This window comes from Rhyacophila brunnea, unplaced genomic scaffold (genome assembly GCF_057557595.1).
Source record: "Rhyacophila brunnea isolate RB1 unplaced genomic scaffold, BYU_Rbru_1.0 scaffold_1, whole genome shotgun sequence".
NCBI lineage: Eukaryota > Metazoa > Arthropoda > Insecta > Trichoptera > Rhyacophilidae > Rhyacophila > Rhyacophila brunnea.
In genome coordinates, this window is record NW_028232751.1 from 46,025,588 (window position 1) to 46,169,766 (window position 144,179).

Here is a 144,179-nt window from a genome sequence, read left to right on the forward strand (position 1 = left end):
CATGATTATAAGTTTTATTCGAGTTACACAAAAACCTTCGGAACGAATTAATCACGTAAGTCGAGGACTTACTGCACCTATATTGAATTTTTCAGTTTTTCTTACTGTCTCCTATATATTATAACAATTTGTGATAATTTGATCAGTACAGTAATCACACAGAATGCTGGACACACATAGTTCCCACGTCCCACACACATTCATCAAATGTGCAAGCATTGCGTCCTTGTGAGCTAATAACTTTAAGTGTATAACAGACAACATATGGCTGACTGAACCAGGTGATCAGCAATATCGAGTGGCTCCCGGCTCTCGAATTCACCAGCATGATGTCTGAAATGGCATCGGTTCTACTTGACGCTCTCATTAAATGGTAATAGTTTATCGCTAAACGATGGGAGCCTCATGCTGGTGAGGCAATCCTGCTTGCATTGATATCTCCATTATCATGTCTGGACCATCACCACACCAGATTTGACTTTTGACTGATTCTGACCTTTTTTGTAGGAAATTTTATGATCTACGTATTTTGTAATATCTATTTTTACGATAAAACTTACCGTTAAAGTGATGTTTGCAAAAAAAAAAAGATTTCAATACAAAACATAGACTGGAACAGTAGGTTAACTAACATCCGAGGTAATCTCATCTATAGGTTTATCGATGATATCGACACGGTCATAGCTGCCCTTTCAGAGCCTACCATTTATTCTAAGAATGGACGGGCAGACATTCTCGACTTTGCCATCCTCCGCGATGTTTTATTTATACCGCAAACTTGTGTCGTAAATGAACTTAATTCTAATCATAAACCGGTACTGCTCTACTTAGGTGATCCCATAAACTTGCTAGTCTTAACACCCCAAACTCCAAGACCCACACGTCATGGGAAAATTTCAAAAAAATTCTACAGCTCTATGACAGCAGACTTCCCAAACCAGTCGATCAAAGATTTAATCAATTACAATCCAGCCATCCCTACCGAATTTTCGAGACCACGAGCAATATTGCTCGTAAAGCCTCCATATATTTTTCCTACACTAGGAGACAAAAAAAGAGGCCATTTGGTTCCCTCTCCATCTGCATAGACAAAAAAATAAAATATTTTGCAGTGCTGACTCCGTCAATACGAAGGAGAAGCCACTGTATAACCCCTATTTCTCCACCGACGCCTGAGCCGGAATTGCGACGGGTAAGCATTTTTCTTAAATTATATAATATTTAGTATTCATTTAATTATTTTTGATAATCATTAAGTGTACGGTTGTAACGCCTATCAAGAATATTTCAATTGCATGAGATACCTAACTAATTTATGAGTATAAATCCTCAGGACTAGGATTGTCTTGCTGAGATGTTTTTGTCGGTAATTCTGCGAGTGATCGGTGGTGCATGAATAACAATAATTGAGCTCTTCTCCAGAAAAGTAGCATTATTCTGAATCTATATTTGAGATTTTTAGACAAATGTATGGCGCGTCATTTGAATTGTGTTATTGCGATAACACAATTTTTCCAGAGAAAGGCTCAATTGTCTATGATAGATGCCATTCTAAAAGTATAATGTGCCTTTCTCTTTTTTCTCAGATTTACATCCCCAATGAAGAGTCTTTGGACTCTTCAGACTAAATGTGCCATGACCCGCCTGAACCACCTACCATGCAAACGTAAAAGACTGATTTACCCGATTTACAAGATTGACTTACTTATTTTAGAAATTATTACATTGTTATGTTAGTCACTTATTTTAATCATTTTAAATCTTTTAATTTAATTACTTTTGTTAGTTATTGTTACATTGTTAATCTTATTCAAAATTTGTAATTTTAGGCATTTTTTGATTAGCAATATATTGTCAAAATTTAAGAAATTATATTTATAAACTTACAATTTACTACTAGGTACTTACTATTGATGTGATATTAATATAATAAAATGTCTAGTTTTTTTAGTAAATTTTGAATTAACAATTTACCTTGCCATTTAATATAGGATAAAATCTTGACTGTCGATAGTAGATAAATATTATATAGTATGACACTTGTGATCAAATGTTTCATTTTTGTAGACATTGTTTATGGAGTACAAATGCCTAATATTATTGAGGATTGTAATCAATCTGTGATATAATGTGCCTAGTTACCAGTAATAATAAAATTATAAATGAATGTTAACTTTGTAATTGGTTGTTAAGCATTTTCTTATGTATCGAATTAATTACCAGTTCCTAAAAGACAACTATTTTCCATATTATTCATACTATTTTAGCCTATCCGTCTGTGATATTGCTATTAAAAACTCTAATAAACTTTTCAAATTGTTTTCTACTTTTTATTTCTCATTCCCTTCCCTTTTGATATGCATATTCTTTAAATGTTGACTCAATTATTATTGTGGAGTGCGTCTAATTATAAAAACCGATAATTTAATAATAGTTTAATGTTTGTTATCTTAATGAATGTTTGGGTTTCTAATAATTATTATAAAGCAATCATTATTAGTAGGATGTTTATCACACTTGAATGGTCAAAGACATAGCTTATAATGTGTATCTTTAGAATTATCTTCAAATGTGTTAATCTTGCCCATTTTTTGAATAATAAAATGCCTAATTCTTGTCAAATTTGGGATCACAGAGATTATCAATATAATTTTTTATCGTAAATATTTCACTATAATAATGTCAATATAAATTATACTGATGTTTTTATAAATGCGTTTAAAAATTAATAAACGTAAAAAATCTTAACACCACTGCACAATTATGTACTGAAATATGACTATATTCTAAAACATTAGAGCGAGAGGTTTAAAAGAATACCATTTTATGTAATAAAAATACTTTATACAGTTATCAAATGTTTAAAATAAATATAAAGGATAATAAGGGTTCAAAATTATACAAATAGATTATCTACAACGTTTACTGAATGTCCAGGATCATGCTTTGAAAATAGTATAAAATCTCCATTTTGACCTACGCTGAACATGTCCCCCCTTAAGGCTATACATAAATAACAAGATGGTTGTAAATCTAATATGGCGACCAAAATGTATGATCATCAAATGCACAATATACAGGCGGCCCTCGACTTTCGAACGTTGTACTTTCGCACAATTTGCTATTTCGTACATTTCTTAAAATTTAGATTTTTCTTGATAATGCAAAAACTGTGCGCTTCCATGCAGTCGCTCCTCTCTCCCCTGCTCCTTGTCACATTCTCAAATACGTAAAAGGGTAGTATTCAACTATCACTCAACAAGTTTATAAAGAAAACACGTTAATTAATATGTTGTCAAAAATTCTTTGGAGGTAACGGATGCTGGTGTGATGAGGAAATGAGTGAAGAACTAAAGTATGATTATTGAGAGGAGTTGCGTGTTTATTTGACGGATTGACACAAGTACAGTGATACAATGATAAAAGGTAATAGTGAGGTAGATATTTTAGCCCGAGGCACGATGATACAGATTGTCAGTTCTCTATTACACTGAGTATCCCATGCCTTTGGTGAGAAATATTTTATCATAATAAATATTAACAATATTACAGAAGTAAAAGTTCTCATTTGAAATTGGTAATTAGATTCGTGTGAAATGTATGTGATAGACAATCTTATTCTCGCGGAGTAAGCATTAACCGATACGCTTACGGCCTGTGAAAAATGTATAGAAAAATAATTAAATGACATTTTCGCGGTCGATTCCTGTCACGGATTTTGCTGACAATGCTTGTTCTCACAGGGCTCGTTGATCGCCACATTTTTATTCTTAACACTAAACAGTTTTTGATATACAATTACTGCCAGTTAGAATCACTCCATAATATGTGACCGAATATTAGTTAAATTCTTCCCTATACATACTTAGGCGGCTCTCATATCAAAACTCGCTTCGTTCGACGCGACCAAGTTCCGAGCCGCGCGAAACATTGTTGCACGTGACGAACGCACACATCTACTAGCGTCACTTGCAACACTCGCATCTCGAAACGTCAAAATAATAATATACTCCTAGCCAGATGACAATGTCATCGCTGAAGCAGAGATTATTATACGTTGGTACCACAGAAATTTAAGTAGAAGGCGGAAATATTGGATTCAGTCATAATGTTGAAGCATTTGTCTCCCATTTTTGTTTATTTGATGTCTCCGTTTGATGTGTTGTGTTTGGAAAGCGTGACCGGTGACTACTGACGTCTAGCTAGTACAACAAATGGCCGCATCGAACACTTCGCGCAATCTCGGCGGGCGCGACCATCAACATGCTAGAAGAGTCGATCATCGATATGTTGCATTTGTTGTTATGTCGCATTTGACCAACCATTTGACAGCGTTTGTTATGTGGATGACGATGACGTCACATCGACGATTTCGACATGTGGCGCATGAAGCGAATTCTGATGTGCGAGCCGAATTAGTTTATACATGCAAGTTAAGCCATGGGAGAAATAAAAATAATCCATTTTTAATACATAATAATATGTATTCTTTTATTATATTTATACTGGCAAGATTAACAAAACTATGAAATCAATTATTAATGTATAAAACATCTTAAAAAATATTTGACAGTTTCATAACACGTTCAAATTAAAATCATTGTAAATGTATATTTTATACAAAATTCAAGCCCTTTTCAATAAATATTGTATCATTAAAATCAAGAAAAAAGGACTCAGATTTAATATTATTAAAAACAGCAGTTATATATTATTATTTCATACCTTTTTTTTTTTTTTTTTTCGACCATGTCCGATTTTAATAGGATCATATGGGCCTCCACAGAGTAGAGGTTTGTATTAACAGATTTTGTTTTTTACGAGAAATGGATGTCAGCCACTTGCTCAACCTATTAGGTCCATACCCTGACTCACACACAAATTGAAAAACAATATGTGTACTTGCCAGACCCAGGATTCGAACCTGAGACCCACGGCGTGATAGTCCAACGCTCAAGCCGCGCGACCACCGTGGGTGTCAGACCTACATGATTCATATTTAGAAAGCAGACAAAACCTTTAAGATTATTTAATGAATGTAGGCTACAATCAAAAGCCTTTCAGAATCATAAAACATAATTATGAACAAATGCATTGATTTTTTACATTTAAGTTAAATGCATTTCAGTGGAATAGAAAAAGTGCATATTATTAAAGCTATAAGTACATCATACTAGAAATTTAATAAATCTTAAAGCTTAAATTTATTTACAATACATAATATAATACATTTAGAAGAGTATTATAGAAATAAATACATATTCAATGATGAAAGGCTAATAAATAAAAACGCAGTTCAATACAGTGTACCCGCAGAGGCTTGAATCTACCGCCCTTCGAAGCTGGACTTGGTCCGCTTGCCTATCACACACAGTTTGCATCAGGTCCTCTGATATATTTCAATATCTCGATTGTGCACCTAAACAACTCCAAGGCTGATAACAATGTAGATGGTTCCGCAGCCCAGTATTAATTCTTTGCAGGCCTTGTTTCAGCACCTCCTGCTGCGGGATCAATGTGTGCTAAGTCTATTCTGTCAAACTGCTCGCACTGATATTGATATTAACGTGTTTAAGAAAATAGCAAAGTAAAACAAAGTGCCACAAATTATGTAACATGTTAAATAAAGTTCGAGATTCAAAGTGGGGCAACACGACCGCCACTATGCCTATTCTAATTGCTTAGACGTCGACCACATGTTGCCTTTCGTCGTATTTAGTTATATACATAAACTGGTTTATACTGCAATCTAATTTTTATTTAACTTCAAACTATACTTACACTATAATGACATGTTGGTGTTGATTTATCAAACTTAATAAACTTAGTAAATTTTTGCGAATGGAGCAAAAATTTGACGCTATATAAAGAAATTGTCTCAAAACACGACCCTGGTGACCAGGTCATGGAAACCGCTGACGGCGCGAGACTTACGATTGGGGCGTCTGCTGGCCCCATTCGGTAGTAGTTTTTCTACATTTGACGATGTGGAATTTCATTCTTGAGCATTCCACCGTGTGGGCTGGGCAGATGGGGCATTGCACAAAATCATTTGAAGCTATTTTTTTAAGTGACACCCCGTCGAGACTCATCTTTGATTGAGTATAAGAAAATTAAATTCCAAAGAATTTGAAGCTGATATCAGTCCTAGTCAGTCGACACACATCGCACTTTTCTTACTTTTTCAATGTCTTTCAAAAGGGCGAGAAGGCATTTATCACTGGGCGTTGGCATATGGAGAACGGATAGTGGGTTTATTAAGAATGCTCAATTGTCAGAAGTACCGTTTAAATAGCCATTTTAAATTATACGATAATGGAATGAATTAAATAAAGGAAAACTGCTTTTTTTCATGTATCGCCACTCGGATGATAATAATTATCACACAAAAATTGTAATTTATATATTACATATAATAAAGTTCAAATAAAATGGTTTCTATTTAATACTTTTACAATATAATATGAAGCTATTATCTACTAATATTAATATAGTACCAAGGTCCTCAGTCAGGCTGCGGTGTGAAATTGCGAATTACGATCGTAGTGCCTATACTTTATATATCAGCGTCTTTTAAGATACACAATATATATTACTGCAGTTAACCCGTATTTTGATATCGTCATCATTTACGTCACTACAACCCATGGCGGGTCTTGGCCTACTTCAAAAACTTCCTCCATCCTGGACGATCCACCACTGACATTCTCCAGTTGTTTTGACCGAGCATTCTTAAATTTCTTGTGGCGCAGTCCAGCTATCTCAATTTCAGCCGTCTAGGTCTTCTCTTGCCCTCAAGGGTTGCGTACATAGCCCGCCTTGCTGGTATATCCTCTGGTATTCTATGTACATGAGTGATTCAGCGCAGTGTAGTCTGCATTTCTCCTTCAATAATCTCTTCGATCTTCTCATAACTCTCCTCTCGGAAAAATCAATTATTGTTTTGGTTTTCCTTGTTCTTTAGAAGCCTGTGGATACCAAAATAGCACCTCTTGGCGAGGTTGATCCAGCGATTTATTTCGTCACTTGTGTTATTAGTGTTTTGTGACAAAGGTCAGTTTGCAGTGATGAATAATTTATTCCTGTTTGACATTTTTAGAGCCGGATACAAATTTCCTCCTCTGTTGCATGTTATGGGTCCTCCGATCGGCCGGCTGCGCGCCACGGAGTGCCAACATAATTCCAGCCTCTTCCATATTCTACTGACAATTTTTTGTTATATTTTCACCAAACATTTGTTTTTGGCAATATACATTTCAAATGATAACCTTTTTATTTACCAAAAAAATTATTGTGCTGAATGTATTGAACTGTTTTGTACTTTTAAACACAAAGATCATTATTTCAGATTGGGTACATGTTTTAAAAATATTAAAGCTAAATAAAAAAAAAACAATTACGTACATTGTCTGTGTACAACTGTCAGATAAGTAACTTTATTCCTTGAAGGTTTTTATGTGATGAAGAATTTATTCCTGTTTGGCTTTTTTAGAGCAAATTTCATTCTCTGCTCCATCTTATGGGCCCTCTGCTCGGCCGGCTGCGTGCTACGGTGTACCAACATAATTCCAGCTTCTTCCATATATACACTTGGAGTATATGTTGGATTATCAGTCATTCCAGTCTTCATAAGAGACTTACGACTGGAACGTCTGCTGGCCCCATCCGGTATTCAAACGCTGCACGGCTCAGGCATGTGGTGGGTATGGGTATGAAGCTCAGAGGTTCGAACTCTATGCATCGCATTGAAAGGGCAGACTGAATGACCCGCAGTGGATATAGTTTTTCTACATTTGACGAGGTGGCATTGCATCCGAGAAGATTTCACCATATAGGCAGGGCAGATTTTTTAAGTGACACCCGTCGAGACTCATAAGCTGAGAAGCCGCTTCACTCACGAACATTTATTATGAGTTTTGCGAGATTTTGAACCAGACGATTACTTCCAAAAATTTCCTCAAAATGGACCAAGAATGTTTTGACACATTGTTAGAGCTAATTCGGCCAAACATCGTAATTAATGTGCGGAGCGATTCTTGCTGGTTAGAGACTTTCTATAACATTGAGATATTTAGCGTCTGGCATGGATTTGGAAGACTTGAAGTTTCTTTGTGCTATTGCCCCTCGGACATTAGAAGCAATCATAATGGAAACCCGTGAGGCTATAATCGACAAATTGGAAAACAATATTCAGGTATGTATTTTTATTATTTTTAAAGTAAACAACGTAAAACCAAATGAACTTAAGTAAACAATTAATGGTGGTAATCAATCACATTGCGTTTTAGAAAGAAGTAAATTTAAAGTTAAAAAGTAAGCTGCCGCAGTTTGTACTTCATTTGAGTAATAATGAACACTGGTGGGGCTCAATGATGATCTCTTAGTATTTAGTCTGTTTAGTTGAATGACTGAAATTCTGTCAGCTTGTTGTATTTACTCCGCAGCCGTGGACCGGTTCAAGTTTTGAGATGACGTACACGTTGTAGGCAATACGAAAATCGCAGGTGACTTGGGTACAAAATACCTTCTGTCCCTTGTTAACCCTTTCGACGTGAGCCATTTTCGCGGGAATTTATTTTCAGCCAACTGATCTGTTAAAACGGTCACAGCTAAAATACATCGATTTCAAAATTAAAAAATAGATTACGAGATGAACTTAACAAACGAACTCGAAAGAGTAAAACAAGTGAGGAACCTTTTCAGTGCCTTTCCAGTAAGTTCTAGAATTGGAATAACTCTTATTCGCTACCGGGAACGGGTGGCGTACTGTTTTAAAAGTTGTCACATTAGCACAATAAACGTAGTGAAAAATGTTTACATAGACAATTCAAGACGTGTTAGATGATTCAATACGATTGCAATATCAGTAACACTCGCACATTTCTGTAAACAATGCAATTAATTTTAAAAAATTGTGTTTTAAAAGTATAAAATTTGATACTTTCTGTGAAGTCCGCAATAACGTTTTCTCATAGTCACACAAATTCACTGTTTTCTTCATAACACTAAGAATGATTTCCTCATGTGGCTTCGTCAAAAAATTGACTTATTAAAAATAATAGTTATATTATATCAGTTTTCAAATTAAATTATTACTCAATAGTATGTATGGGCATTAAGAAATTATTGTGTCAACCACCCGTCCAACGAAGCAGGTTACCGATGTTGAACTAACGACAGGTGTTGCCAGACGACATGTACAAAGTTTAGTAGATTTTAAATAAGTAGATACTTCAAAAATATCAGTAGATTGGTAAAATATATTATAAAAATTATCGATTTCTCCGGGATATTTTTTTGGTCAATCTTTTGGCACTCCTTATTACGTATATACGTAAAATATTAATTTTCTTTTTCAATTTGTCCTCACTGTAATCAGGTTTCTATTTATTTAAACATCAAGTATTTTTTGCAAAGCGAGACTTCTTTTATCTTTGTTTATATAATCTTTGTATTTCACTTTTCATAATTCTGGACAATCGTAATATAATGCAATTATAACCAAAGCAAAATCTTTTTCCGCGAAGAAGGGAGTTTTCGACACATCCACCATACTTGCTACTGAACGAACGATTGCCAATCGCACAATAAACGATCAATCGGCGGCGTCATTGACGTCTGTGTAATGATGACCACGAGAGGGGGAAGAAACACTAAAAATTCAAACACAGAATTTAGTCTATTAAAAATTCATGTCTAGCACTGTTTTGATAACTCAGATTTTACGGGATGGTGTCTTCGTTTTTAATGAGTGAATAATAATCGGACTTGTTTAATAAAAACTTTTGGCATTTTGAGTATTATTAATCAGTCTGATAACAGAACTATGATTTATCAATAAGTAGTAAAGACAACGAAATAATATGATTTTTTTTATACATACTAAAGTATAAATACACACTTCGACATATTTTGTCTTATCGCGAACTAAAACAAATGAATACCTACAGAAAACAGGAAATCGATTTAGAACAATGTTTGCGATTGTCATTTTGTTTATTGTCAATGATGCTCGTTGATGAAACTTATTGATCATTTAGAAGTGCAATTGACACGATTGTCATTTGCGAATTGACAGCAAATGATGAAAATTTTGATTGACAAGTTTATTGATCGTCTCCAACCAATATTAAGTTCTTCCTATCCACACATCTTCATGGTTAGCTAATTTTATAGAAATGCCAGGATTCCAATTGTTGTTGTTGAATACAAAAAGAAAGTAATTCCTGTGACAATTATCTGAACATCATCCTAAATTCTGGTTTCACTTGGAGGAATCCCTTTACGGTCATATTTTATGATTATGTGTTTCAGCTTCAAAAGATAAATTCTTCATATAGCTTACATTCCAATAATACGGCATATCTATAAAATTAATAACTTTACATGAAAACGAAAAAATCTAACGAAATATTTATTTCATATTAACTTTAAAAAATTCATTTATTGCAATGAGGTTATATAATTATTGTAGATGAAAAATATTTTTTAATGAAACTTTATTTTAACAGTTTATTTAAATGCATATATGCAAATTTAGCTATTAAAGAGTGTTCTGAATTCGTTTTCCTTAATCGGTTCTATGCCTCCTGCGAGTTTTCTCGCTGACGCCGTTATCGACAGGCCGCACATACAAGTAATCTCATCCGACTTTAAACTCAAATTACTAGACACTGTCAATTAATTTGTATAATCCAAAAAATTAAACACACAGTGAAATCTGTTTGAATAATTATGAAACACTAAGCCACAAATTATCGGTATTACAGCGATTTTAGTAAGGGCTTCACTCTACATTCAACATGTGTCGTTAAAAATCTGCGGCCTGTCAGATACTGCCATGGTAATATCGTGAGGCATAGAAAAGTTTTAACAAGATAGATCAGATTTAACTTCGACCAATTGCAATAGTGACATTGGTTGAAAACATATCCATGCAAAATATAAATTTCGATAAAAATCAACTGTAAAACAACAATTGCCATATACGTTATAACACAATTTAATTTAATGCTAGCTTATTACTATCAATCATATTATGTATATCGGTATACATAATACTAACTATTTTTAAAGACAAAATTCCAAATTTGGTAGTCCACACGACATCAAAATCATTATTTTTGGTAAATTCACATGTTATTTTTTCAATGCGATTTGGCCAGGGAAAGGACCGAATATATTGTGCAATTGGCCAATAATCATTTCTGGTAAAAAAAAAGACATTAAATATAACCACCACTCTATTGCAGTAGCGAATGGTGGAGGTAGACTGTTTAGATCCGCCATAAATAGTGCACATTACACTTTGTTAGTCATACGTATTTTTTTTATTGAACTAAGACTACAATTTACAGATGGTATTGGTTAGCTTTTAAAAATCATTTAAACTCTGCCTAACCCAAACCATAATAGTTTTGGTATATCTTGGGCGATATGACAAAATTGTGCACATTTTTTCATTCATACTTATTTGGTTTTGTTGGATTAAAAATACATATTTCACATATTGTTGGTTCATTTTTTTAAATTAAATAAGCCCTACCTAAACCAAACTATAATAGATAAAAAATATTATTCTATTTGTAAAATATTCAAAGTTATGTTTGATTTAATTAAATAATTTTAGATAGACTAGTAATTTTTGACTATTATCTATTATGGCTTGATTTTCGCAGGGTTTAATTTCGATGAAAACCAATATGTATGACTGACAAAGTTTAGTGTGCACCAATTATGGCGGATCTAAACAGCCTACCTCCACCCTTCGCTACTGCTCTATAGAGACCCATTTTCCTCGCTTATCCATAATATAATACAATTTTATATTTTATACTTACTCTGAAAACAGTCAAGATTCAAAATGTACAATAAATTTTATGACTGTAATAAAAACTGGAGCTACCATGAAGAATAAAATAAAAATGGAACTACATCACAACTAGAAATCATTATGTTCAACAGACACAGTGTCCATAGACAACAATATTTACATTTTATTATGCAATCTTGCACATTAAACAAAAATTTGACAGAACTGCTCAATTAATTTTGTATAATTATATTATTCTTATAAATTTTAAGTTTTTATTATTAACTGTAATTCACATGTATTTATTTTTTAACTTAATGAATGTTCCACTGATTAGATAATGTCCACAAATTGTCGGTGCTTTTATTCCGTCACTAAACATATTGGGGACATGTTTCGCCAATTGACTGACTTCTGTCATGAGCATGTTCTTCCTCAGCCCTTAAAATATTTCACCAAGCAGCAATCATTGGTTGTCCTGTAAAAAAACCACAAAAGAAAATATTATAGATACAGGGTGTTCGCCGGGAAGGTTTACTACTTTAATTTTGTATAACTTTATGGATAATGAAAACAAAATGGTTTAATGCTGATAAATGTTTTATCAAATGTTGGGAATTACGTATGGAAGACAATGTCGCCTCTGTTCCTGTACCTCAAAAATGCAAGCTCTTTTTACAACATTTTTCATCACATTTTCACACATTTCAACCGGTATTTCATTAACCCGATCGCCTCGGATGGGACATCTGTTGTTTTAAAAATAAGCTCTGATACTGGGCGGATGTCGCACCACTTTTGAAAATTGAAATATCGGTAAAGTAGGAAATACGTTGAAAAATGCTCTGATTCGTGTTCGTACCGCCATCTCGATAGGTTGGTCAAAAACAATTTGTTTAAAGTTCATAAACATCATTTCTTCGAACCACTTCGATCTATCGCATAATACCACCAGACTGAAATCAGTTTAAGCTTGCGCGCATTTTCATTACGCAAGCGCAGTAGCCAAATCCACATCTTTGCGAATGGACTTTGCGTCGATATGTTTATTTTTTGATCTTTATGATTCAAGTTTTGATACACTGTTTTTCGAGTGAAACTTATAATAACTATTACGATTTTGAACTGTGAAATTAAAAACTGACTATTGTATGTGCATTTAATTATTTGTACCTGAGTCTAGCGTTTATCGGTAGGTTCTGTGGAAAAACTTTTCTTTGGTTCGATTTTACATGTATTACGATCATTACGATTGTAAATTTAAAAACTGACTATAGTGTGTGCGTTTAATTATTCATGTTTGACTTGCGTTTATAGTTAAGTTCCGTATAAAAACTTCTTAAAACTGTTTACGCGTTTTTTGGTATATAAATAATATTTGTGGAAAAACTTTACAATGGTGGAAGTGAATATGGGTCCGCGGGAAATTATGAATGAGGAATTGGACTCTGACTATGATATGTCTGAAGAGGAATTGGACCAAAACGAAAGTGATCATGACTCGGATACGGACTCAGACGAGCCAATTGCATTTTTACATTCTTGGAGAACCGAGCCACATATTCCAATAGTTTATGGATTCGATAACTTTCAATCCGGCGTAATATCAACCGACCTCAGTGAAGCTTCTTCTGAATGCCATTTTTTTGAACATTTTCTTAATAATCATATAATGTCAGAGATAGTGACACAAACGAACAACTTTTTACACATATTTACACTACAACTGCCCTGGGACCGAAATCGCAGTCACATAACTGGACCGATACATCGGTGCCGGAACTATACACATTTTTTGCTGTCTCCTTACTGATGACCAGAAATAAACATACTACGATCGAGGAGCATTGGACCACCGATCCGTACCTCCTTGCTGATATTTTTGGTAAAATTATGCCAAGAGATCGGTACCAAATAATCCTACAGATGCTCCATTTTTGTGATTTGAATGTGACCACCACAGATAGGCTGGTCAAAATACGTTTATTCTTCGAGTACACATGCAAAATTTTTAGAGAGATAATGCTCCCGCACCAAAACTTGTGCATTGACGAAGAGTATCATTGTTTTTAAGGGCAGGCTCATATTTAAACAATTTATTCCGTCAAAAAGGCATCGTTTTGAGATAAAAATGTTTGTACTGTGCAATGTCATGACCGGCTATATAATCGATTTTATTATATATTGTGGCAATGGCACAGATATAGTGGACGACCAAAATTTGGGAATATCTGGTGCGGTGGGGTGGTAATGACGTTATTAAATAATTATATCGGAAAAGGTCACACCTTATAGTGTGATAATTGGTATTCCAGCCCAGCTCTTTTTAAATTCCTCCACACTAATAAAACCAATGCTTGTGGCACGGTTAGGAAGAACCGGAAGGAGATGCCGATCTTTAAGAGTTTGAAAAAGGGAGAGACGGAAGCCAAATTCAAAAGCCCATTATTGGCCCTTAAATGGCACGATAGGAGGGATGTCCATATGTTAACCACGCTTCATGATGACTCGTTTGGACCAACGGGAAAAACTAATTTTAGGACAGGGGAACCCCCCATCATGAAGCCTAAGTGTGTATTAGATTATATATAATATGGGGACGGTGGACAAAGTGGATATGATGCTCAGTAGTCTTTCGTGCATGCGAAAGTCCATTAAGCGGTATAAGAAGGTGGCTTTCCACATAATAGACTTATGTTTAATTAACTTTAAACATTGGCCGAATTTCAGTTATTTGTAATCAAACAACTTGTGGAAAAACATAGTGTAAAAACTGTATATCCCCATAGGCCCACGGCATCAACTAGTGATAATCCGGTACGTTTATTACCAAAATCCGCTACAGACCATTTGCCAGAGCACATTCCTCCAACACCCAAAAATGCCAAGCCGCGCAGGAGATGCCATGTCTGTGGCAATTTAAAAGAGGCAAAAAAATATACAAATTATCCCGGTTTCTGTGTTCAAAGTGCCAAGTCGCGTTATGTTTACATGCATGTTATAAAATTTACCATAGGTCAAAACATTTTTAAAATCGTTTTATCCTTTTTTTAAACGCAGTTAAGTTTTAAGATTTATTTTTCGTGTCACGGTATTGAATAATTAATGTGTTTTCTAATGGCAAAGGTTAAAATAAGTGACTGATTTACGAGTGTGAAGTTGTAAAGTGATACCAAAAGAGGGTCGGCGCAGTGGTCCCCGCCAATTAGCTTCGGACAAAATGATGGATTTACGTAGCGGTGAGTTTTTTTGTATGGAGATGTTTATTCGAGTTAACATGATTGCATAAGGCCTTTATTGTTATTTTGAAGTGTCGGTACGGGGAATATTTCAAAAATATGCATGCAGCCGATTTTTTCTTTATGACTCTATGCAGGGATTGGGTTAAACAAAAAAATAGTTGTAGAATGATTTTTTTTCAGTTTCACATAATATTCTAACTTCCAGAAGTGCACTCTTCCACCTAATCACCTTTTGTTATTCTCTTGTCTGATTTTACTTTGATAATTGACGTACAACTGATATTATTTAGAACATTGGCTTGAAGTGATTGTTATTTTTCTTTTTTACTTTTAATTTTCTTTCATTATTTACATCTTCCTTGAATTGGATTTTTGATTGAAATTTTGTTGTTTCTTCTCTATTTTTTTTCTGTATGTTTAATTTTAATCATGTCATGAAAGTCTTAAATTTAATGTATGTTTAAGGAAATAAAAGCAATTTTATACAGAGAGTATTTTTCCAAGCTACGTAGGTACCTAACAACTCATACCATAACATTTAGGTGTTATTGATTTTAATTACGCAAAAAACTTAGGTAAAGAATTGTATCCAGTATATACAATATATTTCACCAAAACCACGTCAACGTAAATTATAGTAAGTATCACATACAACTAAATAATGCATGTAAGAAGTCCCGCCGTAAACTATTGTTTGTGCCTTGTACAATATTTCGAACAAATTTTTTTCCGCAATATAATGTTGAAACAGCGTTTTCAGATAAATCACAAAAAATATTAGATATCCTTTAATGCAAAACAAAAATCTATTTATAGTTCATAACGAACGTCCAAAATTTGGTGCAAAACATTCGAAAGGTCGACTTATAACAAGTTTTTGTATCTTTAAACCACTCTCCTGTAAAGTTCCGATTTTGAAGTCACAATACTTTACGTAGGAGGTGTCGAAATATTACCATAAGTACGCATGAATAATTAACTAATTGGACGATTGAACGCAGCCGATAGTAGCATGACCATTTTTATATCGGCCAATATGCCACCGTATACACTGTATAGTTCCCGAATCTGCGACTCGAAACAAGTGTAGATGTCATAGAAGTTGCACCAAATTGTTTATTACCTGGTTTATCTACTATTATTACCGCATATAACATAAAATCAAAACGTCATTCGTATCGTTATCTTATTATCAAAATTTCATTTTTATTTTATTTCAGTCATGTTGTGTTACACATGTCACCTGTATGATATCACTTGGCTAATTGAATCATCAGAAATGCAAGCTCGCAGATTTAAAATCATTTTCTTTTTAATTATAATATGCAATACTTTCCCAAGGAGATCCTATATTGATCTGTTGTTTCTATTCAAACACTATTTGAAGGATTGAAAAAAAACAACACAAAAAACTTATACTATTACTGCAGTGCTGAGCACTGCAGACATGTCTATAAATAAAAATGCACAAATGTGTCTGGAATTCATTTCAATAATTGCCATGCAATTGAATATTATGTTGGAATACATAAATTTTTTAATATTTCAAACGTAAATTGTGGGGAAATAAAAACGTAAAACTGGGAATTACTATAAGCAAATGGCAAATTCGTGGATAGAGAAAACGATTGACGAGAAGAGATTTGACAAAACTATCCCAACTTCTTACTCCAAATAGTAGACCAGTTTGTGTACCTGGGATCAACCATTAGTGGAATGAGTAGATACGAAGCTGAAAATAAATAAGGAAGCACACAGATTGACAATAATACCGACACCTCCTACGTATAATATTGTGAATAACAAAATGACGTTTTTTACTTTTTTTCAATTTTGGTATCCATTACATATGATGCCATTTACAGAATTTCAAAATTCGTATTATAAGTGCGATTTTCAAGCATTGCATATTATTGTATCTCAAATTTCTTGAAATTTTTCCGACGTGAAGTATGGTAACGTATTTAGCAACACTATACGTGGGAAACGCGCGGAGATCTTGCCGCGCAGGTGTATTGTTACTGCTAATTACGATACTTCACTTCGGACGGGAGGTGACACAACGCTATCACTGTGAACTTTCGGTTATATCGTATTTTTGTATGGTTTGGTAAATATTAAATACCATAATGAAGAGATCTAGACAATGTCAATAAATATTGCGCAATATACCCGCCCCTACAGGACTTTAGTGTCAAGAATACAAAAATTGATAGAAAATCTATGCGTGCACAAAAATGTGTGATTAGGCCAGATGGGACAATCAATAGTACAGCGTATAATATTATAGAAACGGATAATAATAGTAGAACAACAATGGACGAAATAAATTCTACCCAGGGAAAGTGTGACTTTAGGATTCAAGGTAAGTTAATATTTTTAATCTTTTTCTCGTACGACAACAAAAAGTATCCTAAGTTATACTTACCATTGTCTACGTCGTTTCTTTGCGTGTAACTATTATTGTATGTAATATTTACCATATTTTACGTCGGAAAAAACTGAAAAAAAATATTGTATCTATCATTTATAATAATTTACGTCGTGCTTATTTTAGTAAAATAAATTGTATGTAGTTCTTATCATATTATACGGCGACATACAATTTTAGTTGCAACATTATACGCGTGATAACTTTTATAAATTCATGTTTATTTAGTTGTTTTGCTTTTACAGAGTCATCACTGCCTCCAGGTGCTGATTAAAATATGATAAAGGAACTTTTAGACATTATTTGTGACGATGATGAGACTAGTGCCAGCGATACAAACAGACTACATTCTCTCGAAAAGATTAACAGTAAAAGTAATTGGATATATTATAAAATATAGAGCTATTTTTGTACAAAATCACCTCAAGAGGTTCTGTTATCATAAACTATGAGATTTATAATGCTTTATAATCATTTTTTTTTAAAAAAAACCTCAATTATAATGGTTAAGGTTTCGGTTGATCGAAATAAAAGTGGTAATATGTTGCTAAATTAGCGATAAATGAAAAGCAACGCAGAGTTTTTACTGAAACTCAGTCGTGGCGAAGTTTTACCATTAAATATCATCTGATGAAATATCAAAATGAAAATAACATGGAGCTGGTTAAGGTCTGCAAAAAAAGTTTCTAGCTACATTCTCTATTTGTGACCAATTCGTATTCACAGCTTTGGACAAGGTGGATAATGAAACTGCCGTTTTAACACCTGATCAACGAAGTTGACAAAAAAATTACAATGTTGTATTAACTGATGATATGAATACCAGTGTTTCCGACCATGTTAAGTCCATCCAACCGGTCGAATCAGATTATGTTCGACAGCGATCAAGCAAACTTTACTTAGATGGCGACCTGGATTTTACCCATTTATTTAAACTATATAATAAATGGTATGAACCCATAATATACACACATAAAGCTCAAACAGAAAGGCAGTATCAATTATTATTTATAATCAATGAAAATTTTAAATTGTGTTGTGTCACTATGTCCCTAAAAAGGACCAGTGTGACCAATGTCACATTTTCAAAAACTTACAAGTACGAGTAGCATCCACGGAGCAACTCCCAGTTTATGGCAAGAACCTTGCTCGTCAGTTAAGATTATTTGATAAACATGATGTTCAATCATTACACGGCAAAATTGTATCTGCGAATTTTGACTTCCAAAGAATTTTGAATGCCATGAATGTATATTTTATTATAAACGTAAATTATCAGTTTGCAATTTCACAGTTTTTAAAGGTAGCTACATGATACATATAGCAGGAAGCTGAAGGCAAACGAGGAGCAAATGAGGACTCAAGTTGCTTAATTATTGTGGTCTATCAGCAAAAGAATTCAGGTTTTGCTCTAACAATATAGGCCAGAACAGAAATCGTATTGTTTATGACTTTAACATGACTGTATTTGGTCCATAAATACAATGTTAATGTAAAGCACACATTTTTGGAAAGGGGACATACGCAAAATGAAGAGGACTGCGTTCAAGCCCTGATTGAAAGATGTTCAAAAAACAAACAAATTTTTGCACCTCCAGAATGGTACTGTTTAGTTGGATGGACAAAACATGAAGGAAAACCTGAGGATGTGGTAGAGATCAATCACGTAGACATGTTTGATTTTAGAGCTCTATTAAATTATCATATATGGACTAATACAAATTAATATAAATCACAATGATCCGTTTAAGATTAATTACAAGTTGCGACTTGTCCAGCACTGTCAACTTGACCATGGTCGTGAAAAGTAACACATAGCACACGCAACGAGAAACTTCATTTTCGGTAAAGGTTCTTTATTCACAAATATTGTCAATTCCAAAAGCTAAGACAGATGATTTACTGCATATGTGCAACAATGGAATCATTCCTGAGCGTTATCTTGAGTTTTTCAGTAATTTTATACCTGTTAATACCTACCACTGCAATTCCACCAGCAGTTTCTGAGGAAGATTGATTTTATTATTTGTAAATACGAACACCTATAGCAAATTGTGTTTTTGTAGGATGAAAATAAAATCAGCTTAATAATTAATATGTCAGTGTAAAAAATCTCTTTTCGGTTGTATGTTTTAAATTGTGCATGCTTCTTTTTTCGCATCATATAATTGAAAATTAATTCCAAACTAAAAATATAGTTGCAGAATGATTTCTTTTTCATTTTCACTTATATTTTAACCTGAAGTGCACCCTTCCACTTAATCACCCATTGTTATTCTCTTGTCTGATTTTCCTTTGATATTTGATATATTATTTAACCAAAAACGTTGGTTTGAAGTGATAGTAATTTTTCTTTTTTGCTTTTAATTTTATTTCAATATTTACATACTTCCTTGAATTGGATTTTTGATTGAAATTATTTCTTCTCTATTTTTTTCTGTATGTTTAATTTTTATCATGTCATGAAAATCTTAAATTTATTTAATGTTTTATTAAATGACAATAAAAGCAATTTTATATAGAGTATTTTTTCCAACCTACCTATCTGACGACCCATATCATAACTTTTAATTATTGTTATTACCGAATTATGATTTTAAATATGCAAAAAATCCCAGGTGAAGGATTGTATCTAACATATACAATATATTTCACCAAAACCATAACTTAAATAAGTAAAAAAACGTAAATTATAATAAGTATCACATACAACTAAATGCATGTAAGAGGTTCCGCCGTAAACTATTGTATGTGCTTTATACAATATTTCGAACAAATTCTTTTCCGCACTATAATGTTGTAACTGCATTTACTGATTAACCACAGAAAATATTAGATATCCTTTAATGCAAAACAAATCTATTTATAATTTACAATTGACATCCCAAATTTGGTGCAAAACATTCAAAAGGTCGACTTACACCAAGCTTTTGTATTTTTAAACCGCTCTCCTGTAAAGTTGCGATTTTGAAGTTACAATACTCTACGTAGGAGGTGTCGATACAATGAAATGGTTTTTTATATGGAAGAATCAAGAATTCTCCATTTCCATGAAAATGGTGATTGTAAAAACATTAGTGTTTTTCATATTAGACGTAGATCTTGACGACAATACACCGCAATACAATTGATGCGTATGACATCTAGTACTAGTGCTGAATGCTTAGAATTCCTAATTATTCCTACTAATTAGTCATACAGAGAGTCGAAATAAAGAAACAGCTATCAACACACCACATTTTGCAATTTTTCAGACATACATTGAACCGGACGATCTGAAGAGACTGGTGGTTTTGGGTAGCCTTTACGAAAGGCAAAGCAGGGGAAGAATATCAGTGGGCTGGAGCAATAAAGTTGCTGGGAACACTCTTTACTCTACTCTGAGAGAAACAAAGGACCACGAAAGTTGAAGAGTATTGGCAAAGTAGACGATCTGTAATGAGGCAACAATTGAGAAGAGCCACTTATATATAGTAAATAAAAACCAAGATTTATATCACCAAAAGTAATATTTTTCAATACCTCATGATGAAGTTTCAGCTTGTGTGTTTCGATGGAAATTTGAGTAAGACGATCTGGCCTGATCTACTTCAAAAGTCGTGCTGTCCAATTTCTGGATATCCAAAGGCCTAGAAAATAAATTATACAAGTAATAGCAAAAGTAATACATTATCGTTTTCACTCCATAGTGGAGCATATGGACCTCAGCATAGACCCCTCTTTGGATGGAAAGTTACAACAACTCACAACTTCCAAGCACTGTCGAAAATTTGGAACAAGACTTAATGAGCTACACTCATGCCTTCCATGCTGCATAGCTATCTTATTACCAATGTGATATATTATATTGTCCTTTGCTGATTGCTTGACCAGTCATGGAATCGAACCTGCGATCCATAACTTCAGAGACAGGTACTCTAGAGACCAATCAACAACCAACAAATAAAAGTCTTCAAATAAATTAATACTATAACTATTAACAATCCAATTTCCTATTGATATTATCAATATAATAGAACCCCCCTATATTGATAATATCAATAGTTTTTTTCAAATTGGATTAGGTAGCTGATTGTTAATAGTTATAGTATTAACAATCAGCTACCAGGGGGGTTCTATTATTAATATAATAGAACCCCCCTGCACCAAAGTTAGATATTGGTGCATACAAGTTTGATACGGTCGACAGTTTCATACACCTTGGATCTCTTGTAACTCGACATAATGATATTACAGAAGAAATCAACAAGAGAATCATGTCTGCGAATAAATGCTACTTTGGCCTAAGACATTTCAAGTCCCGCATATTATCTCACCGAACTAAAAGCACTCTTTACAAGACACTTATAAAGCCAGTGCTCACCTACACATCGGAAACCTGGACATTAACTCGGCGAAATGAACGAGCCCTGAACATATTTGAAAGAAAAATTCTCCACCGTAAATATGGACCGATCAAGGACGGCACCAATTGGAGGAGAAGATATAATGCTGAGCTCTACAGGCTGTACGAAGATTGCAGCCCAGTTCAATCAACTAAGATTGGGAGACTGCGATGGCTAGGTCATGTGCACCGTATGAATGACAATGAACCGGCAAAGAGAGTGATGTCCAGCAATCCAATGAGGCAGGCCAAAGATTCGCTGGTTGGATGGAGCTGCCAGTGACTGCCGTATTCTGGGGGTACTGAATTGGAAAGCAGCCACACTGGATAGGGACAGGTGGAGGGAGCTGTTGGAGGAGGCCAGGACCTACACCGGGTTGTTGCGCCCCTGATGATGATGAATAGAACCCCCCTATCCAATCTACCCCGTACCATAACCGATCTCGATGGAGTGTATCACGTGGTGCAATGAGTGACGAGATCCGTTTATTGTTTTTTAGAACTAGGTGTATTGTGGTGGCAACTGATTTAATGTACTTTAACAGGATGTATGCGACAAGCGCGTTTACTTGCTCTACAAATCCGTGCATGCAAGGCCAGCCATAGAAAATGTGCGTGTATACACGCCATACTTTACACTCACAACACTAGCCCAGTTAGTAAATTAATTAATGTATTGCAAACAATATACTGCCATCTCTTGTAATCATGGTGACATACATCTTTCTAAGGTTTTATTACTTCATAGAAATTCGTACCATCATTCTAATACCTCCCGGCTTTTGAGGTAATTCTAGAGTTTTTTTTCATTTATTTATTTAAGCAGAAACAAACGTCAAGGTTCCGGGAGCACCACTAATCTACCTACACAAAAAATTCCATTATAATTCGTAGAAGAAGACTTACCCTTCTCTTTTAATTTTATCTGAAAAAATATGATTCAGCAAAGGTTCATCGCCGTACAGCATCAGATTGTCTCCCAAGGTCGGCCGGGAGCGCGATTGGTCATGCGCTTTTATGGCTTCTTCTACAGCCGTCATGGTTCTTAACGCGTGAGGAATGCTGTTTCGATTTTTTTGTCGTCTCTTTAATTGTTCAAGTTCTTGAATCATTGCTGAAAAATATAAACTTATTAATAAACTTGGTTAAAATGTTTATGACAAAAGTGAAATCGCAAGTGAGGATTTAATCAAGTCTCTAATATGCGAGACACTCATTATGTTCTTAGACATAGCGATGCTCTTGCTGCTTGCTTTTTGAAATAGGGTTCGAAAATGTAATTAGACTCTAAAATCTAATGTTGAATCGGTAGCTTAATTGGTAAAAAATTTGCTCAGCATGCAACAATGCGTTGCATTTTCTAGTTCTGCCATATTGCATAAAATATGAACATTTCCAATTATTTTTATTCAATTAGATCAGATTTAAAAACCATGGAAATGAATTAGTTTTAGGATTTTAAAATAGCTTAATCTTAATTTACACAAAGAAAGCATTTTTAGAGTGCGGAGAAAAAACCAGGGCTTCGAACCGGAACTGAACCGAAAACAAAAAATCGGAAAAACTGTTATTTTTAACATGCGCGTTAACATGATCTTACTTCCCACTTCAGTTGTCGTAGATAGGTCATATGTGTGTCAAATTCAATGAAATCATTCATGATCGTGTGATGCATCTCGACATAATTCTCATAATTTAATTTACGATATTTTAAAAATTTATGGCTACGGCCTTGCGATGCAGCATAGCTATTAGTTTTGGAGTGCGGCGCCGGGCGCCGGGGGATCATACAAGTACCATAAAATGTTCTAAATTATGATAGAAAATATATTTCTAATACATATAAAAACATCTAAAAATTAATCACTCGGAGCTGAACCGAAAACCGGAAAAACCATATTTTATCGGAACGAATACACGAATACCATAACCGAGCTGATATATATTTTTTTTATTTAAACCGGAACAAAAACCGAAATGAAACAAAAGAAAGTCCTGGAAAAAACATTATTGGAGAATGCAAATTTGAATGAATGGAACTAGTTATCAGATATATTTAATATTTGGGTTGACACAATAATATTAAGTAAGACAACTATTTTTGACGATGAATTATAAATCGAAAGTAAGAATTCGTCTTAGTAACTGCAGCAATCACAGCATTTGTAGGATTTGCAGGATTCGTAAAAAATGTGACATCACAAAACCAATAAAATAATATTGTCAATTAGCAATCTAAGGGATGAATAATCATATGTAAGGGGCCGACAGAAATGTGATTAAATTTACATAGTAAGGGGAAAGATTAATATGACACTATAATATTTGTACAAATATAAATGACATCACCCCCGATGAGGAGAAGGTCTTGAATGGTTATAGGGATTTGAATAATAAAAAATATCTTATGTGGGGGGGGCAGGTCATAAATGTGACATAATTTACATAAGGGAGGAGGAGGAAAAGATTTTGTGACTAAATGTGTAAAACATAATAACCAAAATTTTATAACATCATTTATGTAACTCACAGCTAATTTCAAAAAATTTCGCTTCCTCCAGTAGAAGGTCTACGTGCGTAAAGTTTGACGGTAAAAGAAGTTTAGAATTTCTCATAAAATTTAATATGTGTCGGAACATTTCTCCATCTCGGTCAACGAAGTAGTGTTGTTTCAGCGTGTCCAAGACAATGGGCATGGTGCCATTAAAGAGCTTGGCTAATTTTGATTCAGGACACCTGGAAAGAGAAAAAAATATTTTTAGTTATTAGTATTATTCATACATTTGGTCTGACATTTGTTGGATTTATCATCCATCGGCGAAACAAGAAATGAACAAGGGAGAGCGGGCTCAATTTTATAAATAGGCAGTACAGTAATGTAGACAACGATAGGTTAGAATTTCATAACAAGTTGACGTTTCAATAAATGTGTTGCTGTTTTAGAGATGAATACGTTATTGATTTAATTTTAAGTACTGGCAGCACTAATTTGTCGTCAGAAAAGCGTTTCCATGGACATTCTGCCAAACGGTCCCAAATCAAACAAATCAAACCGTTCCATTTGATTTGTTCAATTCAGGTTGAATGATACGAACCCAACAGTATTATATTTGGTCTATGGCTTCAACCTGTGCTGCCATCTCGTTTGATATTTTTCATAATATTTAATTCTTCAAAATCATAGGATATTTGGCGTAAAATATTAATATTGTTTACTATTTTATATCTGGCGCGTAAACAAAATTATTTAGTCTATGGCTGCGAAGGCCTATTGAACCAGGAGACTAGCAGTGTTGGCGCTTGATTTGATTTGTTCATATTAATATAGGCTCAGTCGCTTGGGTTAACAATTTTATTATAAGTAAGTAACGAGTTGCTGATTGTATTTACTAGGGTACCTACGCTCTTCTTGGTCGTGCACTCATGGCTGTGGATCGTGACCACATTTAAATTTCGCCATCCTTTGAGCGACCAAGACTTTCCATCCTTCTCGATCTTCCGCTTCTCTCAGGGCAGAATGGATGGTGCCCCCAGTCAGCTCTTTCACTTGGTCGCTCCATAGCGCAGACGCTCTTCCTCTGCTTTGCCTTCCCTGGAGGCTACCCAAAACTACCAGTCTCTCCAGGTTGTCCGGTCCGCGCCTGACAATATGTCTAAAAAATTGCAGAATTTTTCTCAGACATATCGTCGAGAGCCGTTCCTTTATCTTCAGTCTCTGGATGATTGACTGGTTCGTCCTATGCTCGGTCCAAGAAATGCGAAGCATTCGGCGCCAACACCACATCTCAAAGGCATCAATTGCCTTCCGTTCTCTTGCCTTCATGGTCCACGACTCGACTCCATATAGAAATATCGAGAACACTAATGTTTGCACAAGCATCATTTTTGTGGCAATCGAAATTCCCCGATCCTTCCATATAGTGGTAAGGCGTGTCATCGCATTTTTGGCAATCTGTGTGCGCCTTCTTATTTCCGCTTCGCATCCGCCCTTTCCACTGATGGTCGATCCAAGATATACAAACTCGTCGACTGTTTCGAGGTTTTGGAGTGTACTTGGTGTTGGTAGAAGGTTGGCCCGATCAACAACCATTATGTTTGTATTGTATGTTAAAATAATGAGCCAGGCACCCTTCATTATGTAAATGTTAAATTTGTGTTGTTATGTCAAACGCACAACAGGATGCGCTCGCGCGACCACTCTCGGAGATTCACGGTTAATTCTGATATTTTCGTACATTCTCAATAATCTTCGACACGATCGTGTCCAAAAAAGGAATTGTTTCAATTCTTTCACGACTCAAAAGTGACTTATCACGATCGGGGGGCGACGGTCGGCCCAGAAGGTTGGCTTGAGAATCTGGTAATGTAATTTGTGCTGGACCGCATTAAAATGCAATCTCAATGTGTTACAATCAGTTAGCCAAATAAATTGTTAAAACTATCTGTCTTGCTCTAAAAGTTAACACAGAGGTGCTGTTAAAACATAGCACTTTTTGACAGTTCAGGCAATTAACTTATTGTAACAATAATTAACCGCCTCAATACATAAACATAATAAATTACCCTTAATAACCGCCGATAGCAGTCATGTGCATAGAATAGATGCGCAAGTTCTTTATTGTTAAATTTGGATAGAATCTGGGCGGTTAGTACTTATACCGACTCATTATTAAAAGGTAATAATGTGAGTCGGTAACATTCCCCGAAATTTCGAGAAAGTTAGAGAATTTTCTTTTTCGTAATTATAAAACATCTAAACAGCATTTGGACTGATGGACTTTTATTTGAAGAAAGGTAAACTTATTGTACCTATAAATATATTTGCTGATTATTTTATTTAGGCAACATTCGGTGTGTCATGTTCACATTTGACAGCATTGCCATATCTACTCAAATTTCTATAGATCTACTGATATTTTGTGCCAATACCTATACCTACTGTATTTTTGATTTTTATTTCGAAATTCAAGAAATGTACTGATATTTTGTGTTTTTCCATATTTGTAAGTTAACTGATGATTACTTAAATAATAAACTTGAAAAATTATTAACGGACCCTTTTTTCTGTATGACGCTTCCAAATGGACGAAGAAAGCATTTAAACATTTTAAACTCTAATCAAGAGTACCATTTTACCCACTGACATCATCATTGTTTATAATAAAATAATGTTATTTATTACTTTATTAGGTATTGTTTTACATAGCATATAACCATGGCCCCAACATCCTGAAGCGGGCCCCAAGGCTATGATCTTTGGCGGGCCCCCCTACCTATCGCCAAGGTTAAAGGCAGTGTGACGCTCTACAGTAGCGTTTTTCAAATGGTGTTCACGGTAAAATGAAGGGTATTTAATGTATTTTTAATACTAGTATATCCACTTGAATTATGGAGTTATCAAAATAAATGACACAGTTAAAAATTATATCTCACAACACAACCACATATTTCAAAATAAAACGATTGTTAAAAGAAAATAGCACCTTTTTTTACTATTAGGCATAAAGCCCACCAACGCGGCGCTCGGTGCGCTCTCTACGAAGTAGGCCCCCTCCCACCCGCGCATTACCCTTCACCTATGTAATAAGGGGCTCAAGGAGCACAACATAATTATTATTATCAGCGTCTCTCATAACAAAGCAATAAAAATATTATTAAATTTCTCGGGGCTTGTAATTAATATTCACGATGACATCATTATACCTGCGAAATATCGGACACGCATAACTAAACAAAGAGTTCACTGTTGTTAAATAATGGCTTCTCGCCCGTCTATCGACGACGCTGCCAGAAGCGTAATTTTGTTCGCCGTGTTCAATTAATGGACTACGTTGTATTTTCGTTAATTCGTATCGCTGAGAAGCCAAAAAACGATGAATCATGGGGCAGGCGGGCACAATGCGTCGTCAAATCCAGTGTGCGCTGGCGTATTTGATTGCGATGTATTTTCGATGATTTACACGCCACTTGTGAAATTTTGTGCGAGAGCCCCACTCGCTCCGTTAAGTGGGTTTTACGCCTTGGAACAAATTTCTGGTGTGTGTGTATCTCACTTATTTTGTGGACTCGCCACGCCGGCCCCCCATCATTCCGGGCCCCCAGGCTAGAGCCCTGTCAGCCGCCCTTTGTGGGGGCCATGCATATAACAATAGGTATACTAATCTACTATGAGTTATGTTGTTATTATGAATGACATATCAGGAAATATAATTTAACGAAGTTGAACAATTATAACAAGAGGCATTTAAGGTTTACAAAGGGCTCATATCTACTGAATAGGTAGTTTTATTATTGTTATTTTCCATAATTATTATACGAGCATAATATTATGATATTATAAAGTACATGAAATTCGTTATCTGCACAATGTGAGTTCCCTCTATATTTTAAAATCATAGCTAATATTATTATATCGCATTTTTCGAAATTTACTGATTTTTAAGAAATCTACTAATTTTTTTTTGTCAAAATAAACTGAAATTTTAAATTTTGACTTGGCAACACTGCATTTGACGTTTAGTTATGATTTCTGATTGTATCAAATAAATATTATTATATTATTTTGTAACTATTAAAATGATACAGATGACGCGTCACCCCAAGTGAAACGATATGAATAGCGTATAGAATTTTATTAATTTCTTCAATAATTATTATTGTCTTATCATTCACCAGTGGCGAGGGGTGGAGATAGGCTGTTAGGATCCGACATAAATAGTGCACACTAAACTTCGTCAGTAAAACGTATTTGTTTTCATTGAACTAAGACTACAATATTATAGTGTTTGTTAGCTTTTAAAATACAATCAAAACCCGCCTAATCGATGCCATAGTAGATAATAGTAAAAAAATATTCATTTATTTATAAAATACCAAAATTATATCATTGAAACATACATACTTTTATATAAGTACTAGCGAGTACCCGGGATGCGTTGCAATGCCACTCAAAGAAAGAAAGCGTTTGTGTTTTAATTCTGTTTCTTGAAGTGCTTTTGGATACACAACATTTTTTGTTTTTTCGTCTGGTTCATACACGAATAAATCAGAAGGTTTTCCAATGCGTAAGCAGGCCACATACAGCTGTCCATGTGAGAAGCATGGATTTTCCAAATTTGGTATAGGAACGCATACGAATAGAAGAAGAAGTTGATTGTACTAATTCAGAAACCTCCGCAGGCGTGCGCACAACAACTCACAAAAGTTTCATTGCAATCGGATGAATGGTATAGGAATGCACACGAATAAAAGATATAATAGAAGAAGAAGATGGTTGTATCTACTAATTCAGGAAACTTCGCGGGTGAGCGCACAACAACTGACGAAAGTTTCATCGCAATCGGATGAATGGTATAGGAACCATACGAATAAAAAAGATTGAATAAGAAGAAGAATAAGAAGTTTTTCTAATTCAGAAACCTTCGCAGGTGTGCACACAACAACTCACCAAAGTTTCATCGCAATCGGATGAATGGTATAGGAACGCATACGGGACAAACAAACAAACATTTATTTTTATATATAGAATACAATGTGTTTTATCGAGTATGGTTTGGTTTACGCAATGCTTAATGAATTTTAAAAAACTAACCAACACCATCTGTAATATTATGTACCTATTCTTAATTCAAAGAAAACATCAAATATTACTGAAAATGTGTGCACTATTTTTGTCGGATCACCCATTGAATACCTAAACTATTATGGTTTGGATTAGGTAGGGTTTAATTGAATTTTAAAAATTAACCAGCACTATTTGCAAATTGTCTTCTTAGTTCAAATAAAACAAATTAATGTGACTGACAAAGTTCAGCGTGCACTATTTAAAAATGTCGATTCCTAATAGCCTACCTCCACCCCTAGCTACTGTCATTCACATTTCACACACATAAGTAAATATGATTTTATCTATTTTTACGGAAATCAGCGTTTTATAAAAGTATACAAAACCTCCTAGATATTCTGAAACAGAAAATTCTCAATTTAGAGAATATTCTCCTGAAAACTACATACTTATTGGGGACCTACTCAATTATTATTTTGAGTAATACCTATGTCCTAAAACCAGGGTTTTTTTTCCCATTTAACGCGGTGGAACGGCGTTCCGGCACCTTTTTTCACGGTTTTATTTCAAAATCAATTAAATGAAAAAATATTTGCGCTTAAGTAATTACAATAATAATTCGTTAAAATGATAAAATAAGGTACAGGTGGAAGCCATTTTGAATGTTGGCGTGTTAGTGTTAGTGAAGTAACCGTATAGTTTAAATAGCAAACCTGCGTGTGTAACTAGCTTCATACGTATGTCTTTGCGTATTATGATTTTGACAGTTTGACGTTTATCGCATGGCGGCATCTGCGTATATTGTTATTTACGTTTGTTTAGTCAGTTTGTGTTACGATTACGTGTTGTGCAACTATTTTATATATTATTTAGTGCAACCCCAAGTTTAAATATGAAAAAAATTTCCTGTTACTTCTCAACCACCGGCAGCGGCGCCGATTCCGCAAATAAAAAGCTCAAAACAGTAACAGAAACGATGACAGAAGATATTATGGAAATATCGGTACATGTAGATGTTCCTGAATCATCTCGAGCTGATCTCAGGGATCAAGGTCGAACTCAAAACGATTGGCCAGACTGCTGGTCATTAGATAAAAAAAACGATTTTTGCTCAAAAAACGAATGGTTGAACGTACACAAAATGAAACTTGGCTGCACAATTTGCAGAAACGTTGGAACTCTTGGAACTGAAACGACAATGGGAATGAAAATATCCAAAAAATGGGCCAATAATGAAATCACGTATTCTGGGAAAGAGAGGAAGCTACAATTGGGGTCACTTCGAAAAAAAAAATTCGATCACAGAGGATCTATTGCACACAAAACAGCGTTAAAAATCATTTCTGAAGCCAAAAAAAAGCAGATTGAAAATACTTTTTTAAAATCGTTATCTCGCAAAAAAGTAATAACAGCAAACATTTTTCAAACTGCATATAAAGTAGCTAAGGAAAATCAATCATTCAATATGTTTGAAAGTGAAATTAATCTCCAAGAACTAAATGGGATCGAAATGGGTCATATTCTCCATTCCACTAACGCATGTTAAACATTGTAAATCATATATGTGATGAAATGAGAAAAAATGTTTTCAAAGAAATTGTTCAATCGAAAAATATAATTTCTTTGATAATTGATGAGTCTACCACCATAAGCCAAAAAACCACCCTCATTGTGTATGTTCGATGCTGTGTCGAAAGTGTTGGAATGAATTCACCAATTAATTTGTTTTTGGATTTGATTGAACTTAAAGACGTAACGGCAAAAGGAATATTTGAATCATTACTCCAATCTCTTGATTTATATGGGATGACAGAAGAATATTTAAAAAATATTTAGTTTCGGTTGCATGCGACGGCGCTGCTGTTATTTCGCTGCTGGGATTTCGTCCGGCACCCAGTACCTAAGTAGCTTATCAATCACACTACTGAAACATTTATACTTAGCAGATAACTTACTTAATATTTTGTTTGTAATTTCATACTATCTTAAAATACGCATTTATGCATAATAATATACATGTTTAAGCTTTATTATAATATTAAGTCGATAAAACGCTGAAATATAATGTTATTTTCATTCTAACATCTAACATTATTTTTAATATTTGTTGTAAATATAAATAAGTACCCATGTATAGACAATAAATTAATTGATTATGCACATCTTTAAGTTTTAACGAAGGAAGAATTATTTTCTTTTAATAAACATCATAAGGCATAATAATTATTCTCAATCTATATTAAAAATGTGTCAAGCGCGAAATGTATAAGGTACAACTACTGAGAAGATAGAAACATATTAAACTGACTTGCTTATTTACTCCAACAAGTCGTAACGTACGTCTATTCCTTTGCGCATTTAATTCAACTGTGCGGCGTCCAATCCTCCCGGAGGCCAATTGGGTCGGCGTCGAATTGGGTCAGCGTCCAATTGGGTCGGCGTCCGATTGTACCGGCGGCCAATTACCGGAGGCCAATCGCCGGAGGCCAGTTCGCGGTGCCAAATCGTCCTAGACCCAAATATTGGCCTGAACACATTGATAATCGGTTGACATTTGGAGAGATGGAAATTAGAAACATTTCGATCAGGCTACAACTAGATGAACGAGAAATGATTCGTGGATTTCGCGAATACATTCTCAAAAAGACATATTCTGAAAAACTCTTGCGTTTGGTATATGCTCTGAATTCTATTCCCATTTCTTCAAGTGAATGTGAACGGGGGTTTTCGCAAATGAATCTTATTATTACCCCAACAAGAGCTTCGTTAAACACTAAAACAGTTTCGGCAATCTTGTTCATCAAACTTGTGGGACCACCCTTGACACTTTTCGATCCTTCAAAATATGTTGATAGGTGGTTACTTAAAGGAAGACATTCGGCCTTAGACTCTAACACTAAGAAAAGGAATCGAGATGATGTATCAGACGAGAATTGGAAAAAACTTTGGAAATCACTCTGAACTTTTATTCAAGTTCATAAATAAATACATTACATATGTATTTACAATTATATTTTAAATTTAGTCTTATTTAGTCTTATTTGTACAATATATTTCAAATATAATGTATGTATTTTATTGTTTCTGTAGCTTCGTTTTGACTAAAATAAAAAATTATCGTAAAAATCAACCTTTTTTTGTTCGCTTCGTGGCATAGCTCCTTTAAATTTCATTTAAGTGACATTTGAATATAATTTTATTTAGTAAAAAGCTTGACATGAAGTGAGTTCCGGCACCTTTTTTTTTTTAAAAAAAGCCCTGCCTAAAACTGTTTTGTAACAGTTGCCAACCCTAGGCACGATGGTTGTATAAAATAAATCTTTTTTTATTCATAAAAAATCCCATTTATAATCCGGAAGAATATTAAATGTTTGAATATTACGTTAATTAATTATTAATACATACAATCTGTCTGTTCGGGTAAAAGTTTGAGTTTTCAATAATATTGCATGTTGAATAATAATATCTATATTACCTGTGTATAAGTTTGGATGTTTGAAAGGGGTGGATTGGACCAATTATTAAACCTTGTCAGTTTATAATTATTATTATCAGCGATCATTTATTTACCTCTCTGCTACTGACAGCTCACCATTAAATTTCATTTTATAAGAATTATTAATAATGGTGATTTTGTAGCTGTCCGTCCTCGGTAGAACATAATATTATTATAGAACAGTTACGAAATGAAAATATCTATCATTTTCAGTTTTGTAAATGCACAATCTCTCCAGATGTTTATGATAGTAGTTAGCCTAAACTGAGTTCATAATCTTAGCTTGCAGTTACATATTTAACACTGCTTCACGCAAAAATAAGTACATAATATGTGCCATGCAGTGTTCCCAACTGTCATTCACAAAAATATGCCAGATTGGGTAAGAAAATAAGCTAGATGGCATAGACTATAGATACATATAGATGGCAATAAAAATTATAGATTTTCTCAAAATTCAAAACACGTTTTAAAAACTAACATTTCAAAGAACAAAGATCGGAAAAGATTTTCGTATTTAGTCAATTAAGTCGAAAATACATAATAAAATTCATAATATTAAAACTTAATATAAATATACAAGCAAGTAAGCCATTTAGATATCATTTTTTGTTTATAAAATATAAGGAACGTCCAAAAGACCAACATTTTGACATTATTCAAATTTGGTAAGTACTTATTATGAGAAGTATAAAAGATGTTTGCGATGTCAAAAAAGATAACCCTAGTACCCGCGTACGTTCTTGATCGATCGAGCATGTCGACTTGGAAGCATGCTCGTCGTTGCGTCTACAGTCTGCACAGTCGAGCAACTCGACACAAGACGCTGTGAGGCCACCGTCGCACCGCCACAACTTCGACCACGAGTGAGAGCGAGGCCACACGAGCCTTGCCGGTGCGTCCTCACTCAAACTGCATCGAGCAAGAATTACGGACCTTCAATCTTTTTCGTATCGTGCGATTTGCTCTATGTCGAACAAAAAACCATCGAGCCAGATGGTACACACGTTGAGACATGTTGGAATGAGCGTAAAACCATCAAGAACGTGCGTGTACTTACTAATAGATTTAATGCCATACGCTAGATGCAAATTTTGCAAACTAGATGCCTATTAAAAAACGCTAAATCTGGCAAAAAAACGCCAACTTGACAACGCTGGTGCCATGACGTGATAACTGCTCATTTACCATTATTTTGCACTTATGGACTTTGACTTGTATTCATTTAATCTCCAGCACATCAATATGCTTTTTAAAAATAAATTATGTATTATCGGTCAACATAATGTTACTTTCTTAAATCATGTGTACTTTAAGCCTTGAATGAAATATAATTTACAATTCATTAGAAAAAGCAAGGACTTAACGTACCTAATGTTGAAGTAATTAAAATAGGATCTCCTGCACTGCATGTAAACTTGTAAACCAAGCTAATAGGTTGGGCCAATGTATTGACATGCAATAACTTGAATTAAACATTTACTTTAAAGGAAAGTTTAATGGAATTCGAAACACCTCAGATAACAATATAGTATGGGAATTATTCGCAAGAAACATACTTGGGTCAGTAGCTTAATTGAAGTAGTTTAAATAATCAGAACTTACATTTTAAAAATTCAGCATTTGCGAGTTTCATTACAATCCATTATCGTTATAAAACTTGAAATAAAATGGTTTATTTTAGTATACATAACAAGATATTGTTGTGGTTTTAATACATATTTACTTACTTCGTCAGAGTCTCCAAGGAAGAAGTGTAGATGGTTCCACCAACGTCAATATGCACAGGGGCGGTGTATCGTTCCAGGGGTGCGACGAGTGGAATACCATAATTTCCATTTGGTTTACGTTGGCCCAGTCCTGGAGACGTGGGGCTTGAAGAACTCGATGTGGTTGGTGAATCGCTGAATGAGAAAAGGGATTAAAATAGTACTATAAATACCTAATATTTAAGAGTTTGGAAGATGGTTCACAGTTGAACTAGATGCTGAGTATGTATGTCACAGTGAAACAAACTATTTTTTATGTTTGGTTAATATTTTGCCTATATACTTCATCTATTACTTGCCTTACTAAAATAAATAACTTTAATTTTGTCACGGAATAACTCTTGTTAGTGATGACAGAGATGAAGATGACATTTTAAACTGAAGGTGGGTAACCTGCTGTCTTTCAGGCCATTAAATTCGGTCTATCGAATGAATACAGAACAAATATTTTATTTATATTTTTAACATGATTATTAAATTGATAATATCGACTGATTCTAAAGGATTTAAGTTTTGTACTGTTCCATTTAAGTCGTTTTTTGCGACCCGGGTATCGCCTTTTGGCATCTTCATGCACTATGCGCACTCCCCAATGGTAAATCCACACTGACAACAAAAATCCATTAAAATACCTATACTTATTTATGTTTTTAGTTTATTATAAATTAAAAACATAAAATAAAAAAAAATCATTTTTTTCATTAAGTACCTATATACGAATTTTTTTTACGTCATAATAAAAAAAATCGCAGAAACGTACCTACTTAGGTAATAAATCTAATTTGAATATTTATTGGTCCTAAACCCCAATTATTTTTCTTTTTTTTTGTTCAAAATAGTGTACATTTTGAAATAGGTAAGTACATCTAATTGAAGTTTTATTATTGTAGCCTTCCAATATGAAAAGGTTCCCCATCATTAATCCTCGATTTAACTTATTTTGAGATCATGATCATACTAATCGATCAATTACTGAAGATATTTCTTAGCATAAAAACTTAAATATGTAAGTAGGTTTTTTGAAAACTTGGTTTTTCCAGATAGCATTTGATCTGAACTGGTAGTCGGGAGAGCAACTTTGGTAGATTATGGGACCAGGCGGAGATAATCCTCATTTACTTACTTCAGTTTGGGTCGTGACGAGTGATGTATGGGTGCGGAAATGTTTCCTCTGGTGTCGAAAACTGTGGCCTCCATTTCGGCTTTCAGTTCATATTTGCGCCTACAACAGAAAAAAATACATTAGATTATGCCCACATGCCCCACGTAGGTCAAAATGGAGCTGTTATGGTATTTTCAGAGCATAAGCCTGGACATTCCTTATACGTTGTAGATAATCTATTTAAATAATTTTGTAGCCTTATTATCCTAATTTTAAACATTTGATGACTGCACAAAGTATTTTTATTATAAATAGTATTCTTTTTAAATCTATCGATCAAATGTTTTAGAATATAGTCATATTTCAGTACATCCATGTGCAGTGTTGTTAAGATTTTGTTAGTAATATTATGCTCAAAATGTCATTTCTTATGTCTGACGACATCTATGATATAAATATATAAACTTATTGATTGAAACTAAACTTGTCTATGAAAAGAAATAAATCACTTCCGTTTAAGTCTTTGACAGAATAACACGTTTTATTCTTTCCTTACCAAACCTTGATATTATATTTCATCATAATATAGGTATTCTACAGATTTTTTAGGTTTATTAATTTTTAAACGCATTTATAAAACCATTAGTTAAATTTATGTTGACATTATTATAGTGAAATATTTACAATAAAATAATTACAAGACAAAAAGAACTTTTTATATAGAACGTTTTTATATTTTCTGTTGAACCATATAAACTTGACTAGCTTAAACGATCAAAAAAATTTGTACTTGACATGTCATATTGATTTCCATAGTAACGCACGTATATATTAATAATTTAGTTGCTAGGACCCCAGACCCAAGCAACCAATAATGGTGTCGAAAAAACTTTTCATACAAAACAGAATTGACTGAAAATGAATTCAATTCTTCTTAAAGATGGTTAAAAGTATTTAAAAAAATGCATTGGGATGTTATGATATTATATTCTAAAAGTTACAAATGTCTAGCTAGTCGGAAAGTTAGTTAAAAATCGATTGCAAGATTCGTACCGGACAAATAAGAATACGAGCTAAGAAAAACGTTGTAAAATTATATTTATAATCTCTGTGATCCCAAATTTGACAAGAATTAGGCATTTTATATTTAAAAAATGGGCACGCTTAACACATTTGAAGATAATTCTAAGGATACTCATTATAAGCTATGTCTTTGACCATTCAAATGTGATAAAACATCCTACGAATAATGATTGTTTTAATAATTATTGACCTCTAAATATAAGGTAGTGTTTTTTTGAAATACGCCATTTCTATTGGCATTTCCCAGTGGTTAAGCTACAACATACGGCCGTAGCCATAAATTGACAAACGATAAATGAAGTAGGGAGTAATATCATGTTAACGCGCGTGTTTGAACATGTACAGAATTGGAGAAAAAAATCGTTTTTTTTTTTTTTTTTTTTTTTTTTTTTTTCCCCCGGTTAGGTTGGGCTGACAGGGCTCTAGACTGGGGGCCCGGCATGGCAGATCGACCAGCCAAATGAGATAAACACATCACAAAATGGCATTAATAGTAAAAAAAAAATTGCGCTGTTTCACTTCAAGCATTTTAAGGGGAACATGCTCAGCGTAGGTCAAAATGGAGCTTTTATTCTATTTTCAAAGCATGATCCTGGACATTCCTTAAACGTTGTAGATAATCTATTTAAATAATTTTGAAGCCTTATATTATCCTTTATATTTATTTTAAACATTTGATGACTGCATAAAATATTTTTATTACATAAAATAGTATTCTTTAAAACCTCTCGCTCTAATGTTTTAGAATATAGTCATATTTCAGTACATAAATGTGCAGTGGTGTTAAGATTTTTTACATTTATTAATTTTTAAACGCATTTATAAAACCATCAGTATAATTTATGTCGACATTATTATAGTGAAATATTTACGATAAAAAATTATATTGATAATCTCTGTGATCCCAAATTTCACAAGAATTAGGCATTTTATTATTCAAAAAATTGGCAAGATTTACACATTTAAAGATACTTTTAAAGATACTGATTATAAGCTATGTACTTGACCATTCAAATGTAATAAACATTCTACGATCACAGAAAAAAAAACAAAGCATCTATTAATTTTAAAATAAAACGATCGTTTCATTTAATAATTGTGATACATTGTGCATTACGGGTCATAAAAATATATTTCGTGAAAATATCCAATGTACAAAATAAATGTCATTTATAATATGAAAGTGGGTACATACCACCGTTATGGTATGGATATTATATTTATAATTAACTATTTCTTTTATTCAACGAATAATTCACAAGACTTAAGAATGTATCATTCTAATTATTGAACATACACAATCAAAGTAGATACCTATTACTTCAATTACTAACCGACGTCGTGGATTTCTCCAATATTTTTTATGATGTAACTTACTTGAACTTGCTAATAATTTATAATTAACTATTTGGGGCGATGGGGCGTAAGCCCGGGAGATACAGGGTTCGATTCCCTGTCGAGGTGGCTTACTTTTTTCAAAAAAGGTTTTTTCTATTGGTTATAATAAATATTTTCTCAGAAAGTGTTTTTCAAAATTATGTATGTTTGATATTATATTTTCATTGCTTTAAGTATGGTTTTATAATAATGAAAATAATCACAAAAACGAGTAAAATCCAAATTTCACACATGTCAAATTGAAACTAACATAATTCGAGTCCAATAACATAGGTATAATATGTTAGTTTTTTAAATGTATTATTAAAAAAATATAATTAAGTAGCCATTGACTAATAGAACTTACTTCTGAAATAATTACAAGATAAAAATAACTTTTTATATACCACGTTTTTAAATTTTCTGTTGAATCATATAAACTTGACAATTCTATGTATTAATAAAAACTTTTTATTGTACTTGATAGAGATACTGAATCAATATAGAATACTAAAATGTCAATTTTGACATTTCATATCGATTTCCATAGTAACGCACGTGTACATTAATAATTTAGTTGCTAGGACCCCCTTAACTTAACTTTCCATACAAAACAGAATTAACTGAAAATGAATTCAATTCTGCTTAAAAATGGCTAAAATTATTAAAAGAATGCATTGTCGTCGTGTTCTGATATACTCTAAAACTTTAAAATGTCTAGTTAGTCGGGAAGTTAGTTAAAAATCTTTAATCGTCCAATACAAATCTTGGACAAACAAGAAAAAAATTGTACTGGAAAAATAAGAATAGGAGCTAATAAAAACGTGGTAAAATAGGTGTCACTGCATGCATATATGCTACATGATGCACTTAGTGACTAAGGATTAAAACATTATTAGATAATATTATAATGAAATAAATAATTAGCAATATGAAACATGTTTTTTTTTAAATATATATTTGGATATCGTATGTAAAAAATATATACTTACCAAAAATGAATGTCAATTTAATTAGTGTTATTTTTGGCATTGGGTTTATTTTTTTTTAAGTAAGGAATGTATGTAGATGTAGGTATATATTCCTATTCTTGAACAAACACAAATTTAGATTCGTATCAGTGAGTCGCGACCTGTATATTTTGACAAATGAGTTCTTGGTATCTATTTAAGTTTCTGAGGTTTTTCAAAATTATGTATGGTAAATCAAAATGATAACTGCACACCTTGCATACCTAGCGGAAGTTAGTCGGTGTTGCTCAGCTGAGAAAAATAATAAGATATAAAAAATAATTCTCGGACAAAACTTCAAGATAATGAAGGTGATTGATGAAGTTTGATGAGCGTGGTTTATTCGCTGAGGCTTCAATTCGGTGACACTTTGGGGCCCGTCTTTAAACAAAAACAAAAATATACGAACTGGCTGGCATGGCCAAGTTAATAACAAAGCATTTCCCGAGGCTATCAAAGATTCTACAACGTTTCAAATGAACCAGGCTATCGTAATCAGCGTTGCCAACTTAGCGTTTTTCTTGCCAGATCCAGTATTTTTAATTGCTTGTAAAATACGCGTCTGGCGTACAGCGTTAAATCTAGCGTTTTTCGATAAAGTAAACCTAATTTCCTTGAAAATTATGATGCTGACTTCATGTACCTACGTTACATATTTTATCAATAAAAATGTTATATTGTACTATATTTAAGTGATGACCACTTTCCGATCAATTTTTGGATGTATGACATTAATAATTCGTCTTCAATATATTTTGTTCTCGAAAAATAATGACTTATTTTTTAAAGTACTACTTAGGTACAAGTTTCTAGAATTTTTTAAACTTATAAAATAATCAAGTGTTTTTTCTGTAAACAGCTTATTTTCTCACCGTATTTGGCATTTTTTTAAGTTTGCAACACTGGTCGTAATTATTTCACACTATACCTACATAAAAGGTAAATTTGTTGAGCCATCTTCTTTTTGGCATTGTGGCGTCTAAAATTTTAGCTAAATGAATGGTTTCCAAAAATCGAAGTCGAAATATGGTCAAAGATCTTCACGATGCGCAGAAAATTTTCTAAATGCAACAAAATTGCTTTTGTCGTAGGTACCTATAATATGTTATTTTGTCCTTCGTGCTTCTCTCTCCCATTGGTACATTCAGTTCAAAATCTCTTTTAAGTCTGACAAAGCACACTTGAGTGCGTGGCGACCTCAGTCTAGGGTAATTACTCTTGAGACATTCCCATCCATGCTTCACTCCAAACGATGTGTGAAAAATAAAATGACATGCCGCATATATTTTTGCAAGTCCTCTCATAATTTTTTTAAATCTCATAATAAACAGATAAATACACATTATTATTATTATTATTATTATTATTATGAAAGCGATAGAAAATTAACTAATATCTGTATTGTAATAAAATAAGGGCCATGCGTTAATTTCTGCATTATTAATGGTTTCTTTCTGTCCAATGTTTATTTGTTCTTTCCTAATATACAATGGCGATTGGAGATAACCATAGAGGTATTAAATTAAAAGAGGGGCAAGGAATCGGCTTTCTCATACAGCTGAATGAAGCAGGCCAACAATAGCAGATAACTTACGAAAAATAGCGTCGCGATGAAAAAAATTCATGGCATCACAGAGAATTTACTTTGGTCATTATAACGTACCCATATAATATAATGTTAACGTTCAAATTTTGCCACAAATTGATTACCAGCCCGCCCCACCATACTTTTTCGCAATACTAGCCGGCTTCACCATACTTTCATATAACCTGCCGCCCCTAGGAGATAACCAAATTGACTGACATCGGTCAGTTTTTTACAGGCCATGATGGATTCGCTGCCAAGCACTACGAGCTTGGACTTGTTCATGTGGCAGACAACTACAGGATACAAACCACATCCTCTGGGTATGTCCGAGAATTTGCTCAGAGAGGAAATAGATGCTCTCAACTAGCTGTTGGGCCCATCGCGCCTGGTTGCCACAAAGGCCAATTATATTGCATTTAAAAAATTTGCGGCGTCTAATAATTGCGGACGTGAAGATCTCTTCACATAGTTTTGTTTGTCCGTATTGTTTTAGCTTTGTTTTTTGTATCTTATAGGTATATCATTAAATTCATTTATTTCTATTAAGTCTCCGTGCCTTTCTCTCCCATGGCACTTTTTTTATTAAATTACCTCTTTCATCACGGGAGATGGCATTTTGCAGAAAGAGCTCGCTATCCGAATGGGAATGGCTGGAGCAACATTCAACTCGACCCGAAATGTCTGGGACTCACGATTGTGCTCGGTTAAAACCAAATGCCACCTATTCGACGCTTGAAAACGCACCAAGCAGCCTCTACTCACGCTGAGAGTGAAGAGGCGACGTTGGACCTGGCTCGGCCACGTGCTGCGGATGCCAGTAGAGAACCTCAACCTGGCTTGCCTGTTCTTCAAGCCGACCGGATTCCGGCGTCCTGGAAGGCCGCTAAATACTATATATAGAGTGTGTACGGCGGAGCTATGGGATGCTGGTTTGAACTGAAGCGAAGCAAGAAGACTGGCGAGCGACAGGGATTCTTGGAGGCCCCGCGTGGTGTCCATATGCTCCAACTAAGGGGATATGGCCGAAGTAGAAGAAAGAAGACTTCTTTCATTAAACTCAGTCAAAGCTCACTTGGGAGACTTGGGTATCTGCTCCTGAATATTGTATGTAATTGTGTATCCTGTGCATACAGTACTTTTACACAATATGTTAGATTCTATCAACATCAAAAATATGCCTAGAAATTAGCATTAAAACATCATATTATGATCACTGTTTTTACGAACACAGAGATAATATTATGTATTCTAAAGATTAGTGTATTTTCGAAAATTGGTCCTTACTTAGATGTCGTATCTTACATATTATTACTTATATTGTTTTTACACGATTTTTAATGTACAAATGTTGGTTATCAAGCAATTCTAGTGTAAATATTCTAGATTTTTATGAAACATTTTGAATTGTTCATGGTAGGTACTGATATTTATAGATTTAATGGTGTATGGAAGATAATATGTACATTGCCTGTTCAGAAATGCTAGATCTGGCAAGAAAAAAGCGAAGTTTATAACGCTGCCGGGGAACCGCAGTTTGACAGCCTCCCACTTCAGCCCGGGGCGCTGCGCCCCCACCCGCCGACCCCCACCTGCGAGACTGACAGGGGGGTACCATTAAAAAGAGAGAGCCGCGGGCGAATTCCGCCGGCTTAAATATCATTCTGTGCGCACACAACACGACGCAGGGGGACCCGCGGGCCTCGGGCCCTGGCACCGACAGCCCGCGCACACACGCACACAACTCGCGAATACATACACGCCCAGTGACGGGCGCGAGCCCCAGTTTGATTTACCTGGACATAAGAATAAATTCTAGAAAGAGATTAAAAACGAACGATCAATTATTGAATAACGAGTAAAATTATAATAAAACACTCTTCTAATGATAAAAAACAATTCCAACAGGTAATTTTGTTGCTCCACGTACAAAAAAAAAATCGATACTTATGTACCGGCGTTATAAATTATACTTCTTTGTCGTAACAAAACAAAAAAACGTAAGTAGAAAATACGATAAAAGATATTATTTAATACCAATAAAGTTTTGATTGAAAAGCATAATCAAATTAGAATGATATGTATTTATAGGTACACAGTTATTGTTATTATTGTTAAAAAAAAAATATTGACACGCCGCTGGTTTATTTCTAATATAATATTCATCCGATAATTGAAATATATAAGTAGTTAGTTACCTACACACCAAAATGATAATATAAGTTTTAATCATTCTATATATTATGTAATAGTATTTCTAATCTATTTCCCATGATGGGATCTTTGAAAATTGAAAACATCAGCTGACGTTTACGACGTTTAGTAAGAAAATTTTATTGGCCGACTAGACTCCAGTGTTACCATATCGGGAAAATCACTGGCTCTAAAAATCACTTATTCGCTAATTTCAAAGACATTAAATTATATTATTAAATGTGTTTTTATAATTATTATTGAATTTATGTTGTATAGTTTTCATATTTTTGTCATCGTTTAACAATTACAAAATAATTTACCTAAACAATGGGAAAGAGAAATTTTAAATATGGTATTATTTTCAATAGAAAAACGGATCGAATCTATTTATGACGAGGTGAACCATACGCGGCCGACGTCATTTCCACTTCCGTAACTGTTTCTCAATACGGTTTTTCAATTTCACTACGTCCCAAAAGAAGCATAACTTCAAAAGACTCAAAAAAAATCAGAAAACAGGTAGCAATGGGTAAACATATAAGTGCACTCATCCGGACAGTGGAAGATGTAAGTTTTAACAATTTTTCTAGGATTTTTTCTAATAAGTATGTTTCTGTATTTTCAAATTGGGCAAAAATTATGTTAAAACAAAACACTGTATTATTTGGCTGATCACCTATGATCCAAAGACCAAAAATGTGGGTTTACGCATGCAGTCCATTTTATTTCATATTACTACAAATAAATTCTTTCACATTAATAAGCGCTTCTGGAAACTTTCTCTGTCGATCTCGGCTCACATAACATTTTTTTTAAATTGGAGATAACGTACCTACATAAATCATAAAGCTATCCATACACACGATGATTACTTATATCCCTTAAAATACCAATTGGATCCCCATTATTTTATTGAGACCCTCTCCTCAATAAGTTGGCAGTCCACCACTGACCGTGCTTAATAATAAATTACAATAATACAACCGACATAAGCTCCTCAGGGACGCATTTAGTAAATATTAATGCCCATTCAACAAAGGCTTGTTTGCACGCCAGACAATTTCCACAGTTTCCAATAACGTGAAAAATAGATTTTAATAATAAACCCACTGCATAATAAATTACCATGACTCAATCAGTAAATTAATTAATATAAAAGCACTAAACAGTCACGTACAAAGTGTCGCCATAAAGTATAGATTGAAAATTCCATCACAGTTTTTATTAAAAAAAAAAACTTTGACGTGATGCATCTTGATGTTTATTTATACTTTTATCAAATTTCAAAGTAATAATAATTGTTGGCATAAAAACAAAAACAAAAAATAGATGGCGTAATTTCATCTGGTAATTTAATTTTTAAAGGATCATCTTAAACAACCCACCCCCTTCCTTATAGACATCGCGAGTGGAGAACTACAAGGTTCTAAGTGTTTGTCCTTGGAGAAACAAAAGTAACAATGAAGCAGCTTAGAATACTACTTCATTGTTGGGTTTGTTTTTTCAAGGACGAACACTTAGAACCTTGTAGTATTTGGCTCACGACATATTATGGATATGTATATAAAACTTTCGTGTACACATATGGGCTTTAAACAGTTAAAAATTAAATTTATCCACGTTTTCATAAATGTGGTCATTGCAAATCCCCGCCTATCCAGAATTTTATATCAACATTTTTTACGAGGAATGGTTGTTAATCACAAATTCAGAATTGAGCAGTTTCTTAACCGGTGGTCCGCGAAGATTTTTGAGTGGGCTGCAAAAATTTTCTGCAGTTCAAAAATAGTTAGTATCCATTTTTAAAAGCTTATATTTAATTTTAATTTCGATAAACAATCTAATTTTATGTTGTATTTTATGAATTTTTAAATTATATTTTTTGTTACTGTCTGCTTTAATATAATTATGTATTAAAATATTGTAATATCAGCACACTGTGTTGCAAAATTAATTGTTTTGAATTAAAAATCAATTATATAAATTGCTTTATTCCAATATTGATGGTCCGCAAAACATTTATTTTTATTTTTTTGTGGTCCGCGGATGTAGAAAGGTTAAGAAACATTGGTATAGACGACATAACTTATTAAATATCTAGTAATCACTGGCCTAATAAGCCCCCCCCCCCTCACCTATCACAATGACATATTATTTACTATGTGATCGAACATTGTTTAAATTTTAAATGCACATATTACCTTCATCTTGATTAACTTATTCTCAGATCGTAATCTCACCTCTCAATTCAACTAGCGTCCCGGCACAAATATATAGCGACATAGATTATTTTTAGTTTATTACTTCATTATTAGTAATGCATCTGTTTATAATGTTGTGGGTCCCAGGTTCGAATCCTGGGTCTGGTAAATACACAAAATATAGTTTTTCAATGTATGTTTGGAGTCACAGTATGTACCTAATAGATTGAGCAAGTGGTTAACATACATTTATCGTAAAAAAAAATCTGTTAATACAAACCTCCACTCTGCGGAGGCCCATATAATAGGTATTAGGATCGGACATGGTAAAAAAATATATCATCTGATCATTGATGTTTCACTCAATTTTGTTAACGTCTTGAATATACAATTTGTAATGTGCACTGTGCCCTTATTGTTATATAGGCATTCACTTTTAAGTAGGTAGGTACTTACCTACATACCAAATGCATTTTTACAATAAACATCTGCGGAATAGAACAATATCTCTACTTACGCATCAATATTAATGCATCGTTTATGCAGACCAGCGCTCGAAATGGAAAATTTCACGAACCGGAGCGCTCGATAATTTTATGAAAATATTAACGTTGTTATCTAATTGTATATGTATTTTATAAAAAATAAGTCTGTTAGATTTTTTATTATATGGCATATCTAGCTCATACGGTCAAATTAATATTTCCACGAGACGGAGCGACAATTTTGGAGATTTTATGAACCGGAACGGCGCTCCGGTGCGTTCCGGTCCATTTCGAGACCTGATGCAGACACAGAAATGTATGATCAACGGCTCATTTCTGCTATATTTCAACTCCATACCTCTGACAACAACAACGCCCATACATTTTTGCAAGACTTGACTGGCCTATACAAAGCAGTAGCGAAGGGTGGAGGTAGGCTGTTAAGATCCACCATAAATAGTGCACATTAAATTTTATCAGATATACGTATTTGTTTTTATTGAACTAATACTACAATTATTTATAGTCGGTGTTGGTTAGTTTTAAAAAATTATATAAATCCTGCCAAAATCAAACCATAATAGTTTTGGTATACTTTGGGCGATACGACAAAATTGTGCACACTTTTTCATTCATACTTATTTGTTTTCGTTGGATTAAGAATACATATTTATTACACATATTGTTGGTTCGTTTATGCCCTATAAACTATAATAGATAAAAAATAGAATATTATTCTAAGTATCAATAAAATATCCAAAGATATATGATTTAATTGCATAATTTTAAATACATATTTTATAGAGACGAGTATTTTTTGGCTATTATGGCTTGGTTTTCGCAGAGTTTAATTGAATTTGAAAAAGTAACCAACACCATAATATGTAAATTGTAGTCTTATTTCAAAGAAAACAAATAAGTATGACTGACAACATATTGTAATGTGCACTATTTATGGCGTATCTTAACAGCCTACCTCCACCATTCGCCACTGATACATATATTAAATAACTGGCGTATAAGTAAAAAACAATATTCTTTGGTGGATTATTATTTTCTTGGTTCGAGGCGGCCCTGCGCCGGCGCCCACGGCATTCGTCTACGTCGGTACACCCGAGAAGCAACCCTGGAGGCGAATCCGTCCCCGCCTCAGGCCGCGGTCCGCTTTTTCACAGCCCTTCGTTCTAATCTCATACCATGGGGATTGACAATACTTGACTAGGTATAAGCACGTCCTCTCCGAATGGTTTTTCGTTGGAATATTTTCGAAATTCAAACCTCTGCGCGGGAATTTAAAAACTTCTATTCAATACGTTTTATGGATAATTTTCATTGAAAATAACTATACCTATGTGTCTGAAAACATAGAAAAGATTTTTTATTTTTGTTTAAACCTAAAAATAAACTTATAATTTAGAAGAAAAAAACTACTTAAGTTAAGTAATTTTTACAGTGGTTTTCAAACTCAATGTTACTACGCCTCCCTTATAAAAAAATTAAATCTTGGCACCTCCCCCCTTTATTTTATTAAATAATACAGACAACTTTCTAAATAGTCAACAATGTAGGTACTAATACAAAAATGAAACAAATATATAAAAATAAGCAAGCTTTTACTACTTATATTATATTCATTTTTAAATTAATTTGTTTTTCATGCTATGAATGTAATTATTAACATTTTGCTAATAAACAATTATTATTAGCAAAATGAATTTCAATAGTAGTCAATCCAAATTCACCATCGTTCATTGACAAATGGATTCTATCATAAATCAGTAAATAGATTTTTGTTTACTTCATGTATCTGGCGCAGAAATGGCTACATTAATTGTGTTAAACTTCTCGCGCCTCCCTTTGCAGCACTTCGCGCCTCCCAGTTTGGAAATCGCTGACTTAAGTATATACAACGCAATTTTGTAGGAAAACTATTTTTATTATTACATCCTATTTTATGAATGTGTTTATCATTAAAATGTAGTTTGATAAGTTCATTAGTACATTGTGACAGCATCAAAGCTCGATTTGATGACTTTAAAAAATCAAGTCAATAGATACCTACATATTTTTTTTTATAAAAATCATTAATTTTTAAATTTACTTAAATAAAAGTTAAACTTATAGAATACGTTCAAAACCATAAAAAAATCAAAATTTGTTTTACCAAAATGCACATATTAAGTAGGTAAAAGAATAACAATATTTAGCTTTTTAATTAAATATATATACTTATATTTTTTAATGTTCTTAGATGCGTATTGATTATTTAAAATGAAGGTTATCAGTCAAATGTAGGTTCTGTTAAAAATGTGACTCTGAATTCTACCCGCATACAAATTAAGAATACATTGGTACCTGCATAACAGTTATTTGTAAACCTTTGCCGCCACAAAAATCCACATGCACAAACATTATTATTAGTGTCCAGACTCCAGAGTAGGGATTCCAATCCCGGGATCCCGGGCTATTTTCGATACCTATGAATCCTGGAATTGGTAAACATAATCCCGAAGATTCCGGGATTAATTTTTTTATCATTTTTATGGAAAATCAACTAAAAACGAAAATATAACAGAAAAAATACTTTTAATAACAAATAACTAAATTAGAAATAAACGGAGTTTGAATGAAGTTTGATTTATACCCATATGTAAGTTGCCGATTCATTTTATGTTTTCACATAAATTAATAAAAATGAGAAAGATTGGAAAAAAACAATGCTTCGCACTTTTAACAAAGTATTTCCACCATGATCTCATACGTTTTACGGCAGTTTCATATTTGGCTGACTAATTAGATGTATGAAGCGGAAAGGCCATACACCACGATTTGCTTTACTATTTTAAATCTCGCTAACCCATTCATTAAGTCTTTACTATAAGAAACACCAATCTCATATTAAATTCACATTATTATTTTCATTACAATATTATTGACTCCATCAAACTTATGTATTTTCAAGATTGAACGTACACAATATTAACGATAAAAATGTCTTAAATAGTATAAATTATACTAGATTTATTTTTGACCGATTTTATCAATGTTATTTGTAAATATAAAAAAAATATATTTACTATGGAAAAATGCCAATCCTGGGATCAGTCCCGGTATCCCGGGATTGTCAAATTGTAATCCCGAAATCCCAGGATCAGAATTTTGGCTCGGGATTGGATTCCCTACTCCAGAGTGCTTTTTAGTGGTATTTGAAAAACCATTTATTTCTGTTTTAATTCATATAATTTTCATTAATTATCCTTCAAAGAATAAGTTGTAACATCACCATGCAATAATTATTCTGACTGACACTTTTTGGACGCCAAAGGTGATATTCTTAATAATCTAAATATTCTAAATAAATAAATATACTTAACTCATTTTCGCATTCTTGCATAAAATTACATTAAATTAAGTATAGATTGATATGTGCATTTTCGCAGTACTATAACAGTAGCAAATATCATATATATCTTTAATCAATACTGTTATAGACAAGGTTTAAGAAAGTTGGATTTTTTTTTTTGAAAAACCTAGAAATTATATTAGAAACAAGTTGGACCTAGTGGGACTCGAAGTCACGTCTTTCACTTTCAGATTAATCCTATCGATCCGTCTTTGATCATGAGTTAAATAATTGTTAAATATATATATCAATAGATGCATGCGAATTAGTTCTTATGATTAAATATGATTACATTTTATGATCAAATAATGTGATAATGTCCGAAAATATCAAAACTATCGTCGTGTAACAAGTGTTATTTTTGTTCAGTTAACATGATGAATTATGTGTTTTCTAAATTGTACAAGAATTACCACAAAGTCAATGACTGGTACCTATATATTTATAAAATATCTCATTTTTAAAACGACTGCAATTACTTTTTTAAATTGGCTCCACCGCCCCCTTCTTTACATTCTACTCCCCCCCCCCCCCTCAATCGCCCTCTGGATTGCTCCAGCAGAGTAGGCGGTGCGGTATCACCACTTTGGGAAACACTGATCTAATGTCTAGATTTAAAACAATTGTTTAATTGCGAAAATTTAGCGTATTACCCAAGTATTGCATTAGCTATTTTAACATTTTTGTCTGTCGAATTATGGAATTATCGATAATACATTTCATATAATTTTAGAGCTTATGTACAGATGTCGACTATTATTTTTGGTCACCTATAAATTAACTCCCTCCAATAGAGACTCTTCGCCACTGGCATACCTATCATAGCAGATCAAAGGCAGCTTTTTGACTAAAAGTGTTAGTGTACAGTGAAATTCTGAACCATTTGACATAAAGTCAAAAGCAGTATAAAATGTATTTCAGTATAAAAATCGAGATATTATTCTTTTTCGTTTTTTTTACGAAAACATTAGTTATTCTAAACAAGATGACAGTTTAACGAGATTCCTAAACAAAAACACAGCATCGATTGAAAATATATTGGTTTTTGCTTATACCATAAATCAAAATGTGACTTTGGCAAAAAGCGTCTTTTTGTTTATGGGGGGGGGGGTCAGTATTTACTATCCCACTGAAAGAAAATCGAGCGAATGGATGGCAACTAAACCAGTACAAAAACGTGTTGGCCATTGTACACTGCAACTTGGTGAATTAAAACATGAAAGACACATAATATCAGCAAGTACAGCATTCATAAAACCTATAACGTTTACCGTAACACAGTAGTTATCGAAATGTTAAACCTATCACAATGTTAAGCTACATAATTATGGTTACGTGGAGGTATGCTGCGGACAGCGGTTGTCAAACTTTGCAGTTAGCCAACGGAAGAACACTTCCAGGCGATTTGAGAGCCTTCGAATTTCCTAGTTTATGACGTGAATAAATTATAATCAGTAGCGTGACCCCCAAATTTTCGCCAGTGGGGTCAAACTTAAATATTAGTGAGACAATGATTAAACATATAATGTCTTTCTCAGTTTTCATTTGAGGTTTCAATTTTAAATTTAAACAACGCAGTAACGAATTTAACCCGATACATTTTGGACACTATGTCAAATTTTTACATTAATTCAAATTTAATAAATGAGTGAACTCCGTCATACATAATGTATTATTTATTCAAGTAAGTAATAAAATAGTTTTTTTCGGTTACTGGAGACACTGAATGTAATTACATATTATATAGATATATACGTACTTTAATAATCTCAAGATGAAACTACAAACATGTTATTGTTATTGTGGTATATTGTGGTAGAATGCAAATACTACAACTTTCAAGTTACCTATTATAGTTAGAACTGAATAAGCTTGCCCAATCATGGAGCGCTAACCTTCAAGTTTTGGTTAGTGATACAAATCGTATGTAATTAAAACACAAATTATGAGTACGTTAGGTAGTATTTAAAGTAAAATTGTATAAATATTTTTTAGAGAAATGAATTACATACTATCATTCTTTGTCTCGTTCTTCGCACAGATAAAAGAGAGAAAGAAGTATAACATATCGTGGGGCTACTACCAAAATTTGGTTAGTCGATAATTTAGGTATTTAGAATTAACAACGGATTGTGTGTCTATATTATATAAATATGTTACTTACGCTAGAAAAAAAAATCAATTTCAGGGGGCATATCAAACTTTCAAATTTTCGAGACTTACCAACTTTTGGCAGTAACCCACGATATGTATTTGTAAATATTATATTATATGAATTCATAAAATAATAATCGATATCTAATTAACGTAACATTCTTCATTGAAAATACATAACTTGATTGACTTAACGACGTAAATAAGTAGTTATCAAGAAATATTTGCTTGAATAGTAAATGGGTACTTGGGATATATAGAGTTAATTCCTAGTATATTCGCAATATGTATTGATAACAATTAATACTTAATAGGAATTTTAGACCCTTTTCTTGCGTGCGACACTGAGACATTCAAAAACAGATCCCGTCAATCCTTTTCAAACTAAAACGCGTTAAGTGAAAAGTTGCATTTGAAATTTGATGCACCAACAAAGTAGATATACCTAAATAACATGACTAAAACATTTCCTACCTTGTTCCTTTGAGTTGCCAACTATTTCAGGACCACTATGTACAAGTTGCCATCACTTGATAATGCTGTAGCGTCAATAGTGTCGTCAAAGAGTATTGGTTTGTCAATATAGGCCATTTTGGAGCAAAGAAAAAGATTTGAAAAATAACCATCATCTGCGGTGATAAGGATTTTATGTATTAAGTATGAAAACGAAACTGGAAAAAAGGTTGATTTTTTAAATTTATTTCACGTTTGTAGCAAATTAATATTAAAATGTACTTTGACCTTTATTTATCACACATAGATATAACGGCGCATCATGTGAGTTATTTTATTAAAATCTTTTTTAATATAATTAGACAACATTATGTTACTTGAAGCTTAGTTTTAAATCCCCTAAAACGGTTTTTCAAAAATTTTGAGTTAGATATGTATTTAGATGAACATTTTGGTTACATATATGGTAGCCAAAGATTGAACTTTAAAAAATGTCAAAAACCGTCAATACGTATGGGAGTATAAAAATTAGGGTAAATTTCAAAACCCGCCAAAATGGTTGGGTGTGCTTTTCAAATACTCCTAAAATGTATAAGCCAAAATACTCTTTAGAATGTACGAGTTAAATAATAAATAAACAAATTTCACAGATTTAATAGATATCAGTTTTAATCATTTTTATCAAAACTAGGTACTTAAAATCATTTTTCTCAGAACTACTTAAAACAGCAGCTAAAGCTTTGAAACTAAGCGCTTCAATTAACAAATAAGTATAATCAAGAATAGTGGTTAAGAAAGTCACCAAAGCAAAACGTCATTAGCAGATTGTCATTATCATTTTATTAACAAACAATGTATTCAACGCAACGCAATGGTTTGTATCCACAGCAATAGAATTGGTAGAGCGAGTTCCAGCAGTTCCGTCCGCGTTCGGTTTTTTTTCCACGAGTGTTTAATCAATCCACTGCAAAGAGCCAATGGATTATGCAAATAGTTAACAATCATTTCTCGTGAAAAAAATGTGTTAATTATTTATTATATCGAATGAATTTACTATTTTAATCGTGGTTACTAAAGCGGTCTGAAAAAGATATTGATAGAATTGTTTTACAAAATACTCGTATTAACCCAAATGTTTTTTTTTTAAAAAAACCTTCTGTGGGGATAAAGCCTAAATGAATGATATTGAAGCAAAAAATGATCACTGATATTAATCATTGGATAAGTTATTTTGCATTGCATGTTTATTTGCAGAGAACTTAACACCACTTAACTGCCAATTTGCAGGGCATGTGAAGAGAATCCGTCGCGACGTGTCGATAAGCAATAATTATTAATAATATGTATTTTACACAGAACAGATAATAAATAGAATTCCGATATGCTATTCACCAATACAGTAAATTTTGACGCAGGGTTTTGAATGTGTGACTGTCCTACGACAATTAACCATGCATTATAAACGTCCAATAGTGTGTGTAATACACCACTATTAAATGAGAGTCAATGCATAAACCGAGAGCAGTTGTGAGTATTCGACGTATGACGTATTCTTGACACGTGATTAAATTTATCCCGTATTCTTCATTACTCGAGATCGGTTGCTTGCTCCTCCTTACCTGTTAGGTATTTCAGTTCCCATTATTTCTAAGCTCCCTGGTATTATATTATATAATATACTTCGGCATTATTACTTACTTGAAAAATCCTGCGAGTAATGCTAACTTAATGCGTTTGCTAAATATTTTCAAATGTCATTCATAACATATAAGTAATGCATAAAAGCCTAATGCACAATCCAATTTTTCGATCTTAAGGATAAGTTGCCGAAAAGGATGACTTAACTATAGACTATACTGACTATAGAGTTAAAGAATCCTTAACGGGCGGCTAAAGAGCTCGGTATTCAAATATAATTTATTATGAAATGGACCTCGGCGTCGTACGCACGTTTATTTAAATCGATCTTTTGGCAAAAATCACTAATCATCGGAGATTTTATTTAAAAAAAAAAACATTATTATTACTATTGTCGACCTTCTATATTATTATTATTGTGGACAATCTTACATTATTATTTGATAAACACATGCACGTGTCCGCTGATCAGAAAACAGGGCTGTCAAAATAATATAATATTTGTAAAATGTTAATTTCATCATAGTTTTTAATCAAACCTGTGCAAGTACATACTGATAACTTGGGTGGATATCGTGGCAAACATACTATTGATATATCTACGGGTATATTATTATTATAACCCAATTCAAATTGAACATAGGTTGATACTCAAATACTATTATAGTATCTTTATGATTTCGAGAAAATAATACGATGGAATATATTATATAATCCATATCAATTATTTGAAAACATTATATTTACATGTATATAATATAGTGAAAAGGTCAGATAACTGTTTTCTCTGCAAGATAACATCAAAATTTATATATACTTACTTAAATGAAGAATTACATTCACGAGTGAGCACGGCTTAAAGTTCAAAGTTGATTTTTTATAACTAATAGAAAATGCTGTTTGTTTCTACGAATAAAAAATCACGGCAATCAGAAAGGCCGGAAAATATGGCCGACAATGCATGATACACAAACATAAAATACACAAAATTACAAACACATACGAAGTTTACCGCACACGTGCAGACCACGTGATATTTGTTTACGCAAAATCGTCGCTTTCCAAAATGGCGAATTTGGTTGCCAGTTTTTACTGCGATGAATCACTGTGTTCCTTACTGTCTTTTTTTATTCGTAGGTTTGTTAAAATCGGAAATGAGTTGGAATATAATGCAACCAAAACTGGAAAAATTCTATTATGGGTGTTTACTTTTTGAATTAGTTGACACCAGAAAAACAGGCACATGCCACTACGTGAACCACAGTGGATATTATGCCGGGTCCAAATTGGCAACATGTCGCCGGCAACCTCGTTAAATTTTAAGATAAGTATGATAATTATCGTAAATTTTTTTAAGCCATTATGATAATTATCGTAAAATTTATCGAGGTTGTCGCGCGACATTGTTTTGCGCCAGTGTGGACCCGGCATTAGATGCACAAAACTTAAATAAAATATATTATAAATTAAATTTAAAAAGTACAATATAATTAATTGCGTCGGCAGCCCTGTTAGACATTTTTTATAGTGACAGTCATTTTTTATATGCCCGCCAGTCGATGGATTAATAAAAAAATAATGTGTCTAGTGACTGACATATTAAATGGACAACTCACTTCATACCCGGCGCGCACGAGAAATTGTGCATGAAAGTCATTCACAGATGTATAGGTAGATGTCACGTGACCATTGACGTATCCGTTTCCATTATGCGATACAAGCTTCGAGAATTTATAGTAATATAACCTTTATTGTAATAGCGTATTAGTGTCATGACTCATTGCGTTAGAAACAGATTCTCGGTTACTTACGACTTCTCGGAGATTAGACGCCAGTGAGCTCAGCGAATCACAGGCGACTGACTGTCCAATGGTTCCTGTCATTCAATTGCATTGAATAAACATTCATCAATATCTTAAAATGGCATTTTATAAATAATAAATAATACTAACACATGCAAAGTGATATCCCATCTTTCTTGGAGTGTTTAGTAGATTTTTTTACAATTTTTAACTAGGCACATTGGCATTTTGTAACACAATAATAACGGTGAAGTCAAAACCTGACAGTCAGAAATTTTGTATGGGCAGACCCAGCGGTGTCGCCAGACCGCTTGCAAGCAGAATGTTCATTTGAGCGTAGGATACCGATATTAAAATATGAATTTCGCCATCCGGCAGACCCGACACAAAGTGAGTGTCATTTTATTTTCTAGATGCTTCGTCCATATTAATGTCATTGAGTGACTGTATGTTAATAATTATTTTTAGGCACTCATGATATAAATTATTTCGCCCATTGGCTTTACCTACCACTTGTTTCACTAGTATAAAAGTGAAGTTGCGCAGGCAATAAAAAGTCACTTTCTTTTTATAATAGGCAGACACTAAATTCTACGTTTTAAAAAATATGCATTAGAATTAAACAATACTTATTATTTTTAATATGTAGGTCCTAAACATTACAAATAAGCACTATTCATTAGTAATGTTTTTTGGATAGCACATGAAATAAAAATGTAGGTAGATATGTATGTCAACATCCTTCGTATATTTAGTTCTCGGACAATTTCAGGTTAAAAAGTTATTAATATTATATTATTAAGTTTATATCGTGGCTAACACATAATCAAAAAAGTTATCATATCCATCATATCAGTTGCAATACTTGACACCAAAGAACTGATAAACATATTGAATTTAGTAACATTTATTAGAAAGTACTATTTTTTGGTCACCCCATAGCTTCACTTCACTTGGAGGGAGTTTATTGAGACAAACATTGGCGGCAACCTTTTTATATTAACTAGTAGACCAGTTATTATGGACCACATGTAAAAAAATCATATTTTCAATTCTCAAGGCCGATTCTGTAGAGCGTCCTCCTACTTTTGTTATGAACACGCCCCCTTCTGTATTACCATTTACCACTGACAGCTGCTGTCAAAATAAATTCGCCCGTCTATAAAACAGTCATTACACTCATTAATTAACATCAAATCACCAATTTAACAATTTATCTCAATATGGATATTGATAGTGTTAATTCGTTTGGCATGTACATGCAGAATATTATTTTACTTTTTATACGTCAATCCGCAGAAATACAAGATCCCAGACAGAATGACACTTGACGCTAGTGTTACCATGTTAAAAATATATCTTGCGGTGCCTCTACGGAAATAAAATAAAATATAATAAAATAAAATAACGGAAACATAAGAGTATTATAGTTAAATATTCATTATGTATTTATAGTTATAGCATTTATAAAGTGCAGTTGTCACATTTTTGCCATCGTTTAACAATTACAAAATAATTTACCTAAAATATAGGAAAGAGAAATTTTAAATATGGTATTATTTTCAATAGAAAAAACGAACGGCGCTTTTAAGACGAGGTGAACCATAGACAACGTGTTCCTAAGGACGATGTTACTGCATAGTGTTTTGTTCTAAGGCAATTTTAGTTATGACAATTAATGTTTCTGCATTCATTTTAAGGCTCCTTTTATTATTAATAGTCCAAAAACTTTATATTAACCCCTCTTTTGTAGAAGTTCAATCTCTTTGACAAAATTCTAATTAGGATATTATTTCAATTTAATGTGCGTAAACGTTTTATGCTATTAACTTGTTGAATTTGACTTATGGTATGAATTCGACCAAACTCATATTGGTTCATCTACAATTCAATAAATTGAAAATAATAAGAAAATAATTGTGACCTTTTTTCTGTTGACAATGCCCGATACGAATGGGTTCAATATTATGAGCCTTCACAGAATGGAGGTTTGTTTCTATGAGAAATGGATGTTAGCCAGTTGCTCAACATATTAGATCCATACTCTGACTCCAAACACAAATTGAAAAATAATACATAAGTATGTGTATTTGCCAAGCTCAGGATTCGAGCCCGGCACCCACGACATTATAAGCCATCGAGTAAGTTGCTCGGTCATCGTGGGCATGACCTTACACATAATATATACTTAAGTAGTTGAAACTTTAAATGCTGCTTAGTTTGCACAAAATTTAGATTAATTTTAAAATAGATACCTACAATAAAGTAAAGTGTTACCATTAGTATTTACTATTTAGTAACATCATAAATAAAACACGAGAGCATCGAATGAAGCTCTATATTATGTATTTATCTTTTATATTTTGTTTTAAAATAAGTAATTATATATTGTATAAAAGTATGAATAGAAAAAAATGCATAATCATAGCTTGTTTCGACATGATTTAAAATAAAAAGAAGTCTGCCTAAATGGTTTTAGTATTTATCTCTGTTTCAAGCCAACATAAATGTATCAGTAGGTATATATATATATACTTACCTACCTATGTATTATATATTTCATTTTTGGTAATAACTCGGCTGCTCTGTTCAAAAATACGGTTGAAAACATCGAACGCAAAATGAGGCGAAAGTTTACTTTACCTAGTGTGCCTATCAAAAATGTAGATCCGCCCTGGGGGTAACGCAGGGGCGCTGTTTGCATGATTCGCCGGGGGCTCCAGTCCCGGACAGTTACATAGTAGATATACATAGAGGCGCCCACGGCTGTTAATTTCTGACTTACAGCGGGCTGTTTTATATGAGGAAAAAATAAAACTTCATACTTCAACTGTGAAATACAGCATTGCCGCGCGAGGTAGCCCGCAGGAAATGAATACATAACGAGGTGTTCGAAAAGAACGAGTTCGGTCGAGAATGCTTTATTAACGGGACCGGCACTTATCACGTTTTGATACCATTATGCGTATATATTTAAATATACGGTCTCGACATTGTAGAATTCTCTACTTTTATATGTGTAAACATCTTATCTCACGCCACCATGCCCTGCCAAATTTGTATGTCAGTGAGTAATATCGACACGAGAGTCAGCAAGGTAAGTGACAACATAGGTGTATTTCTCCATGGGTCATTGTGTGGAGACACTGACAAAATTACATGCGGTTTATATGGAATACATATGCTTGAGTAAAGGAACCTTTTCATGATGTCATAATGTGCCTTGTCGCCACATAACACACAGCGTTTTTACCTCTCTGTTGTTATATGAATTTTACTGCATGCGAGGCTACCGGTCATCCTTAAAAGTGTACTAATTAAAATTATATAAATAAATGCCGGTATGTCTAAATTTTTATAAATTGGAAAAAAGAAAATAGCGGATAAGGAAACATTTACTCTTGAAACTTTAGACTATAGATACATCTAGACGCCACCCGTTGCATTGCTAAATGAAGCCGCGTGCCTTGCGTATGGTTTGTGGGCGAGCGAACGCATTCATCTACAAATGTACGAGACCATAGACCATTTCGCTAGTGCTCGCCCAAAGTGCTCGTACTAGATGCTCAGAATTAAAATATAATTTTCTATTTTTTTTTACGTTATATAGTATTTTTAGGCGGTCAAAATGCAACCATTAAGTAAAGATATCCATAATTTAAGTTATTTTAAAGAAACACTAGGTCACTGATATTAAAATTATCACGAACATGTATCAACTTACCTATGAAACGTAATACCATCTTCTTGCTTATCAGTACGGCTACCACATTTTAAGACAACACACAGAACCATCTTTTCTACTTAATTAGCTAAAAATATTTAACATTGACTTTATGTTTAACACAAAAAATATCAATTTTAGCAACTCGAGCTCGCAAGTTATCGACGCTATGTGAAGCGTTTCGCCCCGATTTGATGGCGATACTTTTGGAAACTAGCTCACAAATATGTAGACCTTTTATCTTACTCTAGCGCGTGTCGCAGAGATTGTAAGGGTGCCGAATACTTTCTCACTCGCACTCATGCATCGTTTTTGTTCAGGCTTTGCTTGAAACACAAAAACCTCGTTTACCACAAATACTGCATCTTAGGCTGGTCGGTATTTGGAAATACAGGTCTCATTTTTATTTCACATCTGTTCATATAGGTATGACCAAATTTTACAGTGCCGAATAGTATCATCAAAAATAACCTCCCAATTTACCAAAAGCGTAATCTGTCCAACTAATGTGTGCTATCGCCAGTGCCAACATGACAGTGGTGAAGTGTGGAGGTAGGCTGTTAAGATCCGACATGAATAGTCCACAATAAACACTGTCAGTCATACATATATGTTTTCATTGAACTTAGTCTATAAATTACAGATGGTTTAGGTTAGTTTTTAAAATTCAATTGAACCCTGCGAAAACCATGCCATAATATAATAGTCAAAAAGTATTCGTCTATCTATTATCTAAAATTGTGCCATTAAACCACACATAATTTTGGGTATTTTATAGATAGAAAAATATTTTTATATACCTACTATGATTTGGTTAGGCAGGGCTTAATGAATTTACAAAAATATCCAACAACATGTGTAATATCATCATATATCAACGAAAACAAATAAGTATCAATGAAAAAGTGTGCACTATTTTGTCGAATTCCCCATAACATACCAAAACTATTATGATTTAGTTTAGGCAAGGTTTAATTAATTTTTAAAAACTAACCAACATGATCTGTAAATTATTGTAGTATTAGTTCAATAAAAACAAATATGAACGACTGACAAAGTTTAATGTGTAATATTTATGTCTGATCTTAACAGCCTACCTCCACCCTTCGCCACTAGTACATGAAATATTGATCCTTAATTTAATATAAATAAAATAATTAATAATAGCCTAATGGAGGCATCGAAGGGTGCATGTTGGGCATAATGTGGAAAGACCACAAAATAAATAAATGGACAAGAGTACGTCGTATAGTAAGTCGTAACTTGCTAGACGAGTGGACAAATTTATTGATACAATGGTACCCAAGGGCACTAAATGCCCGCAGGGCACCCTTAATTATTAACATCCGCTAAATACTAATTCTACGAAAATATTTGGCGGCGAAGAATTAGTAAACGAGTAGAGTAGACCGAGCTATGAAGAGTAGAAAAATGTCCAGATAACGATGCACACAAACTCGTGACGATATTTAACAGAGCGTATTGGATATTAAAAATAATAGCATTTATATTTTAATATCAGTAAAAACTGGAAATAGTCTGATTCGTAGAATGAAAACAAATTAATTCATCACAGAGATAATTTTTAAACACCTGTCGAAACCAGCTATTACTGTTTCCTCGAACTAAACAATTCGCCATTATTTATAGTCGCTAATTATAACGAAAATTCACAAATTATAAAGCATGATTATTTAAAAATATATCTACCTACTACCTACCCACTTTGTTTTATAAAAATAATACGTTTACCAAGTAGTTGCCTACTGAAAACATTAATTTAGCACTTATTCCTGTCTGGAAAAGGTACCCACTTAATCGTTTAACATGTCAAGATTTTACAATATTTAACCATTTTATTGTGGGTAAATTACGTATTTTTAGTTTGTGCAGGGCCCACCGTGTCCGTGATCATGTGACTGGGTATCTGCTCGTCAAGTCGAGTATCGCAAGGTCGGATCCCGCGACTGACTAAATTTGCATGTTGTGTTTCAATGCGTATTCGGATATGCTAAACAGAATATGAAACAAATAGGTCGAGGACTATTAATTCTCGTAAATCTGTTAACAAACCTCTTCGAAACACACTGCACTGTAGAGTTAATTAAAAGAAAGATTACAAAAACTGTTTTCAAATATACATAAGTGTTAGTAACTGTCGTTGACAAAAACATGCCAGACGGGGTAAGAATACAAGCTATTTGGTAGGGAAAAAAACGATGGAAAAATCCAGAAAGTCACAAAGTGAAAATAAAATGGCAAGTAGGTAAGTATATTTACTTATTCTACCAAGAACAAAGTCAATACTTTTCCTTCAGCGTATCGAAAAAAAGTGAAAAAATCGAAAAAATATACATACATAACGCGTAAAAACCACACGTTTTAACAGAAATATTATTTAAAAATTGACAACAAGTGCCTATATTGTATCAACGGAGTTTCAAGTTTCGTTTAGTGTCATTCCAATAGTCATCAAACCTATGTTATATCTTATGCCTTATGATGTCACATACCTAAGCACTCATTGAATTATATGATACCATTTCACTACAAGGCCATGAATTCTCATATAGTTTCAATGTGTTAAATTATGTTGTTTTATTTCTCACCCTACTAAAACAGGTACCGACCTACCTGCATTAAGTAGGTATTTGATAAGTAGTCAAAAATTTGATATAAATTAAATAAACTAAATATCTAGCGTATTTTAAACACATTTCAAGCTGTTGAAGACATCCAAAAATATTAGTAAAAACGCCACAAGCTAGATGTCTATCGAAAAATGCTAGATCTGGCAAGAAAACCCCGCCTGCCAAAATGTTGCATATTTCGCAAAAAAAAAATTGCAAGCTCCAATAGAAAATCTAACGAATACATCTATATATATATAAAAATCTCGTGTCACGGTGTTTGTGGTCGCACTCCTCCGAAACGGCTCGACAGATTTTAATGATTTTTTCAATGTATATTTGATTAGGTCGTAAAGTATATTTCATACCGCTAGGTGATTAGGGTATACCTATCCAAAAAAAAAATCTATTTTATTCTGACAATTCTGATATTGACGCGCGTGTTTGAACATGCACCGTTTAAAAAAAAAATAAAAAAAAAATCGGTTACGTACATGTTCAAACACGCGCGTTAACATAATTTTACTCCCTACATTAATTATAGTTTGTCAATTTATGCCTACGGCCGTATGTTGTAGCTTAACCACTGGGGAATGACAAAAGAAATGGCGTATTTCAAAAAAATACTACCTTATTCTTAGGTCAATAATTATTATAAAGCAATCATTATTCATAAAATGTTTATCACACTTGAATGGTCAAAGACATAGCTTATAATAAATATCTTTAGAATTATCTTCAAATGTGTTAATCTTGCCGATTTTTTGAATAATAAAATGCCTAATTCTTGTCAAATTTGGGATCACGGAGATTATCAATATAATTTTTTATCGTGAATATTTTACAAAAATTATCTCGTAATAAATTATACTAATGGTTTTATAAATGCGTTTAAAAATTAATAAATGTAAAAAATCTTAACACCACTGCACAGTTATGTACCGAAATATGACTATATTCTGAAACATTAGAGCGAGAGGTTTAAAAGAATACTATTTTATGTAATAAAAATACTTTATGCAGTCATCAAATGTTTAAAATAACTATAAAGGATAATAAGGCTTCAAAATTATATAAATAGATTATCTACAACGTTTAAGGAGTGTCCAGGATCATGGTTTGAAAATAGAATAAAAACTCAATGTCGACCTACGACGAGCACGTGGGCCGTTAACGCAAACAAAAAAAGTATTGCGGATTCATTATAATACAATGAATATGAATGAATATTATTAAGTAAGATAGATTTATATTTGACCATTTTTTTAAAATAATGTGACAGATAAAATTAGTACATTTCAAAATAGTATGAGTATATTATTCGCTCATGAGAAAACAATACCTCGTATGCCATATGACACTATTTGTACATGAGATGAAAAAATCTATATAATCTCTATGATTTTATCAAATTTATCACGTATTTTTCGTATTCTACTATTGATCTTAATAGTGAAATACAAAAAATTAAGAATTTTTAAGCATCAATAGTGACTAGAGTTTTCTTCATCTCGTGTTTTGTGGCATATGAGGTATTGTTTTCTCATGAGCGCATTGTTTATGTTTTAGATGTTACAGTGAAAATAGAATAACATATTAAGTAAGATGCAATTTTTGTTTTTGTGTATTTAGTCGACATTATAAATATTTCAAACGGTAGTAAGGCTTTTGGTTGTTTTGCGTGAATACTACGCGTATCGCCCATGCGCATCTTTTTCTACGCATATCATCATTATTTTTGTTAAACAGTCGTTCCCGTGCTAATAATAAATAGCTAATAACGATCCGTGACATTTCATGCATCGGGATCGAAGAGGTTATAGGCGGAAAGACATGTGGTTATTATAATGTGTGGCATAGGTATATACTAAACTTATAATTTCTGTTTATGGAAATATATTGTCACTAAATAAATAAGTACATGTGACCTATCTGTTTATATACTGTATGTATAAGTATGCAATTATTGTTGATTATATACTCAGTGAAAATATATTGTATTAGTAGTCATATTACGATCTAGTATGTGACATGGTACCTACACAACCACACGTGATTTCTGTCTACCGGTAGGCTCTAATTCAGTGATTAGTGTTCTCACTCTGGATTTGATATTATGCTTCATCCGACTAAAAAGCTGTTCACACGTGTAAGTGTTTCCAAATAGCGAAGTCATCATTAGAGCATGTTTGTAAAATGCAAACATTTCTCCTTGTCAAAAATATGTTTTGTAAAAATCTTCCAAACCAACCTGATGGAATTTCTTCTTTAACTGTTCATCGCAACATATTTCACAATGTTCGAGCGAGCCAATATCGAATCTCAATTTGCGAAATTAGCACATCTAGCAGCAGCATTTGATATTATTTTATTTTCTCACTGCTCCGCGGGCCGAAAGTTGACACCCAGCGGGCCGCATGCGGGTTGGCCATCTATGCTCTAATGGGAATGGAACAACTGGGCGACAGAACAATAATTGCGCGCCGCACTGTCGAATGAAATAAACAGACGTTCGTTACGATTTTATACAGAAAGTAGACGAGAAATTTTAATCAGTTTATATCTACTACTTAGTATGTTTTATTCACGTTGCTCTTAATATAATGTTTTTATTGCGGATTGAGAATTATCATGCCTGAGGATTTATATAAAAATATAACTCCTCTCTAATCGTTGGAACTTAAACATAATATGCACAATTAAATCATTACCTACGTGTGCACATTTAAATTCTCACAAAGTATTAAAAAATAATATAATAATTTAAATTTTAAAATTTTAAGTGTACCTACCTACAATAAACGAACGTCTATTTATTTTTGAATTATATTAGATTGCGCGGCGCCCATTTATCCCGGCGCCGAATCGCCCTAGACACGGCTCTGTATCACTGTACTATTTATATTATTTATTTCTCTCGTTTTATCACACATATCGGGGTATTATCTGATATCAGATAATAATATACCAAAAACAATAATTGCAACATTGTATGTACACATTCAAGCAGCGACCCTCCATAGGGGGAAACGATGACCTAAATGGTTTGAAAGAATCTCGAGTAATTGGTGGTAATATTATAAACCACTGACTCATAATACATTATGTATATGAATATGACATATCGCATAGATGGTGGCGCCATCGGAAATAGAAAATCATTTACACTGATAATAATTACGAAAATTATGGTAGCAATACGAGGAAAGTGAGAAATAATTACTACGCATCATAAATAATATTGAGGTGGGAAGATTATCGTCGACATATTAACCTTAAAAAATCTGACTGACAGTCGAGGCGCCATAGATAACTGTCAATTATGAATTGTGACAGTAGGGTGACACATTAGTCCAGATCTCTGCAATAATACGGGAAAATATAATTGCCGAGTTAAATAACGATGAATAATTCATTTTATTACCTACCTTATGGTATATTGGTCATTTTAGTTTTACATACCTACAGTATTTTCTTTAACTACTTACTAATGGCCGAAACCTGCATTTGAATAATAAAATGGGCCTCGTAAACATATTTTGGCCCACACAACGTTTAATAACGGATAAACAGGATTAAAATCAACGCTAATGTATATACATTAATAATAAACCTTGATTTAAAACACAAACACCGGTAACGCAAGTTGAAAAGCATTTCAAGTACAAACGTTATTATACTATCCACGGCCCCCACATACTAAAGCGGGCCCCCAGGCAGTAGTGAAGGGTGGACGTAGGCTGTTGAAATCCGACATAAATAGTGCACATTAAACTTTGTTAGTCATACGTATTTGTTTTTATTGAACTGAGACTACAATTTACAGATGCTGTTGATTAGTTTAAAAAAAAGTCCTACAGTAGTGTCCCCCAAACGGTAGGTAGTCCGTCGAACTCAAGGGTTCTTCGATTTTTTTGTATTTATAAATAAATCCACTTTAATTGTAGAGCTGTTGGCACTCGGCATCATATTATGAAAACTAATCGCGACTCCTTTGTGTGGTAGCCAATAAATATACAACACTTCGCCACATTGGATAAATAGGTAGTTATTTTGTTAGTTTGCAAATAGGTACCTATACTAAAAATAATCATAAAATAAAATTATACACGTGAATTATCGTTTAATTATATCAATCATGATACCACATTATATTGTATGGCACTGCCACATATTTTTAAATGTTATTATTCTGTAAGTGAAATAGCGCCGTATGCGACTTTTTTTTAAACCAGAGCAAATTCATAGCGTTCATCTCACTTAACTTTTCGACCCGCCACACCAGGCCTTCAAGCTAGAACCCTGTCAGCCCCTCTCCGTGGGGACCGTGAAACTACCTCTTCGATTATCCACCCGTAGAAGTGCGGTCTACAAACCGGTAAAGGTAGAGTTTACAAAGAACGTTTAATTTTGACGTTTGTGTTCGTTTCGACAGTTGAAAAAATTACTAAATACTTACAATTTGAAAATTAATAATATTATAATAGTGACATACATCATCAAATATAGACGTGCACAATCTAATACAAAAGAAAAAAAAACACCTTTGTACTTTTCTCCAATATTATAAAAATGTTTTTTTAACATGTATATGTTTTACCGCTTGGCATAATTTTAGATATTTAATAAATAAATGAATATTTTTTGACAATTATCTAATGTGACTTGGATTTAGGGTAATTTAATTTAATTTTAAAAAGTTACTATCTACATTAGTAGTCGGTAATCTTTTGAGAGACTGGGTAAAAAAATCAATTTTGAAAAAAGTATTTAGTTAGTGGGTAAATGCTGAGTACCTCCGCTACATGGAAGTACATTGGAATGTGGATATGTGTCTTAAATCGCTCTCAGACATATACTTGTTCCAATGTACTTCCGTGTAGCGGAGGTACTCATCATCAGACTACTGATGATTTTACATAATAATTGTGTTTAAATTTGGTAGCCGTACTGAGGATTTTTTCTCAATCCATTATCTATAAAAATTCTGTCTTAAAAGAATTAATTAGATACGTATCTATATTTTTACTTGTTTATCTGGTCAAGCAAACACGGTATGAAAATATAGAGAAATAAATACATCATTATAACATTTTGTAACGTTATATGGCTACTATAACAATACGTTGATTTAACTCTGGGATTCATACTATTATTATGATAAACAATAAAATTATTTATAAGTAAAGAAAAGTGCTAAGGGAAAATATTGTATTTATTTTACTTATGTGTAAGCATAATACTTGTATGTCTCGATTCTTACAAAACGAATGTCATCGCATTTCTAGTACTTTAGGTCTTTCAACATTGCCATTGCTTTTGAAGGTACCATACCGAAGGTCACTGAACGAGTGTTTTATTTCCGAAATCACAACAAACAACACGTTTTGAAAAATACACTTCTAGATATATATTTTGTCGAAGACTTGTGAGTCGGTAAGTCAAGATTATGAGTACAATTACACAAAAATTTACCAGAGTAGAGACCTAACTATACTGTACTATACTGTAGAGACATAACTATATCTTAAGTACTCGCAAAGTAATTCTTACAATTCGCCAGTGATGAGTGGAATTTTCGAAGTTTACTAAGTACAACAAGTATCGTTGCGAGGATAATTACTATTGTCCCAGTTTTTAGGCAAAGCAAAGTGGCACGCGGGGCATCTGTCAAACCATGAGGAACGAGGATCACATGCCCGAAGCTCCTCAACCGGAAGTGTCAGCGTGGATTGTGATCAGGGCCGTAGGGCGGTAATGGGCACAAATTATTTGTGATTGCATCGAATGAAGTCTCGGTGCGCTGTAAACCTTTCCGACGAGGCAACGCAATGCCATGGGCGTTTTTACCCTTTCCGGGCGGCGTATTTACCTCCACGAACTTGCCCCACGACATTGGATATTACCTCAAAAATAATTCAAGCGACTGAAGTTGGGCGATGGTTATATGTATATGCAATATTTATATAAAGTGTTAAGAAGGTAAATGACATCAAAGGTTTATACACAAAATTTCTCAAATTATTGTGAATATATTTAAAGATATGGCTGATTAAAATAAAAAAAATACTTGTAAAAGTTTAGACAACAAATATCTTCAGAACCATAACTCATTATTTGGGAAAGCAGAAATGTCCACTATGCGCCGTGTAGTTGCACTAGGGACGAGACATGCAATTTAATAGAATTTACATTTAACTGTTTTAATTAACCGATTCGTATATTTCTAAAAAAATTAAATCGAAGATTAAATTTGAAATAAAGATAAATCTACAATTAATTTTTTTTTATAAATTGTACTTTTTTGAAGGCTTTAATCTTATAATTACATAATAACTCTGTTCAACCAAATCGCTTTGAATATTGTTATATTCCACCTACGTGATGATGAGTATAGGTGTTGCTTTATAAATTATTAAAATAGGGTGTACTAAGCACATTTGGCGTATTGCTATGTACTTTTTTTTATAATTTTTGTATTTCCTCATTACATTCTTTTAATACCGTTTTTCTAATACAGCCACTATTTCTTTGTCTATTTTTCATGTCATGTTGTGAACGTCTTTAATTTGTAATTTATAAAGTTCACTATAGTATGTTACATGAAATGTAATTTCGTAAGTACTTACTCTTGAGCATAATATGATTTTTATTTATAATGGATAGTTTTAATAATTCGTAATTCATTAAGAAACATAAAATATGCCTAATTGGAAATTCTTTTATTTATGGTGTGGTCACAAGTCACAATATTACATAATGCAATACATTGATGACAGCCATTGCACTCTATGTATTGCCAATGGAAGATCAATAAATTATTCAATTTCAATTCAATTTAAATGATGCTTCCGATTGCATGGATAATTATTAGAGACATATTAACACTAACAAGAATGACGTAGTTCTTATTTTTACTATACATGATTAAAGTGAAACACTCAGTCGCTCGGCGCACACTGATCTTTGAATGAATGCTTGGGCCACGCTACGATTGGAAAATATACCCTTCCGATGGAAGGATTTCCAAGACGCTTAGCTGATCTGTCCTTAGAATTACAAGACTCCAAAACTTAGGCCGGGCCAGCTTCGGGCGACAGAATAATAATAATATTAACGCGGGAAAAATATTTAACGAAGCAAATAATAATTATTGTTTTATGACCTACTATAATATTATACCAGTGACGATACTAAATGATTATTTAATGTTGACTTAAAAATATATTTAATAAGATACGAGAATACGACCAACTCAATACAAGACATACCTACATTATTGTATTTTTCCGTTCGTAAGTTTTGAAATTACAACACGAGAAACTAGCGACATATATGTATATATTATGCACCAGTAGGCTGTGGTAATCAGACATAAATCGTGCACACTAAACTTTTCTAGTCATACTTAGGTAATTATTTGTTTTCAAACAAAAACAAACAAGTCAAAAAAATTGCTAGGTACGATAAATCCTCAAAAACTACATAATATGATAAATTTTAAATTTGGTAGGCGGAACTTTCTTGATTGATGATGATTATTGATTACGTTTAGGTATATGCATATTTTTTATCTCGTAATCCCATAAAAATATGATTTTTTCTATGATCTCGATTATTTTGTTTTTATGTATAAGCTATATTGTGCTTTCTTCAATTGTTGTACATATGCATCTGGTTCCACAGTTCCTGGGCATGCAACACACACCTACTAAGCACACTGACCATGCGTTAAATGTAGGTATAAATGTGTTATTCTGATCAGTTAAAGCTGCTAACTCGCCCTGCGTTGATCCAAAATTGACACCATTAATCTAAATTTTAAACTGTTGATAATTTTCATATAAAATACGGCTTCGAATTGCGCGTGTGCACAACGCACGCGTTCGACGCGCAAGCTTGAAAAGTTATCGTTATTTAGTTAGTCTCCCGACGAACAAGCGTGTTGGTTATTTTTATTGTGTCACCTAGTGATTTTGCAAGATGGCGGATGTTTCTTCAGTATGACAAAACGTCAAACACCGTATATTTTGAGGTTATGAATAATGACGCATGGGATGAATTAGCATTACGCACCCAACAAGTTCGAATTTGAGACTTTAAACTTCAATTCTCTGCGAGAAGTAGCTTTCTGGTTAGTTTTGAGAGTGACATCGTTATTGACTTGAGCGCTCCCAAATATCAAATGAATTTGTACCTAAGCACGTAGCGTGCAATGTGGCAGTAGTGTTTTTAGTAGACAAGTATAGCACCTAGCTCAGCACTAGCGAAGCTCCTACCTATGTGGCCGAAACCTAATGGTAGGCGAGTGCTATGAGATGGTCCAAAGGACAACCTTTTAAACGAGGGTGATATATTAAAATTAAACGAATTTGAAAGGTAATATTTAAGTCAGTGTGTGTACAATATCTACGTATATATTATGTACATACAGCAATGTGTATATCCTTTAGAAACAATACCCGCAAGGCAGGACACTATATCCCCTTAGGCCAGCACATATATATACATATAATATTATAGTACTTCTCGGCCGGCAACCGACAAAACCTTCGGGCTATCTGTACAAAATGTAGACAGTTTCACGGAGTGATTCCGCTGATAAAACTGTAGGTAGGAACACAATATTTCAGTAATACATACCAAACTTTAACAGTGACCTATAAAAATAAGGCATACCAAGTTATCTCCTTTTTTTGTACACAGTGAAACAAGCATAAAAACTGTAAAATATAGTTAGGTACGGTACGAATATTAAGTACTTATTGTTGTATGGTTGCAGTACGTATTAAACGACTGTATTAAAATGTTACATAGAATATTATGCCGATTTTTACAATCATTATTATGTTTAATGACTGAAAAGAATTAACATAAGACCCTTATTATACTGGTAAAATTCATATCGATAGGTCATTTATTATGAAAGTGATAGTGTGGTTTACCGTAATCATTGATTGAAGCGGTCTCTACGCATCAACAAACCGTTGAAATATCTCATATTATAACAATAATACTTAATATAATATTATGTTGAACACACATTTTTGCTTAAACGTATAATGGGTACGCTATGGAGGTATATGTTTAACATATAAAATGTAGTTTGAAAAATCTCACAAAAGCACGTTTCTGTCGAAAGCAAATACACCACACTGATTACTGAGCTTCCTGTACAGTATTAAAATTAAAATTTAAAAAAATACAATTAAAGTTAAATATTTTTTCAATTATTTTATTTTTTACCTTTCTAATTGTATAGAACTACAATTGAGGACCTTGCATGAAAAGGGAGGCGATTCAACTTTTAAAAAGTTTAATAAATTAGTCTTTATACTAATACTTAAAAAATATACACTTTAATAAAATACCGTATTTCACACAATGTAATAACAGTTTAAAAGGTTAATAAATATGTTTTAGTATTAGGCGAATGTTGAAAGTTTGGATCAGCCTCCGTTTTGCACCAAAATGTTTAAATTTTACTACATGTATAGTGTTATGGACAATAAAACACAATAATATTAATAATGTTGTATTTCAGAAACTTATAATCAACACTTATATAACTAAAAATGTATAATGTTCGTTGCAATAAGGGGGCAGGTCCGAATCTGCCCCCTTGTTGCACCCAGCGGAAGTAGGTGGCAGATCCAAAACACGCCTGTTTTTTGACGGAATTGTCTCTGATATACATCAAACGATAGCATTTTATTAGTTATATTGTAAGTGAAAAAAAGAGTAACGACCAAAAATTGTCTTTGCCCCCCTTTTAATGCAAGGTGCTCAATTACGAGTGGTTTTTTCAATCCCGGAATTAGATAAAAAAAAAATAAGTGAAATTTTCCTTCTTAGTGGGAATCTATGAATTTAGTACCGAAATTGTATTAATTTAAATTAATAATAAAAAAACATCATTTAGTAGCTTCTCGATTGATAATGTAATTTAAAACAGTTTTATAGCTATGGTATTTTTTATTCCATATCCCGTGAAAGTGATTAATGATGGTTCAATAAGTGACTCTTCTTTGTTTGATGTTTTTAAGTAATTTTAAGGAAAGCGTAAATAACTGACTGGAGAGAAGGAGATGGTTCGGCATAGATACCTGGACGATGATTGTGCTGTCGGCCATGGACCTGAATGGTCTGCAACGGCAGCGTACAGTCCTACAAACTTATCTAAAGCACGGTCAAAAATGGAACTACGAACTATCATATGGACGCCATTTTGAAAATGTCAGATTCTGTCCAGTTTCGAGTCCTGACTGGGGTTTCGACTGTGCCTCCTCCATCCATTCCTTAAATACGTTTGTAGGTCTGTAAGTAAGTTAGTATTATATCTGAAATTTTCGAGCCTACAACCACCCTCTATTTTGACCGCCCGTGTGCTGCACACATTGCATATAATGGTGCACCGGCCTTAATAACCGTGGCCGTACTATACAAATAACTTACATTACATAAATTATTGTAATCCAAGGAGTCAGCATTAAAAAAATATAACGGAGTATGTACTAGGATTGCAAAGTCTATTATGTATGTACTTAATTACGGCTACCTGTAAATTGTACGTATTACATTTCACCATTGCACAGTTTGCCTTGAGCTTTCTTATCGGAAAGAGATGACTGTATACTATACTGTAGCACCGAGATGAAAAAATCACTCACTGTTCGTGGACCATTGCAGACAATAACGTTTTTTCAAGAATTAAAACCTAACCTAACCTAAAAAATAATCCAGTATATCGGCTATTTTCAAAATTCTTACATCACAACTCGCCTCGTGTGCCTTACCGCCATAAATCAAATTTTCCGAGAACAGGCGGCCAGTGTTGCATGACACAACCTCGCACATCTATCTAGCGACAGTCGCGCGTAGCCTTCGAAACGTATTGATATTTCAATGCGGCGATCGGCGAGCCCGTATAGGAATGACCAATTCGTATGTGTTTCTTTGTGACTTCGACCCTCCGACTCGGAGCCCTAGAAGGATGCAACATGTCGAATGCAACAGCCAGATGTTTTTTTCAGACGAAACAGTTGCATTCGGTCGATCTGCGAAGCTCCATTTGGCAACACGTGTTATGTTGTTTCGTTAAATAACGATGACGTTACATCGACGTATTCGACACGTTTTTAGGCGAGACGAGTTCCAATGTGCGAGCCGACTAACATACGCATACGTAGAAACTGTTAAAATTAATTGTAATTAGCATGAATAATTAATAACAATTCAAATTACTATACATTATAGCTGGCACTCTTCATTAGTGTCATTCTTCAGTGAATTTACAGAGATGGTGATCGTTCAAAATATTCTGCAAAATGACGAAACAATATACTAAATTTGTCGCCGCGACACCGTGACAGTTAGTAGGCGACATGCACCTCAATTTGATTCGCACTTTAATTACATTACGTAGAAATTCATACATATTATTCTAGTTACCAATATTTCTTTATGTGTCCTTCAAAGTACTTGTATATTATGTAAATAACAATGCTATTCCCACTCCGCCACCCACAATGTATGTGTACAATAGGTACTGTAGTAATAAACATTAGACGTACCCTTAAAAGTTAGTGGACCAAGGTCGTGGCTGGAGCATATTATCAAGGTATGCACGAGAACAAATCCAATATTTCGACTCACAGCCAATACTACAATGATGACTTTCAAACATCTTCTATGGTCACCCGATCTGGCGGCAGTCGAACTGACTTAAAGAAATACCTAGAACAGGCGTTACCAACAACGTGTTTAGTTTATTTCATCTAAGAATGGCAGGTTTGCAGTTTGAAATGTTGTATCGGAAATATATGGCCGTATATTAAAGACCGTCCAACCTCTTTGGGTCGTATAGAACTGACATAAAATTCATGTCTAAATAAAACACGGTTCTTGTCGGTTTACACTTTACAGTTTACAGGAAGTCAGCAGAAAACAAATTTTGAAAATAGCCGATATACTAGATTATTTGTTATGTTAGATTAGGTTTTCATTCTTGAATTAATGTTCAAATTGAATCTAATAAAATTGGAGACCGTATACTATACGGTCATCTCTTTTCGATAATAAAACTCACGGCGAACTGTGCCACGGTGAAATATTTTATGTACAATTTACATAACCAGGTTTCCTACCATCAAAAACAGTATAATAGGAAACACAAATCGATTGGTTAATCTGCAAACAGACCAACTGCACTTTTGACCAAAAAATTTGATTTTGATAGCGTTTTGTTATAAAGTATGTTTTCTATGCTCACACAAAATTTCAAACTGCTAAACCTATAAATAAATGCGTTATCGTTCTTCACACAAAACTGCCAACTGCAGGTGCAAATTTCCAATATCGTGAATGCAACAACTCCGCTCTTAATATAAATTTTCTTTGTATATAAAGGGAAGCTAAAATAGTGTATTAATTAATAGTGCAGCTTGTATTTTGTTTTAAATTAATGAGTTTTTTCTCCTTCCTGAACGATTTTCAGATAAAGCAGTCGAAGTGTTCCTTAAAATATGAGAACGTTGAACGATTAAACTAAATGACGTTACTTGGGGGTGGACAGATCACGCAGTACTTAGGGGCGGTTAATTTAGAAAGGATTGAGAAAAAATAGGTATCTATAACTTTTGAGAGGAAGTTTGGTAAAATTATTATTTGCTTTTACCCACAATGCTGAAATTTTGCCTCTGTCTGCACTAAAAGTCAGTATATCAATTTATATGTCATAATTGTTATTGCATTTGTATATTTGAAATAAGAATAAAATACTATCGGTAGGTATTGAATTTTCGTCAAATTTGAGACTACAAATGAAGCGGCATTTTAATTCTGCCGGAGGGTGGCACTTTACCTAAGGGCGCCACTGATTAAACCAGTAGTGCCGCAGGCAAATTTATTTCAGTTCCGTTATTCTTATGGCAGTTATTTCATATGTGCCCGTTAATTATGACGATATTATCTTTATCAGTGGCTTGCACTACTTAATAAAACCTACTATTAGACCCACCATGTACCTATCACAGTTTTAATCGAACCTATCAAGAGATGGAAGTCGGTAACCTTAGGTGTCTACCATTGGCAAAGACAAAGACTAACCAAAAACATCTGTAAATTGTTGTCTTAGTTCAATAAAAACAAATACGTATGACTGACAAAGTGTAATGTGCACTATTTATGTCGGATCTTAACAGCCTACCTCCACCCTTCGCTACTGGTATCTACATGTTGTTTCAGGAATAGTCATTGAATATAGCAATCATCACGTACAGTGAAGTGTACGTTAAGTGTGTTTTGACGGTTTTGTGAGTTTGTCCAAAAAAATGTTCATGGTGAAGAGGACCATAAATAATCATGGGAAAACCACAAAAAGGGAAAAAAATCATAGAAATTATATCAAACCGGACAAGAAGACTAATATATTATTATAATATTACCATACGGCGTTTCGATTGTATAAAAGCATTGCCTTTATGGCGATCGGGTTGGACAAACCGAAGTTTGGTTGAATCGACAAACCTTTCCGTACAAAATGTCCAAAGCCAATGGTTATAAACCTGCCGATCATAACCGTGTAGCCCGACCAACATCGCCAAATTGGAAGAGTTTGCCAGCGTAGTTTTTATAACCAGTCAAGAATCGAAGTCAGAGTGGTCATCTCCGTTCAGCAGTTAGTATTTTGGAAATAACAAGTAGGTATGCATGCCTACCCTTTACGGCAGTGGCCCACCTATGCCAGGTTTTTAATTTCAGAGCTGTTGGAACTAGAACCCATTTTTGAATAATGGTTCGGTTCCCGTTCTTAAAAAAAACAATATGTTTACTTACATATTCCTAGACATACCTAGGCATGTTATGAATAATTTATTTTACTTTCACAACTCAAAACGTTGGTTTCAATATTATTTACCCTTAGCAAGTGGAGAATATATTGGACACCCAATGACACCACAATTTGTACGTATTCAACTAGATTTTTAATATATTAATTGATGCTTTCTTTAAAATAACTGACTAGAGAGAACTAGAAAATGAGTAGACGTTGACATTTTATACAGTTATGGATTCCGGTTCCGATTCGTAATCAAGGATTCCATTTCCACAATAATTAAGGGAATCTCGGGGTTCAGCTCCGGTTCCATTTTTAGCCCTGATTTTCATAATATATCGACGCTAGCAACCGGTTCGTAAACAGGTTTATATTTTGTCAACCGGTTCGCTCAATAAGTCTGTCCGCGAATGCTCCTTTGACAAATCCTGTACCACTGATGATAATATACGCAAAAAAATGTAACCTCTGCGATATACCTTTAGCAAGAGGAAATCTCGAATAAATTCTGAGAACGTCGTAAAACATTCTAATCATAACCCCGGGCAGATTTAAATATGTATTTCAAAAATGGCCGCGGGGCACAAATAATATAATGGATCGCTGAGATTGCGACTTGCGACTATACCCCTAAGGCTCTCTGACCATATATATTTTCTTTGAAGAAGTGTATGAAAAAATATATATTTTAATATTATTAACATCCATCGCGGTGGAAGCATATTTTATAGTCTGTATTGTGAGTTATATAGTTCCAGTTGGAATATACTCATAGAAATGATAACACGTAAATTATAATACGCTTCTAAAAGGGTTTACAAGACCTCGATTTATTTATCACGAAATCCCGCAATTGAAAATGTTTGAATTCCAGAAATTTTGATACAAAAAGTTATGTTTTTGTCATTTAAAAAATGTAATTTAAAGAACCAGTTAGTTTGTAAATTTAAAAATAACCACATTTCATAAAAATAACATTATTAATTAATTAAATACAAAAATCTGTGTGTGTACTTATGTACGCGCGTTAAGAGTTATACTTTGGCGTAACAAAACAAAAACAAAACTTGTGATAAACTAGATTCTTTGACTAGCTCTTAATTATTTTGTTAAATTACACACTAAAGAAAAAGGATCGCCTATTGGAACACCGTTGGTTTATTTCAATACACTTTACTTATATTACTAAATTATATAATGGTTTCTCGTTATTTTTATTTTTAATGTACCAACTGTCACTCTAACGTTTAATCGTTTGTTTACGTAAGGAATCGCAAATGGCCGACAATAATAAATTCGCTGCATAGGCAATGGAACAATTCTAAACAATAATATTATACTGTATAATCGTCACGATTGCAGTATCATACTGTGGCGTAAAGGTAGTGCGTTCGGCTGATAACTGAACAATCGGTGGTTCGAATCCAATCGAGTGCGTTTTTTTTCGTGTGAAAAAATAAATTATGTGTTACATGTCACACATTAAAAATACACTCTGATCTAATTTCCCAAACGCGCCAAAAGAAGTATAACTTTAAAAATAACTCTTTCTTGATAACGAGGACGAAACAATAACACATAATTATAAAACTTTGATTAAACAAAATAATCAAACAAAAAATGTTATTAATATTATTCTGGGACCATCTTGAACATAATTTCACTTGTTTTTATTTATTTCCGGGATTGAAGGTTCTGTCCATTTACAAATCGCAGGATGCCAATCTCATTGTCTAGTTGTGTCTCAACACGTCGTATTGGTTGTAAGGAAGGAGCTGCCTACACAATTATTTGGTGCTTAGTAAATTGACGGAGAGATAAGTCTGTTCTAAAATAATATACTTTACCGTAGTAAGTAAACTGTAAAGTCTAGTAAACGCAAAACGCAAACGAATTTGGAAGTTTTTGTTACAAAGCACCCATCACAATTTCGCACAATGCTTGTCGTCCGTTACGCCAAAAATGATATGGATACTTGACATGTGGTAGAAGAAAAAGCACGATTAGTTGATGATTTTATTCTCGTTTCCCCTTCAAGGCAGAACATAATATGGACATCAAAGCTCTGAATTCTCTCTCTCAACTCTGATTTCAATATTCGGTGAGGTTTTTTATTTGAAATATATATTTTAAATACATTTCGATTGGCAAAAATCAGCGGTCCAAAAATTATCAGGGCGTAATCCAAAAATATTTGATAGATTATTAGAAAATGAATAATAATATATTAGTGGCAACGACAAGATAACAATATTTTTTTTATTACAAGCGTATAACGATTATGCAACAACGTCTACCTAAATTCACCCTCACGTGAGTGGAATATATCAATATCCGAAACGATTTGATTAAACATAGTAATTACCCTCCCAACTGGCATTACTAATGGCAGGTTAAATCTGCACCTTGGTAGAACAAATGACGGTTGCCCTCGATTCCTAAGATTATCAGAGAAACAAATGCCAATACTATTTACCTAAATAATTTGTATTTTCTCCGTTTCTGGGGGTGAGATCCGGACCCGAAAACACCTCCTTTGTGTGCTAGCATGTTCTAGTAAGTAGGTACAATGTTTTTAGGAATGATAGATTAAAACATGTAACATTTTGAAGTGTTTATCACCTACAGATTATAGAGCATTTCACGAGCGGAAAAGTATTTTTCCGTATATTTTTTTATCATTGCGGTATCAGAATTCAGAATTAAACAAAAAAAGTAAAGTAAACGTTATAAAGTGTTGTGGGGTCTGTTTGACCCACGCGGCGCGCGGACCATGCCTCGGGAGAATCTCGATAACTCCGGCTGGGAACCGCTAGCGAGCTGAAAGAAGAGTGCTCAAGCCCTGAGGCTTTTTAACCCCTCCAAGGCAAACATTACAATTTATAATATTTCACATTTCGCCCGTGTGCGATGCGCTTAACCACCCGAGCGAGCGCAGACAATTCTTTGACGTTACAAATTATAACGTTATAACATGCGAAAAGTCTAGACTACTATGTATTTTGGGCTGACATCGCGTGAGTTTTTTCCCCCACGTTCGTGACGTGTCCGGAAACTTGTACGTATGCAGTTCGCCGTATCACGCTTCACCGTGAAATGTTGTAACGGAAATATATGGCTGTATACTAAAGACCGTCCAACCTCTTTGGGTCATATAGTACTGACATAAAATTCATGTCTAAATAAAACACGGTTCTTGTCGGTTTACACTTTACAGTAACCCATCAGGACCTCGTAGGTTCAAACACGCGCGTTAACATGATCCTATTCCCTACTTCATTTATCGTTTGTCAATGTATGGCTACGGCCGTATGTTGTAGCTTAACTACTGGGAAATGCCAATAATGGCGTATTTCAAAAAATACTACCTTATTATTAGGTGAATAATTATTATGAAACAATCATTATTCGTAAGATGTTTATCACATTTGAATGGTCAAAGACATAGCTTATAATCAGTACCCTTAGAATTATCTTAAAATGTTTTAATCGTGCCCATTTTTGAATAAAAAAAATGCCTAATTCTTGTCAAATTTGGTATCACAGAAATTATAAATATATTTTTTTATCGTAAATATTTCTATTATTTAAACAGTAAATAATTTTACTAATGGTTTTATAAATGCGTTTAAAAATCTAAAAAATCTTAACACCACTGCACATGGATGTACTGAAATATGACCATATTCTAAAACATTAGATCGAGAGGTTTAAAAGAATACTATTTTATGTAATAAAAATACTTTATGCAGTCATCAAATGTTTAAAATAAATATAAAGGATAATAAGGTTTCAAAATTATATAAATAGATTACAACGTTTAAGGAATGTCCAGGCTTATGCTCTTAAAATACCATAAAAGCTCCATGTTGACCTACGTGGCGCTCGTGGGCCGTTAACTTTCAACATATTTCATTTATACAACGTGTTTTATTTCATAAATATAACATCAAACTGACGTAAACAGTATATATAATTTTACGAAAACGTTGAGTCTTCGTCTAAAATAATATTTATTGATGATAAATGCTTATTATATTGATTGAAAATACAGTATGTTTAACGATATTTATCTCAATAAAATATTTTCCGAATGTTTGTTTGACAATCAAATCTGAGTGACATGGTTTTTTTTTTTTTTTTTTTGTATTTGTAACAAAGTGTTAACTTGAAATTTTTTTTCTTAATCTTAAAAATATTATAATGTTCATAGCTAACGAATATGTCGATAAAATGACAGAAAGGTACTGAATATAATAAAAACCCATGCTAACAGAAGTTCAATTCAATTTATATTCAATTACTGCGACTTACTGCGTTGTTGTGCAATTTATTGTATAACCACTTTAGTTGGCAACCGTCCGTAGTTAATATGGACATCATAAAATTGTCAACATCGCCGCTGCAAGCGATAGCACAAACACAACGCGTTCGGCTGCCAAGCGAAAGGTCGGCGGTTCGAATCCACTCGTGGACGCGTTTTTTTTCATTTGAAAATAAATCATTATTGGCGGGGCGCAGTATATTATATACGTCTTTTATCTATGGGCACAGGCGGCCGCCATGACAGGACAGCATATTAATTCGCAAATGCACGTTGGTTATTGATTACGCGGCCGACGTCATTTCCACTTCCGTAACGGTTTCTCAGTTTCACTACGTCCCAAAAGAAGTGTAACTTCAAAAAAGTGGCTGTAAAAAAGTACGATTATTTGGTGCGGAGAAATATGGGACAAAGAAGAATAATTACATTATTTTCAATATTTATATCTGTATCATAATATTGTCCTATAATATCACGTTTAACGTCGATCTTTCTTTGGATAACAATTTGGAAATGCTTTATACTTCGGTCCTATCATATTGTGGCCGAAGCACTAGTTTTTTTGGTTTTGATACAATGCAAAACTTATCAACCTTCCCCCCATTAGATTGAGAACATCAAGTTATTTTGTCACCCGGCGTTTTGAGGATGCGACTATAGCCTATACAGTATATATAGTATATACAGACACATCCCGAAAGCCACAACTCTCCGTTATATCTGCGTTAGCGTCCATAGAAAAGCATCTTTAAACATACTTAATAATAATTTATGGACATTAAGAACAAATCGTCACCTCAATATGTTCTTACTTTCTTACTTTCTATCTTGTTAGGCTTAACTATATTATAATTTATATATGTAAACTTGGTTTGCTTGCTTGGAAGTTGGTTGCAATACCTTTTCACTTAAGTATCTATGTTTATACATATATGTAATATGTAAAACAGTCTGTTTTCCTTAATAAATAATAATAAACAACAACACACTGTTTTTGAGATAGATATTGAATATGATTCTACATCTTCTTCTCTACAAAAATAATAACACTAGATTAGTCTAAAGTTAATGGGAACTGTATTCATTTTGTGTTTGAAAATATTAGATAACTTTAAAACCATAAATGCATTAAATATATAAAATAATATATCTACAATATTTTTTCATACAATTGAACATTATTTAATACATTGGACGCTAAAGACGCACCTAGCGCGTAACGATTAGGTGGCCAATCGATATAATTAGCATGCTATTTAAATGTAGTAATTAAAAAGTAAATCTAGTCAGCAGTCAATGTGTTGTCCCCAATAATTAGAAATAGATGTTAATCAAGTAAAGTTTAAATTTTTTTTTCCCAACAATGACCAAATCAGAGTTATCTAGTTGTAGTATTGAGGTGACGAAATGTAATGCAAAATAGGTACATGATTATATTATTATGTGGTCGGTCGCAAAGTGTTAACATCTGAACGTAAATATTATTTTTATGCCCTGGAGTTTTTCCTTTACTTATTTATTATTAATAATATTATTATTCTATGTAAGGCATGTAGGTACTGCATCAAACATAATAAATTCCAACATTTCAAAAAAAATGAAAGCATGCGATTCTATCTTCTATCGTATCAACATTTTTCTATTTTCCGGGTAATTGCCTCAAAGTAAAACGATTTTGCCAGGTGCTCATAAGAAGATTCCGAGCAAATACAAAATCCAAAAAAGTATAAAGAAATACTTCTAAGTATTTTACCTGCAGACATAATATAATAATATTTATTGAAAAATGTAGGTATATGAACTTTTTAATAGAATCGTCGTTATCACAGAACAGCTGATGAACACATAGAATTGAGATTTGCTATACCCCTATACACTACAATTTGAAGCAGGTTTTTGAATGTGCGAGTGTCCTATGAAAATGAAACACACATTATGACGTGCAATAGTGTGTGTTTCAACCTTCAAGTACACCAATATTGAATGAGCGTCTGTGCATAAACCGAGAGCAGTTGTTCTCATAACGAAGGACAAGCGTATTCTTGACACGTGTTTAAGTTTATCCCATATTATTCCACACTCGAGATCGGTTGCCTGTTACTCAACACCTGTTATGTATTTCAGTTCGCATAAATTCTCTGTTTCCTGTATCCATACATATAATATGTACATTGCATATTATTGTGGTGTATAATGTATTTTTATGGCAATTTTTAGCGGCCGTTAGGTTGGTTAAATTTGTATACAAACACATGTCCAGATGTCTAAGAGCAGGGTAGTTTAATAGGAACCCTACTTTATTAAATGTAATTAATGTTCTGGCCACCGGGAATTAAATTAGTCAAATTCTCATCAGTAATATAAATGTTTTATTATATTGTAATATTCATTATAATGGTTTTGAAACAAAGATTATTAAGTCAATTCTACGATATCTGAGTTATTTATGTTGATTGCTATTTCGAGCCATGAACCCATCTTCGGAACGGTCAACTAAAACTGATGTTGGAGATTCGGCAATCTTCTAACAGTTACGGACTATCGTGATAGAGTGAGAGGGTATATAAATTTATATTTCTTTCGCTTCTCATTCACAACAGTGATGTAGTCATCATCTATTTTACCACGTTTTTATTAGCTCGTATTCTTGTTTGTCCGGTACAGATTTTTTCTTGTGCAGTACAATTTTTTTCTTGTTTGTCCAAGATTTTTAACTAACTTCCCGACTAGCTAGATATTTGAAACTTTTAGAATATATCAGAACACGACGACAATGCATTCTTTTAAAATACTTTTGGCCATCTTTAATCAAAATTGAATTCATTTTCAGTTAATTCTGTTTTGTATGTTTCGGAAAAAAATCGTTAAAAGTAATATTTACTACTCACTATTATTGGTTACTAAGTGGGTCCTAGCAACTAAATTATTAATATATACGTGCGTTACTATGGAAATCAATATGAAATGTCAAAATGACATTTCAGTATTCTATATTTTATTCAGTATTTCTATCAAGTTCAAAAAAAAAAAGCATTTATTAATAGGTACATAGAATTGTCAAGTTTATATGATTCAACAGAAAATTTAAAAACGTGGTAAGTATATAAAAAGTTATTTTTATCTTGAAATTTGTTATTTTATTTTATGTACATAAATTGTCTCCCTTTTTTTATATACGTAAGGTAAATAATTATACGACATAGGTACAAATACAAACACCAGTTATGTGATACTCCTTATATTATGAAACCCGTCTTTGATACGATTTGAAAGATTATGACATGTTCGGCGAACTCCCTAAATATTAAGCACTGGTTCGTAATAACCGGATTGCGAATTACGATGGTAGTGCTGGTTATTAATTATTGTCGAATGCAATGCAGTAACCTGTTCGCAATAAAAATGATGATTTTTTATTGCATATATCGTTTAAATTATTACCATTAAGTATGTAACAATCATCGTTTTATAGGTACCTACAAACAATTTACCATAATGCACTCGAGGTATAAACAATAACTAGCACTACGATGAAAATTTACAGTGTTGTGTTACGGCCTGATTACAGTAGGCCTTGCTATCTGCTGTGACGTTTTTGGACGAAGCGCAGGAAGCTCTCGCGCAAGCAGAAAGTTTCAATGGCATCACCAAACGTGTCATATACCGAATAATACGAATAAAATACGCCATGATTCATCATTCCGACAGTTTGTAGGTATAAGTACAGCGGATGAGCTATATTGTAATCTGGCATGTCCTAGAAAGATGTGAAAAGATTAGCGCAGGTTATCGTGGAGACGCCGCATGGTCTGACTGAGGAACCAACATGGAAAAATATGAATAATCATCATCCAGTGCAATAAAAGTTGGACCAAAGACGCTCAAGAAACCGTTGTCTATAATATTATATACGTACCTAGTCCAAATGTATGAAAGAAAAACTGGAAAAGATGACTAATACTAATGATTAAATTAAGTCTTTTTATTTGCAGATTCATGTTAGATTTATGTTAGGTTATGTAATCAGTTTTAAACTGTAGAAAAACACTCACCAACAAACAAACACTAAAACGAAATCTCATACATTAACTACAACTATCGATATTGTTTTTTTTCTCTGATTACAGGTAACCGTTTTCTGCTTGTGACAGAACATACCAGTGACCTTGGATCATGGCCCCCACAAGAAGGGGGGACCTGGGCTGGGGGCCTGGGCTCTGGGGGGGGGCTGCGTAAATTTACTCTGATGGTAAAAACCTTCAAAAGTAATGAGATATTAAAATATGTAGTTGTGTGATACATTTTTTATTAATTAATCTAAAGCTGCTCTGGGTTCGATTCCGGTCAGGTCAAAATATTTATGTGTTTTTCTCAAAGCCTGGGTGTTTGTGATTGTTCAAAATTACTAACAACCACTTTGCAATTCGAGAAAAATCGCTAAAAATACACTGATTACCCTTAATTTTACCGGGAACACCATTTTGGAGAACGCTTCTGAACTGGCTTTAAGCCCAGCGATAGGTAAGGGGCCCGCTGCAAGATGTGGGGGCCATGCCTTGGATTGCAGACGAGCGACACCGGAAAAGCTTTGGACGAGATATCCTAGGATGTAGTAGTATTATTCTCAAGCTTTCGTAAATTCTCGCGGAATCCAGGACGGAAACTCACGGAAGTTGAGGAAACCACGAACTCATTTCATTCGTAATATTGCATGCATCAGCTGATTCTAGTAAATGTGCGCTACTATTTAATTTAAACCAAGTACCGTACAACGACGAAATTAACCAATAAATATACGTCAGCGAAGTTATTTTTAATTCGTTAATATTGGTAATACAAATTATAATGAAATAGATAAAAAATAGTGATATTATTCAAAACAAGTAAATACCTAATAATATCGATTTCCTTTGTATGCGGAGTTTGTTTACATTTTTAATAATAGGTACAATGTACCGCCTCCGCAAAACGTCTCAATTCCTCACTGGTTTCACAAAGTATTACTAACTAAACTTGTAACAACAATAATACTACCTTCTTAAAATAGTCAATCTTTACTTAATAGTATCTATGTCAGTAGGAGATGAATGGTTCTAATAATACACTAATAAAGGGATGGAATTAAATAGAATGAAACTTTTAATTAAATTGATTCACATTATTCAATAATAATTAATAAGTACCAGTTTTAGCTGCTTAGAAGTACAACACTATAAAACAAAAATCGTGTAACCGTGTATGTATAATAGATACATAACAGTATTGTTATTTTTGGTAAGCAGTATTGTAAAACTATAGGATATAATAATCACTTCTAATCCTCAACCATGGCCCCCACAAAGGGGGTGGGCTGACGGCTCCAGCCTGGGGGCCTGGGCTTAGGGGGGCCCGGCGTGGCGGGCCGACCAGTTGGCAGATAAACACACACCAGAAGTTTGTTGTATTATAATATAACTACGTAATAAAAATGTCCATTGAAGGGTCGAATGCTAATAGGCTACCACAAGAGGGAGTCGCGACCAGTGGTTCATAATACGATATAGGGTGCCGACAACTCAATAATTCAAGGGGATTTATTTAAAAAGATATAAAATTGCTTAGATACACGGAATACCGTTTGAGCCAAACATCCTGGCCTAGGGGTCCGCTTCAGGATGTGGGGGGCATGTGACCTCAACTGTACTTTGATAACAATGTGGGGTAAAACTATTCATGTAATGTAAAAATTACAGTACGATTTGCCTGCTACCCATTTTAAATGGAATATGTTCAATGTACTCATCTCCAGGGGGGGTAGGTACTAGAACACGTCGATCGCCAACACTGATGACTGGACCACGCCAAGGAGGGTTTAAAGATCCTCGGGCATAGCGACTGAAAAGCGACAGCCAAGTCCAAGTCCAAGATGGAGAAAGTTTTTGAAGAAACCTAAGACCCACCCGCATAGGGATGTGGTGTCAAATATTATGGTAATAATTATGTTCATAGTATTATGTAGGTATACACTACGATATGAAAATAAATACGGTGAATTGGTGTTGAACACAATAATTTACTTAATTAAATTAGTTTTATAATTTTGGTAAATATTTGTCATTAAATTATTTGCTTTAAATCCACTTTTTGCTTTAGTAGATACCTGGTATCCATCCAATCGGGGGAAACCGGTCACGATCATCATTATGTTATAAACATACATAATTTTGAAAACAGTTCTGAGAAAATAATATATAACCAATAGAAAAAATCTTTTTTGAAATAAAATAATTATTCGTTGAATAAAAAATAGTTATTAAATTATTAGCAAGTCTAGTAAGATACAACAAAAAATCTTGGAGTGATTCGTGACGTCGGTTAGTAATTAAAGTAATTAATATCTACCTACTTTGATTTACAATATAAAAGCCGATTGCCAATAGTAACTCAATTTGGAAAGCGCTTCAGCATCGCCGACTGAAGAGGAAAGCCGATACATTTCACGATTGGTCCTACTTTTCCGCCCCTACCGTTCTCTATGGATGACCTGTCATTGCCTGTCATTATTAATAAATAGTATGGAAGTGGACCATTCGTTGCTTGTGCAAAAAGTTATGATCAGGCTTTATTAATCTAAAGATGGCGATGGCTTCAGTCATTCGTTAAAATTTGTCGCAATTAGATAAGACATATACATATAGCATTGCGGTCGATGTGCATGGGCGAATTCCGAGAGATGCAGGTTCGATTCCAGCTGGGTGTCTAATGGTTATATATTTTCTATTCTTATATATATATTTATATATAATAAAACTTTTTCTAATGGTTATATATTTTCTCAGAAATGTTATGCATGTTCAATAAACAGAATGTTACATTCTTAAATCTTGTGAATTATTCGATGAATAAAAAATAAAAATTACGTTATTATATGAAATGACGGTTTCCAAAACATTTAGGTATATAGGTGGTTAGTTTTAGCGGTAGTTAATTTTTTCGATCGTATTATATTTGAAAATTAGAACATGTCTATGTTTATTTATTCGATAAACCCTTAATTCAATTGGAATAAATGTAAACAGAATAAAATTAGACAGGATAACATTATATCGGTCGTCTATAATCTATTGTCTAAGATCGGTATTTATTTTGCGCACGTTGGCAGATTGGCTTACGTGGCATCTTATAATGTCCCAGGTTCGAATCCTGAACCTGGCAAATTCGAATTTTGTTTTTCAATTTGTGTTTGGAGCCAGGGTACGGGCTTCATAGGTTGAGCAAGTGTCTAACATCCATTTCTCGTAAAAACAAAAATCAGTTAATAGAAACATCCACACTGTGGAGGCCAATTAGGATCGGACATGGTCAAAAGAAAAAAGAAAAAAATATGTTTTAATCACTCGATTCCCTTAATTCCCTTCCTTCCCTTAAAGTATTTTAAAAAAGTTTTATAAATACCTACTCTTGGCGGGTTTTTGAAGTTGTATATTATTACATATTATTGTATGAAATTTTATATAATTTTTGGTAGATTTTGATAATATTAGGCAAGTGAACTTATCAGTTTTTTGTAAATATAATCCTCGTACAGTTTGATTTATTTTAATGAATACGGATTATACTCGTATTACAATTAGTAATAAGCTATAAAGGCCTCTATTTTTGTGCTATATTACAAAGAATGATAAAACGTTTTACTCTGTGTCCATACATAAAAAATATACAATATAAAATTTGTAATGTTGTATTCTATGAGGCTTACACACATAGGTAGGTACCTAATATTTACAGCGCCTGAGGGTAACGAGTGGGTACAGTTAGAGATGTTATATCGAAAGAAAAAGTACCGAGTCTTGGTATCGCTATCGTATCGAAGGAAACTACAGGTATTTGCAAATATCGTAATATTCCAATTTTACATCCTCTTGTAACAATACGTCTTGATATCCGGTAGCGAAACTACATGGCGCAAGACCACACAGTGCGAAAGGAGCTTTTTTTAATGAGAAAACATTGAACATTAAAAAATTAATATAAATTATAATCATAAAATTTAATTAAACTATCTTCTTGGATATATGACGAATGTGTTCAGAAATTCAAAGTCATTTAAAGCAAATGTATTCAAGGCTTTTGTGAATAGACAGACAGTGGTGATCAGGGAACACATTATTAATGGAAATTGAAATACCTAACGGGTCTGGAGTAACAGGCAACCGATCTCGAAGAATATGGGATAAACGTAAACACGTGTCAAGAATACGTCATTCTTCGCTTGTCCTTCGTTCTGACAACTGCTCTCGGTGTATGCACTGACGCTCATTCAATATTGGTGTATTTGAAGGTTGCATCACACACTATTGCACGTATATAATATAGTGTTTTTCATTTTCTTAGGACATTCACACATTCACAACTGTTCTGTAGTGGTGAATATATTCTTTGTGATATATACAGTGATTATAATCAGTTACTCAGCAATATAAAATATCATACCACAAATATGAACACAACAATGTCAACCTAACCTAACCAAAGAATCAGTATTGTGTAGGTATTTTCACATGTATTTAGATAAGAAGTGTTTTTAATGATGATAATTATTTGCAGGAGATGGGGCAAAGCAGAAGCGAAGGGTGGAGGTAGGCTGTTAAGATCCGCCATAAATAGTGCACACTAAACATTAGTCAGTCATACGTATTTGTTTTCATTGGAATAAGACTACAATTTACAGATGGTGTTGGTTAGTTTTTTTAAAATTCAATTAAACCCTGCGAAAACCAAGCCATCATAGATAATAGTCAAAAAAAATACTCGTCTATCTATATAATATCTAAAATTATGCAATTAAATCACACATAACTTTGGATATTTTATAGAGAGAATAATATTTTTATCTATTGTAGTTTGGTTTACGCAGGGCTTAATGAATTAAAATAAAAATGAACCAACAATATATGTTTCTTTTTTTTTTTTTTTTTTAAACACCACAACAGGCCGTGAAGCCCAATAATAGTGGTAAAACTCCCAGGCTTGAGGAATTTACATATTAGATTATGTAAATATATTTTGACCTCACTGGGAATCGAACCCAGAACTCCGGGATGGAAGGCCAGCGCCTTACGCACTCCACCACGAGAGCTGCCGTACGTAATACGTATTATTAATCCAACGAAAACAAATAAGTATGAATGAAAAATTGTGCACAATTTTGTCGTATCGCCCCTAGTATGTATACCAAAACTATTCTGGTTTGGTCTAAGCAGGGTTTAATTAATTTTTAAAAACTCACCAACACCATCTGTAATTTTTAGTCTTTGTTCAATAAAAACAAAAACGTGTGACAAACAAAGTTTAATGTGCACTATTTATGGCGGATCTTAACAGCATACCACCCACCCTTCGCTACTGGGACAGAGTATGCCACTATTGATTCGTATTCGTATTGTATCGGAACCAAAGGGTCGGTACCGGTACAAAAGTATCTGTGCCGCAGGATCGATACTTTTTTGACATCCCTATGTATACTCGACCGGTGCCAGCAGTCGAGGTGATGTCCGCAGGCGATACAAAAATGGCAGCCATAACTCTTGTGTGGTTTTGCTTTTATGCTAGAAACGAAACAATACTTTATATTATAAAGTTCAAACAATGCAACTAATATACTTTGGGACATACCTGCTCTGCCGGCGCGACTTGGAAATAGGCCTCAATCTAAGTGCTAGATTTGGAATCATGCATTATTTATTACACAAATCAGCACGTCGATTAATCGACTTTACTTCTCAGAATGGATAATTTGAGGATCAAAAGAGTAGGTACACTTGACATACCTACCTACACTTTTTTTACCACGTTCAATTCTAACAATTATAATACCTCAATACAAAAATATGATAAACTACCCCCGATAACCGCCGATAGCAGTCTTATGTATAGAATGGATGCGCAGCTCCATAAATGTATTTTTACAAAAGTATGATATTGATAGTGATGCGGCAATTAAGATGGTAATGAATGCTGAGGTTATCATGGACAGAGCATGGAACCAATGAATCGATATTGCAGGAAATGACAATCACTGAACTCGTGACTCGTCGAGGACGACAAAGCCTTGAAAGGTTAAGGCTATACCTCAGTTGAGGCATGGTCTAAAAAGATCGTGGCTAGGCGATGCGCGGATTGCGGGTCGCGGGTGCAAATGACGCATGCCGAACTAAATATAACTTGTCATATAAATCCAACATGCGTCCATTTAATGTTATGTTTATAATTGGTCATGGAGATCTGATAGCAACCAAGGCCAACTTTGCGGTATTCGAGAAATTTGCAGCGTCGTATGGGGAGCGGGATAGTCCCGACTCTTCCATTTCAATTCGTGACACTCCGTATGCGGGTACACAAAGCGCTTAAGGCCATCCTCCCACGGCGCAACTGAAATCTGATGGAACTGGTTTGTGAAGGAACTCATAAACTGACCAATGTGATGCTTCGCACACGGCGCTACTGAAACCCAGTTGAAATAATAATCACATAACCTCAAACTATCAAACTGGACTGTCAGCTGTGTTGTACAAAAACTGACAATACGCGCGCTGCAGCGTTTACAATTATGTTATTTTAATTTTCCGATTAATATTTACTTTTGACGTCTCTGGTTGTTTTGGTTTTTACGATATGACGCTAGCGGCTTTACGAAGTGCTACCAATTTTGGTGAGAAAATATGATTTTTCACCGAAATCTAATGATGTTGGTACTACTGTTTTACGGTGACTGGAAACTTCAGAGACCGCGCGACTAGCATGTCGCATCTCTTCGCGACCGTTTTGAAGCTGAGAGATTCCAGTCTCGCCGTCAGCGAGCCGCCATTGAAATACATTAGCTAGATACTGGCTGGAATTTTAGTTTCAGTTTCGACGGACATAAGTTGCGCCGTGGGAGGATGGCCTAACGTTACCGGACAGCTGAGCCATTACAAAAAACAAAATTCTTTCTTAACTTTCTTCTTTAAGCAGTACGGTGCATGGCGGCCCCCTAGGAGAGCCTGGAGCTCTTGCCAGGGAGCCGCGAAATATTTCAGTATTTGAAAAAAGGGTCATAAAAATGTGGACACCTGATACAAATCAGTCAAAATCTCGAGGTCGAATTTTCACTCAATCACAATACTTTATCCAATATGGATAAATAATCCACTAATATTTATAAATTATTTAAATTTTTCGGTTAAACAAATATTATATAAAATTTATATTAACCTAATTGCGACAACATACAAACGCAAAACAGTATCTTCATCATTACTAGTAATACAAAATAAACACAGGTCGTCTCTTTCAACGGTGACTTTGAAACAAACCCTGCGAATTATCATTTCAAACATTGTACCGAATATTGATTTATTAAGATGTAGAAATATGCAACCATTCTCCCTCATTAAATTGTGTTTGTAGGCTGTAGCTGTAATATATATATCTATATATATATATATATTTTTTTTAATTTTTGTTTTACAAGCTAGTAAATGAAATGTTCTATTATTTTAATAATAAAATTAATGGTAAATAAAGTAGGTACTGTTGGTTACTAAATATTAAAATTTTTGGGGAGGGGGCCTTGGATTTTTAATTTCCGATTTCGGGGGCCGTGGTATGAAAAAGTTTGAGAAGCACTGGGCTAGATAATCTGTATACATAGTAGAAAAAACGTGTATGACATTATGATACTTTGACTTTTATCATCTAAGAAATTAACATTTAATGACCATATAAGAAATATAAAAAGTATTGATGTAGACATCGTCGCGCTAAAATTGAGTATAAAGCCATATTTTTTTGAATTAAGAATTTTGTATTTATAGTAAGATAAAAGCTAATATATTAGTGAAATACACTGAATTAATGATCAAACGCAACCGAAAAAGCTATTGGTAAAACATAATTAAAGGATTTTGACATAATATATAACTACCAGATTAATATCAGAGGAATATGTTTATCTTAGGTCGAACATAATATCCACCCTTTTTTAAATATTATGTAAAAAAGGGTGGATGCTAAACTTTGAACGTTGAAGATAAAGGAAACGCAGAGCCCAAAAACTAACTATAAATGCGAGTGAGAAATCATTCGGCACGCATATAATCTCCACAATATAGTTAAATAGAAGACATAATAATCGACTTAGTAAATCTAGAAGTGAAGCCGGAAAGTATTGGTTTGATTTACGTGCTTAGGGAAAAACCGGGAGTGAGTACCTATAAGTTTTATATGTATTGCACTTTTTGTGTTGCACTTTTTTTTGCACTTTTTACTACACTGATACGCCTCTTTGCCAGATTACCTTGCATAAAATTAGATCAAATGATATTCACTTGTATCAATACATGTAGTATGTAATAAATAAATAAATAAATTGATAATATATGTAAAAATATATTTTAGAATATATTACATTATTTTCATCCTACAGCCGGAGTGCAAAGTTATGAAGCATATACTATAAGAGCCAGTGACGTCCCGTGGGGGTAGGCAGATTGATCGTCGCTTGGGGGCGGCAGTTACTTGAAGGGCGGCAAATCGAGATGAATCATTTGGAATATATAGAAATAGCTACCTTAACTTATTTAGTGCTGACAACGCGATTGGCGCGCGTGTGCATTAGTTGGACATTAGATATAATTAACATGATATTTAAATGTGGTAATTAATTAGTAATTACCTGGTCAGCAGTAAATGTGATAACTTAGTAATAACGTAAATATCTTTTCATTAACAAATTCAGCTCACTAGTTTTTTCGGGTTCGCGATATCTGGTTTACTGCCGATGCCCTACGACGTCCTCGATGACCAGAAACGACACGGGCAGATTTGCGAATAATTAGTCTGATCGTAGTATATTCTTGGGTTTTCACCGTGTCTCCTTCTCCCTTCTTTACTCGACGTGACGACGGTGAAAACCCAAGAATATACTACGATAAAAAACAGCCGTGAAAGCCTCAAACATTATAATTAGTCTGATATTTTGTTAGTAATGGATCCATACAGTACATTTCTTAGATACTGCACTCATGGAGGGATGATAAAAATACAGTATAAAAAATGAGGCGGCATTTTGGCGCTGCCTAGGGGCGGCATTTTATCTAGGGACGTCACTGATAAGAGCTACGTGTTGCTGATTAATACATATTATGTAGTTTATTTTATGTGAAATATAAAGTTACTGGTACAATTTTTCGTTAATATAGTACAGTGGTCTTCAAGCTTTGTCGACTCACGGAACCCTTAGAATTATAAGTTTTTTTCGGGGAACCCCATCTATCCTTAGAAAAATATATCTTAAAATAATATTCAAAGTAGATCAATGTGTTATAGTTACTTTATCTAAATGCAATTAAAGAAAATTATTGTATTTTTTATTAAAAAAAAGTTTACATAAAATAATGTAATTACTCACTAGTAGCATCAACTCGTTCCCAAGCTGTCTCCTACCCTTGCATTATATTTAGTAACTGGGGTGTGGTTGCATTTTTTACCACGTTTTTATTAGCTCGTATTCTTGTTTTTCCAGTACATTTATTTTTGTGTGTCCAGTCCTAGCAACTAAATTATTAATATATACGTGCGTTACTATGGAAATCAATATAAAATGTTAAAATTACATTTCAGTATTCTATATTTATTCAGTATTTCTATCGAGTACAAAAAAAAAGTATTTATTAATACATATAATTGTCAAGTTTATATGATTCAACAGAAAATTTTAAATCTTTGTATATAAAAAGTTCTTTTTATCTTGTAATTATTACACAATTTGTCGAAGTCTAGGGAATCCCGGGGTTCCGCGGAACACAGTTTGAAGACCACTGATATAGAAGAACATATAGTTAACTGTGTTGTGTTTAGATTTTCTTAACCCCGCCCCCTCCCGCCGCCTTAAAAATCGATAAAAAAAATATTATGGATATTTTTTCAAAGTGATCCTCCCCCCCTAAACCATTGTTCTGTGTGCGCGCCTGCGCTACAAGATTGCAATATTATATACAACATCTTTTAATCGTATGTCAATGTAGTTTCCCTCTCCTTGTGTGACAAATTTAGCCAAAGGGGATGTTTATTGGAATACGTAGTTATCACAGGTTTATCGAATTACCGCAATATGAACTTGATTCCTGACTAAACATGAAAACGGCTCAGGTCCGCATTACGACAGACCCTGTGGGCCGGCCACATTATGTTGAAAATAAAATATTTCAACATAATATAGAATCGAAAAATCGCATACGGAAAATGTTTTAATTTTAAAATGTAATGTTCATAAACCTTGAATTAAAAAAGGTCTTAACTCGCCGCGTATATTGAAATGGATGGAGATGTAGAGGGTTTGTATATAAACCTACGTATAAGTCCTAGAACATATGCATTTTGGCCTTTCAACAATGTGTCGACAACGCGTCCTTGTTCCACGTCTCACTTAATCTAAATTCCAAATTATAATGTAAATATTCCAACTCAACAAATATAACTGTGACAGTCATTTACTTTGTGCCGTGTCCATACTAAATTTATTACCACAATATAAAACCATGAAAATACAATATCTGTGTGTTATTCATCACGTCCCGAACACATCCGCAATTTTCAGAACAGATATTCATAACATCGGGGACTACCAAGCATCTTCCTATTACCGCCGATAGCCATAATTAACTTTACTATGCATACGTTTTTCTGCCAACAAATTGGTTAGTCAGACGTCATCAAATAATTGTCAGTGACGTAGTCCGCATGAATAGGTCGGATGGAGTAAATAATATAGAAATAGAACATAGAGAGAACAAAACGGGTCTGAATCTATATACTAAATACTACAATTTGGGACGCTGCGGTGGTACCCAGTGTCGGGATGTTTGTATTTCCTGGACATCGCAAACTACAGTGCGACTGTATATCAAGTCTTCTACGTCGCCACGGTCGTTTCTGGAACTAAAACTCGCCCCCGTATTTACTTTCCCGCTATCACATTCTCCACGTTCATAATTTAGTGTGTGTTTGATATCGCGTGGAGCTTTATTAACATTAAAATTCCAAAACATTTACGGAAGCAGACGGAGAGCATTATTTCGAATGTAGAAGTAAGTAAAGGAGAAATAGTATAAATTCATCTCAATAATGCTAGAGATAGAGTACTATGCCAAGGCAACACGTAAAGAGCACGTCAAATAATAGTGTCAGCGCATGCAGCGCTGTGACGCAGAAGACTCAATACCTATAGAAGTTGGTCTATTTTTTTTAGCTCTCCAAAACTCCGCATCGCAAGTTATAGTTATTGGGCGGCTCTACCTTAAGGGTTCGTAGGGACCATCCCCACATCGTTATCATGTCAAAAATACGTGCCCGATATTTTTATCATTGTCATAATATACCTACTTGATAACATGATTAAATGAACTATTTTATTTATTTTATCCATCTTAACCGTCGCAATTTTATAGAGATATTTAATCACTCACTCCCATCCCATCGCCGCGGTACAAATCTCGTTCTACAAAAGATGTGAATGCATTACCGTTAGTATAGGCATACGGGGGAACGAATCAAATAACCCCTAGGTGAGTAAAAACGTTCGCTGTATGTCGTTGTTCAAAACTGATGATGGTAAGTCTATAATAATTATTATTGTAAATTAAGTTATTATTTTAAGCACGCTTTTTAGATGTAATTAAGTAACGAATTAGATAATCATATTATTATATATGTAGCTACTAGCTTGGTACATAATGTATAATATGAGAAAGTAGGTATGTATGTATATTTAATATTTAATGGCTAAACCCCACCACCTAGAAAGTCGTCGAGCCGCTGCTACTGGTTATTGGTATCTATTATCCGCCTTCGATAATGAGAAATTGACTGAATTGATTTTCAGAATAATCATTATAATGGTGGAAATGTAAATGATTCTTCTATTTCTAAATTTCCACATTTTTTAATATGTGAATGTAGTATAATAGTAAATAACTATAATCTGTAATATTTGTATATTTGGCATATGCGAGTGTCGTCAGCTGAACGCAGAACTATTCTAACTCATGTTTGAAATATTTTACAGAACTGTTCTTTGAAACATTATATTTAAGTTATTTTTATTTATATACTTTATATACTTCATATATATATTTCTTTTTATCAATAGTCCTACTAAAATATGATGTATCCATATATATACAAATAATATAAGTAGGTTTCTTCAAAGAACTCCCTTCTAAACTATTTGAAATGCGAATTGGAATTGTGAATAATGCCTGAAAATCCCGAAAGGCAAAGCCTGGGTGGCAAAAAACTACCCAAGTAGAATAGTTATTAAAAAAGTTACATTAATTTGAATTATATTCAAATACTAAGTAAGGCGTACGCTTCATAACTTTGCACTCTTTACTACACTGATACGCCTCGTTGTCTGATTACCTCGCATAATATTAAATCAAATGATATTCACTTGTACTAATATACTTACTTATTTGGTAATAAATACATAAATAGACAATATATGTAAATATATTTTTAGAATATATTACATCATTTTCACCCAAGAGCCAGAATGCAAAGTTATGAAGCGTATTTTCTACCTACCATCGTCCAAAGAAACTTTATGAGATATTTTACTAATTAAAACATTTTTATTTCACAGTTATCTCTGAGGTGGTAGGTTGGTCCAGGCCACGGTGAAGTGCGGCCCTGCGCAGATACGTTGTTATGCATAAATGCAATATGCAAGAACCGTTGGAAGACAATATGGCCAGAGGATACTCACGTCGATGATATCTTACTGCCTGGATTATTGCCGTCGCTAATTTAAGTATTATAACTATTTGCTATGCTTCATTGAGATAATATCACACGTGTGTCGTACACACTAAAGATAACACCAAAACCGTAATATCTGGACATACATAGTAACATAATATACAATCATACAACCTCGTTGGGACATACCTACGTATTTAAAAATAAATAACAATTAATAATTAAATTTCACTGTAGGAATTTCATGACGACTACAAACCGTGACCCTTAAATTTTTCAATTACAGTAGAACCTCGATTATCCGGACTAAGAAGGATGAAGATAGTCCGGATAAGGAAAAATCCAGATAATCGAAAAAAAATCATAATTGACAGGAAAAGACAAGTATATTCAGTACTTATGAATAATTGTTATTTGTCTAGATTTACATATACATACATACATATATGTATAATAAAAAAAAAATTTAAAATCACTTATCGATTTTTGCATAAAGCTTATAGCAGGTTCTACCGCGTTACTGGAACTTACTAATGGTCTTTTCAAAAATTTGTTCCATGATTTTTTCAAAGTTGACACATCTAAAGAATTCCAACTATCTGCTGCCATGTAGCAACAATCTTTAAAATTTATTTCTTGTGATATTGCTGATAACTGTTTCTTCATTATTTTCGTCTGCTAACAATTATACTTGCCGAAACATATGTTTTCTATATAAACGTTTGAATGTTTCTATTACTATTGCACCCTGATCCATCGGTTGTATTACCGACGTGACTCTTTCGTCTTTGTATGAACCACATGAAAATACACTCTTCAACTTTTTTAATTGCTGATTTTTTCATAACTTTCCACTCTGAGCTTCCATCCCATCTTCTGACATTAAACAATTAGTAAACTTCATAATAGGTTCACTTTGTTTTTTTATATCCCTGATATTTGACGTTTTGACACCATATTTATTAGATAGATAACGTCCCAAGTCACATAGCATCTTCATAGCATCGATTATAATATCCGATTTGTCTTTTATTGAAAATAATCCGGATAATCGAAAATCCGGATAATCGAGGTTCTACTGTATATTATATCTTGCCCGGGCAGTAAATTTTATATAACAATATATTCTAAAATATTCATTTTTGCGTAGATAAATATACTCGTCAAATCGTTATACCGCGAACACATTTTTAATCTTGCACAAATTTGTGGATGATATCGACAGTGGCGTCCCTAGGCAAAGGGCCGCCCTTAAGTAGACTTAGAATACCTACCTTCCCCTTTTCGACTCATTTTTAGTCTCAAATTATACGCAAAATTGTTGGGTGCTACACCTACCTACACTATTGCCTTATCGTATACTGACAAATTCAACAAAAATCTTGAAGGAAATGACATCATATTATCATCTATTGAGAATTGGAGTATTTTTACAAAACGTACGCTCAAACAGCGATCGTTGTAGGTACGTGGAGGTCTGCGACACTGACTAGTTTGAAGGCCCCATTGTGATTTCTTTGAATTAAGACGTCGGAAATTCTAACGAAGAAGTGACCCCATCGTACGCATAATGTCCACGGCTTACAAAAGTTGTAATGATAGTATTCGTTCCTCAATTTGCCGGCCCTAAGCAACGCATGGCCTGCGTGTCACCACAGGTCGTCACTAGATATTGATACCGTGAGCTGAAATGTAAATGTTGTAAGAGATAATTACTATTATTAGAGATAATTATTAAATAAAAAGGATTTCAAGTTATACACATTTATATTTTCATAAACATCGATGTTTTTTTAAAATAAATATAAAAAAATATTAACACGATGTCTTTATCAGTCAAAAATATACACGAGAAAAAATAGAAAACTTAATAAACTAAATTTTAATAATAAATATGAACATAAAAATAATGCAATAATAACGTAACTTATGAGATAAATATGTAAAAAATTCACATTTTTTTTGACTTAAAAAAAATCTTTTTAATGTTTTCAGATACATATTTATTAATTAATACAGTTGAAATTGTAAATTATCAAAAAAAAATCTCAAATTGCAAGCTTCGTATTTTTCCGCTAGGTTCTCTGTTGACATAAGGATCCCCCTTAATGTGTAAAAAATGAATGTGTCTTCAAAACTGGGTGGCGCGAAAAGTTTAACCTTTAATCCTTTATTGCTTCGTTTTTTCAATTTCGGGGGGGGCGCCAAATTTTTCTTTAATGTAGGTAGGTGATGAAAAATAATCAATTCTTGATGTTGATGAAATAATGGAAAATATCTGTCAATCTGTGATTTCTGTTCATAATTGTTCAAAAATTGCGCGGAGTTTTTTTTTGGCCAGCCGACTCGAATAAGGTAAGAAACATTGAAACTTGTGAAGTTATGATTCATTGTTCTGTAAAAATGTCGCTGCCGTATTACTTAGGCCTTCCGCTCACGAGAATACTCAAAAAAGACAAGACTGAAATTAAAAAATTCCTACCTAAACTAAATAAAATCAGGAATGGCCAATGTTTCCGTTTCAAAATCGAAAGGAAATCATATTTTATTACAAGGATTTTATTCTTATTTGAAATCAAAACCTAATATACCTACTTACTCTGTTCTTCAGAAAAATATGAGACCATATCGTGTTCATTCATGTTTTTTTCATTAATAAATAAAAACTATGAAGAAATATCCGTTTTCTTGAATACCTAAAATATAGTAGATAGATGTCATGTTTTGAGGAAGAAAATAAATGGTCACGTTAGGTATGGTGCAATCAATGGTGCAATTGACCAAAATTCACCCCGCTATCGACGGTCGATCGCTATTGTGGCATTGGACATGCCTAATGTATATAGAAAGTGTGCTGAGAAAGTGTCGGCTTTGTGTCAGCAGCAAGAGAGGTGCTGTTAAAATATAGCACTTATCGCAACAATTACATCCAACTTATTGTAATTGTTACAATAAGTACTAATACTTTGATACAAACCTACCCTAAGTCTGATAATATTTTTCACTTTATCACTTTAGCGGTCGATAAGTATAGAATAGACCCACTGGAGATATTTAGTTAGGTAACCGCTAAAATTTTGCGAATATACTTTTAGAGAAACAATCTTTAGAGATTAAGGGCACCATGAAATTAAAAAGTTTGAAAACCTCTGTTACGTAAATTACAATGTCGAGTTTGGTACCTACTTATTTTCATATATGTGGCTCCAAAGATGTTTGTTTGTCTTACTCTTAATATACGTTTAACACGAGATGGTTATTCGCGAAAAACCCTGACATTACACAACACATGAATTTGCCAGACATTTACTGACTCGTGACCCACAGTTTTAGGGCCGGGTGCTAGCATCATTTAAACTAATTTAAAGAAACAATATTATAAAACTGATGTATGAATTCGCAGCCAAAAGTTGTCGATATATGTATCTAAATGTGCAAACACATTGAATAAAACCTTCGATGAAGATGGAGCGTAAATATATGACAATAAACTTAATAATAATAGGTGCAAAATATTTAATTTGTAAAAAAAATCGCACGTATGAATTTTTTAGAGGGCTGCACTGAGTTAAAAACGCCTTGCATTAGTTTCGCAAAACGAAAAGAAGTTTTTCCTTTAATGAATCTTCATTGATTCAGTGAAACGTCATATACAATAATTAATTATCAAATATACGTAACCAAAGCAATAAGTTTGAAGCAATGCTGCTGACTCTTGCTGCTGCTAAATCAAATAAAACTATATTCATTCTGGAATCGATATCAAGTGTTATAAATGTTATAATATAATATAAAGTTAGCATTAATCCCTCTATATTATACTTATTAAATCTATTAGCGTAATACGCAACATCGCAAGAATGCCAGATGGACTAAACACTAAACGATTGCTAATAAAGTGGAGACCACGTGCAAGTAAAATGCTTCGCGTTCGTCCGCCAACATGATGGATGGAAGACATCAACAATTATTATTATTATTGGGGCGTGGTTCACACTGTATAATAGCAGCGCAGGACCGGGAGGAGTGGAGAAGGACTATGTAAAATCAGGTTGCAATCGTGACGATTGTTACAGTAATACAGCGAACCAATCGTTAAATTATGCGAACTTATTAATTGTTAAGCGTTGCTACTTCATAACTTTGCACTCCGGCTCTAGGATGAAAATGATGTAATATATTCTAAAAATATTTTTTTACGTGTATTATCTATTTATTTTCTTATAACTACATATAAGTATTAATACAGGTGAATATCGTTTGATCTAATTGTATGCTAGGTAATCAAGCAGAGGCGAATTAGTGTAGTAAAAAGTGCAACAAAATCCAAATTTATAAAACGTAGAATACTCTACCTACATTCAAGCTGATATGGAAAAAAATGCATGCTAGTTAGGTATATAAAGTAAATTTGAAAATATTATTTACAAATTAACTACAATATATTGAAAAAATGTCGCATCCCGCTTTTCTTAATCTCGTTTACAAAGCTTCCATATATATTTAAATAAAGATAGGTCTTAATAATTAATAAAATCTTAATAAATATTTGTCATGAAATATCATAAAATACCCGGAAAACATGATTTGCAAGGATGTATTATATTCTAAGAGCTCAATGCATGACATCGTCATGCGTACTTCCCGGGTCTTTTCGGATGTTGCACTTTTTTACTATTAGGGTCACTTTGTGATGTGTGTTTATCTCACGTATCTGGTTGACCCAACCACGCCGGGCCCCCAGGCTAGAGCCCTGTCAGCCAGTCAGATAGTCCGGAAATGTGTATGAAACTAATTGTATGAAATAAAATAGGCCGATCGCCATAATATGGACGAATGGAATTTTCATCGACCGCACTTCGTCGATGCGGTGAATTTAAAAATAAGTCGCATTTATTTGAGATACGATATTTATTTGAAAATAATAACTTAGATATTGTGTTAATTGTGTATGTATGTCTAATATACATCTCAACCACGTAACATATAACTTAATATCTATGTACTAAGTATAATAACATTGCTAAATCAAATAATGTGAATAATGTAACATATCTACGCAACAACAAAAAGTTTCATTTCAAAGTGTTCACATTGAATTATATAGCAAACAGCAACTAGCAATTCGCAATAACATAACATTTTCACTTAAAGAGATATATTATAAATTGTAATTCACATAACTTCTACACAATTAATAATAAAAGGCTAGAAATAATTGGTTACCATTATAATATATAAGTATTTATTACATAGAAAAAAAGTATGGGTTCTCATAAAATACTTAAAATTTACTGAAAAAAATAACATACGCTAATTACCTTAATTAATAATTTAAGTAATTTCCACAATTTATATTAGGTATCCCTAAAAACCCGGTTTCGTCTTGCAGACAGAACAGCTGATATAAATGCGAAAGTCAATCGCCAAGAAACAATGTTATAACACAGGGTTAGATTTATTACTCAGTAGGCAAGTAAGACTCAGATCAGGCCATAAATTGCAAGAAATACAAAGAACGCCGAGTATCACAAAATACTACCAATATTGAAGGAGTGTTTCGTTAACGTGTCAAACTTTAATGCATATTATGATAGCTATTTAAAATAACATCTTTAATGCGTAATATCTTTGTATCCCATATTTCTCCACACTGGAGATTTAAAGCCTGTTACAGCCTCACCGAGAAGGCAACACACTTCCCATTCTTTGTATTATAATATCTTCAAAATTTGAGATATTGGGTACGCCAAAAGACGTTAAAGAAGTCTTTCCCCATACAGGCAGAGCCTAAATATTAAAAAGATGTTACTAAGGCGAATGATAATATTATCTGAAAGCCATTTCGCATCGAAGATCTTTGTAACTTCGATCTGTCAGCGCATGCAGCTGTAAAAACCCGCAAACAATCAATCAATAATTTCCAAAAAATTATAAATATATAGGTACTTAGATATTTATTTCCAATGTTAACATGAAATTTGAATTTGTTATGAATGGACCCAATATAATTTGAAAAAACAATCACGTAAAATCGCAAAAGAACATATTTACACAATTAAACAATGTAATAGTGTCAACATTATATTTATTTTCCATGGCCGCGCTAAGATATAAATGTCTTGCATTAAATTAGTGTCACAAACGTAAAACAAGTATTTTATACAATGAACCACCAGTATTTAGAATGTTAAAATTGCAAACAAAAAAAGAGTTCTCAATGAACCAACGGACTAACGCAAAATACATTAATTTTGCTATGACTACAAATTAAAATAGGTGTTGTATCAAATGTTGCCATCTTAGTGCCATCTTAGTTGCCATCTTACATAATAGTCCAAACCGTTTGAGTACATACATTCAACAATAATTATTCAACGCAGTATAGAACCACCTTATGAAAAAAAAAATATATATTTAGTTAGGTACCTACACAAAGATCAATGGAAAGAAGTTGCATCAATAACATAACCTAGCACGCAGTGGCGAGGGGTGGAGTTAGGCCGATAAGATCCGACATAAACAGTGCACACTAAACTTTGTCACTCACATTTATTTGTTTTCATGAATTAACAATACATAATATTACAGATGGTGTTGGTTAGTTTTTTTTAATTCATTAAGCCTGCATATACCAAATCATAATCGATAAAAATATATATTTTATACTATTATCCAGTATGGTTTGGATTAGGCAGGGTTTAATTGAATTTTAAGACTACACATTGTAGTCTTAGTTAAATGAAAACAATTACCTACGTTTGACTGACCAAGTGTCGTGTGCACTATTTATGTCAGATCTTAACACCCTACCTCCACCCTTCGCCATTATAACCCAATGAATACTAGTAGGTACTAAACAATTACCATTGTGTCATGGCAGCAGAACTATTTACTGCGATCTGAGGAACTACAACCCCCCCCCCCCCCCAGTCATACACACATTCTTGTGGATATAAAACCGCAGCCATGTTGATAATAGAATAAGTAGGTTATTTGTTAGGACTTCATTTAAATTTTAAATTCACTCCCAAGATACAAGTAGAAAATAATGAAAATGCGGTAAAATATGCATTTAAAAAAATGATAACATCGCTAATCAACGATTGTTATTACTAATTATTATCCTAACAATTTTGGACAGTTATTGTTTTTTATTCTGTATCCATTTGTTTATCCGCGTATCGTATCTTTATTGCGTAATGGGTCGATGACATTGAGCTACTTTACAAGCTGCTTGTTGGAAAATTTACAATCTGCTTGTAACCTCGCCCAAAGTCATCGAACAAGCAGATTGTAAACAATCTACCGAGAAAAGTTGAAAGCCGGCCTACTTTACAGGCTACACGCTGGCGTTTGGGCCGATATGCGTCTTCGCCGTAGAGCGATAGTGGCGACCTCCCGGTAAAAAAACGAACTACGTCCTGTCAAAATAGTCGCTAGCTTGTGGCCTCTGAGCGAGTAGAAAGTTTTGTGTATCATCATCACAATCGCACTAGCTGACTAGCCCGATTTTAAATTCGCCAACAAGCAGCTTGTAAAGTAGCTCAATGTCATCGAGGCTTAACCGTGCCTGATTATCACTCAAATGTAGCAGAATGGAGTATAACTAGGCGTATAACTAACGAACCTTTTAAACGAGACCATCCCGTTTTAGGTAGCCTATGCCGTTGTCCCCAAACACATCTTCGGGACGCCGAAATGTCCCGTTTTCAGAAAGAGACCCACCCATAGTAACAATTATAAATATTTGAGTGGGCGAATTTAATCAAAATACCTACGTGGGAAGAAATTGAAAGTGTAATGGATGTATTGATTGAAAAGGTATTTATCAATTGTAACCAAGAAACAGTATTTGATGAGTATTCACTTATTTCTAACTACATTAAGCCGCAAAAAGTGACTGAACGAAACACTAGGAATGATTCAACCGAAAGTCATTGGGTGGAATTGTTCAAAATTTCACACCAATAATTTGAATCATGCGAACTTTTATATAATTATTGAATACATTTCGTGTCTGCCCGGCACTAATGCACTGGTAGAAAGAGTATTTTCCAGAGCGTTGGAGCGGAGCTCGGAGCAGGAGCACGGAGCGCTGGAGCAATGGGATTTTACCCGGAGCACCCAAAATTTGCTCCGGATGTTTTTTTATTATTAAATTTTGGTCCTAAAATCCAATGAAAACAGTATATTTTGACACTTTGCAACACTGGAATTATTTGAAATATGGCAACACTGCCAAATGATAAATAACCTCACTTTTTTGACAGAAGAGGCAAATAATGAGACGATTTGCGGTCGAAATTTTGATTAATAGAATTTATTTAATTATTAATAATGAAAATTGAAAGTGACGATTATTTTAAAACTACTTATTTTTTATTTTTTTTAACATTTGTATTCCTACATAATATAATACTTATTAAAGCTTTTTACCCGGAGCGGAGCTGGAGCGGAGCAGCTCAAAAAACGGTCCGCTCCAACGCCCTGTATTTTCACTTGTGAATAAGTCGTGGACGAGCGAAAAAGCAGTTGCAAATCTCAGTTCTTAAAACAATGTTAATTACCAAAGCAAATTTTAAAGTCCTGCCAAGAATTTCATTCTTATTTGAAATCAAAACAAAATAATGTACTTGAGCAAATTTATTCTTCAGAAATATATAAAACCACATAAATTATTTTCACGTTTTGATTTCTGTTCTTTTCATTAATAAATAAAAAAAACTATGAAGAAATATACGTTTTCTTGAATACACATAAATTACCTATAAATCAGTAAATGTCCCGTTTTGACGGGGTGGAAATGGTCATGATACGTATACCCAATTTGATGTCACGACTAAACACTGAAAAAATGGTACATTGCAAGAAACCTCGATAATAAATGCGAAATATCCATAAAAACATTTAGAAAAAAATATTTGTTTCACATTTTGAGACGTAATTAATTATAGGTACAAGGTTTAGCCGTCTCATATGATATGCAATGGTAATACATTATGCGGATATCGACTATTACCCATTTTGATAGTTCGCCATAAATCAATTGCAATCATTAATTAAATAAGCGCTAGGCAAAAGCAAAAGGTAACGCTAGCAATAAAAAGTATTATCTAAAGTAGAATAGTGCAACATCACTCTGAAGTCAAAACATGCGGTAAATTCATTTCATGTTGTATTTAGAATATAATAATCTATCGCTACTGAAAGCAACGCCTGTTAGCAATGTCCATAATACTACGATTACATTACGACATGTCACGTGCTGTCATGCTAGTACGGCGACAAATTTAGTCTATGGTTTCGTCATTCCGCAGAATAATTTGAATGATTACTATCTCTATAAATTCAATTATGGAAAGTGCCAACTCAAATTTATTAGTATTTTGAATTATTATTCATTGTTCATGGTAATTTTAATTAATTTTAACAGTTTCTACGTGTGCCCACGTTAAAATAACTTGCGATATTGCATCCATAGATAATATTTTGAACAGAACCCAACCAGCAGACCATAGATAACAGACGTAAACAACAGACATAGATAATAATTTAATAGAAAAAATAAAAACAACGTGCGTGCGTTTTGACGTGAGTCGAAAATGTGTAGGCATGTAAAAATAATAAAAAACCGTTCATTAAGAGTTATGCGGTTGCCGATGTAGCACGGTATGCGTGAGGTGACTTCATTGTTGTTCTGGCGATTTCGGCAGTTTTGCTAACTGACAATGTCAGTTTTTAAAGGTTCAAAATGTGCTACGGGATGGGAGCATCAGTCTGATAACATTTTAAATATCAATAAAAACGACATTAGGTACACACTTCTTTCCCGTAGCGGCAGCTTACTGTAATAGCACGTGACAGCACATAACGTGATGATAATATTGTATTTGACGTATAACTGTTAGGGTTTTATGAAATTTCTATTTTACGCAATCGCGAGCTGTTTTGGTAATTTTCCTGTTGAAGAAGTCGAAGATCTTCACATAATATGTATTACAGCGGACCAAGCAGTCTCTCATCAGGCTGAGAGTGAAGAGACGAAGTTGGACTAGGCTCGGCGACGTGCTGCAGATGCTTCAAGAGAATCTCAACCTGACTTCCCTTTTCTTCAAGATAACCGGTTTGCAGCATCCTGGACGTCTGCTAAATACTATCCAGAATGTATAATCGTGATGCTGGCATGACCTGGGAATACGCAAGAAGAGTGGCTAGCGACAGGGATTCTTGGATGTCCATATTCAACGTCCAAGAAAAATCAGAAGATGTAAGCTAAATTATCACGATCATAAATCAAAACTACCGGCAATGTTGCAACCCTCTTCCGGAATAGTAACGTTATGCGGCTAGCTGAAACGAATGATGCAGCCTATGTCGAGTAAAAATTGTATTGTTATATCCCGCAACAGATGTTTTTTTTTTTACAAAAATGTCGCACCGGTGTTATGTACTGCTCTTATGTATCACTCAGCAAGTGTTTTGTTACTGACAAAAAATGACAAATTCGACGCGTTGCAGTTAAGACGAGTTTGTATGCCCGATCCATTGGTGGTCCGATCACGCTTATAAAGACATTATGTTACCCAGGAACTACCCTGAGAATACGTAAAGTTCAAAAGCTATGACTGGGTCTCTTTGTTGCAAAGGTAGTTGTAACTTGTAGCGAAGTGTAGAGTGGAAAATGCCGTACGTTGATTATATCAAAATCGGTCTTTATTTTACAGTAAAGTTGTCAATATTTAAACCGGATTTATGTATTGGTCCAATTAAATGTACGTCGGTCGCCAGACTACCGTTCAATAACAACTGGATATCGAATTTTCCGTAATAAACATAAACTCATCAGTAGAACCGTCAAAAAACTTCGATATTTTTGACCGACACTTCGATACTTTGGCAACGTTGTAGTTTGTCGTTTAAAAATCAGAAAAAAACTATTTATGATGATACCATTCTTTTACGTTTAATTCTTACAAAAGCGAATAACGTTATTAACCGCTAATATTGAATTGTGAACTTATCGGTTATTGTAATTAGATAGACAATACTAACTCTATACCTACCTACCTACTATTTTGAAATACGTCTTCACGTCATAGTTGTGCAGGTTAATTGATCGCGGAGGATACATTTTGGACGCGGTCGCGGTAAGTTAAATTTCGTGTGTAAATGTTCTAATAAACTAAACAAAGGTAATAAATGTAATAATAAAAAAATGACATACATAAAATAAAAGTAACATGTTAAGAAATATTCATTATGTATTAGATTTAAGTTTTTTACCATTCCATTTGAGTCGTTTTTTGCGACCCGGGTTTCGCCTTTCGGCATCTTCAGGCACTATGTGCACTCACCAAATGGTAAATAAATATACACTGAAAACGAATACAATTAATTCTTACTTAGCAAGTAAAATTAACACCTGGGATGAATGCACAATGGCGCACAAACGCGCATTGAAAGCACTCAATCGAACTATGAAAGATCTGCGCAATGACTCGAGAAGTTTTGGAGGCGCAATGATTCTACTATCTGGCGATTTCCGCCAAACACTACCAGTCATTCCAAGATCGACCGCTGCCGATGAAATAAATGCTTGCCTCAAATCATCGACTCTGTGGCGCTATGTGAAGAAACTTCAGCTGACAACAAACATGCGAGTTGCATTGCTAAACGATCCATCTGCCGAAGATTTCTCCAAGCAATTGCTGACTATCGGTAACGGCCGTGTTCCTGTCGATGAATCGAACGGATTGATTTCGTTTCCGCCGATTTTTTTCAATTTCGTCTCAACTAAGGACGAACTCATCAACAAAGTGTTCCCGAACATCATGGCTAACCACAAAAATCACAATTGGTTGAGTGAACAAGCAATTCTTGCGGCAAAGAACAATGATGTGGATCACTTAAACTTCACAATTCAAAATCAAATCGTTGGTCTACTGCATTTCTTCAAATCTATCGACTGTGTAACAAAGACGAAGCAACCAACTATCCAACTGCATGGCTTGCCACCGCACAATTTACAACTGAAGGTTGGCTCGGTAGTCATCATGCTTTGAAATCTGAACCAACCAAAACTATGTAACGGAACGCGTTTGGTGGTGAGAAAACTCATGGGCAATGTGATTCACGCGACGATAATCAAAGGAATGTTCAAAGGTGAGGAAGTTCTCATTCCGAGAATTTCGATGATCCCAACCAATATGCCATTCGAGTTTAAACGAATTCAATTTCCAATTCGTCTTGCATTCAGCATGACGATCAACAAATTACAAGGCCAATCCTTGAGTGTTTGTGGCCTGAATCTTTAAAATGAATGTTTCTCTCACGGTCAATTGTACGTAGCATGTTCATGTGTCGGCAAACCATCTGCTTTGTTCGTTTTCGCACCTGACAACAAAACGAAAAATGTCGTATATCACAAGGTGCTTTAATGAAGGGAATCGACCCGAGTGCAACCCATCTAGCAAATAGTTTAACAGAAAGTAGTGCAACAATGCTACGCGAATCATTTCGATTCGCTTCAATAAAGCAAATGCCTTGCTGCCACGTGAATTACCTTTTTTTTTCTTTTGACCATGTCCGATCCTAATAGGATCATATGGGCCTCTACAGAGTGGAGGTTTGTATAAATAGATTTTATTTTTACGAGAAATGGTGTCAGCCACATGCTCAACCTATTAGGACCATACTCTGACTCATGCACAAATTGAAAAACAATATGTGAACTTGCCAGACCCAGGATTCGAACCTGGGACCCTCGACACTATAGACCGGCGCTTAATCCACGCGGTCATCGTGGGTGTACAGTGTGTACAGTTCAATGTAATTAAAATACTTATTATTTATTTGATTTTTGCACATTTATTGAACTTATTCATTTTGAGTATTCATTTTAAATCAATAAAAAACTGAATTTAATTCAGCTAATAAGTTAACACAAGATTATTGATTCTGAGGCGGTACGAAGTTCGCCGGGTCAGCTAGTTAGATATAATATCAACACTGTGTCAGTGTGTATGTACCTTTTGGTGAGTGCACATAGAGCCTGAAGATGCCGAAAGGCGAAATCCGAGTCGCAAAAAAAAGACTCAAATAGAATAGTACAAAACTTAAGTCCAATAGAATTTAAATTCAAATTCTATCTAGTACCTACCTTCGGTCGATAGTATTAATATTACAAATATTCATGTTGTCCAGTGTTGCAAAACAGAATCTACAATCTACATAATAGGTAGGTATACTTACCCTGCTTGGGCTGTTTGCACTTACTATGTGAAAAATGTCGATAACTGTAAAAAATTTTGACCCGCACTTATTTTGACATTTTCCACGTGTCAGGAATCGTCATAATAAGTGAAATCCCGCGTGTACGATCAGATTATTTGACAGTTATAATAATGTAGATCCGTTTTTGCAACTCAGAACAAGATGAATGTTATTTTTTTCAGTTTATTGCAAAGTTATATTACTGTTATATTATGTATTACCTACGTTTATTTTGTTATTAAATTTATTTAAAAAAGCGTTTTCATATTTTAAATGGTTTTGTTTTACCAAACTCCAACATGATCGCAAAATTTCGCTTTTAGTTACCTGTACTTATAATATTATTGATTGAAATCAATTGTAACAAAAAATACGGCACCATAAAAAATATTTTAAATGCACGATTATCCTGCATTCACACGGTTCAGCACATAATATATGTGACTATAAAATATCCATGAATACGAATCCATACTGACGAAGAAAAATTGTAAGACTCAAATTGAGAAGGTCCGACTACGTAAATAGAAACTGGGGCGTCAAACTAGAGAACACTCATGCCTCAGTGGCGAAGGGTGGAGGTAGGCTGTTAAGATCCGCCATACATAGTGCAAATTAAACTTTGTCAGTCATACATATTTGTTATCATTGAAATAAGACTAGGTACAATTCACAGATGGTGTTGGTTAGTTTTTACATTTGAATTAAACCCTGCGAAACCAAGCCATAATAGTCAAAACATACTCGTTTATCTATAAAATATCTAATTTTAGACATTTTATAGATAGAAGAATATTTTATATTGATTATAGTTTAGTATAGGCAGGGCTTAATGAATTAAAAAAACCAACTAACACCATCCGTAATATTAATAATTTTAATTTGTTAAATCGCCCATAGCATATCTAAACTATTATGGTTTGGTTTTGGCTGGGTTTAATTGAATGTTAAAAACTAACCAGCACCATCTGCAAATTGTATTCTTAGTTGAATGAAAACAAATAAGTTTGACTGACAAAGTTTAGTGTGCACTATTTATGTCCGATCTTAACAGCCTACCTGCACCTTTTGCCACTGAGCCTATGAAAGTCTCAGAAGCAGTTACTAAAGACTGAGAGCGCAGCGTAGAATCATATGGATTAACGTGGCAATAAACACCATACAAAATTGTTAATTTGCTCAACTTAGGCGTGTGTTCACCGTATTGTATGGAAATGGTTTTGTTCTGGACACTGCCTTTTTCGTAGATTTACTACCTATATGCTATGTGACGTATTATTATGTATGGATACTGTGGGCGTTGTAACCTAAGTAACACTTATTGGCTGCTTACCTAGATGAATTTGGAATCGAGTAAGACGCAGTGGAGCTTGTTAACAATTATTGCAGATAACCGCCTTGTTTATGGAATTGCTTCGTGTGATATCCATGTTATTTTGGAGAAATAAAAATAACGGAAACCTGTTACCAGGTTAACTACAGTCGAACTCTGTTATTACGATTACGGATATAGCGAGATCTCGGATGTTACGAGGAAACTTTCATTGTCATTTTAGTTTATGATTTTCTCAATACATTTATTCACTTTTATAACGAGCTAATTATCGGTTATACCGAGCTAAAATATCGTCAAAAATTTTCTTAAAACTGTGAGAAACTGTGTCGATCGTTTAAAAACATTTCGACCCTAAGCAATAAAATCCGACCGGACAGGATGCCGCCGGGATTGGATTACGTTTACGACACTAGTAAAGTGTCTAAGTAATTACCTAATTGGTGTTTTCGCCGACAATATTGAAAAAGTATACACGCATATGGTTGAAATTGCATGTAAAAAAATCCAAGGTTTGTGAAGTCAGTAGGTACCTACCAGCGTTCATTACAATAAACAACTTATTTTGTAGTTTATAAATGCCATGCTTATTTCGGGGAAAAATTCTAATTGTGTATTTTTTGTGTGAGTTGCGACTTTTTATGTTATGTGACCGCTCGTTTAAAAATACCTTTTCTCTGATATGACGAGTAACGCTTATAACGAGCAAATTCAGTCGGTCCCATCTTCCTCGTAATAACCAAGTTCGACTTTAGAACAGTCCTGCTGATTGTAGAGCAATTAAAGATGCTAAGAGACATTATAAAAAAACTGTATCCTGTCTTAACTGCTAGTAATAATAGTGTTTTTCATAGAAAATTCATGGTCGTTGCAAAAGTCAGACGTGAATAACTTTTAAATATAATATTAATACTTTGAAATCAGTTTGAAAGCAAGTGAGATTTTAAATGTATGTGATGATGAGCGGGGAAGCGCGCGGGAGGGAAGCTTATTAATAACTGTTTTCCCTAAATCAAACAGTGGGGCCCGGTTAATTATGAAAACGGGCCCGCGGGGATGGCCCTACCATTCGCTTCTTGTTCCGGAACCTAAATAATGCCTGATTTATTAAAAACTTCCCCTCTCCCTCCTCACAGTCTTCATGCGCCTCCCCTTATCACACAACAATTTTCAATACATCTTCAACGATATTAACATTTTTAGGCGATATATTATATTTATGTTGTCATACGATTTTTAGATACTACATACCTATTGTGAACGGCTTATGGATGTCAACTACTTTTGGAACAGTTCCGGGACGGGAACTGCCTGAATACGACAAATCCATTGATATACTATAAATCACACTTATTGGTTACACTGTTGGTTTAGGCAGGGTTTAATTTAATTTTAAAACAAACAGCGCCGTCTGCAAATTGTATTCTTAGTTCAATGAAAACAAATAAGTATGACTGACAAAGTTTGCTGTGCACTATCTATATCGAATCTTAGCAGCCTACCTCCACCCCTCGCCACTGTCCCACAGAGAACGGTAATACGTACAATTTTCCGGATAAGCAGACAATGAAGTAATGATTTTGTTAAATAAAATGTTGATGGCAATTAATAATGTTGGGTAGGTAGACAGATCCACTAATTATTAATTGTAGACATATCGATGCACGGTCATTGATATAGATTAGAATTAGAGACAAACATGTTATATCGAGCATTGGATAAATACAAATCAAACTCATATGACGTCGAGAGTTTTAAACATGCATATGTTTTACCGCTCGCCGTGACATTGGCATTAAAATTAAAATTTGTGCACAAAATTCAAGTGTAATGCAGAATGTTACCAGCCGAGCGGGTGAAGTTTCTCGTCCGATCACCGAAGTTAAGCAACATTGCGCTCGGATGGGTGACCGCTTGTTTACGGTATAAATATTAACTGCGAACGTTCGAATCCTACAGCTGAGAAATATTTTTGTATTTTACTTTATTATTAATTAAATTATTAATTTATATTTTAACATGGACTTATATGTTTTACCGCTCGCCGTGATATTAAAATCATGTGCAGCAAATTCGAGTGTTAGGCAAAATTTTACGTGATACTCATTTATTTTCACATGAAAAAATAGTGCGCTCCGGGGTTTGAGCCCCGACCTTTCGCTTAGGAGCCGAGCGCCATGCCTTTACGTCACGTACCTTGCGGCCAATAGTGACAATTTATAGTAATTGGCAAAATTTTAGATATTTAATAAATAAATGAATATTTTTTACTATGACTTGGATTTTGGGTTTAATTGAATTTTAAAAAGTAACAAACACTATCTACATCAGTGGTGGGTAATCTTTTGAGAGACTGGGTAAAAAAATCAATTTTGAAAAATATTTGGTTAGTGGGTAAATGCTGAGTGCCTCCGCCACATGGAAGTACATTGGAATGTGGATATGTGTCTTCAATCGCTCTCAGACATATACATGTTCTAATGTACTTCCGTCTAGCGGAGGTACTCAGCATCAGGCTACTTTTTTAATTTCTCGTAGCTTCTTCAAATTATTATTTGGCTGATGATGATACATTTTAAACTGCCTATACACACAAAAGCCTTGCACTTTTTTGAAAGATTTTTTTTGACTGAAGATACACTAACTTGCAGGTACAAAATTTATCATTCGAATTTAACTGGAATAAACGTGTGGAACAGTAAGTACTCATATGTGTTTAATATGTGTATTAAACTTAAGGGGTCTAATACAAAATAACTGTTTTATTATAAATAACACATCAGATTATAGCTAGTAGGTATAACTTGAACTAGTATAGCAGAAAAATTCGCAGAACTTTTATCATAAAGTCATAATATATTACGTAAAGCACATTTTGACCCGATAGATAAACTGCGTTATTCGTAAAACGTATATTTTTCAACCAAAAGGAGAAATAGTTAAAACGGATTAATAATTGACATTCGTATTATGTTATAACGTGACAAGTTATGTTTTTACGTTTAACTTAACCATTTTTCGCAAAATAAACAAATAGTCGACGAAAAAATGGAGGATTTTTTTTTCTTGAGCTGGATAACCCAGTTTCTCTCTCGAGTCCAAATATGCGTAACAACTGAAGAACATTATTATAATATAAGTACATAATATTTCAAAAAGTGACATATTATTATCTTATTAGATACAACAAGCAGAGCATTTTTCAAATAATCGATTATTCCCTGAGCTGTAACAGATCTATGAAATCGTAGAATTGATGTATTATTGGGGTTTTAGGTATGTAATGAAAGTATCAAATTAAACATATTATATAAAATTCCAAATTAAGTGCGATAACAACACGGAATTGTTACGTAAATGATCTCATTTAGCAGTTCTAAATCCCCGTTATTATCATATTTGAAATCTAAACATTCGTTATTCACGAATTGCAACATAGATGTTTAGCAAAAAAAAATACATTTGGGGCTTGTCGGCCTACCGGGATTCACACCTGCTGGTAACCATAATATTATTATAACTAGTGTTTTGGCAAATACGTTATCCTCGTAAGTTTATTTAAAAACTAAATAGATAATATTATTGATTCAATATGTACGCTAAATTCCATTAAATCCCTATAAATAGCAACCATCTGAATGCAGAACAATACCTAGGTAATTCACATTTGAAATATTTTACACACAGAACAGATATTTCTGAGTTCCCTGATTTTACAGATGTGTTCTTTGAAATAGCCTACTTAAGTTATTTATTATTTATATAGACTAATTTCAACATGATTTTTATTATAACGATACCCCATTTCAACAAAGAAACAACTCAAAATTTAAAGGTTTTGAGTTAATGCCATTCGATTTGCCAGCAAAAAGAGTCAAAAATTTCTTCAATGTGTCTCAATTAGTCAGTAATTCCGTTATATACTGAAATTTATTGGTTAATTCCTTATTAAACTGTACAATTTTATTATGCATTGCTGAATTCCACTAAACTAAATATAAAAAACACAATTTCGTCAAAATCGAGGCATTAAAATTTAAATTTAAATGAGAATTTCTGAAAAAAATTCAAACACCATTACCTTGGACGAGGTTTTTATTAGTTCTTCCCCTATTGAACTATGGTATCGAATTATATACAAAATATAATAAATAAATAAGTAGGTTGTTTCAAAGAACTCCCTTCTAAAATATTTCAAATGCGAGTTAGAATAGTCATTCGGCTGACGACACAATTATTTACTATCGAGTCATGTCGTTTGTTATCGTGTGTGTACTGTCGAAGGCGCAATCTTGTAAATCTATGTAAAATTTATAATTAGATGCTACTAAAGATCTACCAGTATAAGTTGTCCGCCGAATGAGGGCGCTACATACCAACACTTGTCATATCATTCAGTTTTTTTTCAGACTGTGATAAGTTTAGTTCCGAATTCGAACAGAGGACGACTTATGTTGGTATATCTATAATTTCCTGTTACTAACCTTTTTGACGGACCGGACTGGTAAGAACACGAGGCCTCCTGCATATTGTTATTGTAGCTTCCTTCCATTCTTGTCGGCAGTAAACGCGAATGCAACAAAGAAAAGCTGAAACTCTGTGTAGCGAATTTTCTTACATTTCCAAGAGACGTGTCTGCAAAAATTAAAAGAAATATATATTAAGTAGGTTACGAAATGTATAGTATGGAAACCTGTTTTCATTCCCGCAGTGAAATGCATTTTCAACGACACCCTACAAGCTGAGGATATGTAGGTATGTCGCCTTCGCCAACTGAAGCTGCGACACATGACGTGGATCCAACAAGGTGAAGAATTATTTAGTTTTGTTTATTAATTATAAAGTGGTAGGCTTACTTTCAGCAATGTTTAAATATTATTTCTGACATGTCTCGCTAAAACAAATAGTTTGAAGAAGGGAGGTAAGTATTAACTTATTACCTTCTATTCAGGGGACTAGGTACTATGTGCTTCCCAAAGATGTTGAAAACCTCCATATATAGAGATGGAGCCTAAATGTATGACATTTAAGCAAAAAAAGGACTACTTAGTTTAACTCATGTGCGGCCAACCCGCGGCCCGCTGGGTGTCAACTTGTGGCCCGCGGAGCAGTGAGAAAATAAAAATAATATCAAATGCTGGCGCTAGATGTGCTAATTTCGCAAATTGAGATTCGATATTGGCTCGCTCCAATTTGAATTCGTGCGCGAACACGCACATTCAACCGATAAACCCCCTTCTCGTGATGGGCGCCTGAATATCTTAAAAATATCAATAATTATCCCATAGTGTAATGAAATAATAAACTTCGATTTTAACATGGAACATATTTTACTCATGATCTCCGACGCAAAAGCGTTACGAAAAATAGACGTAGAATAACTATAGAAGAGCAGCCCGTCTGCGGCCCGCGCCCCGCCCCGATTACTTACGCGCGCCGATTATTTTCAATTTACGTTCAGTAGCCAACATTCTGTTCGACGTATATTTTTCGTCTGTTATTATTACTTCTTTAGTTTTATTATTGTAATTACATCAATTTAAAAATCAAAAAGTAAAATTGTTTGAATCCTTTAGATTCGGTTACTATGACAAATAAATTTTCTTTCGAATTTGGACAACCAGCATTCAGAGAATCAGTAGGCAAAGCATGTTCCATGTTTAATAATTTTATCCGTCAGCGTTTAAGTAACCATCATCTGAGGGGCCCAGGGGGGTGGAGCCTTCCGTGAGGCGGAATCATATGAGGGGCCCAGGCTGGCAAGCCCCCTGCGATGCGCAAAGCCGAGTTTTTTTTAAAATCTTAACGATGTATGTAAAGTCCCGTTTACATGGTTTACTTTTGACAATCATCGCGGGGGAATCATCCGCAGTGACCCGTGTAAACGCACATTCATCCTCGAATCATCGAAAGTGATCATCCGGAATCGAAATCTAATAAAGAAAGCAGAAGGAGAAAGATCGTCGTAATTACTGACAAGAATTAAAAACTGCCTATGTTCGACGCCCACGGTGGCCGAGTGGCTTACGCGTCGGCTTATACTTGTCGCGGGTCTCAGGTTTGAGTGCAGGGCCTGGCAAATACACATAATGTTTTTCAATTTGTGTCTAAGTATGAACCTAATATTATGTTGAACAAGTGGCTAATAGGTATCCATTTCTCGTAAAAACAAAAATTTGCTGATACAAAACCTCCACTCTGTGAGGTCCACTTATAATCTTATTAGGATCGGACATGATTAATTAATAAAATAATAATATGTTCAACAATGTTTCAAGAGAGGAACTAGAAATGAAATCGGGGTTGAAACCAGGAAACCCTGAAAACCTCTAAATTACTTTAAACTGGAACCCTTAATTTTGGATATTAAAAAGCGCAAACCTTTAAAAATGTCGGGAATCCGATATGTTTAATACCTATAGTATTAATACTAGCCATCGTTCGCTCAGTTAAAAAAATTATATAACAACTATTTTATACATATTGATCATTCCAACTTTTTTCCAAACTTTCCAGATTTTTTTTACAAAAGTTTTTTTTACTAAAACTGTTTGGTGGCGGCAAGTAAATTGTGGTGCCTGACGTACAGCGCGTGATCCTGAAAATCTTTGATTTGATGGAAACGAACCGCATTTAATATTTTCACATAGGTACCTAAATTGAACCCGAAACATGATTTTTTTTAAATGGGGGTTCAACAGCTCTGGTCAAAGGCGACTAAATGGACTGACGACGGTAACTATAGATACTTAATTTTTTCAGATACTTTTGTTATGTATTGTTTAAATTTAAATAAATAATATGAAATTAGAAGGCAGGTAGGTACCATATAATGAGAATAGTACATATTATATTTTTCTTCCCATAGTTTTTGCAAAGGGGCAAGACATTAATTTTCTCTGAAAGGACCCCGGTGATCGGTATGGTAGTAGGTACACATTATGTGAAAACAAAATAAAATTTTCCAGACATTAAAACCTAGAAATCATATTGAATGCATAATATTGTTTATTTAGACATTCTTCGCGAAAAAATATAGTATTCAACTAGACAGGAACCTGAAACCCTTTTTGCGTAGGTGTTTCAATATTGCACTATTTTATGACAGCATTCAACATGAACTGTTTAATAGTTTGGTACAAACATAGGTACAAAATAAAAAGTTTATAAAAGTTTTGACACTTCAAAGAAATTTAACTTTCAACAAGCGGGATTTTTCTTTAGGTTGAGATATCGAAGAATTCTAACACCTGTCTAATAAAATTGTTACTATCAGATGTCTCTTAATTTACTCAAATTGTGTTTATTATCGACATTCATGTTCTCGGAATACTTTCAAAGCAAAGCATTTTATTAACCGCGCTAAATAACATAATAAATGTATGTTTTTACCTTTAAATAACACTTCACTGATATAGGCTGGCAATGTTGTGATAATAACAGTACAGCTTTACTGTCAGAAATTTGACAACCGAAGTGTTTACAACGAGATATTTCTTATTAACAGTCAACACAATATCGAACGAAGCACGAAGCAAAAACAAACTGCTAAACTGACAAGTGACAAGTGACAACTAAACTACCGCCGCGCCGCACGAAGCCGTCGAAAACATTGAGTGTTGCCAGATACGATTAGTAAAATTCCCAACATTATAATATTAGTAAATCAATGAAAAATAGTATCTTTTCGACGCAATTTCTCATCCAAAAACTACGTTTAAATTATCTGCAATAAAAAAAACGTCTCTTTATTTTTTATTATAACAATCAATAGTTTTAAAAAGTTAGAAGACGGTTAAATTTTTATTTTATGTCTACCAATCTTTTTGAGGTACCTATGTACCTACTTATACAAATAAAAAACCAAAGAGATTGGACTCCTCCCTTCAATCTCTTTGTAACAAACATTATTCCTAATTAATTGTTAGACAGCATTTTCCCATTAAATATTATTATGTTGGTACTTTTTTAAGACTTAACTAATGTATAGAATATATTTCTGAATCCTAGTTTTAATAAATTTTAGCTTCATTTTCAAAACATCGATTTTTCTAAAAATAAATAAAATCTTAATTATATCGGGTCTTAGTATAGGTATAATCACAATATAAAAAAATAGTGTGAAGATTTAATACAACATTTGAATAATACTTTATTGTGTCTGAATCATAAATAACATGTTTGAATCGTAATTTTACAATTTCGTTAGATAAAGGCCATTACTAAAACAATTATTGTTACAAAAATATTATATTTTACTACTTGCCACCCTAACACTTCGAGCGGGACTCGTTTACAATTTAGAAATTAACTCCTCCATCTTTTAATTTACTTTGGATTTAATCTGTGATAAATTATTCGAGATTAAAATGGATAAAAAAGAACCAAACAAAGAAGCTGAAGGTAAAAAATATTCATATGTATAATTTTTCTTGAACGATTTCCGTGTAATTCGTTTTTTTCTATGGACATTATTCACAGAACATATTATCCACATGATAATAAAATTTTGTTCTGTCTGAAAAACTATTCACATAGGGTTTATTTCATTATTTTAATTTCTTCAAATGAACCTAAGAACTTATTGAGTTTCTACTTTCAAACAATGTTGATACATTAACATTAAATGCCAGTTTTCCACAAATGGACTTCGATGGTATAATTCTATATTATTGTCGTAATTTCATATATTATTTTGTCTCATTAACAGAAAAAAATGGAAATCCGTTACAATCTCAGGAAACGTAAGTCCTGACTTCAATAATTTTACATTGTGATTGAAATAGAAAAAATAACATACCCCGAATATGAAAATTTGACTAATTATTTAAATTCCAAGCATTATATTATTGCTATATTATATTATAGGTGTAGATGTTGAAAAAATCTTCTCGTGTAGAGATAGTGCCTAAATATATGAAAGTTATGGCAAAAAGGATCACTAATTTTCAGATAAACTCTGATATGACATTACCTTTCTTACATTTTTGGCATACAAAAAATGACGTGTTAAAATGTTTCTTGCTGCAGCGATTTTAATTAGGAAATCACAAAGGGCTCCGCCTGGAAGAAGATTCGACATCTTTGGATGTGTCAGTTTAAATCATTCTATATTACTTAAGTTTCTAGTATCGGATAGTATTCATCAGCGCTCGAAATGGAAAAGTTTACGAACCGGAGCGCTCGACAAATTTTCTGAAGATATTTACATAGTCATCAAATCGTATGTGTATTTTATGAAAATAAGTTTGTCAGATTTTCTATTCTATGGCCTATCTAGCTCAGACGGTCAACATATTTTTTCCACGAGACGGAGCAATAATTTTACAAATTTCACGAGCCAGAACGGCGCTCCGGTGCGTTCCGTTCCATTCCGAGCCCTGGTATTCATAAAATAAAAATATAAATGAAAATCTTTAAATTTCCGATATGCAACCTACATATTATTATAGAGACAGTAGTATCAACAGTGTTGTGTTATTCTCTTTTCTCTCTTAACTTGCCATTCCTAAGCAGTACATGACCTGCGTATCACTTTATTAACCTATTTGTTGTTCAAAATACATCATTTTGAAAAACCTCAAACATGCATATTATAAATAAATCTAGATGAAAAGTTCAGCTAAGTGGAAAACGAGCTCACATCTTTCATTGTCCGGATGAGTTATCTAATACCCCGTTTACATGTGCATAGATTTACTGCTGACAGTACATATTATCACGGCCATAACAAAAAAATGCACGTGTATACACGCATTATCGTGCAAGTTTGCATGCATGAATCAAAGTTCAGAAGCTTCTGAATTTCATGCAACATTTGGACTGTGCGATATCTGTGCCTGCGCAGTAGAATGGTAGTGGTGATTCTGTCGGAAAAAAATAAACTATACTGCTCAGAGACTCATTTTGATGTCTATCAATGTTCACGACCTATCAAATAGCACCATACAATGACTATATCACGGCTCGCTTATTCTTGAAGAATGACATTGTCGAGACATTCAGCATTTTTATGTGTAAACAGTTATTATAGCGCCTGTACACGTGCATGGATTTACTGCAACAATAGTATGTATTTTAAACTATCGTGACAATAACTGTTTACACGTAAAAGTCCTGACTGCTTCTCCAATCTCATTTTTCAAGAGTGAGCGAGACGCGATGTTATCATTTTATGGTACTATTCGACAGGTAATGAAAATCGGTTAACCTCAAAATTCGTTCGTACAGACCTACAAACTTATCTGGAGAATGGCCAAAAATGGAATTACGAATTACCATACGACGCCATATTGAAAAACGTCATTCGAATATCAAATTTTGTCAGTTACGAGTCGTGATTGGGTAGTTTTCGACAGCGGCTCTCCCATCTCATTCTCCGGATAAGTTTGTAGGTCTGCAGTTCGTTTTTTTGCCGGCTGATTCGCCACTATCATTCTACTGCACAAGCGCAGATCGAAAAATTCCCAACTGTTGCATGAAAATTCAGAAGCTTCCGAACTCTTTTGATTCATGCATGCAATCTTGCAACTGCAGGATAATACATGTTTGCACATGCATTTTCTTGTTATGGCCACGATGATACGTACTGTCATCAGTAAATACATGCATGTGTAAACGGGGTATTATCGCGATAGTTTAAACTGCACACTATTGGTGCTAGAAAATCCATGCATCTGTACAGGCGCTATTATTCTTTGAACTATAGATGATTCATGTGAATAACTATTAATCACGACTCTATCTGAGGTGGTTTAAATTTAAATATGATATTACTATCTTAATTAGAGTTAGTGTCCGATGTTAACCAGGTTTTACCGGTTAAGAACATCCATGACAGGTATGAGTGTAGCAAAACCCCACCAAACTGTTTTGGGTTGCAGATGATGCATTGAAGATTGCCCTAATGGTGGCTGACCTCTGTTAGAAGAAAGTAATTTGTAAAATATTAATCACTTTGTCACAAATTTGGAACCAGGTTTAAGCACTCAGTATAAATAATTTACATAATAATAATAATAAGTATATTATAAAAATAATAAGTTTTTGAGGTATTTTAAATTATGTTCATTAAATATTTTTATGATACAGCGATTATTAATACCCAAACATGTTTATTAATTGTATTTACATAGTATCATTTGCTAAAAGTAGAACGTTGATAAAGGATAGACTATTTTAGATGTTTAGATGTAGTACATAGGTACCCATCGGTTTTATTAACCATTTTCAAAACAATCTGTTGAAAAGCCAATTACTTATTATTGATATTATCAAATGCGGCTGCAAAGATTTTTGGATGGTGAGGATCTGCTATTATTCATTTTATTATCTTGACGTATTATAGGTATGTAATTATATTAATTATATAACACCCACGCCCACTATGGCCGAGCGGCTTACGCATCGGCTTATAATGTCGTGGTTCCCAAGTACGAATCCTGGGTCTGGCACATACGCATATTGTTTTTCAATCTGTGTTTGAAGTCAGAGTGTGCAACTAATACGTTGAGCGAGTGGTAAAAATAAAAATCTGTTGATACAAAACCTCCAACCGGTGGAGGCCTATATGATCTTATTAGGATCGGACATGGTTTAATAATTTTATTAATAATAAATTAAATAATAATTATATTACACAGTTATAGCGCCTGTACACGTGCATGGATTTACTTGCACTGATAGTGTGTATTTTAAGCTATCGCGGTAATCACTGTTTACTCGTGAAAGTGGTGACTGTCTCACCAATCTCATTCGTCAAAAGTAAGCGAGACGCAATGGTATCATTGTTTGGTACTATTTGACAGGTCGTGAAAGTCGATTAACCTCAAAATGAGTATCTGAGCGGTGTAGTTCATCCTATACCGGCAGGTTCGCCACTATTATTCTACTGCCCAGGTGGAGATATCGAACAAATCTAACTGTCACGTGAAAATTCAGAAGCTTCCGAACTTTTTTGATTCATGCATGTAATCTTTCAACTTGCATGATAATACATGTTTACATTTTTTGCATGTGATAGTTATGTGATTGGTATTTAACAGAAAACTGCTTCTTATAACTAATACAAAGTTAATCTTCTTCTTCTTCAACCCGATGGGGATCGTGGCGTCCTCCAGCATTTGTCTCTATCCGGGTCTGAATAAAGCCACTTCCATCCAGCTTAGGATTCATCTCAACACTATCCATCCATCCTCTGTGAGGCCGACCAGGTAGACATTTGCCTTCAGGATTACTGATACTCGTCCATCCTGTGTACAATGCCCAGCCATTTAAGACAGCACAATTTGATGGACTGTCTGATATGCGGGCTCCCATATAACGCATACAGTTCGTTATTGTATATCCATCTCCACCTTGACAGTGTATCATTGTTGGATCTTACGATACTGTACAGCACGCTCTGTTCTAATATATATGAGCCTAACTGATCGTATTATATATTTGTACACGATGCGTTTCGGTTCAACACCTATCCAAATGGGATGGGATCCAAAATGGCCGGTGTAACATTCGACTCAATGCGGAGTGTTCGGGAGTCACGTACAGAGAGCAGACCATGCAGCCACTCACGCTGAGAGTGAAGAGGCGACGTTGGACCTGGCTCAGGCACGTGCTTCGGACGCCTAAAGAGAATATCAACCCACTTACTTATTTTTCAAGCCGACCAAACTCTAGTATCCTGGAAGGCCACTAAATACTATCTACAGAGTGTATATGGGAGGCTGGCATGACAAGGAATGACTCAAGAAGACTGGCAGGTGTGCAGTGTCCATATGCTCCAGCTGAGGGACGGATATATGGACACAACGAAGAAGTTTAAGAGATAATTAACTATTTTTTTTTATTCAAACGAATAATTCACAAGATTTAAGAATATATCATTCAGATTATTGAACATTATGTAATTTAGAAAAACACTTTCCTGAGAGAGTATATTATAACCAATAGAAAAAATCTTTTTTGAAAAAATTAAGCCACCCGGCCGGGAATCGAACCCTGCATCTCCACGGGTAAACGCGCCAATCGTCGCATTTATCCAATGACGATCCTTTTCAATAACATTTTTCAGCTCTTGAAAGCGACGATATTTGGATATAGAAATGGGTATATCCTCGATATACATTTTTTTAGGTATGCTATTGCCCATAGACATAATATTATTGCCTGATTTTCTTCGTTGCAAAAGAGGTAGCCATTCACTTGAATAGCTCAAACAATAGTTGATATCACCATTCGGTAAATATTTTAATTGACGAATATTATTGACAGTAGGGTCTCCGGCTCTCTTGCCTGGTCTGAGTGATGTGAGATTTGTTTGTAACTGATCAGATTGTAAAAAAAAATCAAAATTGAGTACTTTCATCTTATATGGTTGCTTCTGTCATGCTAATCTCATCCGTGCTATATAATCCGATGGTGAATTTATTGGTGGTTTGAAATAATGTTCCAGCGTCGCATGAACACAGTCGGCCTCCATCATAGTGTCCTTTTTTTCCAAAATCTATGATAAATTGTTATCGATTTTTTTCTTAGCCATATCGTTAAGAGCACTGGCTAACACTTTATTGCGATTTTGGTAATTATATCCATCAGATATAAGTACCACTTCTTTATAGCTACTTCTAAGTAATCCATAATGCATGACGTAAACTCGTTACTTGATACACCCCCATTTGCTTCATGCCATACGTACAATATCACTTCTTTATTATTTAATTCATATATGGTGAAGTTATGAACTTAGAGTTTTTGATTGTAATACATCGCAGAAGCATATGTTTTGGGGCACAAAAGTATACTTTGGAGATCCATTGTCAATACCAGTTTTTCAGAACTTGCACTCTCTTTTAAAGATTTTTTTGCAGCCCTATAAGAGTGTTTTTTCGAAGAGTTTCAACCGAACGTTCCAACAACTCAGCTTGTTCTATAATATTTGAAGAAACGGATGTCGTTCCAACATGTCGTTTTTGGATTCCAATATATTTTTCATTGACGACTGTAGAAGAGTCATTATTTGTGTGTATAATATCATGTTTTTCATCTGAACGGAATGTTCCATTTAAAATATGAGTTAGTCCGTCGTCAGGGGATAGCAATGTAATATAGTCTAGAAATTCAAAGGTATCTGGATTTGAATTTGTGAATTACTTAAAATTTCTATGAACATCTACGGGAGTTAAAATAAGATCTCCAACATCGCTATTATCCGATGGAGGAGCTTCATTAAAAATCTGAAGGAGCTTCTTATCAGAGCCAGAAGCTGTAAAATTATCTAAAGATCACGGAGCATCAGATTCGTGACACTTTTTTGTGTAGTGCTAATTCAAGATTTTTTTTCCTCGATACGACATCTGTAAAAAACAACGTTATGAAAATTACATGTCAAAAAAACAGTAAAGATAAAACGTTTCACTTTCAATTATTTTAAACATAGTAAGTATTATTTAAATATTGGCTATTGAGGTGGTGGTAGTTAATATACTTCCTGAATTCGGATAAAACCTTAATGTAGCGGCTCTAATCTTTTTAAATAAATTATTAAATAATGGCAAAATGTGTTTTCAATTATGTTGATGTTACAATAACTTTACACCTAACATAGTAAATAATAAAAATTACCTCAACCTTACCCACTAAATTTCAAACACTTTCAATTCTTGAAAACAATTATATAATTATAGTAAGTAGAAAAAATAATTTAATTCTTACCATGCAACTTTCAATGGATAATTACTGCCATGTGACTGACAAGTATTAACTTGACTCATTAAAATGTGTGATGAGTTCATATCAATGTTTGTTTGAATTGCACATAACTATTATCTGCCATGCGATTGATGTCATAAAGGTGATCTTAAGTTAATTTCCGCTATGTGCACTTATATCACATAGCAGATATTACAATCACTGAATTCAACACCGACAGATGACAGGTTTTGTTTTTATTAATTTAGAATATTTTGGTAATTCTAATCATATAGCAGATTATTATAGATGGATGAAGAAAAAAATAACCTATCCAACGATGTAAATAACTCAAAACTGACAAAATGTGCACATAGCAGGTATTGCAGAATCAACGACGATATTGTTTATATTAATGTGATAAAACAATTAATATTATTTAGTTTTTCCAATATTAATAATAAAGTGCAAGATATCCATCGACATGTAGAATACCTCCCCGACCCCTATGCGTCTAGTATACCAAAGGCGGTGGCAGAATTATATTAAAAAATATCCACACTGATCTGCTGCCTCATATAAAACATTAAGTTTTTTTGCGTTTCTTTTATTTCAAATTTTAATGAAATGGTTAGTCATGGGTAAGTCATATATTTGGTATTTCACATATTTTGCTTTCTACTGTTAGTCACTTTTACACATTTATTTTAGGTGATAGAATAGGATAAGCAGAGAGAACCAACATAATATGACATAACGTCGCTATAGGATTGGTATGTCGAATATCCGTTTTTGTCAAAATCAACCTTTGAATGCAGAATGATTTTTTGTATCTAAATGGACCAGAACCATCCTTTTCTTTAAATTGCTTTGTAAGGAAAACAGCATTCATATGCTGTAAAAACAACAATTTAAATACCTTCATGTATTTAAATATAGGATAATCAAATTTGTTTTCCGTCTCCTTTTTTTTGTCTATTCGACATTTGGTCTATTCGACAAACCAATCCTACAGCGACGATAAGCTATTATAATTGTTATTCTTCTTCCCCGTTATTATATTCTAAACTAAACCATCATGCAAAGCTCCATTGTTGCCTATTAAACTGTTGTAAAAGTTTTGATGAATATGTATTATGATGAATATAATTATAGTGTAGGAGTGAAAGTAAATCTTTAATTTTTTCATTTGTTAACTCCCGCCCAGTTGGATACAATTCAGGAAGTTGTAAAGATTCGTAAGAAAAGCTTCTTCCTCTCTTCCTCTTTTAAAAATTTACTTCAGTGAAGATACATTCTTCTCGGAGTGACGCTTTCATTTGAAGACTTTGTGGATGATTTTTTTAAGAATTATCCAGCATGTTTTAAGGCATTGTACGTTATCTCAGTCAACAGCAATCTTCCGATCGGTTATATCGTCTTCGAGGTTCTCCATGCTTTGGAAATGGCATGCCTGCATTTTTTTTATGGACAACAATGTTGTTGAACTTAAAAACTTTCATATTTTCTCTCCAAGACATTACATTAGTAGTGTATTTTCTCTTCTTTATATAATTTCAACATGACCCACTATATACGCCGATTATTATTCCCAACTCATTGAATAATAGTTTTAAAAAATACTTTCCCTCAGGTCCGTAGGCGCCTTTTCATTGCAATTTAATTTGCATCCACAAATTTTATGTTAAAAATGCTTCGCTTCAACATCTCATTTTGAAGTCAATGTATGGGCTTCACCAATCATCAATTCTTCTTATGAGCATGAGGATGTCTTTGACTTTTCGGAAATGGAGTTCATATATCAGGTTGCAAAATTTCTCATTGCAAAATTAACAAAAAAATGTTGTAAGAAACAAAAGTGACTATCCAACATGGTGATAATATGACAGCGACAAAATATTAATAAATCAAAAATTTAAAGAACTGGATGATAAAATAAATATAAAAAATTACCTTCCAAGGACTATGTTGAAGGTCCCCGTACAAGTCTCTGTCACGAAAAAGAGGGGACAAAAACGAATCACAATTGTCACTGTTTGCCATTTTGCCGGTTAGTCATTTTTTTATTTAAGAAAAAACAAAAAATAGCTGTTTCCAGAACAAATCACAGATGTCAGAGTCTTACTGAATTCGTAATATGGCTTAGTCGCGTCTGGCACTGATAAATACTGTTGATGTCCAAGTAATTTGGAAAGAAAAAACTACATATTTAAGAAATGTGGGTCAGTCCTGTCCAGTCCTGAGCCAGCCAATTGTTGCCAGTAGTCGCCTGCCAACTTTCCAATACCCATGATGGACTGAAAATTTAATTGTTTTATTTTTATTCTTTACAGTTTAAAAGATGTTCCACAAGAGTACGATTACGCTACATTTGCAGCCGTCTTCGGTGTTGTAGGAGAACCATCTCCTCAACCATCTATAAACTTAGAAGATCGTTCTCCAGTCATGACCACCGATGAACTCTTTAACGTTCTCTTGGGTGATGACTGCACCATATCAGCTCACCAGGGCGGCCAGGGTTCTCAAGAAAAGGTGCCAAATCGACAGGAACAAAGTTCCAACGAAAATCCTCACCTCATTCCTGTCGAGTAATATTTTACTACATATTATCCATTATATTTCCTCAGTTCATGCCAGTTGCCTATTTTCCATCCAATACCTATGTTGTGCTGAAAAGTAAAAAATTATTGCCAGTTGTCGCCTATCGACTTTCCAATACCTCTGATGGACTGAAAATTTAATTGTTGTTTTATTTTTATTCTCTACAGTTTACCACAAGATGTTCCACAAGAGTTCGATTACGCTGCATTTGCAGCCGTCTTCGGTGTTGTAGGAGAACCTTCTCCTCAACAATCTATAAACCTAGAAGATCGTTCTCCAGTCATGACCACCGATGAACTCCTTAACGTTCTCTCGGGTGATGACTGCACCATATCAGCTCACCAGGGCGGTCAGGGCTCTCAAGAAAAGGTGCCAGATCGACAAGAACAAAGTTCCAACGAAAATCCTCACCTCATTCCTGTCGAGTAATATTTTACCACATATTATCCATTATATTTCCTCAGTTCATGCCAGTTGCCTATTTTCCATCCAATACCTATGTTGTGCTGAAAAGTAAAAAATTATTGCCAGTTGTCGCCTATCGACTTTCCAATACCTCTGATGGACTGAAAATTTAATTGTTGTTTTATTTTTATTCTCTACAGTTTACCACAAGATGTTCCACAAGAGTTCGATTACGCTGCATTTGCAGCCGTCTTCGGTGTTGTAGGAGAACCATCTCCTCAACCATCTATAAACTTAGAAGATTGTTCTCCAGTCATGACCACCGATGAACTCTTTAACGTTCTCTTGGGTGATGACTGCATCATATCAGCTCACCAGGGCGGCCAGGGCTCTCAAGAAAAGGTGCCAGATCGACAGGAACAAAGTTCCAACGAAAATCCTCACCTCATTCCTGTCGAGTAATATTTTACCACATATTATCCATTATATTTCCTCAGTTCATGCCAGTTGCCTATTTTCCATCCAATACCTATGTTGTGCTGAAAAGTAAAAAATTATTGCCAGTTGTCGCCTATCGACTTTCCAATACCTCTGATGGACTGAAAATTTAATTGTTTTATTTTTATTCTCTACAGTTTACCACAAGATGTTCCACAAGAGTTCGATTACGCTGCATTTGCAGCCGTCTTCGGTGTTGTAGGAGAACCTTCTCCTCAACAATCTATAAACCTAGAAGATCGTTCTCCATTCATGACCACCGATGAACTCCTTAACGTTCTCTCGGGTGATGACTGCACCATATCAGCTCACCAGGGCGGCCAGGGCTCTCAAGAAAAGGTGCCAGATCGACAGGAACAAAGTTCCAACGAAAATCCTCACCTCATTCCTGTCGAGTAATATTTTACCACATATTATCCATTATATTTCCTCAGTTCATGCCAGTTGCCTATTTTCCATCCAATACCTATGTTGTGCTGAAAAGTAAAAAATTATTGCCAGTTGTCGCCTATCGACTTTCCAATACCTCTGATGGACTGAAAATTTAATTATTGTTTTATTTTTATTCTCTACAGTTTACCACAAGATGTTCCACAAGAGTTCGATTACGCTGCATTTGCAGCCGTCTTCGGTGTTGTAGGAGAACCATCTCCTCAACCATCTATAAACTTAGAAGATCGTTCTCCAGTCATGACCACCGATGAACTCTTTAACGTTCTCTTGGGTGATGACTGCACCATATCAGCTCACCAGGGCGGCCAGGGTTCTCAAGAAAAGGTGCCAAATCGACAGGAACAAAGTTCCAACGAAAATCCTCACCTCATTCCTGTCGAGTAATATTTTACCACATATTATCCATTATATTTCCTCAGTTCATGCCAGTTGCCTATTTTCCATCCAATACCTATGTTGTGCTGAAAAGTAAAAAATTATTGCCAGTTGTCGCCTATCGACTTTCCAATACCTCTGATGGACTGAAAATTTAATTGTTGTTTTATTTTTATTCTCTACAGTTTACCACAAGATGTTCCACAAGAGTTCGATTACGCTGCATTTGCAGCCGTCTTCGGTGTTGTAAGAGAACCTTCTCCTCAACAATCTATAAACCTAGAAGATCGTTCTCCAGTCATGACCACCGATGAACTCCTTAACGTTCTCTCGGGTGATGACTGCACCATATCAGCTCACCAGGGCGGCCAGGGCTCTCAAGAAAAGGTGCCAGATCGACAGGAACAAAGTTCCAACGAAAATCCTCACCTCATTCCTGTCGAGTAATATTTTACCACATATTATCCATTATATTTCCTCAGTTCATGCCAGTTGCCTATTTTCCATCCAATACCTATGTTGTGCTGAAAAGTAAAAAATTATTGCCAGTTGTCGCCTATCGACTTTCCAATACCTCTGATGGACTGAAAATTTAATTGTTTTATTTTTATTCTTTACAGTTTAAAAGATGTTCCACAAGAGTACGATTACGCTACATTTGCAGCCGTCTTCGGTGTTGTAGGAGAACCATCTCCTCAACCATCTATAAACTTAGAAGATCGTTCTCCAGTCATGACCACCGATGAACTCTTTAACGTTCTCTTGGGTGATGACTGCACCATATCAGCTCACCAGGGCGGCCAGGGTTCTCAAGAAAAGGTGCCAAATCGACAGGAACAAAGTTCCAACGAAAATCCTCACCTCATTCCTGTCGAGTAATATTTTACCACATATTATCCATTATATTTCCTCAGTTCATGCCAGTTGCCTATTTTCCATCCAATACCTATGTTGTGCTGAAAAGTAAAAAATTATTGCCAGTTGTCGCCTATCGACTTTCCAATACCTCTGATGGACTGAAAATTTAATTGTTGTTTTATTTTTATTCTCTACAGTTTACCACAAGATGTTCCACAAGCCGTCTTCGGTGTTGCAGGAGAACCTTCTCCTCCACCATCTATAAGCCTGGAAGATCGTTCTCCAGTCATGACTACCGATGAACTCCTTGACATTCTCTCAGATGAAGACAAGGGAGCGGATTATTTTAGGACATATGCACTTGAAATCATTCATAAACGAACTATTAATTTTAATCTTCATAAGTGCAAATAATTAAATAAGAAATACAATGTAAACCAAACACAACTTTAAAAAACAGTTACAAATAATAATTACTTAAGAGTATCAACTAGAATATCAAAATAATCTAATTAGTAAATTCCAATTATTGTCTGAAGTTATAGAAATAAAATACGTTAATAATTTAATTTGTTATGTAGATTGTGATGAAAATAATATGACAATGTAATATAATAATGAAAATATTATAATTAATCTGATGTTGATATTTTACAAAAACCATCTTTCATTGATTTTACAATTATTTTGTTTAATCATTAAACGCCGGACTGTTGATGTTTTTAACCGTCAACCCATAAAAAAATACATTAAATTGGTGGACGAATCCAATATCCTAATGAGACTTTTGCCCAAATTATTCTTAGTATGTATTTCTATAATTTGTCAGTTGTTTTATCTGCCAGCGAAGGTGCGAAGGTACTTATCATAATTATCTTGCGAAAATAATTTTAGCTGAGCGGCTATTGCAAAGAATTGATATTCGCATTTAGCAATTAAAATTCTCCGGTGACTACATTTATTGTTCTTTTTATTGCAGCAATTTTATTGTAAGCAATAGTGAACCATTTTATAAAATGCGTGTAAAATACATGTTTTAATAATCATATATCTAAGAACTTTTGCGTAGGTACGTACAACTACTATACATATAAATAAAAATTAATAGATACCTACAAATATTGAAAGATTTTGTCCGTGGACCTTTTTTAAATATCCTAAAAGTATCATATTGATACCATTACCAAGTATATGTATAGTATCAAAACAATAGGTTCTCTGGATATATTATATTCGTTTGAATAATTAATATATAATTATAATATATGTTATTATATATTGTGTATTGCGTCAGCCATAATTACATTCTTCTAAAGGTTTTGCAATATAATAATGCTTCAGATTTTCACTTACGTTCATTATAAATATTACATTAATACATTTAGATTTAGAATATTACAGATTTACTAATCCGCAATGCCACACACTTTACTACTTACCGTGATTAAATTAGCTATAAAACCTTAATTAGATAAAATGTAGGTTACCGTTAATTTAAAAAAAGTCACCGCCCGTCCCAATTCAGGTTACATATAAATTGTACGTAATACATTTCACCGTGGCACAGTTTGCGGTGTGCTTTCTATCGGAAAAAGATGACCGTATACTATAAGGTATCCAATTTTATTAGATTCAATATGAATATTAATTCAATTTTCATAGCCGATTGTGGCAAAATTCATAAATTCAATAGTCAAAACCTAACCCAACAAAAAAATATCCAGTAATCGACTATTTTCAAAATTTATTTGCCACTGGCTTCCTGTAAACCGACAAGAACCGTGTTTTATTTAGAGATGAATTTTATCTCAGTACTATACGACCTAAAGAGGTTGGACGGTCTTTAATATACGACCATATATTATTACCGATACAATATTTCACGGTGAAGTGAGATACGGCGAACTGCATATGTACATCAGATTTCCAGACACGCCCATTTAATCATGTATTTAGGTATTCTTATTTGATATGAATGCATATAAAGTGTAAAAAAAATATTCATGATATAAAACGACAGGTAGGTACCTAGACACATATTCCTTTAATAAACACTTAATATGAAAGTTTTATATTTTTTTGTAATTTTGATATACAGCACATTTTATCGTAAGGACATTTTCAATTGAATAACACTAAAAAAATATAGGTACATATTGTTGCGTACATAAAAATTAACTTTAATAAAAAACTAACTGGTTGGTGATATTTGTACTTATTTATTAAATGACTGATTTATATAGATGGGTACGTTATGAGATGGGGTAACTTTATCACTTTTTTATCATTATTTGCTGTGTTTAAAATTCATTAACTGTATGTGTCAAAAAAAGGTTCTCTATCGATGACAAATTTTGAATTGCTTGTAATCGCTTCATAAATGAAGAAAGTAAACAACTTTAAAATGAATTATTTTCAATACAATATTATTTATCATCATCAGCTGTGGTATACACCAATATAGTACATATTTTTATCGAAATACAAGATTTTGTACACACGGTGGCTGATGTAATGTAGCTATCTATGAAACTGTGGGTTGCGGGTTCAATCCGGCAGATGGGAAAAATAATGCATATTGCTTTATCAGCGTGTACCTACTCGATCTACTGAATGAAGTTAGTGAGTTGGGCGAATTGACTAACAATAATAATTAGTCCTCGTAAAGAAGGGTACGTTAATAGGTAGGTATAACTTCCACTTCGTAGAGATATATGTTTTCAAATTAGGACTCAAAATGGTATCCATCTAACTATCATTATTTTAGGTATGCGTATTGTTCTTAAATCAGTTGTTTTAGACAATTCAGTTTCAGAATCCATAAAGACAATGTTTTTTTTTTTTAATTTAAATTTTTATTTAAAGGATATTATGTAAATAAAGAATTATTAATCCACGTTCACAATATGATATGTAATTTAAATAAGAGTAAGTGAAGCAATTTATAAGTATACCTAATATAAAGCAACATATCTACGTCTCTAGTGAGAGTATTGATAAGTCGCGCAGCCCTTGTTATCGGTAGGTACTTGAAATGATATAATATATTTTATAAGTATGAGTATTTCATCCATTATTGTTATTTTTAAGTTAATAAGTAAGGAATTCAAAGATATAATATTACATACTTATGTATAAGTAAGTAGATATTTAATATACAACAAATAAATACGCGAAATGTACAATAAGAGCTTTAGAAAATTATAAATCATCCAATGAACTATTTTTTTATTCAACGAATAATTCACAAGATTTGACAATGTAACATTTTTAATTGAAGATAGCTACATAGTTTGAAAACACATCAAAGAAATATTTAACCACTGAAAAAATCTTATTAAAAAATAATACGATGCCCAGCGGGATACAAACCTGCACCCACTGGATTCACGCCAATGTGCTCTGCCAACTAAGCTACATGCGTTCTATTCAATTACGATATAAATTATTCAACACGAACATATTCATAAATAGACATTTCTACAGGAAAAATACGATGCCCAGCGGGATACAAACCTGCGCGCACTGGATTCACGCCAATATGCTCTGCCAACTAAGCTACATGCGTTCTATTCAATTGCGATATAAATTATTCAACACGAATATATTCATAAATAGACATTTCTACAGGAAAATCAAATGTCAATGAATAGCTCCCTAGTTTTACCCCGGCTGAATTACGGAATTAATTTTAATGACACATAAAATAGCATGCGTGTTAAGACTCACTGTAGCAATGACGATATAGATTTTATGTAATATGTTTAAATGAGGCAAGACAACTTCGATATCTTGTATGCGTAGGTATATACCACTAAAGCATAGTGGACATTTCAAGTGACATGGACACTATTTATGTCATTATTACATATAGGTATTTTAAAAAAAACACAAAACACATTATTATACAAACCGCTTTAATCATAGAAACAGGGTTAAGAGCACGACACATTGCAAATCCTTCGCATACCATTCTTGTAATTTATTTTCTTATCTTTCATAGTAGATATCTGTGGCAAAGGGTAGGCTGTTGAGATCCGACATAAATCGTGCACAATAATAGAGTCAACATAATCAAAACCATCAACATCTTTCGACTATACTGGGCTGATAGTTTTTGATCTAGGGACGGCAACGTATATGAAAGTATGGTGAGGCAGGCTGGTAATCAAGTTATGGTAGCACTTCAACGTGCGTCACATTGACGTTCAGTTTGCATTGGTAAATCAACGTGGAAGGTTCACCTGAGCTAGGTAATATTCAGTAAAAATGGTTGTGTGTAGTGTGTTAAATTGTAAAAACGACAGTAATGAAAAGAATAAACGCTTAGAAGCCGTGACGTATCACAAATTAGTATATTTAATTAATTTTATACATGTTAAAATAATAATCTAAAATAAACTCGGCTGCATAACGCATGCTTAAATTCGTTCCGAATTACTCTGTTTACATACCATTACACAGCAGTCGTGTTTGTATTGCTCAGGACCGCATTTAAGTGAACGCATTGATTATTAATATTATAATTGAATATAAGTAACACATTTTGATTGTATCGTATATTTGAGCATTGTTATATCATTGTATGCGTTGATACTTTGATATTATTCACTTTTTAAAATTTGTGAATAACGTGATATATATTCATTTATTTATTTTGTTTACAATATTAATTGATTATGAGACGTGTTTGTGTTCAGATATTTATAATCCATACACCTACCTAACGATATGTACGTACTATATATTATATAAGTTAGGAAAGGAAAGTTGTTTATATATTATATATATTGTAGGTATATATATTATATTGTAGTATAATTTAATTAAACCCGAACTAATTACAAATGTGTAAGTTAAACTTAATTAAGGCTGAATTAATTACAGTGATGGGATATTTGCAAGAATTTAATAATGTGTTTTCTATATATTTATGTAAACTTTATTTTTGATTAATATAATATGACATAATATATATTAATAACCTTTTATAATTTTATTTACTTTATTGCTATTATTATAATTACTTTATTACTTGTATTACTTTTGAAAGACATATAGAGTAAGTACCTAAATAACCTACCTATCTTTTCATAAATTCCCAACATTCAAATATAATTATACTAAAATTCTAACGGTGTTATTTTAAACCTTCCTTCGCTGAACATTATTATATTATATGAGTACGTAGTAACTATGTAAGGTACTACGGTCAAAGGGCCAACGTAAATCCTCAGTGATGCCCTGCGTTTTTTTATCGCGTCGCCTTTTCTCGTAAGTTGTCGGCTGTCGTCGACATGCTTCATTTGGTTGCATGAGTAACCCGCTTCGTTGCCTATCTCTATATTTAGAACATCTATGTTTTTGATGCAGTCATCCGGGCGGAAGAGTGCTGGGTGACCCAAATTGCAATGGTTAGATGCCCTAACCTAGGATGCATAAGCGATCGGAATGCCGGATTCGAGGACAGACCGGACTTGGGAAAACGACTAGAGGAGGCCAGGGCCCTCCTGCAATCTATATGCAAAAGAGAAGCAGCAATGAAATAAAACCATTAATTTTATTGGATTTAAATATTATAGTAGGTAGGTATAATATTTATCAATAACCACAAAAAGTGCTATACAAAAACCCCTGTTCTAAGACTTTTTTTTCTACGATTCTTTTTTGTAAACGGCACTTGGCAGTACCATCTCCGTCTTGTCAATCTGGAAGCAATTCAGTTCTGTGGCGGTTTTTCTCAGTCCTTGCTGAAAAATATAAATACATACTTTTGAGTTGGAAAATTACAAACTTAAATTCTGTGATACTTTCCAATGACTTATGTGTGAGTGTTTGTATGAATTTTACCAAAGATATTGCGTTCTTTGTCTTTTCTTCGCCCGTATAAAAAAAGAGACACAAGATCCTCCATCCATTAACATTCAGACGCTTTGTTTGTAAGCGTGTGCGATTGTATCTAAGCAATATAATTATAACATATTTTTTTTTGTATTCTGAACTGTTTATAATAGTGTCTTTATATGACCACGCGGCAACAATAACCAAATTTCAAATCTATTACGGTAATATACAACCGTGAAAGTTTCAAATATTACAATTTCCAGTGTAGTTTACGACTGGGCTTACTTACCTACATAACATTTATATCGTTTCGTTGAACAAAGAGATGACACCTAACTATAGGTAGGGATTGACTAATTTAGGTTATAGTTTAATTTCATATATCTTCATATTTCGTCGTGTCAGGTGAATCATGACGGTCTCGAATAACCCCATTCGCCATGATTCAGATCCAAGACATTTCTGAGACCGCGGAAACCTGTTGAAATAGCTTTTTTCTGGGCATACGTTGCATGAAAAAGTTTTTTTGACAGAAAAAGTTTGATTTGCAGGCTTGAGTCATATCAAAATCCGCATGTACCATCTTATTATTATTTCGAGTACACCGACGTTTTCATTTTGTTGAGGGTTTTCCGCGGCAGGTAGGTGACTCGACACTGGCGTCGGAAAGAGGTAGACGTGCCGACACATTCCAAAGGTTAAATTCGCTTCCCATTCCGACAGTCGGTCGCGGAAAATGCGGATTTTCGGAGCTACTTTTTTTATAAATCTGATAATAAATTTTGCGAAATCCAATGGGAATATGTACACATAAATTACGAATTCACAATAAAACCGTGCCATCTTTTAATAGGTGTATTCCACTAAATGTCATCGAATATGTCCACATAGGGTTTCCATATTATTTGACGATGATGAAAAGAGGATATATTAATCCATAATCGGCAGCCGCCCCATAGTCCAATGCTGTACAGGGTCTCCGGGTTCGATCCCGGTGATCTCTCAGTTCTGATTATTTCTGCGATGTATATTTTACCACTGTAATTGAAGCTATGGTATGCCAATGATTGCTAGATTTCGATAATTTATCCTGAGATGTAATAATTTTACAATCATATAATCTCATATTAATTGAATTTATTTAGTCGAGTAACTATTGGTTCACACCAGGACACCCAGGATGCCTGAGGATCGTGTCACGGATGATTTGGCTATCAAAAAGTCTTCTTAACGGATTGGTCCTCTCGCCTAGGTATTTTACGACACGAAGATCTGAGGCGGTAGAAGATCCATGGCTCATGAATTGGTGCAACCGTCTGAGGCACTCCATGTTTGCTTTAATATTATGACTAAAAGGCAAGACACTAACGATCCTCGCAAATAAAGTCGCAATAGCTTAGCAACGTGCAGAGTGTCTGGGTATAGGGTCCACAGTTGAAGAGACATTTTTCGTCAAATATACAATAAGGCAGTCAAACAAATATGCATATAATAATCTTATTATTGATGAAGACGTCTTGTATTCCTTTTTGTTTATTGTTTTTGTAACTTGATCATGCATAATAAATTTCAATACAATATAACAATGTTGCGGAGGACAATTAATAGCTGAGGTCTCGTAGGAGTAGGCAGATTGAGCGTCGCTTGGGGGCAGCAGTTACTCTAAGGGTGGCAAATCGAGGAGAATATTTTGATATATCATAATATAGAAAAAGCTGAAATTATGCTTTTTACATATACAATAAAATTAGCATAGTAAAAATGATATGCAAATAATAAATCTTTGTATTGCTTATGATACAAACCAAATGTGTCGGAAATATCAACCAAATAGTGTCATGTTATTTACGCATGACACACTTTATTCATATGGCAACAAAATGGCAAAGGACAACCTGAGTACGCATGCGCACCACGTTAGTTTCAAGGAGTTCGTAAACTATTTCCGGCGCTAAACAAGAAAGCGGCTTTTTAACATGAAGGCGGAGCGGGAGTCACTCGCTCAGTTTTGATCGTTCGAACGAAGCAGACGTGTCTCTCTTAAGTTTCGAGCCAATGGAACCGGGGCCCATGGCTTCGATTTCCTGACGTTTTGGAGACGTTGATTATGGCCAACCGAAGGACGTCCCCCACAGGCCAGGAGATCGAAGGAAGCCCATGGTCCCGACACGTTTGAAGACGCACTCCTCGATTCCGTCCTGGAAGGAATCGAGGACAGTGAAGAAGCTGAAGAGCATATGTGTATTTGGTATTTATTGTTACTTCCTTTACGTTACGGTCCACCGAACTAGCATTTTATTTGTCTTCTAAATTGTCTGAATATTATACTACGTTAGGCGCTCGTAATTGATTTGATTAATTTACACTTTTATACACTGTCGCCCGCTAGTAGATTTTATATATATTAAAATTATACATCTGTTAAAGTTCTTTACCGCGCTCCATACCCAGGCGCACCTGCCTACATACTTCCCATCCAATTCCCTTCCTATCCATCACAAATCCTACCCCCCTACCTCCCGATCCATTTTCATAGTATGACAATGTATGTCTTTTTTTAATGATTTTACCGAGGCTTCGACTGAGACTCGCTGTCATATCGTCTCTTCTCTTCTAGAAGGGGATCCGCCGATCAGGTTCTCACACCAAATCTGTTAAGGGGGGACGTGCGCCGCGTAGGTCAAAATGCTTATGCTATTTTCAAAGCATGATCCTGGACGTTCCTTAAACATGGAAGATAATCTATTTATATAATTTTGAAGCCTTTTTATCCTATATATTTATTTTATTCAAAAAATTGACAAGAGAGACAAGGGCAAGATTGACACATTTCAAGATAATTCTAAAGATACTGATTACAAGCTATGTCTTTGACCATTCAAATGTGATAAACATTCTAAGAATAATGTTTGCCTTATAATAATTATTGATTGACCGAAGAATAAGGTAGTATTTTTTTGAAATACGCCATTTCTATTGGCATTTCCCAGTGGCTAAGCTACAACATATGGTCGTAGCCATAAATTTACAAACAATAAATGAAGTAGGGAGTAAGATCATGTTAACGCGCGTGTTTAAACATGTCCCTAACCGACAAAAAAAAAATTTTAAAACGGTTCTAAAACAGTTCAAAAAATTTGATCTAATAGTAAAAAAGAGTCCTATTTTCCTTCAATACTGTTATTATTTAAAATTATATGGTTGTATGATACAATTTTCGATACTCGACAACTCCATAATTCAAATGGATGTATTAAAATATACAAAAAAACACTAAATATTCATATTAATTTTACCGCTAACACCATTTGGAAAACGCTACTGTAGAGCATCACACTGCCTTTATCCTTAGCGATAGGTAGAGGGGCCCGCTAAAGATCCTAGCCTTTCAGAATGTGGGGGCCATGGATCTCAGTATCCATGGTTGCACAAAAGGTGGCCATATACGTACAGTTTTCGTAAGAGGTTGAACATGCCAGTTAATACGTAATGGCGGCCATACAGTTATCTATGGTAGATAATCTGCTGCGCCCATAGACGGACGCTTTTCGTCCAGTCAAATGTGTGCCATGTTCTAACTGCCAGCGACCCCCTACTCCCGTGTTTTTGTAAAACTGTTGGAATTTCAACTAGCCGAAAGTTCTCGGATGACGTTAGATGTTGGTAACGTAAAGTAGAATATACCGCGCGATACAACTTCGGCTGGTGTTGCTTGTTATAAAATACAAATTCATTTATTATTAAAAATTTAATAATATTATGAACGCGGAGATCGCAAATATTATATTTTATTTATTTTTACGAGAGTAAAACAAAGTAATAGTTATTTATGTAAACATATTATTTTATACAATATAATATAAATGTTAAAATTTTAGAGAGCATTATAAATATTAAGTTATAAATATAGACTAATAACTCAGTACTCAAATTTTATTTATTGTATGTAGTGAATATTAAAATCTAAGACGTTCACAATGTAAATTAATATACCTAATTGTGAATGACAATGTCGCTAAATCTAAATAAAATTTAAGTATATATTTTAATAATATCATAGTAATTAAGTATTATACTGATGATTGATGTAAATATAATTTTGTGGCATGTTTAAATTTATTGTATATAAAATCAATACCTTTATAAATATTACCGTTTTCTTACTTAATTAATACTGTCCATTAAAGGGAATAATTTATTCAAAAGAAAAGATTAAATTTTATATTTACACGAATGTGTACAATATTGTTTCGGTGAATCGATAAAATACACAATCCACTAGCGAAATCATGATTTATTTTACCAACATCATAGGTGTGTATTTTATGTCAATTTGTTTCTAATAAAAACAATTATAACCATAATAAATTCAAAGTAAAATTATTCGTGTATCATCGTTCAAGTATACCCTACCTAAAACTAATTGAAACAATACCCCTGTGTAATATCTCCGCGAACCTAACCTCCATAGTTTTTGACACTTGCTCTGCCACAGACAATAACTGTACGTACCTATATGGGCATGTCTGTTGACAGTTCGACAGATTTAAATGGGGTAGTTAAACTGATCTGTGGTGTCCCCACTAACGTACAGTTATTGAACAGTTATTGTCTGTGCCATGTTCAACCTGTTACGAAAACTGTACGTATATGGCCACCTTAGTGGCAGTGTATATGAAATTCTATGATTCATAGGTTAGTTAGTGTAATTTGAATAAAGTTGACTTCGATAAACCTAGTTGTTGACTAATAAAAATAAACCAACCTGCAGAATTTCATACAACTTATACAATCATTTTGTAAAATAAAATTTTACCAAGTAAATGCTAACTCAATTAATGATTGACAGATACGACATTCAAGGAAAAATGAAACAGGTTTATAATAAAACGAAATATTTTTTTATTGCATTGTAGCAATATATTTTGTAATTTACTTAGTATATAAAATAAAATAATTTGCCTTAAATAATCTTTGAAATTTAAACCAAGCACATGGTTGGTATTACAAAATATTGGTAAAAAAAAATATAGTCTGATTAAAAACTAGTATGCAGTATGAAAATTATCTCTTAAAACAAATAAATCCTAAAGTAGGTACAGTAGAACCTTGATATAACGGACTAATAATTATATAAAAACGCAAACAACATTGCAAACGTTAGTACATTAAGTCCTCGACTTATGCGATTTTTAAAAATGTTTTTTTTTGCAGCAATTTGTTTTTCGGCGCTTGTATTTACATACAATATTATGTTACATATTAAGGATCATGTAAAAAAATTAGTAGTAATGCAATCTACGATAATTACCAAGAAAAGAGGAATAATAATAGAAGAAATAGAAAAAAAATGGTTATATGCATTCCAAGAAGCCTTATATTCATACAGAATAAAGTCTTGAGTCGTTTTGAAGACATAAAGTGTAAAAATGATGATAGTGTTGATACTGATACATTCACTGAAAGCCATGGACGGTTTCAAAAATTTTAAAGCCGTAATAAACTACACAACATCAAAGTAACGGGTGACGCTGCCGAGTTGTGCAGATACAGAGGAAGCTATGAGCAGAAATCATAAAAATGAAGATTACCTGGCACAACAAATTTTTAAAGTGCATGAAACTGGGCTTATTGGAAAAAATGCCAAATCTGACATAATATATTCCAACTAGAAAAATCTATGCCAGGTTTCAATGTGTCTAAAGATAGGCTAATCCTTTTACTTGGTGGAAATGCTGCTGGGGATTGCAATATCACGAAAACCTTCGGGACGAATTTCTCAATCATGTAAGTCGAGGACTTACTATACATACTGTGTTCAGACTACGAGCAGGACAGCATTATGACTCGAATTCGAGTGTGAGGGTATGACATGATTATCATACGTAGAACATTGTTTGCAAGAGGTGGCACTTGGATTTAAACATATATAACACAGAATGTTTTTTAAACAATTTTCACATTTTACTGGATATTTTGTCCGCTATATCTGAAGTCCACTACATCGAGGTTCTACTGTACAATAAAAAATAAATACAGCAAACTCCCGATTATCCGGTTTGCGGATTATCTGTGCATGAATTTTATTTGTAAAAAAAATCGCTCGGTTACGTAAACATCAGGATTGGTTCAAAACATATTACGTATTACAAAATCATTAAAAGATTCCCGTAAACAAACTAAAATCACAGATTTTCTTAATAAATAATGAGTATTAAACATGCTAAAATAATTGTCTGCTTTAGAAATGTATAATATGTAGTATTTCGAAAAGGAAAAACCATAGTTCGGATTATTTTTTGTTTATCTGTACTGCCCCTCCCCACCATTAGTCCGGATAATCGGGAGTCAACTGTATTTTCAAATCAGTAAATAATAAAATTAAAAATCCAAACAAGAATAATTATTTGATAAACAAATACATACATTTCGTTATTTAATTTAAAATATCCACAATTGTTATTCCAGGTATAAAAACATGAAGTTTATTTGAAATTTGGAAAAATATTTTTGTTTACAGGTAAAGCAAATTTTGTAATTGAGTCTGATATAAACAGTGGCGGCTCGTCCATACGCACTGCGGAATGTATATAAAATATATAAAATTATTTTTTTTTGTATTTTAAAATACCCCGAAATGACAAATACAACTGAGGACAGTAATTTCTTAAAAAAATCTTTGGAGAATTTATTATATTATTATTTATAACTACGAAAATATTTTGATGTAAAAATGGAAAATAAATTTTGTTGTACTGAGAGTATTTTAAATAGTGGAACTTGTCCATCTCTCATTGTTGTATGTATTTTTTTACAAGGTAGTCTTTGGAATGTATTTAATACGTAGAGAATCAGGCGCACATAAAAACTTAAATATCCAAATTGCACATTATAATGTTATAAGTCTTCAGTGACCTTATTCTCATTTTCAAAATTGTATATATAATTAAATTGCTAGTGAATTTTAAGAAGTATCAATGGCAATAATAATTATTAAAATAAATTGTTAAATCAATATATAAATGATTTCATAACAAAATTATTATTAGTGGAAATACTTTCAATACTGCTTGTTCCATCCACAGAAAATAAATTGTCAATAACTTTATTAACTTAACATATCTATTTTCACTCCTTTTGGCACATTATCAATTGCTTTGTCCACCTCTTGCTTTTTACCGGTATCCACCATAACATTCACTGATCCTGTGTTTTCATCCCCGTTAACAGGTTTCAAGTTTTCCTTTTCTGTTCCCTTAATATTTTCATTCACTGGACTCTTATTATCATTATTCTCAAAATCCTTTTTCTCATATTCAACAGAATTACTACTTTTTTTCCCTTTTCCTTTACCTTTCCCTTTATTTT

The 144,179-nt window shown here is 33.7% G+C and overlaps 2 protein-coding genes across 4 annotated transcripts in view; both read right to left on the reverse strand.

The window, feature by feature from the left end:
• Window positions 1–4,513: 4,513 nt before the first annotated feature.
• twz (BTB/POZ domain-containing protein twz) lies at window positions 4,514–118,641 on the reverse strand. 3 transcript variants are annotated; one of them, XM_085945198.1, is made up of 8 exons: window positions 118,482–118,641; window positions 115,574–115,724; window positions 35,822–35,920; window positions 34,660–34,833; window positions 24,400–24,605; window positions 22,776–22,983; window positions 21,008–21,114; window positions 4,514–12,290 (listed from the first exon to the last, which is right to left on the reverse strand). In XM_085945198.1, exons 2-7 carry the CDS (start codon window positions 115,639–115,641, stop codon window positions 21,009–21,011), a joined length of 861 nt encoding a protein of 286 aa, XP_085801324.1. In that variant the 5' UTR covers window positions 115,642–115,724; window positions 118,482–118,641; the 3' UTR covers window positions 4,514–12,290; window position 21,008. The 3 variants fall into 3 exon arrangements, with proteins under 3 accessions (XP_085801324.1, XP_085801339.1, XP_085801331.1); XM_085945213.1 differs by lacking the exons at window positions 115,574–115,724; window positions 118,482–118,641 and adding an exon at window positions 55,338–55,920; XM_085945205.1 differs by lacking the exons at window positions 115,574–115,724; window positions 118,482–118,641 and adding an exon at window positions 43,054–43,155.
• Window positions 118,642–143,435: 24,794 nt separating this feature from the next.
• LOC147079864 (uncharacterized) overlaps window positions 143,436–144,179 on the reverse strand; it is an 8,025-nt gene continuing 7,281 nt past the window's right edge. The window contains exon 4 of the mRNA XM_085945260.1: window positions 143,436–144,179. This exon is cut by the window's right edge and continues 330 nt beyond it. Coding sequence (XP_085801386.1) covers window positions 143,920–144,179 — 260 coding nt within the window. The 3' untranslated portion in view covers window positions 143,436–143,919.

Coding starts and splice junctions, on each gene's coding strand:
- twz (XM_085945198.1), bottom strand. CDS start 115,641: ATGGAAGGAAGCTACAATAACAATATGCAGGAGGCCTCGTGTTCTTAC. Junction 34,834..35,821: donor TCGTCACGACCCAAACTGAA/GTAAGTAAATGA, acceptor TTTCTCATTCAG/CGATTCACCAACCACATCGA. Junction 21,115..22,775: donor GATAAAATTAAAAGAGAAGG/GTAAGTCTTCTT, acceptor TTTATTTTCTAG/GCCTTTGGATATCCAGAAAT.